This window comes from Pleurodeles waltl, chromosome 3_1 (genome assembly GCF_031143425.1).
Source record: "Pleurodeles waltl isolate 20211129_DDA chromosome 3_1, aPleWal1.hap1.20221129, whole genome shotgun sequence".
Taxonomy (NCBI): domain Eukaryota; kingdom Metazoa; phylum Chordata; class Amphibia; order Caudata; family Salamandridae; genus Pleurodeles; species Pleurodeles waltl.
Window position 1 is genome coordinate 1,323,132,405 of NC_090440.1, and position 144,179 is coordinate 1,323,276,583.

Below are 144,179 nucleotides of genomic sequence, written 5' to 3' on the forward strand. Positions count from 1 at the left end.
TCCCCCCCTTTTCCTGCTCTCCCTGTCCTTTTGTACATCAGCATCAACAGGCTGAGGTACAGTGGCACCGGAGCACGAGGGAGCTGCATCCCACATGGCCATGGAGGGCCACACCATGGACTCTGAATGCACCAGTGGGACGGAGGGCGAGGGGAGGTTCACGTCGGCCACCGGATCACCAACCAGCGACACGGACTCGTCCGCAGATGGGAGCTCCCCTGTGGTGGCGGCACCATCTGTGCGCACCACTTCTACAGGTACAGCCGCCACCTCCCCTATCAGCACCGCCCTCCCAGCAGCCCCTCAGCGTTCGCCCCGTGCCCACTCACCCAGGAGGGTGGGCATCACCTTCGCCCCAGGCACCTCAGGCCCTGCCCCAGTCACCCCTGCTGCCCTCAGTGAGGAGGCCATTGACCTCCTCAGGTCACTCACTGTTGGGCAGTCTACCATTGTGAATGCCATCCAGGGTGCAGAACGAGAGTTACAACACGGTAATGCATTCCTGGAGGGCATTCATTCTGGTCAGGCTGTCCTTCAGCGAACCCTGCAATCTCTGGCCTCAGCACTGATGGCAGCTATTGTCCCTGTGTAGAGCCTCCCCCCTCCAACTTCCTCCACCCAGACCCAATCCCCTGTACCCCAGCCCATCCCAAGCACACCTACAGACCAGCATGCACACAAGTCAACACCCAAAAGTAGCTCAAGCAAACATAGGCACCACACATACCACAGGCACTCACACAAGCATCACACCCACATGCAGACACAGCAACATCCACTGTCTCCACTGTGTCCCCCTCCTCCTCTTCTCCCTCCTCCCTCCCAGTCTCGTCTACACACACACCTGCATGCACCACATCTACAGGCACCAGGAATCGCACCAGGACACCCAGCACCACAAGCCACTCACCTGCACTCACCACCTCCACTGCCATTTGCACGTCCCCTGTGTCCTCTCCCAGTGTGTCTGTGACGCCCCCTCCCAAAGTACCCAAACGCCGGCAATCACTCACCCAACATCCATCCACCTCACGACAGCCTCCTGTACCTGCACCCAAAACAGCTAAAGTAACACCTCCTACAACCACCTCCTCTTCCTCCACTCCCAGACCCCCTCCAGCTACCCATCCCAGTGTTCGTCAGAAACTGTCCCTGTGTAAAATTGACCTTTTTGCCCCCACCCCCCCCCCCTCCAATTCATCAGTCCTGTCGTAGCGCCTCAGCCAAAAAGCCTCCAATACCAGTGGTGCAAGTTCAGGGATTGTGGAGTGCACCGGCCACTAGGGCAGGCAGTAGGACCCGGAGCCAAGGCACTGGCAGCCCACCCCCTGTAAAGGCTCTAAAATTGGAGAGTGGACGACGGGACCGTGTTAAGACTCCTGGTGGGACAACAACTGACCTGGATTCGGAGGGGATTGGAGAGTCAGCTGTGACTCCACCAAAGGTGGGGAAGGTCCAGAGGAAGTCTTGCCAGCCTGTTGTGAGTGTCACGGCGGAGAAGTGCGCCATCATTTCCAGCGGTCCAGACACAACCGCCAGCACCGTCGTCACTGGTCCAGAGACCACCGCCAGAGTCACAGCCCAGGAGGGCCCAAGTATCGTCACTGGTCCAGAGACCACCGCCAGAGTCACAGCCCAGGAGGGCCCAAGTATCGTCACTGGTCCAGAGACCACCGCCAGAGTCACAGTCCAGGAGGGCCCCGGCTGCCACAGCCCCGCTGGGCAATGATGGAACGTCATGCCACACACCAATGTCCGTACCAGAACCGCCATGGCAAAGCAACGCTAAACAGGGCAAAGACCGCTATGGCAAAGCACCGCTGAACAGGACAAAGACCGCCATGGTGAAGACCGCTGAACAGGGCAAAGACCGCTATGGCAAAGCACTGCTGAACAGGGCACAGACCGCCATGGTGAAGACCGCTGAACAGGGCAAAGACCGCTATGGCAAAGCACCGCTGAACAGGACAAAGACCGCCATGGCAGAGCACCGCTGAACAGGGCACAGACCGCCATGGTGAAGACCGCTGAACAGGGCAAAGACGGCTATGGCAAAGCACCGCTGAACAGGGCAAAGACCGCCATGGTGAAGACCGCTGAACAGGGCAAAGACCGCTATGGCAAAGCACCGCTGAACAGGGCAAAGACGGCTATGGCAAAGAACCGCTGAACAGGGCAAAGACCTTCATGGTGAAGACCGCTGAACAGGGCAAAGACCGCTATGGCAAAGCACTGCTGAACAGGGCACAGACCGCCATGGTGAAGACCGCTGAACAGGGCAAAGACCGCTATGGCAAAGCACCACTGAACAGGGCAAAGACCGCCATGGCAAAGCACAGCTGAACAGGGCACAGACCGCCATGGTGAAGACCGCTGAACTGGGCAAAGACGGCTATGGCAAAGCACCGCTGAAGAGGGCAAAGACCGCCATGGTGAAGACCGCTGAACAGGGCAAAGACCGCTATGGCAAAGCACCGCTGAACAGGGCAGGCACCATGTAGGAATGAATGGACTGCCACATCAGGCATCCTTATTCCATGTGGAGCTGGGACAGTGGCAGGACAGGAACTTTCACATGGAGACTCATCCAGTATGGGCACCAGTCCCACCCAGTACCAGTAGAGAACTGCATCTACTTGAGAGACTGTAGCTTTGCACTCCCCAGGATGGCACAGTGGGCAACCCACCCACTGTAGAGACTTGAGAGACTGTGGCTTTGCACTCCCCAGGATTGAACAGTGGGCAAACCACCCATTGTAGAGACTTGAGAGACTGTGGCTTTGCACTCCCCAGGATTGAACAGTGGGCAAACCACCCACTGTTGACACTTGAGAGACTGTGGCTTTGCACTCCCCAGGATGGCACAGTGGGCACCCCACCCACTGTAGAGACTTGAGAGACTGTGGCTTTGCACTCCCCAGGATTGAACAGTGGGCAAACCACCCACTGTAGAGACTTGAGAGACTGTGGCTTTGCACTCCCCAGGATGGCACAGTGGGCAACCCACCCACTTGTGAGACTTGAGAGACTGTGGCTTTGCACTCCCAGGATACGTCAATGGGCATGGTGCCCCGTCGTGGATCTGGCTTCGCATTCATCTGGCTGAGGGGCCCCCCCTTCCCTTCCCCCTGAGGTGCCTGTAGTATTTCTATCTGATGCCCCGGCAGTGTTCTCTCCGATTGTGGTCAGGTGTCGTTTGTGGACCTCGGCCATGCATTTTTGGACTGTTGGTGCACGGACATTGTTGTGTACATATCTGCACTACTTCTCGTATTGTATATAATTATGAGTGATTTTCTAATATATAGCAGTATATTTTTGTATGACATGTATATTGGCACATTATAATGTTTGACCGAATTTTGCATTTTGTTTTCATTCTTCCGGGGGGATTGTGTGTTGTTCTTGTGATTTTTGTGAATGCATTGGTGTGTATGTTGTGATATGCGAGGGTGGGGGTGTTTGGTGGGTGTCCCCCTAAATTTTGCCTCCCCCGTGTCGTAAGTGCAGTACTCACCGGTGTCTTCTGCGCCTACGTAGCTGTTGTTCGTAGAGGAGCAGAAAGACAAGGGCAGGGAGTATTTGCAGCTCTGGTCCATGGAGTCATCGTTCCTCGTGGGATGTGTTCAGATGAGCGTTTTCCCATAGCAAAAGCTGTTTCCGCCGTGTTTTTATCCACAGTGAATCCGCCCCGGAAAAGGTGGCGGATTGGCGGGTTGTAATAGTGTGGGCGGTACATTGTCTCCCGCATGTCTGTTGGCGGTAACCGCTGCGCTGTTTGTCTGTACCGCCGTGGCGGTCGGAGTGTTAAAGTGGCTGTCTTTGTTGGCGGTTTCCGCCAGGGTCATAATTCCCTTTTTTTGTCCGCCGGCCTGTTTGCGGTATTCCCGCAGCTTTAACACCGTCCGCCAGGGTTGTAATGACCACCATAATGATTTGCCTTTTTGTTTACGTGATTGTTTGTGAAAATGTCCTGTTTAGTTGTCCTGCCTATAGCGCACTGCATGTCTTTTATTTTCCTTGTCTTTTTCTTCGGTGATGATGCAAGTCTAATAAAGAACCTGGAGTCTGCTGAAGAACTGAAGCTTGTAAAGCATGTTAAACCTCGTGGGACAACGAAAGTCTGGAAGCACAGGTAAGATCTCATAGTCAAAAAGACAACCGATACTGACCAATTCTCAATTGCTTAGCAAGGTACTGAAGTATAGGTGTAATTTAAAAACCTGAGCCTGCAAATTGGCCACTGAGATCTCTGTGGTCTCACAACATCTGGGAAGCCCTAGGTTTTGCGGGAACACCATAAATCTGCTGAGTGTGCCAACTCTAGATGCCTTGCTTTATTCCCTCCATGTTGTCATGATAGGTTTGTGGTAGTGGATGAGTGATCAGTAGTAAAAGTACATCATCTGGAGGGAGATTACTGCTGGCCTCCCTAATATAAAAGATCCGCACAGTTTAATTTCCCTATTTTTACCTCTGCATATGTGTGACGTATTTAGGGTAGATTTGACTGTCTGTAAATGTTGTGGTGAAGTTTGAGGTCTGTGTGCATATCTGATCAAGCCCAGTTATGGTCAGTCATAAATTCTTTTATTTGGCTTAAACCTTAAAAGTATAAAAACAATGAGTTGTACAAAATTCATTATAAAAAATCCTATCCCATAAACAATTAATTCTACAAAATTCATTACAAAATTTCTTATTGCATTATGCAATCACATTCAAAATTCTTAATTCATTCTAATTCTTATCAACCAACTCTATTTACATAATTCATTAAATTATTCTAACCTTGAATAACTTTCCTTTTACTACTAGTCCTTCAAGGTAAAAATGCCCACTAAATTGTCCCACATGTGATTCTAATAAGACTTAAATCCTTACAGTTTCATAAAGTGCAATTTTCAATATGAAGTGCTCTGTATTTTACTTCACGCCTCGCTATAACGTGGCAAATTTTCTATATTACCATCGGACAATATAATTTTAAAATGATCAATTTACAACAATTTAAACTCTTCATTCACCTTTGCTCCCTATGTTATACCTATAAGTCCAGTTAAAACCCCTCTCAATCCAATTAAAAATTGGCCTAGCACACACGTTACATTCAGAAACCTCATGTCTACTAGTAACTTGAGCGCTTGATCCCGATTTACAATATTATACTCCTTAAAAATTGGTCTTAAAAACTTGTTGCGCACTTCTAAAAGCCAATAACAATCCAAAAGTAGATGTTGCGTGCTACATTTCTGTAAGAAACCCCAAGTACAAAGGCCCTCTGTGTTCTTAAGAAATGCTTTTACTTTGGGATCTCTATAACCTGGGTTTAACCCAATTCTGAACTGTAACACTGAGTCCCTTAATCTTGGGTTAGGTAGAGCCTTTATATAGGGGAAAGTTTCCGGATTCCTCCATCCACCCACCATAGCCTGGGTTGAGATTTTACACTCCAGGTACTTCAGATCTATTTCTCTTGCCCTTTCTTTCACCATTATTCGTAGGTTCTGTTTTGGTATTTGTTCTCCACACCAATGGTTGCCAGGTAAGCCTAAAAGGACGCAGATCTTTTCTAACCGTCCTCTCACTTGTGACACCCAGTATAACTCGCTTGTTATTATTTATTTTTTACACCATCTTGCAATCTTACAAATCCCCTCATCTCTTATGCTTAGCCAAAACTTCAGCGCAGCTTGCAGTCCCTGGTAAGTCCATGCCGTCATTTGACATTCTGCTCTTATAGCTTGTAGCATACTTGAAGGAGGCAGGGATAGCATACGCTTTGCGCAAATGCCTTCTTCTGTCTCCCAATTTAATTTCCCCGAAAATGTTAAAACGACTACTCCATATTGAAACTGAGGACATACCATAGCATTAAAAGCAGAAATGACTGGCTGGAGGGAAGGTCGCCCATATTTACTACTAAGTTGTCTCAATCCTCAAACCGAAGATAGTGCTTAATTTTTTAGGGCTTCAATATGATCTTTCCATCTCAAATCTGAGTCGAACCACATGCCTAGATATTTATATTTTTTTTTACCTTCTCTATTTTTTCTCCTCCTAGAAGGTAAGTAAATGCACTCTTTCCTTTCCCTATTGACATTATTTTTGTTTTATCCATATTTACTACCATTGTTTTCCCTTTGGCAATAGGAATAAAACACCTCCAATTTCCTTTGTAGTCCTAGCTGCGTCATATCCATTATCACTAGATCATCAGCATATAGTAAGCAGGAAACATGCACTCCATCCATTTTTGGGCATAGGCCTTTAACCTCCTTCAGCAGCCCGGGCAAGTCTGACAGAAATAATGTAAATAATATTGGGGCCAACACACAACCCTGGCGAAGTCTGGTTTTTATAGGGATCTTTTTTGAGAGTGACCCACTCGTATCTAGAATTACTTGGGCCCAATTTTGTGCATGCAGACCCTGAAGGAGAAATAATAAATCTGAACCGATCCCTAACTGTTTTAGCATATCCCACAATAGTTTTCTGTCCACCAGATCAAATGCAGCATGAAAATCAACAAAACAACACAACAGGCTTCCTCGCATTTCAATTGATTTTTTTGCTAATGACCACAGACTAAAGCAGTAGTCAATTGTCGAGTGCCCTTCTTTAAACCTGCCTTGTTCTACTGGTATCAAATCATTTACCTCTGCCCATTCTTTAGTCAATCCCAGCAGTATCTTTGTAAATAGCTTTTCTCCTACATCTAATAAGCTTATCAGGCGGTAATGTTTTGGTTGTGTACGGTCCTCCTTTTTATGACTCTGTCTTATCATAGCACCCTTCCTATTCTCTGGTAAACACCTGTAATCAAGAATTTTACAAAATGTAGTATGAAAAAATCTGACCCACCAATCAATGTGTTTCTTTAATATTATTGCTTGGAGATTGTCGGGGCCTACCGCTTTGTTTAGTTTAAGTGCTACTATAGTTTCTTTTATCTTTTGTGGGACAAAAGCTAATCTCATGTCCTCACCAATCTTCCTAGTAGCTCCATATTCTTCCTCAGTGTTGGGACCTTTATATACAGTCGACAAATATTTATACCAATCCTCTTCTCCAATCAGACACTGCATAGTTCCTGACATTTTCCCCTCCCTTACCAACTGCCAAAAGCCCCTGATATTCCGTGTACTTATCACCTCAAACATTATATCCCAATTCTTCTTAATATATGCCCATTTCCTCTGTCTTATAATTATTTTATAACTTTGTTATGCCTGGCAAAGCTTCTCTTCTATAACCTTTTCTTATATTCCCTTTCCAACCTTCGCACCTTTCACTTTTTTCACCTGCACTCACAATTAAACCATCTATTGCTATTATTAATCTAATATACTTCTCCCTTCGCCCCTTAGTGCAATACCCCTATTATAACCTCAGCGAATATCTTTTGGATCTTCTTCCATTCTAAAATTTGGATAGTTTACTATCAGTTCATGAAGAGCTTAAAAACTAGTTTCTGTAAGTCAGGTCGTTATCCTGCAAGGGTACTCAACCTTGCCAATCAGCGCTTTTTCTCTTTCTTTTTGGTTTTTATCAGCTGACCGAATTGTTAAATGGAGTGGCCAATGGTCGCTACCCTCTATATACTCAACTCTCAAGTCCAACACTTCTCCAAAAAAACAGGTATTTATAAAAGCATAGTTGATGGGACATGCCTGATTGCCTATACAAAAGGTCTGTTTTGCCAGGAGATCCGTATTCATACGTCCGTTCAAACAGAACATACCTAGTGAACCTAAGATTCTTACTATGGACAAATCACGGGTGGAACATTCTACATTTGGAAAAACGCTACTTGGGATTTATGCAGCCACCAGTAACTCCTTGTACAATTTATCACTACTTTTGGGGTCAAGTTTGTGATTGAAATCTCCCAACATTATAGTCACATACCCTGCTTTACCAATACATAGTAATTCCAAATCTTCCTAAAACAGCCCCCGCTGGATGTTATAATCATGCATATACCCCGGTTGTATATACACATTAATATCCTTAGGTGTTTTGAACCTCTTATTGTATTGTAAAGATCTACATGGCCTACCAATAACCAATAACCAGCGACATTTGTTTTTTATTTCTGCAAACTTGTTCGCTATTCTAGTTGAGGCTAAAGTTATTAGGCCCCCAGACGGGCGACCTAACCCTTGCTGTGTTGCTCCCCTAAAAAGCCTCATAAAACCGTCTACTGGTTCAGGCTCCTCACACATCCAAGTCTCCTGGAGACACAATATATCATACTTTTCTAACTCTCCTTTAAATAGGTCTTGTTTAAATGTTTTTTATACCCTCCCAAATTCCAGGGAAAGATCAAATGGCTGTGCGCAGGGCTTAATTCCTAGTCCACATCATTCAATTCTCCCCCACTCCCCAGTTATGACTCCAGGTGTGTGGCAGCCTAAGTGGCTACAGATTGGAGGCATGGTTGACCTGCATTCGGATTGAAATACTACCGGACATCCATTCCTTACAAGGCATCAAGGTTGCACTTTTGGCCAATAATGAGCTCTCCGATAATGTGTCTAATTTCTTGGTGCTTACTCTTCAGAAGTATACCATACCTTGCTCTGAGCCTTGACCTTCCAGCCTCTTCCTTGCTCATGTCTTTCAGTTATTGTCCATTGCAGATATAAAGTCCACACCCACCTTCATTTACATTCCTCCTCTTGTTGTAGAGTCCCAGGCATATGATCATGTGGAACACAACTTGAGAGTAGGAACGGGTTTCCATAAAATCATTTTCTGAACAGGATCTTGTGGGAAACTGCATGTCGCTATACAGTGGTAGCCATTTAGGACATGGTTATTATTTCATTCAAATGCAAACATTTTGATGTCCCTCGGGTTAGAGGGAGTTTTCCATTGGTTTTCAACCCAAAACAAATGTACAGTTTAGAATAAAATGAAGGGAACATACCACCCCACAGGGATTGTGGCTTACTGACCTTAGGCCTGATTACGATTTTGGCAGATGGAATACTCTGTCACAAATGTGATGAATATTCTGACCGCAATATTATGATTTCTATAGGGTATAATGGAATCGTAATACAGGGGTTGGGATATCCCCAATATTTGTGACTGAGTAACCCCGGCCTCCAAGATCCTAATCCGGCCCAAAGTCTTGCATACAGAGCCAAGTTGACATACAGTAGAATTTACACGATAACTCAGAGCAAAACTGAGCATTTACAGCAGTACCTTGATTAATATATGTGTTTTTCTGAATTGACAATCACCAGAGGCTTCTCCTTTTTTCTTGATTGCCAAGAAAGAAGAGGAGCTCAAGGCATGCTTAGAATAGAGAGCTCTGAACAACATAAATGTGAAGAATAGGTTTCCCATCTCCCTTACCTTTCATCCTAGGTCTGTTTGACCAGACTAGGGATTTCCAAAGATATACAAAATTGGATCTGTGTGGAGCATGTCACTTAGTGCACATCCGACAGGATTGTGTTTGAAAAATTGCATTTCTTATCAAGGATAGTCTGTATAAACACCTTGGCGGTCATTACAACATTGGCGGTAAAAGGCGCTTACCGCCGTGCAGAAGACCACCAACACACGGCCCCAGAATTCCGCCACAGCTATTATGACCCACATTTCGGAATCCACCAAAATTCAGACACCCACACAAGTTCGCCACACCAAAGGTCAGTGATAAACTGGCGAAAACAAATCCTCCACCGTCACTCCAACAGAAATACGCCCACACTATCACGACACACGAATCCACGCAGCGGTCTTCCAACCGCGGTATTCCATTGGCGGTACACACCGCAGCGCTCAAAATACACACACTTTTACAAAACACAGCCACATTGGACAATTCCAAATACACACACCTGATACACATACACACACCACTCCCACACACCCAATACAATATAAAACACACACACCAAAAATTCCAAAAGAAGGCCAGAGAGAGAGCACCAGCAAGAACAACAGCATCCACAGGCACACAACACCATCACCTACAGAACTTCCACGGACCTCACACAACACACCACTACATATCAGCACACTTATCACCACACACTCCACCCCACACATCACCTACACCACCCCATGGCACGGCAAAGACACCCCAGGTTCTCGGGGGAGGAGCTCAGGGTCATGGTGGAGGAAATCGTCCGGGTAGAGCCACAGCTATTCAGAGCACAGGTGCAGCACACCTCCATTGCAAGGAAGATGAAGCTATGATGAAGAATAGTGTACAGGGTCAACGCAGTGGGACAGCACCCAAGAAATCAGGAGGACATCAGGAAGAGCTATGGGGGAAGGTGCGTTCCGTGGTCTCAAGACACCACCAGGCGGTTCAGCGGACTGGCGGTGGACCCCCACCTCCTCCCCCACAACTAACAACATGGGAAGAGCAGGTCTTGGAGATTCTGCATCCTGAGGGCCTCGCAGGAGTAGGTGGAGGAATGAACTCTAGTAAGTCAAATCTTAACTATTACATCCCCCACCCTACCTGCATGCTATCACATACCCCCACCCTCACCCTCACCCCCAGCACCCCAACTCCTCACATATGTCCCAACATCACAAACCACCCATCCCAACACCAAGCCCTGCATGAAACAACAAAGCATGGACACCCATCACTAAAGCATGCCCACTGCACATACCCATTCAACCCCCTAAAGCATCCTCACACAAGGTCTCACATAGGAATGCAAACACTGGGTACACGGTCACCCACCCATTGCACACCATGACACACACAGATGTAATAACCATCCTTTTACACCCCTGCAGGACCCCTACCCAACGTCACCGGACAGGAGGGTCCACACATGTCCACTCCAGCCACAGAAGAGGCCCACAGTGTTGACAGCAGCTCTGTCCAACTTGATCAAGATGACCAACCCGGCCCATCTGGGACCTCGGGACAGTCGGTTCCCATCACCCAGTCACAGGCCACTACAGACCTTCCACCCTCTGGAAACACCAGCACTGCACCCACCCAGCGGGCCCATACCTCTGTCCCCAGGACACGTCAATCAGCAGTGTGTCCACCACTAGAGGGAATCCAGGATAACCTACCACACCAACAACAACAGGGACCTGGGGGCAGTGGTAGTGGGCACACGGTCCAGGGGACGGAGGCCCAGGAACACAGGGGAACTGGGAGGGCTGCTGTGCGACAGGGGGCGGACAGGCCAAGGGAACCCACTCTCCACGAGGCCCTCTCCTCCATCATGGGAGCATACCACCACTCCCAGGAGACGATGGCAACGTTACTGACCTAGTTTCAGGAGACACAGCGCCTGCAGGAAGAACAGTATATGGGCTTCAGGGAGGAGCTCAGAACCATCAGCTCCACCCTGGGCACCATCGTAGGGGTGTTGAAGGAACTTGTGAACACCAGGAGGGACACAGTGGCACTACAAGGTGCCCCTGACACTAGCAGGGACGATGAGCTACCCACCACCTCCGCCGGCGCTAGTGGACAGGACGCCATACCACAGGACCACCACACCAGCACCCCAGCCCCTGCAGAGGGAGAACCACCCCGCAAACGGTCCCTGAGATCCAGGACAAAGACAGAGCACGATGCCAAGACCCCCGCCAAGAAATGAGACCACCCTGATTGTCATCCTACTGTCCCACTTTGTCACCCTGTCCATACTGAAACTGCCCCAGCTCCACTTCCTATGCCCTTATGGGCAATGCACCTGTGAGACTAATAGACTGGACTCTGCCATGAACATTCCTCCGCCATCACCCCTCACCATTTCAATACCCCCTCCAATATTGCGCACTTAAATAAACACCCTTAAAGCACAAAACAATCTGGAGTCTGTCTGTGATTTCGAAATCGAGTATTAGCAATTACAGTGACAAAACGCTCTTTCAAATTTAATGTCAACATATCTATATCACACAGCTCTAGTCCATGAGGAATCTAAGCAGATGTCACACAGTGGGACTCACATCTGTGAAATCGTAAGGGAAAGTGACAACTCAGTTACCATACACTGGGTGAAAACGACACACAGTAGAGAGGTAGTAGTGATAAAGCACATGGAGTAGGCAGGTTTGTATTCTTACCTGTGTCTCACTGGAAATATTGCTGGATCACTGAGTCCCTGTTGTGATTGTCTTCTTCCCCTGCTTCCTCGTCTTCACTGTCCACAGGCACCACAGCTGCAACAACACCGCCATCTGGACCATCCTCCTGCAGAAAAGGCACCTGTCATCGCAAAGCCAAGTTATGAAGCATACAGCAGGCCACGATGATCTGGCACACCTTCTTTGGTGAGTAGAATAGGGATCCACCTGTCATATGGAGGCACCTGAACCTGGCCTTCAGGAGGCCGAAGGTCCGCTCGATCACCCTCCTAGTTCACCCATGGGCATCATTGTAGCGTTCCCCTGCCCTTGTCCTGGGATTCCTCACTGGGGTCAGTAGCCATGACAGGTTGGGGTAACCAGAGTCACCTGCAAATGGTGAGGGACAACTGTTAGACACGCAATAACCTGGAGGGATATCCCCAGACCCAGACAACCATTCCCACTGACTTGCTTCCAGGTGATTACCTAATAGCCACACACAGTGCCTCTGGAGTTGACCCATCACATAAGGGATGCTGCTATTCCGCAGGATGTAGGCGTCATGCACTGAGCCAGGGAACTTGGCATTCACATGGGAGATGTACTGGTCTGCCAAACATACCATCTGTACATTCATCGAATGATAACTCTTCCGGTTTCTGTACACCTGTTCACTCCTGTGGGGGGGTACCAAAGCCACATGTGTCCCATCAATGGCACCTATGACGTTGGGGATGTGTCCCAGGGCATAGAAATCCCCTTTCACTGTAGGCAAATCCTCCACCTGAGGGAAAACGATGTAGCTCTGCATGTGTTTCAGCAGGGCAGACAACACGTTGGAAAACATAGGCTGGGACATCCCTGGTGCTATAGCCACTGTTGTTTGAAATGGCCCACTTGCAAGGAAATGGAGCACTGACAGCACCTGTACTTGAGGGGGGATTCCTGTGGGATGGCGGATAGCTGACATCAGGTCTGGCTCCAACTGGGTACACAGTTCCTGGATTGTGGCATGGTCAAGCCTGTATGTGATAATCAAATGTCGCTCCTCCATTGTCGACAGGTCCACCAACGGTCGGTACACCGGAGGATTCCGCCATCTCCTCACATGTCCCAGCGGACGGTGCCTATGAAGGACAATAGCGAGCACAGAGTCAAACAACTCAGAGGTACGTACCCACAGTTTACACAGAACACCTATCATACACAAAAGGTGGCCTGTGTGTGTGTTGAGTCTAGGCCTAGGTATGACTGACGCAGTTGGAAATAAAGCCATGTGGGCCCCTGAAATGGCGGCTGCCTGACCTGTAAAGTGGGACAATGGGATGTGAGGTAACTGCGCTGGCGTTGTACACCGTCGCGGTAGGCGGTCGAAGACCGCGGCGCAATGCTGCATTGGTTAACATTGGACCCTATGGGTCTCAGGAGCCAATGGCGATGTACGCCGGCGGTGATGGTACGCACCGCCGCGGACGTGACCGCCATTTTCTATCCGTTCAATTCCTCGATACCTGATCTTCGACAGGAGAGGACCTACACTGCAAGTGCTGCTGTGACCTCGGTCTGGAAGAGACAATGGCTCGAGTGTCTGGGGAAAGGGCCCCTGCCTTCACATCGGAGGAGTTGGAGAAACTCGTGGATGGGGTCCTCCCCCAGTACACGCTACTCTACGGTCCTCCAGACAAACAGGTAAGTACACAGGGAGCATGTTGTATGGGCTATGCCTCTGTGGAGAGGGCTGGATGTAAGAAGGAAGGGGGGGAGAGTGCTGCGTGCATGAAAGACGGTGAATGGATGTGCCACATGGCAAGGGTAGGGATGGGGGCCAATCACTTCGACGGTGCAGTTGGTAATAACTTCTCTTTTTCCTCTGTACATTTCATGTAGATCAGCGCCCACCAGAAGAAAGATATTTGGCGTGCCATCGCCAAGGATGGCCGTACCCTGGGGGTCTACCACAGACGGAGCACTCACTGCTGGAAAAGATGGGAGGACATTCGCCGCTGGAGCAAGAAGACGGCGGAGGCTCAGCTGGGGATGGCCTCCCAATGTGGGAGGGGTGCCCGTCGCACCATGACCCCCCTGATGTTCATGATCCTGGCGGTGGCCTACCCGGAGTTGAATGGGCGCTTGAGGGCATCACAGCAGCCACAAGGGTGTGAGTAAACTCTCATTCAGCTGACTTTGCGCGCATAGGAGGTGTCTGGGTGGGGGAGGTGGGCTGTGGGTTTCCCTAGGCCAGGGCGAGTTCCGTAGGCAAGGCCCCTCCGTATGGCAGGCCATGTGGCACCCCAGCCTACCTCTGTAGAGTGCCAAGTAAAGCTAGTCATTCCCCTGTGTCATCTATGTGTGCAGATGTAATCCATACCCTTGTAGGCCATTTCCCAGAAATTGAACAGTGGAGCCCATGAGTGCGGCGTAGTGCAGGGTGCTTCTGTGTCTGTTGTGTACGCCAACGGTAGCGGTAATGCATGCACTCAACATGTCTTTCTTCTGTCTTCCCCCCCTTTTTGTGGTCTCCCTGTTCTTGTGTGCAATAGCATCATCAGGCGGAGGAGCAGTGGCACCAGAGCATGAGGGAGCTGCATCCCACATGGCCCTGGAGGGTGACACTACGGAGTCAGAATTCACCAGTGGGACGGAGGACGAGGGGAGCTCCATGGCGGGGACAGGAGCTGACACCAGCGACACGGACTCGTCCTCTGATGGGAGCTCCCTTGTGGTGGCGGCAACATCTGTGCCCCCGCATCTACAGGTACAGCCGCCACCCCCCCCTACCAGTACTGCCCTCCCAGCAGCCCCTCAGCCTTTGCCCCGTACCCACTCACACAGGAGGGTGGGCATCACCTTCGCCCCAGGCACCTCAGGCCCTGCCCCAGTCACCCCTGCTGCCCTCAGTGAGGAGGCCATTGACCTCCTCAGGTCCCTCACTGTTGGGCAGTCTACCATTTTGAATGCCATCCAGGGTGTAGAGAGGCAGTTGCAACAAACCAATGCATTCCTGGAGGGAATTCATTCTGGTCAGGTGGCCCTTCACTGAGCTTTTCAGACTCTGGCCTCAGCACTGATGGCAGCCATTGTCCCCGTCTCTAGCCTCCCCCCTCCAACTTCCTCAACCCCGACCCAATCCCCTCTACCTCAGCCTATCCCAAGCACACCTACAGACCAACATGCACACACGTCAACACCCAAGGGAAGCTCAGGCAAACATAAGCACCACACATCCCACAGGCACTCACGCAAGCATCACACACATGCAGACACACCAACATCCACTGCCTCCACTGTGTCCCCCTCCTCCTCGTCTCCCTCCTTCCTCCCAGTCTCGTCTACACTCACACCTGCATGCACTACCTCTACAGCCACTACGTCCCTCTCCAGCACACCCACCACCACACCCCGCTCACGTGCAGTCACCACCCCCACTACAATTCACACGTCCCCTGTGTCCTCTCCCAGTGTGTCTGTTACGCCCACTCCCAAGATACACAAACGCAGGCACACACCCACCCAACAGTCATCCACCTCACGACAGCCTCCAGCGCATGCACCTTCACCCAAAGTCACCAAACGTACACCTCTTACAGCCACCACCTCTTCCTCCACTCCCAAACCCCCTCCAGCTACCCGTGTATCGAAAAAACTTTTCCTGTCCACCCTTGACCTCTTTCCCACACCTCCCCCACCCTGTCCCTCTCATAGGTCCCGAAGTAGCACCTGAGCCACAACATCTCCGGGACCAGTGGTGCCTGTAGTCACCGGAATCTGGAGTGCACCGGCCACCAGGGCAGCCAGTGTGGCACGGAGCCACAGCACAGACAGTCCCCCACCTGTGAAGCATCAGAAGTTGGCCAGTGCCCGGCGGGAGAGGGGGAAGACTCCAGCCACCAAAGCCGCTCCCAGGGGTCCCGGTGGGAGTGTGGAGTCAGCTGTGACACCTTCCAAGGTGATGAAGGGCCACAAGAAACCCAGCAAGTCTGGGAAGAGCAGCAGGGCGGAGAAGACCGCCATCATCCCCACTGCCCAGGAGGCCACTGCCAGCAGAAGCCCAGCTGCCCAGAAGGCCACCGCCAGCACCAGCCCAGCTGCCCAGGAGGCCACTACCAGCACCGGCCCAGCTGCCCAGGAGGCCACCGCCAGCACCAGCCCAGCTGCCAAGGAGGCCACCGCCAGCACAAGCCCAGCTGCCCAGGAGGCCACCGCCAGCACAAGCCCGGCTGCACAGGAGGCCACCGCCAGCAAAAGGCCCGTTGGGCCATGAAGGACCGCCAGCCCCGCTGGGCCATGAAGGACCGCCAGCAGCTGAGACCCTGCAATGGAGACCGCCATCTGAAGCACCGATGAACAGGGCACCGCCATCTGAAGCACCGCTGAACAGGGCACCGCCATCTGATGCACCGCTGAACAGGGCACCGCCATCTGAAGCACCGCTGAACAGGGCACCGCCATCTGAAGAACCGCTGAACAGGGCACCGCCATCTAAAGCACCGCTGAACAGGGCACCGACATGTGAAGCACCGCTAGCCCATGAGCGGCAGGGGCACTGACGCAACTGAGTCCGTCACGGGGTAAATGATGCACTCTGGGCATCATGCCCCCTCCAGAACCAGTGGAGACTGTCATCCACTACCTCTGTCCTTAACAGGATGAAGCACTCTGGGCACCATGCCCCCTCCAGAACCAGTGGAGACTGTCATCCACTACCTCTGTCCTTAACAGGATGAAGCACTCTGGGCACCATGCCCCCTCCAGAACAAGTGGAGACTGTCATCCACTACCTCTGTCCTTAACAGGATGAAGCACTCTGGGCACCATGCCCCCTCCAGAACCAGTGGAGACTGTCATCCACTTGTGAGACTGTGGCTTTGCACTCCCCAGGACCGAACAGTGGGCAGACCACCCACTGTAGAGACTTGAGAGACTGTGGCTTTGCACTCCCCAGGATTGAACAGTGGGCAGACCACCCACTGTAGAGACTTGAGAGACTGTGGCTTTGCACTCCCCAGGATGGAACAGTGGGCATGTGGCCCCCTCGTGGAGTTGGCGTCATGCACTCAGTCGGCTGAGGTGCCCCACCCTTTCCCTCCCCCTGAGGTGCCTGTTTTCTTGGTATCTGATGCCCCTGCAGTGTTCTCTCCATCATGGTCGGGGATCTTGTGTGGGCCTCGCCCATACCGTGTGGTCCCAGTGTTCCACGGACTATCTTAGTGCACTACCTGGACTACTATGCTTGGTATTTATTTTGTACATGGTGTATATATATATTTCTGCCTACTCGTTTTTAATATATTACAATGGTTACACAAATTTTCTGTTTTCTTTGCATTCTTCTGGGGGGTTTGGGGGGAGTAATTGTGATGTATTGATATGCATTTGTGTGTGTTGTAGTGGGTGAGGGTGGGGGTGTTGCGTGTGGTGTGTCCCTGTTTTTTGCCTCCCCCCTCCCCTGTGTCGTAGGTGCAGTACTCACGGTGGTCTTCGCCGCAGGCGTTCGTGCTCCTGGTAGAGGAGCAGGAAGACTATCGCAGGTAGAATTTGAAGTTCCGAGTCCATGGTGTCCTCGTTCCTCGTGGGGTGTGTAGAGGTGAGCGTTTTCCCTTCGAAATTCCTGTTTCCGCCGTGTTTTTATCTGCTGTGAATCCGCCCCGGAAAAGGTGGCGGATTGGCCTGTCATAATAGTGTGGGCGGTACATTGTCTCGCGCCTGTCTGTTGGTGGTGACCGCCGCACTGTTTGTTTGTACCGCCGCGGCGGTCGGAGTGTTAAAGGGGCTGTCTTTGTTGACGGTTTCCGCCACAGTCGTAATTGCAAGTTTTTTACCACCGGCCTGTTGGCGTTTTTACCGCCGCTTTAACACCGTCCACCAGGGTTGTAATGACCACCCATGTCATTTATTTGGATTTGTCAAGCCTTCTGCAAATTTCTAATTCGTTATTACTGAAGTTCAGATGTAAATTGCTGATATGTGCTGTATCATCTAAATTGCTGACATACTAATACAGTGCCAGTTTGTATATGAATACATTGATCATAGTTGCGCAATCCTTCAGCATTCGGTAATTACAATTGTACCAAACTAGAAGTGTATTTTGTGTCACTTCAATTGCATTTTTTTGTTACAAGAATTCTTCTTTAGGGGTTAAGTATGGATAAAAAAATATTGAAGTCATCTTTTCTTTTCCATTGCTCACAACTATCAACAAAGTCCAAAGAGTTGGGGGTTTCTCTAACTTGTATGCTCAGTTTATCCAGATATTTTCAGGATCATCACATCCATGGCATGACTCCTTAGAAAAGGATTACAATTCCAAAGGGGCATAGATGTTTTTTTAACCATTTTTATTAAGTTTCAGTACATGGTGAGTACAGTAAGAGATAAAAATCAGTGCAATAAAGTGCAGGCAAACATCTCAGCACATCATGTACAAGTAGTTAGTAATTCAGTGCATTTAGGAGTTGCGGTTCTTATTCGGTAGAATAGTATAAACGTCAAACAGAAGATGAAACATGAACAAAACTAGGGCTTAAGAAGACGATGGTCCACTGATAGTACAGTCAAGGGCAGCATGAGAATTACAGTATTATAACACAGTCCTCATAAAAGTTCAAGTGTGCATGACTCCTTATATCCTTGTCATGGGTCTCTGTGGAGACTAGGGCAATCCAGGCTATGGATGTTGAGTGATAAAGGTTTGCCTACAGTTGGGAGGGTGGGGATGCAACTCAGGAGTGGCAGAAAGTGTGGTGGGAAGAATCAGGTGTCAGGGTCTAGATCAAAATCTTGCAAGTTCTGCAGGAGTTGTTCTCAATCAGTTGATATGGGCACCCTACACAGGCGTCACACTTCCTCACGTCTCAGAGCTGCAGTCTCCGCCCCACCCCACTTAAGGGTCGTGGTGCACCAATAGTGTACAGCTGGCAAGGCAGGTGGCTTACAGTTCATGGCTATAAGCCATCTGACCATAAGCAGTGCACAGTCAAGGAAGCGGTTTGAAACACCATCAGTCTTGGATCTCTGGAATAGCACGAGCAAAGCACCCTCTGTCGTATAAACTGTCTTGCAGCCCGTCACTCCTTTTAAAACCTTCTTGACGGCTCCCCACAGATCTCCTGCATCTGGACAGTTCCAAAACAGGTGCAACAAATCAGCCCTTTAGTGGAGGCAGTCAGCAGACGACCTGAACATACAGTGGCACGCGGCCGGGGTCAGGTATGCCCTAGGCAGGATATTATGCTGTATGTATTGGAACTTGGCATTCCTCAACAGTTTCCTGGGATGTAATAGTACCCATTCCCACTCCTCCTTTGCTAGTTCCCTACCTATGTCTGTCTACCAGCTCCTGCGTGTGGCGGACAGTGGATCCTGCCTAGTGTAAGCCAGGGCATGCACCATACATGTGACAATTCTACAACCCCCATGCATCACATAAAGTGTGTGTATATTAGCAGGTGTTGTTCTGGCTCTACGTCTGTGGTGCCCCAAAGCCTAATTAGTTCAGCTAATAAATGGCCATAGGCTAAAAAGTGTCTGACTGGGATCCCACGCTCCTCTTGTCTCCTAGTGAATGAGTGTGTCATCCTGAAACAGTGAACACAGGGTGTCAATGCCAGCATGCTCTCATGCCTCCATGCCTGCCCCCCAATCATGTCAACAAACAAAGTGACAGATCTAATAGGTATGATGGGTGAGTATTGTGGGATCTGTGTCATCAATCATAAGCTCCTGCCAAAGCTTGTGTGAGTCACCCGCACCAAATTGTTGACAGCTCCTGTGAGCCTGTTCCCAGGCAGAAATGTCTGGCAGATGATCTCCAGGGTCTATCTAGGGTTGGGCACCTTCACCTCTTCAGTGTTCAGACCTGCTAACCACCTTGCTGGCCATCAGAGTTTTGCTGCCAAGTAATAATGTTCAAAGTTTGGGGTTCATAACCTGCCTTTATCCACTGGCAGCTGCGATTTATGGAGTGCCACTCTGCGACTCCCTTTGCCCCAAATGAAACTTCCCAATGCAGAATGCAACATGCGAAAAGTGGATCAAGGGATCTTCAGGGCAATTTTGAAAGTACTAAAGAAGACCAGGCAGCATCACCATTTTTAACAATGATACCTTGGCCTATACTGTTAGAGGTAAGGTGCTCCAAAAAGACATTTAGGGCCGCAATGATGTGATAGCCACAGTGAGGTTGCCATCTATGAGGTCTTACGTGTTGTAGTATATGCGTATTCCAAGATGCCTGAGGCTCCCAGCATAGTGTCTGCCAACCCACCAGTATCTGTTGGGGAGGAAAGTGCGGATGCAGGGGATATAGATATGACTTGGTCCAGTTTACTCCCAGCCCAGACACAGCCTGGAATTCCTGAAATATTCCCAGGATGTTCTTTATTCCCCTCCCGGATGTCTTTAACTTATATTAACACATCATCTGCATATGATGAAATGGCATGTGTTTCCCCATGTAGAGGAAGGCCCCACTCATCTCCCATCTGACAGAGTTGCTGCATGAGCGGCTCCATCACCAGTGTGAAGAGCAAAGGAGACAGCGAACAACGTTGCTGCTTCCTCTTACTCACCTGAAATGGTGGGGAGATGCATTGGCCTATTTTCACCCTAGCGCTGGACCCAGTAAACACCAGTTGAATTAAATGATATGCTACCAGATATGCCAAACTTGCTGAGGACTGAGAAAAGGTACTCCAACCCACAGTGCTGAATGCTTTTTCCAGGTCCAGTGCCACACATGCAGCATGTGTCCACTGGACTGGAGCAGATTCCATAACCCTGTGGAGATGTCGGATATTCAGGGAGGTTGATCTTCCTGGGACAAAACTGGTCTGATCCCGATGGATTAAGGTTGGTATAAGTGCATGCAGCTACCCTGCAATGACCTTACTCAGAATCTTGTAATGTGATCTGAGCATTGAAAATGGACTGTAGGATGACAGTGCAAGCAGGTCTCTACCCTACTTGGTGAGCGATATCAATATGGACTCTCTTAGCGAGGGCGGGAGTTGGCCCTCGCCAAGAAGAATTGATAGTTCCCTGGTAGCTTGGGGGGCCATATGTGTCGATGTGGCTTGTATCATAGTAATTGATGTGTGCAGCTGGGCACTGCACAAAAGCCACGTTGGCAAACGGCCAGGTTTGTCTACTTACGCATGCACCCTCACTTGGTATGCATGAAAATCTAAACAGCATAGCTGCTTTATCAAACTTGTGTGGTGCTCTAGCGCTGCAGCATGCTTTTCCCGGTCGGGTTGGCTGCAGTTTCCAAGTCACGTAAAGAGTCTTCCGTCGTGATCAAGTGGAGCTGTAGCTCCAATCTGATGCCTGCCACCGTGTGAATGCAGAGTCCTCCGAATACTACCTTCAGTGCCCCCCAGTCAATTAATTTGGACGAAGACGTACCCTAGTTCTCCTCAACATACTGTGTGATGGCCTCACTGGTGGCCTCCCGAAAGACTGGGTCCTCCAGAATGGACAGCTGCAAATGCCAAATGGGGACCGGCAGTCTGGATGCACCCGTCAAAATGCAGTAACTGAGGGTTATGGTCAGAGAAGGTCCTGCCCAGATATTCGGCCTCTAGCACTTTGAGTCTCGTGGTCAGATCGCAGACTATGTGGTTGATGCGCACATGCAAATCGTGGGGGGGGGGGAGTAATACGAATATTCTCGTGTGTTAGAATGTAGTGAGCACCAACAGTCCAGCAGGGACCAGTGCATGAGCCACTGCATTAGTTGTGTAGCGACCGTCCCCACCAAGGAGGACGGAAAGGGTGAGTGTGAGTGCTCTAGATGAATGTCTAGTACACTATTAAAATCCCCTCCTATGATCCACTGGATTTTCGCCCACCTGGTAAGGAGATCTGACAGTCGAGACAGGAAGACCTGTTGCTCTCTGTTGGGAGCATATATACTACCCACCAAAACATGCCTACCATGCAGTTGGTCCTCAATGAGTACATATCACCCTTCCGGGTCTATTATTGTCATTAAGCATTTAATCAGGACCCCAGGCAGGATCCAGACCAGCCCCCCTCTGGCAAACCTGGAATATGTCGTACAATAGCATTGTCCTCGCCAGCCCTTCTGCAGTCGGGACTCTTCCCCCCTGCAATATGAGTCTTCTGTAATTGCACGATTTGAGTAAATCTCCTACATCTATATACTGCTGAATGTTGCTTGCATGTCATACCCATGCCTCTCACATTCCAAGTCAGTACGCAAAGTTTCATCATCTTAGCAGTTGTATAGTCAGACTAGCGGCATGCACAGGCATGAGCCAAACAGCACCTTCCCCGTGGCCCCCCACTGGGACCCCATGTTGAACATCAAAAACAGCACTGTCTCATCTAGCCCTGCAAATGATGAACTTAGAGCTCACAACTTCCCTCCCAGGTTTGTCCCCAAATATTGGCAAATCTACCAAAGCAGCAAAACCAAAACAGTCCCATTCCATGGGTACTCCTGATCTCAGAGCTGTGGGTCTTGGATTCGCCTGAGAGCGGGGCGAGGTGGGTGTTAGTCAAACAATGGCTGCTGCTAGCATGGAAAAGTGAACATGTGGTAGACAGGGGCGGATCCAGATGCAAGACTTGTTACTGCGTTGAATTTACACAGTTGTAACTATTCATAGTCAATGTCAGAGCCTAAGCCCCGTTAGTTCATCTCCTTGCATATTGGTGGGTGACTGAGCAGTGTCTGGCCCCCCTGGGAGCTCTTCATATCATATTGACTGCTGTCTTTGGAGTCACAGCGGGTAATATCAAGGACAATCTGCTGTCGGCGAGTGATTGGATTCATCCTCCAAAGGATCTTCTCCCTGTGACAGGGACCGGGGGAAGCATCGGTCAGCCCACATGGAGGTAGCGTCATCAAGACTTGCATCTGTTCTTCTTTTGCTTGTTCCGGTGTTGGATTGCTAGGCGAGGAGGCATTCTCCAATTTGCGAGCTGGTCAGTGCTCACGTCGGCAGCCCTGGTGCATGGGGGGTGGTGCGATGGAGGGTCTGGGGTGGATGAGTCATGCCTGCATTGTTCTACCCAGTCACACGCATCAGTGGGTTCTGTCAAAAAGTATGACTTTGCGCCAACTACTTTGAGCTTTGCCGGAAATAACAGGGAATATCGCAGCTCAATTTGTCTCAGATGGTGTTTCACTCCTAAGAAGGAGGCCGTGCATCGCTGCACAGATGTTGTGTAGTCCGGGAATATGAAGATGCAGGCATTTTCACAGCAAAAGGGATCAGCAGTGCACATGACCCATGACAGATCCTCCTTGTCGCTGGAATTCATAATGCAAGCTGCCATTGGCCTGGGGGAGCCCCCGCCGAAGGTCGCTTTCCTGGGACAAGGTGGGAACATTCCACTAGTAAATGTTGAGACAGACCATCAGGAGGTGCTATCTGTCGGAGGCATGTCTCAAAAAAGGTCACCTGGGTCGGTGCCCTCTGCCCCCGAAGGGAAGCCAACAATGAGCAGGTTGTTGCGGCAGGGGCGACACTTTGAATCTTCAGCTCTCAACTCAAATTCCTGTACCCTCATGGTGATGCCGCATACCTGACCCTCAAGGTCTGTGAACGAAGGGTGTATCGCAGGAAGTTCGCCTTCGGTGTGTGCGACACACTCTGCCAATTTGCGTTGATCATCTCTAATGAGACCCTGCTCCATTGCCACAGCGTCCACTCAGGCCCCCAAATCTTGTCTGGTGGCGATAATAGCTTCTAGAATCTGATCAATTTTAGCATTTGTAGGATCTAAGGAATGAGGCCCAAGCTTGTGGTCTGAGTTTTTGGGGGTTGTAGTAGAGGATTAGTCGATGATTGGGGGCCTGTCCCCCCCCTGCACCCCATATCACCTGTATGTGAAACCAGCAAGTAATGGAAGCTGGGATCTAGGGAGGGTCCGTCCTATGGGAGATGGGAGGCAATCGGGACCCGCCTGACCCCTCCTAGCACCAGTACGATCCAGTGCACAGCAGGGTGGCATGAGCAGTCCCAGTGTCTCTCTGCATCAACAAACTCCAGGTGTGGATTATGCGGGGGGGCACCTAGAGGTCGTGCCACCCGGAGGTCAGCTGTGATCAAGCCAATAAGAATACTCCCCAGGCCCGCCTCACCCCCAGGCCTCACAGAACATGCCACTCCAGGGTGGGCAGGCATGAGCAGTCCAATAAATAGTCATAAAGAAATCATACAGACCTCTGACAGGCATGGTCTCCAAGGTTGCCGGCACTCCGGGAACGTGACCCCTCTTCCTCAAGCCCGCAGCCCAGGCATGCATGGGGACAGGGCTCCTGGGTTCTGCAGGCGTTCGCCCAGGTGACCTCAACAGCAGTCGCAATTCTGCTAGCCAGTATGCATGCCGGGCTGTATTTAGGCCTCTGGTAAGGTCTCTGAGCCCACCTCACCTCTAGGACCCATAGTTCAAGTCACTCCTAAGGGGTAGGCACGAGCAGCCTGACAGCAGGCCCAATGACACTTTCTGGGCCAGGCACAGTGAGCTGCATGCTAGTGACTCAGTAAGGGCACAGTTACCAGGCTAGCAGAGCCTCAGGGAGGTAGTCCTCACATTCCGGGTCCCATCTCTGGGGTGCACAGAGGGCAAGGGCTCTCACTGGGGAATGGGAAGAAGTGCCATGTGTAAGTTTAGGCTCCCCATGCTCCCGTACAGCCCCCCCCATTACATGCACTGCGTCTTCAGGACCCGGTCCATGCTGCTGTGTTGGCAGCAGCAAGCCATCTGGGGCAGCATGTAGGGCTGTGGGTTCCCCCAGCAACAGTGGGCTGCCACAGCAGCAGTACCCAGGCAATCAGGGCAGTAAGGCTGCCTCACTCGGCTGCAGGCAGTGGGCCCAGCCCCGAGTCCCCACGTGGCCGCTTCACAGCATTAGCAGGCCGACTGGGATACAAAAACCCGCTGCGATACCAGTTGCGATACAAAGCCGCTCTCCTGCAAGTGAAGGCTGGATGTGCACAACTCCTTCTCCCCAATCCAGTGCAGTGGTCTACAAGGCCGGGGGAGCACAGATGGCGGCGGCCGTAGAGCAATTGCAAGTCTCCCATCGGAGCAGTCCTAAGCTGCATCTGCCATCTTGTGACGGCTGGCCACGCCCTTCAATGGGACATAGATGTTGAAGAAGGCTTTGCAAACAAGAAACAAATGTTGTCACACATCTGCTACTTTGAATTCCAAATTGAAAGCATGCCTCTGTAGTAGAAGATGTGATTTCTGTGCTTACAATGATGGTATCCTGTCCAAAAGTTAGGAGCAAACTAAGCAGATCTGTCCCACAGTTTACTAATTTTGGAAAACCCTTCAATCAGATTTGAATGACCTACTTGCTGTGTGAGAGCTCTTGCCATTTAAATTGGTATTTAAGTAGTAGTGGCATTGTTTGTTGGGTGCTCACCACATGATGAACATTTAAAAGGACCATTGAAAGTTTCAGTTTCTGAGGTCATTTCATGCAAGCATTCCCTGCTTTCCCATGCTGAACTGGCAAAGATATCACATGAAACAACACAATCACTGACCAAGAGTTCACAGCAAAAGGTAAATGATGGCTTTCTCCACTGTAACTCAGCTTTGTACCTATCTACCTTGAATGTACAAAAAGAAACCCTTATTTTATGTCACAATACAGTTTTACCTGGTCATCCATGATTCCAGAAGACTATAGGTCTGATTTAGAGCTTGGCAGATGGGTTACTTCAACATTAATGTGACAGATTTCCTGTGTGCCTTAATACAAGTGTATTTTATCCTGCCATATGTTATAAAGGATATCAGTCATATATGATGGAGTAACCCATCCATCCAAGCACTTAATCAGGTCCTTTGTTACTTTTACGGTATTTGTTTTTGTGATTATGCATTTTTATGTGACTATCTAAAGACGCACTGGTCTATGCCTAGGTATCATTGTTGCATCACTTTCAGCTTCTCAAGGACTGTTGCGCCCTCTTCCTACAACGCTGCAACCACAGCACATGAACTCAATTAATTTTTTCTTGGAACGTCGTAATTTGGAAATAAGTCATTCTATCATATTTATTGTTGATCATTTGACTAAGGGTGCACATTTTATACTCTTATTGCCCCTAACATGCTTAGCAGAACTAATGCTCCTTTTTCTTCCGACAGTCACCTGCTATCATGACTTATCATCTGTGAGAATTTCATGGAGAGAACTTTAGTTTTTTGGGCATTTTTGGCTGGCTCTTTGTGCCCCTTTGTATATAGATGTGTAATTGCCTTCCAGGTACCAACCTCAAACCAGTGTTGAGGCTGATAGAGTCAATCAAGTAACATTTGGGGTGTCTCCCTTTGTCATTTGCAATTTATTCACCATCCATCTTGTGGGATGTTGAATTGGCATTTAACAGGATAGATCCCTTTGTATTAGAAATGCCCCCTTATTATTGGAACTTAAGGTTTTATCCACAAATGGTTTATTTCTGCCACCAGAGCATGACTGAAGTAAAAGCAATCTATCAATATCATGACAATTTCTGAGAACTGTTAGCCACATCACATCTACACCTCCCTGAAATAAAGAAAGTCTATAAGGCTCAAGATAGACATCACTGAACCATTATATCATGTAGGAGGCATAGTGTGGGTTTCTGCATTTACACTACACCTGAACTGAGCAGACAAACACCATCTGTGCAACATCAGTACCTACTCAATCATTCAGGCAAACACTCTGGTGGCTAGTGGTAAAAGTTGCCAGTTAATATAAACATGCATCCTGTGTTTCATCTCTCACTCCTTGAACTTATGCATTTGAAGATAAGATTGGATGTTCCACCCTCTTCTGTAGAAGTGGAGCAGCATGAGAAATTGGAGGCATCAAGTACCGGAAGGGGTTGCATTACCTGGTAAAATGGAAGGCGCATGGTCCATGGAATAAGTCATGGGAACTTTTGCATCATATTCGCCAGCCCAACAAACTAGTGCATACCTTTTGTCTGCCGCATCCCAATAGGTTAAAATGTTTCGGAGGGGAGGGTTTCTATGTGAAGAACTGAGAGGATTGTGTTTTGGCTAAGCCTAATCTTTCTGTCTCATTTCTCTGCACCTCCACATATTAGCTTCTCCAGAGAGGCCCTCAGGTAACATACCTTTCTGACAGCCCCATCCTTCCTGCCCCTACTTTGGTGATTTCTCTCCATTTTTACTTTTTGCAGATGTTGAGTACCACAGTCCCACGTTGTATTGCTTTCTTCCTCCCCTGTACCATTGGTACGGTTTGGGCTGAAGCGTGAAAGCAGTGTAAGATCTCGGCAAAAACTCCTCCTGAATAGCATCTCACTGGAAACAACATTTCACAAAACATCAATGGCCAACTTAGACACAGTTACTATTTAAACTGCACCCAAGCTCTCTGACTCACTTTAAGGTATCTGGACCTGAGTGATGACCAGTGGTCCTTTCTCTTCTCATCTGTGGCTTTGCTCCTTAACATCACTTCTCTTTCCTGGAGGTCCATGTATTCTCCTATGGATGACAGTCTCCTGTGGATGTGCGCTCTTTTGGACATCATTCTTTGTGGCAACTTGTAAAGAAAAAACCCATAGATTGTTCCTGTGGAAGAGCTACCAAAAGGAATATGTTTCATATTTAAACACTAGTTTTGTAGATGTCAGAAACTTTGTTCAGAATTTTGTATTAATGACCATAGAACAGGGAATAAGGTCAAAGGATCAGGAACAGTAAGATTACCTTCATCAATATCAGGACCATTCTTGGACAGAATCTGAAAACACAAGTAAGTCTTATTTCCATAAAGCATCACATAGCATTTGCATCAGAAACACCACGGTTAAGACTATAACTTAAACACTAAGGAGCATCTGAAAATTTCTTGCATAGTAAAGAAGAAAAGACAACAAAGTATCCTACCTTGGTCTTTTCTGTTTTCTCAACCTAAATTGTGCAACTAAAGCCAGAGTGCCTAGTGTGTGCTTCACATTGTAACTTGATCTTATTGTAATATTCTGTTGTTTCATGTGGTCTGTCGATAAATCACATGCTTCTCCAACGCATCAGAGTCTGTTTGTAGTTGCTTTAGGTGACACAACTGTGTGTGTGACAGTCTAATTTAAGCCAGGAGACACATGATTTATATCCTTATTCCCAATTGCCTTTACAGGGCCTAGTAGATCGCTCAAGCCTAATTATTATTAAGACCAGCAGGTCAACAACATCAGGGCACAGACCACTCCCCTTTCCCTCGTTTGGCTCATCCTTCATCCAATTGTTTCATAGCGATTGTGACTCCAGAGTCAGTGCAATTGGTAAGACAAAGTTAGGTCCCAAATTGACCCCACAAGTGAATGGTGCAGGGCTTCCGGTTTGTGTCTGCATTTGTGTCCTTGGCAATATTAGAAAAGAAGACCAGGTTATTTTGAGAACTTTTGGAAGTCAATAGGACAACTGTGCCACTCTAGAACACAAGGTTGCCCAGCAGATGTTCAGATGATTACCTCCGAAGTCATCACCATCATCCTCAAGGGTTGTCAGTTACAACGTCAGTTTCTAAATGTGTTTCATTTCTGACCTCATCTGCGCTGCTGGAAAATGTTTGTTTTTCTCGCAGTTGTCTCCAGAGGCCTAACCTTTACCCAGTCTTCAACCTTCATCTTGGGGACTCAGAGAGATAGCTGAAAGAAGTCATCCAAGTTCACAATCATAGACTGCATCACAGGTCTTCATTAAGTTCCACAGATACTTGCATTTAAACCCCAATCCAACCTCAATAGCTTTGCTTTTGTTTGGGAGGTAGCTTGACTCAATGCTCCCAGACCTGTGGGCACAACTGGCACTGCAATGTTCCAGTTGTGATTTGATGTTTCTAACATGTAGGCCTTTTAGATATCCTGACCTCTGTTATGGGGATTCTGGTGTACTGGCAACAGAACTGACTGCAGAACCTCAACAAATGGCCTGTAGGCTGCTGACTGCAAATTAACTACGGCTAGACATTAGACACCTGCTTCTGCACCGGCATCCTTGAAAAATGACAATTTGCTTGGCAAATATATGGTTAGGTATTTCATACCTTTTGAGGAGGGGAATAGTGGATAGTTCTGCAGGTCCACAGAGACTCAGTGACAGTTGCAACCAAACTTCAGAAGCATTCCTGTGCCAGCATCCCAACACTGCTTTGCAAAGGGAAATATGGTTTTTGCTTTGAATTCTAGCAAGGTGATCTGTTTTTCCTTGAAAGAGTATCTTAACAACACTGTGAAAACAACTACTATTTGGGTTGTTTGATTCTTTGAGGTGAGGTATTGACTCTAAATTCATCCCCTTTTAACATCACATGGGCATTAGCCTGTGAGCCTGAGTTCCATGCTCACAAAGTCAGAATGGTGTCTAATCAGGCTACCATTTTAGCCTGACTGGGCATTCAGTTAATGTGGAAGATTATTGTTGATATGCTGTGTTCACACTACGTAGCCCATATCTTCTCCATGTTTAAGCCTCATACAGCTCCTCATTGTCACTACTGAGAATCAAGTGCTAAAGAGGGCAATGCGTTCATTTCAATTGGATGTCCAACAGCACTTGTGGCCCCAGGGCGGGAAACATCCTGAACAACTAGGTATAAACCACTACTTGCCTGAACCACTACTGCTAAACAACTAAAATGTCTCTACAACTAAGTACTGAACAACTACTGTCTAAACAACAATTGTGCCTGAAAAACAATTGCCTGAACAACTAATTTTAAGGTAAGGTTTTCTTTTTGGTTTTTATGGTTTATTAGTTGGTTAGAATATATATATATATATATATATATATATATATATATATATATATATATATATATATATATATATTAGTTGTTCAGGCAATTGTTATTCAGGCACAATTGTTGTTTAGACAGTAGTTGTTCAGTACCTAGTTGTAGAGACTTTATAGTTGTTTAGCAGTAGTGGTTTAGGCTATAGTTGTTTAGGACCTAGTTGTTCTGTCACATATTCCCCAGGGCACCCATAATCATAAATGCCTCCAAATGTCCCAGCTGGAGCTCAGCAAAACCTGACTATCCTGGGACCCCAGGAATCAGTTCTCGCACTACTTGTCTGCTGTCAGGCAATATGAAATTTTGGCCTGTATGGTTCCATTGTATGCATGCATAATATAAACAGCAGGCAGCAGCATATGCATCTATCCTAGTATATAAATCATCAAATGAACTTTCCAAGCGCTCTGGTAGGAATGATCATTTCAGTGAAGACCATAGTGCCAGTGAGGACAATGAAACTATGAGATGAAGATAAATACCAAGGTACTTTATGCACTAAAGGGAGAAAGACAACCAGTAGATTTAGCAGGCAAGCAGAATCTGTCAGTGGAAGATTCCTTTAAGCATCTGAAAGCTATAGTCATCTCATGTAATGTTACAATTCCACACACAGTCGAAGCATCACAACATACTCAAGAGCCAACACATTTCCTCACCTTCCAAACCTATGTACCTGAGAAAAATAAAACTAAGGCTAACTACAAAAACCTATGTGCAAAACAATTTTGAGAACATGATACAATAACATACAATTCTTCAGATGTTTGGGAGGAAAAACAATCTTTATTGAACAACTGTTATCCTCACTTCAACCCAACAACCACACTGCAGTTTCATGTCAAGAAGGCACATTAATAGTTACCCAATTCCTTTAGGAAAATCACTCACAATCCTTAGCTCTCACCATACCTGGAATAACCAAAAACGTGTTCTTACACTATATCATCTTCCAGCTCAACCAGAGTATTCATTGGGACATGTTCAAGTGTGGACAATCTAATTCTGTTGTTACATAAGAAACACTCCCTAGATCACATTTAAACCCCTTCAACATATTTGTCATATTCTGCGTACTCTTGTTCTGTGTCCCCAGCATTTTTTTGTCTACTGTTGGAAATGGCCCTCTGCAGGGCCACCCCTACACTTTTTGTCTTTTTCCCTCTACTTTTTGCTGAATTGTTTTTTGTTGGCCTTAGGACACTGTGAACTTTACCACTGCTAGCCAGTTATAAACTGCTTGTGCTCCCTTCCTAAAACATGGTTTGATTAGTATGTACCTAAATGGCATATTTAATTTACTAATAGGTCCCTAGTAAAATGCACTGCATGTGCTCATGGCCTGTAAATTAAATGCTGCTAGTGGGGCTGCAACACTGCTTGCGTCACCCACCTAAGTAGCACTTTAAAACATGTCCCCGGTCTGACATTGCAGCCTGAATGCAGTGTTACAATGCCATGTCAACTTGGCATTTAAAGCCCCTTGACAAACCGCAAACTCCCCTTTTATTACATATGTCACCCGTCTGGTAGGTCCTAGGTAGCTCATAGGGCAGGGTGTTGTGTAAATGAAAGGAAGGGTATATAATTTTAATTTTATATGTCTTGGTAGTGAAAAACTCTCAAATTCCCTTTTCACTACTGTGAGGCCCACTCCTCCCATAGGATAACAGTGGGGATTCCTTAATATGTTTAATAAGTTGTAATTCCTGATTGGGAAGGGGTAGATGTGTCATGCTTAGTACTTATGGAATTTTGATGAGAAATCCTCTTTAATGGTAAAGTTGGATTTATTGTTACAATTTTGAAAATATCACTTTTAGAAAGTTTCAATTTTCCTTCTCTTAGTCCTGTGTGCCTGCTGTCTGTCTCCAATACATGTCTTGGGTGGGGTCACAGCTGTGCTTTGCATTCTCTCTAGACAGCCACACACAAAGGGAGCTTAGGTGTGACTGGTGGGCCATCAGGGACTAATGGGCCATCTAGGGCAGGATGGGAGGGAGGTGCTGACACTCACACCTGAAAGTGTTGTGTCCTGTCCCCACACAAAGGGTCGCAAAGCCTCCTGTAATGGGTCTGGAACCAGGGCAAGAAGAAAGGTTGTATATGCACTTCTTTGATGAACCCCCCACTTCAACGGCACAACTGGGCAAAAGTACTGGACCTCTGACCCTACAAACTCAGTACATTACTGGATCTGTGACTGACTCTGCTAGGAAGAAAGACTGTTGTGCTGCTGCAAGGACTGCCACTCTGGACTGTTGCTCTGGAAGAAATGCTTTCCTGCTGTGCTGCCCTGCTGCCTGCTGCCCTGCTGAGGAAGAACTCGACCCATCTCACTTGAACCCAGAGTGACTTCAATGGCTTGTTGGCTTGCTCCCCGTTTTAAGTCTTAGGGATATCCACAACTTTTCATCATCCTGCAACAGGCCCTGGACTATGCTTGCCACAATTCTAGCCCTTCAAAGTGGTGCCAATCAAGGCATGGGCCCTTGGAAGTGGGTATAAAGTGCTGCAACTTCCAGAAACTGCACATCAATGCCATTGTGCTGACTGGAACCAGCACATCTGTATCGATCCCAACGAATCACTGCTTCTGAGAGGATCAAAGAGATAGCTGGCACATCACCAATGCTGCAGGGAACAGGCACACCACATTGCCAACTGCATGACATATCGCCTCAGTTTTTTACACATCTTTGACTTTGTGCAGCCTGGAGTCAACGCATTGGCTACATCTTTGGGATCGATGCCAATGCATCACCTTCTTTGCTCCTTGTATCTTGTTCTCAACATTAACGCAACCCCGAAGATACAGTTTCAGCAGGCCAAGGCTGGTCCCTGAATCCAAACCATGCTCCTTTGCAACCAGCCTGACTTTTTAGATTTGACATGATCTAGTGCGTCCAGATAGCCCTGTTCGGCACTTTGTGCTTCTATGCACTACCTATTATTTTTTTTAAATTCATATAGCGACTTCTATTTATTGGATTTTTGCAGTTTCGGTCTTCTTTTGTTCATAAAAATATAATCCATTTTTCTAACTTGGTGTGGACTCTACTTGTGGTCTTTTCATTGTGTTACTGTTTGAAGTGTTGCACAAATACTCTACACATTGGTTCTTAGGATAAGCCTGTCTGCTCTGTGCCAATCTATCAGAGGCTGAGTACAGGTTAATTTAAGGTGTGTTTCTGACTTACCCTTACTAGAATTGTGGTTCCAGTCTGGACAGGGTGCATGCCTTGGCCAACCAGAAACCCAAATTCTAACATCTATATTCAACATCTTCTCATTTTATGCATGATTTTGTGTCATCCACTGCTTATTTAAGTGGGTTAACAACATTACACCCCTCAGACAAACAAATAGAGATACTCCAATGCTGACATGCAGCATGGATTGTGCTAACCACAGGAAGGTCATCAAAGTCTGTTTAAAAACTAATTTCTTGGTCACAGGCAGTTACATGTTTTCGTTGATTACTCTTTGAAACGTCTGATGATGCCAACACTCTTGGGCCTGTAAAGAAATGTCCTAATCTGCATCATCACTAACAAGCTCAAAAAACCTATTTTCATAGAAATTGATTGTGGTCCATTTTCCAAACTTAGCACATCCAGATACCCCACCCCAACCCCATTAAAACCTTCTCTTATTATTTAAAAAATAACATTAGTGTCCATATTATTCAAAATATATAATTTAGGCCAGTTGGATTGATGATCTTTTATGACCAGATCATACTTTGACACCCTTGCCAATTTCCTCCAAATGAACCTAAGATACTTAGAGCTGGAACATAATGTTTAACTGCCCTATCCAAAACTGACTACCTTAAATCATTTCTAATCATTCACTTCATAGCCCCCAACCTGATATGCCCTTCATGGGTCAGGGCCAATACTCACCCACTCAAACTCACTGATACTACTAACAATGTCAATGCCCAAACCACACAATTGTTCATGGTCAAGTCATTTCCAACATAACTATATGCCCCTTTTTCCACACCAAAATCATTCACCTCAGCCAGCCCTCCTGGTTGTAATTCATATCCTTCATTATCACCTCATCTTCCTTTACTCAATTTTCTGTTTTCTTCTGTCTAAGCCACATCTGGTGGTGCACCAACTAAATTAATGAACCAATTCTCTTGTTCTAAGTAGTAGTAACCAGGGAAGAAAATCTGGTGTCACATTGCACGATCACCTTAAATATTATAGCTCTGCCACTGGGAAATTCCTCATATGGCATGACTGGCACCCTTGGTTGTAAATAAGCCAATTAAGGGTGATCTGTTCTCAGTAACTAAAATGGGGTACTGCTAACCAGAATGCCAAGGACTCATGTTCATTAGCTTACCTCTGACCCCCTTAAAATGTGAAATGCAAAGGCTACTACCATCTCCTGTCTTTTTCTTTTTTCTCTAGGACTACACCAAAGAACCATGCACTGGTGTGAATCACTACAATAATGCTATCATAGGTTTCAAAAACATTAAATTGCAAACTAACAATATATTAAAAGCATATAGCATGTGGAACCAGAAAGCATCAAAAAGTACAAGATATATCAACACATCGATTTTTTCATACAATAAACAGTGGACCTAATTTTTTAATGCCGTAATGTGCTATGAATTACTCAATACAATACATAGATGTATAGTCGTTTACTATCACAATATTTTGTGTTTTTCCGTTTTGTGTGAAGATTGTGGGAGTGGTGGTGAGCATTTCGATGAGACACTAAAATGCGGAACCACCTACTTCAGGCATCTACAAAGCTTAAAGAATAAAAAGGCTAGAAAGGTGGGAAGGTGGGGGGTCATCACATGGTATGTCCGAGAATCCATACAGAAATCACAATAAAAGAAAAAAGCTGTCCAACCAAATCAATCACAGAGGTATTACAAACATCCAGACTCAGCCTAGGTTAGGCCAATTGTGTGCCCTCTAAAAGCAGGAAATAACATAAAGCATTTTGAATAAATAATATTCTCTTCAAGCCAATAATTCATCGCTCCACACCAGTCAGTACCCAGTAACAGCATAATCTGAGAATTCTATTAGGAATTCTCAGATTGTTAGGTACTCTATGCAAGGCTACAGAACGTTCCTCTCTGTTGAGGTATTCTTGAAACTGGCTGAACATCTATTGAATTCTGTTGACTGGTACTGACTGGAGTGGAGTGATTAACTGTTGGCCTTAAATAGAAGATTCTCTATTCAAAATACTTGTCTTTACTGGTTACTCACAAGTTTGGCTAGGCCTAGTGCCTGCAATACAATGTTTAATACAATATCCCCTAAAACACAATGTGGAAACATATCGCACAGAACAGAATCCATGCTTTTCTACAACATTGGTAGCTATAGATTTCAGACCCTAGCTGTGCCGGAAGCCAGGAAAACCTACCATACTCAGACATTTTTGAAAACTTTACATTTGGGTGAGTCCATAGTGGAGTGACTTGTGGGGCCACCAGGTTTTTGTTTAGCCAGAAACCTTGGCAAACCTCAAAATTTGGCTAATAACCCTAATTTTCCTAACATTTCTGTGAGGAAAATGTCTGGATATTGAAGGGTGTCCAAATTTCCTACCACTAGCTCTCCTCTCGGTCTCCCAGGAAACATCATAGCTTACTTGTGTGGATAGGCCTATTGCACGTGACAGGAAAGGACCAAAAACACAAAATGGACTTATCACATGTTTCCAGTGAAAATAGATCCTTGAAAACCTCAAAACCTAGCTAAAATACACAATTTCATCACATTTCTGTGAGGAAAACTGCTCATGTCTTTAGGGTGCTACAAATTTCCTACCACTCCGCATTTCCCCAATACTTCCGATAAAAATGATACCTCACTTCTGTGGGTAGGCCTGGTGCCTACGACAGGAAAGAGCCCAAACTGCAACATGGTCACACTACATTTTTCCACTGAAAACGTACCCTTTTTGTAATGTGGGTAGCTGTGGATTTTGGGCATTTCCACAAGTCTCACATTGAAACTGATACCTCACTTGCTTTGGTAGGCCTAGTCCGTGGGACAAGAAAGGGCCCACAATACAATGAGACATCAACATTTCCTGTAAAACAAATAGGGTTAACTGTAGTATTTGGGCCTGGTTATGGCAGGAATCCTAGCAAACCCAGACATTTCTGCAAACTAGACACACAGCAGAGTCTATAGTGGTGTGCCTTGCATACATATCATGAAGCATTCTTACGCACAATGCCCTCCAAACCTCAAACTTTGCCTACAACTGTAAATGTTCTTGAATTTCTGTGATGTTAACGTCTGGAATATGCAGGGAGCCACAAAATTCCAACCACTTAGTGTTCTCCCACTAGTCTTGATAAAACCTCTACCCCACTTATGTGGCTGGGGTTAGTGCTCGTAACAGGCATGCATCAAACCAGGGTCAATGTGAGTCTAGTGGGGTGGCTCTCATTGACCCATGTTTGATTTGTACCTGTCAGAGGAAGGAGTTCCAACCACACAAGTGGGGTAACATTTGTATCGGGACAAGTAAGGGAATGCTAGGCGATAGAAATTGTATGGATCTCTGTGGACTCTGAGTGTTGGGAACCAAACAGAATTGTAAGGAAAATGTGTGATTTTAGCTAATGTTTGAGATTTGTGGGACATTATGGTTGAGAAAATGTTGTGAGCTCCATATAAGGCACACCACCCTGGACTGCCCCAAGTACCTAGCTTTCAGAAATGCATTTGGGAGTTTTCCCCAGATGGCAGCTGCCCAGAGGCCAAAAAATGCAGCCATTCAGCATGAAGAAGGACCAATTTTTGGGGTTAAAAAAGAGTGTGGATTGCTACTCACCCAGACATCATATGGCGCTCACACCTCATAGTGGGTGAATCAATCATTTGGCTGTCTCGGAGGTGGATTGAGAATGTTTACCCAAAAACATTGTGTTAGGGCTACACCAAAAAAGTGATGCCACCCTGTAAAACTGGGCCCTAGTATGTTTTTGTAATGTTTATTTATTGTCATTTATTTACTTTGTTTTAGTATTCTTTCACATTTATTTTGCAGCTTGGTGGTTTTGTAGGGTAGTAAGGTGGGAAGAGTTTTTACTATAAAAGTTTTAGTGTTTTAGTATTTTTAATTGATAAATATTTGTTCAAGTGAGTATTTCGTTTTAGTACATTTTTAATATATTGTTGGAAAATGGGTTATTGATAAGGGCAGGGAAGTACCTACACTTAGCAACAGGCCACCAACCTCCACTTAGATCCAGTTAGGTCTCAATAAATTAAACCCAGCTCAACCCTTGGTAGCTTGACAACGAGCGACAAGGCTTAGCTTAGGAGACAAAGCTTAAAGCACTCAAATATCACAAAACAGTAATTGAATAGAATGCAGAAAACACTTTTAAAATCCCAAACCAATTTTTGAAAAATAGGAAATAATTTTAGCTTTAAAATGACACCAAAACGAATAAAATCGGATAAAGGGAACTGGAGATATGAATTTTTAAAGAATTCATGCTTTTTAGCAGTTAGAAATGAACAGCGCCAATCTGGTCACCTAGTCGCACCGCGACCAGGGAAAAGTCAAAGTTTAAGGCCAACCACGATGGAGCCCTGCTCGGCCACAGCCCGCAGGAGGCCTCGGTCAAAAGTTTGCCTTCGGACTTAATTGTTTTCTTGAAGATTTTCTTCAGCGGGACCAAGTCGCCAGTCCAATCTGACCTCCTGGAACTCTTCCTCAGATAAGTGTCACGGGAGCCCTCAGAGATTTTTACCTTCAGACTTCGTAGTTTTTTCGAGATGGAAATCCTTTGACTGGGGCAAACCTGAAACTTGATCCGACGTCCTTAGAGCCCTATTCGGATACACTGCCTGGGAGATCCCGGTCCACTTCCTACGTTCAGACTTACTCACTTTTCTGGAGATTTTCTTCACCAGGATGAGCCCGCAAGTCAGGCTGGGTCACGGTTGAGGCAAGCCGTCTAGAGTTGCCGCACGGGTTGGTCCCCTTATGGAGCTTTTTTCCAAAAGTTCTCCAAACTTCTGGATCTTTTCCCAGATGTTCTTTTAAGCTTCTTTTGAGGTCCACAGCTCACCTCAAGGTTCCAGAAGCTCTGAGATGCTCCTTGAGGTTGCGGACTACAACTACCAGAATGCAAACTCCAAATTGGCAACTGGACAGTAGTCAGCTGGTTAGTTACTTCAGGAGTTGTTGCAGGGGACTCTGGTTGGCAATTTTTCACCTGTAGCAAACAGGAAGTCCCTCCTTGAACCAGTTAAAGCCAGGCAGAGTCCTTCTTGCGGGGAAGCCCAATTGTGTAGCTGGTGCAGTCCTCCAGAGTGCAGTGTCGAGGTGCAGGTCAGTGGTCCAGCACGGTAGTCCTTCTTCTCCTGTAGTTCTTACTTGTAGGGATCTGAGGTGTGGGTGCAGGTCTGCCAGTTTTATCCTTGCTCCTGGGTGAAAAACAGGGGGGTCCTGATTCTCCAATCAGGTGCAGGGTCCTTCCCCCTGTGATGAACACTTCCTGGAAAGTGTGGCAAAAATCAATCCCAGGTAGCAACATTCCTCGAAAATCCATCATGGCTGAAACTGATTTTTGGAGGTTACATCTGGCTGAGCCCACCCACTGGTGTGGCTAAAAATCATAAACAAACCCCTCTCCTGCCCTTTCATAATCTAAGCAAGGGGGCACCTTATTGTCTGGGGTTGCAGGATGTGAAGGAGGTGTTGGGTTGCTCCAAATGTCCTTCCCTGTCTTTGAAGGCCAGCTTGGCAGCCCTCCCCCTTCCTGCTTCTCCATCTGCTGAAGGAAGATCTCCTCCCCCAGGCGCATATTTTTGTGTTGAGCCCAGGCTACTTCACACCTCATCAAGGCAGCCAGGCCAGGCTGCCAGAGGCTGGCCAATCAGAGCAAAGCACTACAGGGCTGAAGTTGGCAACTTTTTAGGTAAAGTTTAAAACTCTTTACCTGAACAAGTTATATCAAATCCAACAATTGTAAGTTGTGGGATTTATTATAACAATTAATTTGATACTAAACCTGAGGTATCTGTCACTTAAGGAGACTTTATTAATTAAAATAAAGTCTCCCGATTCTAGCCTATGGAGGCCATTCACTACAATGAGGGAAAAACAAATTTGGTTGTTGTACCTCACCAGGGATTATACAAAGTATTTTTATAAGGCCCCTGCTTATAGTTACATGGCACCCAACCCCAGGGGCATATAGGGCACACCTTAGGGTGGCCTCATCTGTAAATATAAGGTAGTTTAAGGCTTTGGAAGTACTTTTAATTCCAATGTCGAATTTGCATGTAACTTTAATTTAAAAGGAGCCAGCAAGGTAGAGCTACCTTTAAAATGAAACTGGGCACCTCAGCAGTGCACCTATGAGTGCACTACCTATGCTGGGGTCCCTAAACCCTCATGCCCTACCATATATTAGGGACTTATAGGTAGGTTAATATTGCCAATTATAATTAGACTAATTTGCATATCCACTTTGCACAGAGCACTGGCCCTGAGAATGGTAAGCAGTACCCAGGACACAGCCAAGAGTCAGTAACCACCAGTATCTGGCCAAAAAGTTTGGGGGTGACCAGGGCAAAAAGGAGGACTTTCCTACATATATTATTTGTTTTTTTAATTTGGTTGTTTATAAAAACTGTATTAATTATCGAACACTTTTACCAATATGTTACCTTTTGTTGCAAAGGTCAGAGTGGTAATAGTAACTGTGACCCCTCCAAAATCCAACACTTTCCCTATTGTTGCTTAAGTTGAAGTCAGAATGGCAGATCACACCCCTTAAACATCCAATTATTTTGCTACCATTGCTTAGGTCGTAGTGGGAATAATAAATCTCAGTCCTCTAAAGTCCAACACTTACCTTAATTTTGCTTAAATTGGAAACTGAATAGTAAATCTCACAGCTCCAAAGTGCAATATTTCCTTACTGTTGCTGAAGATGGAGTGGGAATGGTAAATCTGACCCCTCCAAGGTACAGTGCTTTCCATACTGGAGTGAGAATAGTAAATCACATCCCCTCCAAAGTCCATGGCCTTCTCTACTCTTATTTAGATTGGAGTGGGAACAGTAATTCTCACCCCTCTAAAGTCCAATGCTTTCCCTACTTTTGCTAACCCCTCCAAAGTACAATTGTTTCTTAGAGTTGCTTCGGCTGAAGTGAGTCTGTCCAGTGTTTTCTTTACTGTTGCTTACTTTGGGGTGGGAATAGTAAATTTCATTTTTCCAAATGTTAAAATGTATTGACATTTTCGTGGTTGATGTTAGATTGCTTATTTTGTCTTATTCATGTTTTTGTTTTCAGTTTTATTTTAATTCTGTTTAATTGCTCGTTTGATATATTTATTTGAAATATTTTACGTTTATTAGATTGGATGTAGGAATATAATTTCCCTTTTTATTAAAGTTTAACTATTTTTATTCATTTTGTAGAACTGTGGTGTTTTTTTATTTTTGGTGATTATGTCTTTATTTTAGTTTTTGTTGTGTTAGTTGTCAATATTTATTTTTGTGATGGTATGTTATGCCATATTTTAATCACAATTGTATATTTTTATTTCATCTTGGAACTTTTTTGAGTAGCTTAAATTTAACAAATTTGTTCTTAACATGTAGATATATATGCAATTTCGTTAGGTAATAATTTTTCTAAGTTTTAAATATTTTTTTTATTTATGCATACTTACCTATGTAATCTCAATCTCAATACTCGCTATTTTAGGACCATAAAATATTTGTCACAATATTTTTGTATTGCAATATAATTGACATCAGTATTAACTCAGTTGTTCTGCTGAGCCAGTATTTGCGGGTCAAAGGGTATTGGACTGATGTGGTGTGGGTAGCAGAGGGTGGAATGGTTCTGGCCCCTCTGGAGGGAGCACTGTGTACTCCCCACTGGTACTGAAGGGGGCATGGTTTGTGGGATGCTCTTTTACTCGCAGCTCCTGCCCCTCTCTACACCTTTGATTTTACTTAGGGCCTCATTAGAGTTCGGCAGTCAGACTGCCTGAACTCGAATACAGCGGTGGAGGAGCGGCAGTCAAGCTGGTGGCCTTGTCACCATCATATTACAATATTTCCGCTGGGCTGACCAGCGGAAGCAGTGCGACGGCATTGGCCTCGGCTCTCAGAGAAAGCCGAGGCCAAGGCCACCACACACAGCACCCTTGAATTGCGCACTGTCTGCCATAGCAGTCAGTGCACGTCCCGAGGGTTCCGATGGGGGTGCCCCTACACTGTCTATGACAGTGTCGTGGGCAGTGCAGGGGTTGCCATGTGTCTCCAACTCTGGCCTTCTGCCAGCCTTTTCATGGCAGGGGGACCCCACCATTAAAAGTGTGGTGAAAAGGAAAGTCATGATCAGCACGGCTGTGCCAAATTCAGGACCGCCGTGGCTGACCACGACTTTCACCACTAACAACCCATCGGGATCCCTCATCCTCGCAGTGATGGAGGTCTCCTGTCAGTTTGAACACCAGGATTGTAATGTGGTGGTCGGACCACCAAGGTTGCGGTGGTCCGACTGCCACCGCGAGTATGGCGGTCCATGGACCACCATGTTCGTAGTTAGGCCCTATTCTGTATCTGAATTTGGTATAACCGGGTTGATGTTTCAAGACCCCAATACTTTCAGATCTAGAAACAAAGATTAACTTGCTATTCTCCGGAGCACTATGCCCCTGAAATGGGGGAGTCTTACAGCCTAACTCCAAAACAATTTCAGTGGCCAGATTTTCCAGGTACAATTGGCTCCCGCGTGTTCCCACACTCTAAAAGTACACGTACGGAATGATCAGACCTCTTCTTAGTGAGCACAGCGTTATCCCACCCAGACATACTGCTCCGCTAAATTTATCTGCAGGCTGTGTGTCTTAAGCTCTTCACAAAGGCAGCAAAGACAGGTAGAGGAAAGTTAACCTTTCTCCTGAGGTCCACTTTATAAAGTAACTCAATGATTTGTAAAGACTGAAGACCACATGCAGAGGGAGCAGTTTCCTATGTAACGATTTAACATAAATTAATATATAAATGTAGATTTAAATAACTGACCTGTGTTAGGACTCTGTATTATCAGTGCCATTTGCACTTATGTGAAAGCTTGGACCATTTATACATAAGCATTTACACGTAGGCAGTAATATTTCAATGTAATTGTTTTTGCCTTAATGATAATTTTATGTTAATTTGATATAGAATTTACTTCAGTGCCACCCATATAATGCTTAAATAATGTCCTGTAAATGTTTCTCCTGGAGGCTTTCTAAATTATCTAAACAATACAATCATCCATCTATGAAATCAAGCAGCTGCACCTTATACATGAGCAGCATGGTAAAATAGAATTCATTCCTGGGTCAATAACCGACACAAAACTCGATTGAGACATTATCCCCGGACCCACTGCGAAAGTTGTAATACTCCTTACTGTAAAATCAATGTTTTAGGAAATTTAAGATAGATGTAAGTCTTATATATGTTTTTGATTATCTAAAAACTGGAGTTCCTGAGGATAACATAAAGATTATTTTTAACATACAGCCGGAACACCATCAGAATAATACCAGCTTCTATATGCAGCAATCAGGATATACAAAATGTAAAGTAAAGGCACACCGATAGCTAATTTCTTTTGTTCTGTTTTTTTTGGTCAGTCTATTCCCTGACAAACCGCAACTGCTTTAGAAGAACAACAGCAAATAATTCTGAGAAGCTGTTTGTGTCTGCGGGCTGCATTCATTAGCATCAAATTTAGAATATCTCCAGGATGTGGTTTCGGACTGCATCAGCAACGCCTCCTTACAGGAAAATGGCAGGGTTAAACAACAATCTTGGCCATCAGTACAATATTGTTGAGTTTTTTCTTCTGAACATAAGTCACATGTTTTGACTCATAAGTGAAAATGAGCTGTTCTTGCAGCCTGTGGAAATCTGTGTTTCTTTTTTTTTCAAGCAAACCCCCCCCCTCAGAATTACCTATATTTCCACTAGGACTGTTTGTGAGTGGTATGTTGAATTGCAGTATGTGTGGTAATTTCTGTTAATGTACACATCACAATTCTCAATGTCGCTTCACCTGCAATTTTTCTGTGGTATGTTTTGCTTGATCATCTTGTTAAAATATGCTGATAATGGAAGGCTGATAAGGATGTGTGGTAATTACTGATACATGCAGAATTTGTAGTGATAAGCTCTTAGGGCTAGATGTACTAACATTAGTAAACCAGTATTCCTAATGTTAGAAACTCCTTTGAGTTTCATTAACGATTCCTAGTGGGTTGAAAATAGACCAAACTCTTCCATACTAATGAAGTAGGTCACAATTTGCAACCTATTAGGAATCACAGTAATCACAGAGTTGGTGGCCTGCTGGGCTCAGCAGACCACCATGTCTGTGATTGAATTTTAATAAAGCAATATTTTTTTAATGCAGCCTGTTTTCCTTAAAGGAAAACAGAAAGCGTTTGAAAATAAATATTTTTTTAAGAGTAGGCAGTGGTCTGCAGTTCACTTTGGGACCCCTTCCCCTTTGCCAATGGTTAAAAACCAATTTTAAACTGGTGTAAAAGTATTACTGTTTTGCGACCGGAATTCGGTCGTGAAGCAGCAATACATGCCATTCCGATTCGGCATTTGAAAATTTTGGTAAGGATGCCCTAAAAACACCCTTTTACAATTATTGTATAGCAAACAAGTTACCAAACTGCATTTTGTCTTTTGCTCATTGGAAAAAACATTTTTCTGGTGACCGGAAAAATGCTTTGTATATCTGGTCCCATATTTTCTGAAAGAAAATTAGCAATAGGTGTTATTTACCACACCTGGTAAATATGTGCAGTGGCAGCTGATGAAATTTGTAAGTGGTGGGGCGTAAAAATCGTTCTTGACTTGTACTGAGCAAGTGAGTGTGATTGAATAGAAGCTTGTGTGGCTATACAGTGGCATAGCAAGGGTGCAATAGGCCCAAGGTCAATCAAGGAAAATGGGCCCCCGCTACTACCTCTTTGGTTGTATCAAACTAAAAAAAACACACAGTTGCGGTACAGAATGCTCCTCACACACTTGGGGTTAATGCCACTTTACCTGCTGCACTATTCACAACTGTGCCCTTCTGGCTGCTGAATGAAGCGAGTCCAGACAGAGTCGTCGGCATCGACTACCCCGCCAGCTAAGCTGAACTGTTGAACTAAGATCTAATATATTCACATTACAGGCAAGGAGACTGAAATTATGCAGCAAGAAAAGGCAATTTATGCGACCAAATGAGGCACATTTTGTGAAAGTATTACTTTATTATTTTGTTATTTTTACACATTAACACTATTTGGACAGACATTGTCCTCATTAGTACTAGTTTGACATCCAAATACAGAAATAAAGTACGAATTATGGAACCCTCATGCGCGTTTCAGTTTAAAAAAATGCCTGGAATTACCATTTTGGGGCTGAAGCAAATTAAATATTTATATGAAATAAAATGTACCTAATTTAATTAGCAATTAATATCAAAGAAAATATCAGAAGGCAGATGTGATATAACTAACACAATAACACTTGTTTCTTGCTGCAGAGCTCACTGGGACTTTGAAACACTATAATCCAATGAAATGAAATACCAGGCAGTTAGTAGTGAGGCCTGCACACCTGCTCAGGTGGCGACTGCATACTTAAACACACTGAAACACACAAGTACGGCTTGGAGCTCCTCACTGCTCTGCGCCTATTTGGAACTCTGACTGCAGGAATGCATAATTAGGACAGGCCGAGTCTGTTCTTTTGTGCTCCTTTGTATGTAGACTCACTGCCCACCACAAAAATTATCGCAGCCAATTTGGATGCTGCTCTCATGCTGTTTGTTACAATAATGAGCATGAGAGAAGCTGTGTGATTAGCAGGGGCAGAATAACGAAACACTGCACTGGACACTAAGGGGATGCGATTTCTGAACTCCACTAGTGTTTCATAGAGCCCATATTCAGAGGTGTAAAGTACATATGCCAGGCTAGTCATTTAAAAGACATCAGTCAGACTGACATGCGCACTTCAATTACAAGGCAGAAATAGCCTTCCCTCTTTGCCATAACAATGATGTCACAGCCACGATTCAACTCCTGTGCTACAACAGCCTGGCCTGCGTACTATATTATTTAACCCAAACATAATGTACTGTAGGGGTACTTTATCCCATATAATGGGAACGAAGTAGAAAGAGGTTGTTTTACCAATAATTTCATTCAGATGGCCCCAATTAAGGAAGTGTTCTTGTAATCTTGCCATTCTTTACAGTGACAGCAAAAACAGTTTTGTTCCATTGTCTTTAAGGACAAAGATGTACACCAAACACAAACCAATGGCTCAAATATCAAAATGGTATTGTACAGCTGACATAATCCAGTTGATTCTGTAGCAGTATTGTCCAGTCTATTGACCCTTGGTAGAAGCAACATTGCATGGTTACATATGTGGAAGAGACATGACTAAAAATGTGATCAATCGCAACTCATTTGGAACCCTCTATCCCCTTCTTCCTCCTACTTCCGTTTAGGTTTGTTCCCCTTTTTCTTTCACTAATTAGCTAGAACTCCATCTTGGGGCACTCTTTTTGCACATGGAGTACTCCCTTCTTGATCTCAAGGAATATATATTTACAACAATTTTTTTTTTCTTTCTGGGAATGTAATTCAGATATGTGTGGAGAATTATATATTTATGAGCCCGGATGACAGCAAAGGCATAACACCAGTATGACGAAACACATGCTGGCTAGAGGCTTGAGGAATATAATTAAAAATATACAAGAATTAACATTTTTGTTTTGGACTATTAACCATTGTGTGCTCAAAGGGTTCTTCCAAAAACAGAGCTATTCTTGGTCGTTGAAGACTGTGTGATTCATTTTAGAGCACCAAAGTTTGGATGAGATATATGAAGTTTGATTCCTATGTAATAGTAGAAGTATGTATCTGGTTATGACATGTTTCTCAATGTACTTGCTGTCCTGTACTTGAAATCCATTAAAAAAGATTTATTCAGAAGAGTCACCATCCTTTTGCTGTTCTTACTTTGGGAGATTCGAAAAGGGGTGTACTGCTGGGGTCAGGAGCCCTGCAACCACCACAGGTCAGAAGGGCTAGCCTTTGTCTCCATGGCAGAGGTCTGCAATAGGTAACAATACTGGTGTTTTGGTTCGGAGCAAGGAGACCCAAGGGGGCTCAACTGTTATGGTTGAAACAGTGGCCCACAGATAATAATTTATTTAGTCAATTTCTATCTACCATGGTAAACTAATTAGGCAAAAGAAAAGGATTGTGTATGTCAGTAGTTTACACAATCCAATTTGCGACTCGACTCGTATGTGTGTATTGTAGCAGAAAGCTAACATGGAGACAGCTGACTTAGCCAAACCTTAACATATTAAATACCCAGGGAATTGATTTGCATCCTCCATATGTGGCTACCAAAGCAAAGAAAGCTGTAAGTTAGCAAAAGAGGCATGTACGCAAAATATGTTGTATTGAAAATATACGAACATTTCAAAATTATGTTAATGGGTTATTATTTTTACATCAGAAAAGCAATTAAAAGGAGGCACAAAAATATTGAGAAATCATGTAGTCAAATTACTTACACACAAAACACTGCCTGGAATAAATTCATGTTGTGTTGCATGACTCTTGCTACAAGTCCTGGTGACAAACGATCAGAATTATAAAATAGTATGACTAGGTGTACAAAATGGCTGCTTAATTGAGGCAGGGAAGCATTGTGCGACCTACGTCTGCTCGAGGCAAGAGGAAGGTGATTATGAGAAGCAGAATACATATATTTGCAACAATAGCTAAGTTCTATGTAAGGTTATGCTAAAACAAAATCCATTATGAATTTGTTGTAGGACATCCAATAAAAAATGTATTTAGCCTTTCAGACATCCACAGAACTTTGAAATCTCAGTTGGATTTGTTGGAGTTTTCTCATTTATGTGCCACTTTGGCCAAAATGTACTAACATTAGTGTTTGCAATTACCAAATAGAAAATTATTGCGATTTGCTATTTGGTAATCGCAAACGCTAATGTACTAAAGTGTTTTTACACTTTTTGCGATTCCTAGTGGGTCACAAAAAGACCTAGCCTGTGAATATTAATGAGGTAGGTCCCAGTTTGAGACCCATTGGGAATATAAAAAATCACAGGAATGGTGGCCTGCTGGGGTCAGCAGACAACCATGTCTGTGATTGCTTTTAAATAAAGCACTCTTTTTAAAAAAATGCAGCTTGTTTTTCTTAAAAGAAAATGGGATGGGTTTCAAAAGAAAAATGAAAAACTTTTCTTTTACTTTTTAAGAGTAGGCAGTGGTTCGTGGGACCAGTGCCTGCTCTTAAAAAATATTTTTCAACCATTCTGAAAGTTGAAGGTGTCCCCTGGAGACCACTTCCCATTTGTGAATGGGTGACCACCAACTTCAAGTTGGTAGTAAAATGTATTTGTATTTCAGTCTCAAAACATTCATACGTACCAATATGAAACAGTATTAGGAAGGGACGCCTCAAATATGCCCATTCCACGTACAGATTTGTGATTCGGTAACAGGTTAATGAATCGTAATTTGGGCTTGGTACATGCAAAAATGTCTGTTTGTGTTTTTTGCAAGCCATCCAATTCCACGGATCAGGCCGTTTGTAAAGACAAAAATGCTTCATACATGTAGCCCATTATCTTTTCCAATACAGTTGTCATGGTTTATGGTATTTCTCAGTCAGCATTTTGTCTGACTTCTGATATATCAAAAATGCAACCAACTCACCTGAACGTTATAAATAAATTCTTCTGTGACACCTATGTGCAGTGAGTGCCAACAACAAGATGACAAATGTGCAAAATATTTATCCGAGTATATGATGGAGGGCTGGATGTACGATGCCTTTTTGAGGTCGCAAATGGCCCAGTTCAGAGAATCCACAACAAGGCATTTTGGTATGTATTATTACGAAATTGTAATTCAGTAACATATTACTGAATCACAATTTGGAATTGCAAATACAAACAATTTGGTATTTGGAATGGGATTGTTTAGGCTGTTTCTTCCAAATACTGAATCAGAATGTAATGTATGAATGTTTCGTGACTGAAATGCAGTTGCTAAACATTAACACTTTACCACCATCTCAAAGTTGCTGGGAAGGGGCCCCATATGGACCGTTCTCCTTAGAAAATGTTTAAAAATATATTTTTAAGAGCAGACAGTTGTCCCGCAATCCACTGCCGTCTCTTAAAACATAAAATGAAGCTTTCAATTTTTTATTTTTAAACGCATCCCTGTTTTTCTTTAAGGAGAATGGGCTGCATTTTTGTTGATAAAAAAGATTGCTTTATTTAAAAGTAATCACAGAATAGGTGGTCTGCTGACCCCCGAAGGCCACCATCACTTTGATGGCAGCAATCTCTATGGGGTCGCAAATTGCAACCTAGCTCATTCATAGTCTTAGGTACCTCTATTTGAGAACCACTACGGATCGCTATTTAGTGAATATGGGCTAAATAACCCCTTTGACATTAGTAATGTGGTTCAATTGATTGAATTTGGTATTTGTGACCAAGGATCCAAGGCAAAGACTTGTTATAGCAGAAAGGAACACAGGCACACTCCGCAATAACAATAGTTTTTGTAATGCTGGTTCTTTGTTGACTGGTTTTTCCTATCTATGCATGTGTGCCCGAGTTTCGATTCAGATGCTAACAGAGTCCTCAGGGCTGGTGTCTGATGTTCAGGTTAAATATGTACAAACCAATTCCACATCTCCTTAGGATGATTCTTCCATGCGCAGAAAAGAGAACTTTTCAAGTTGTTGTGATTGTTACTTTATTGTAGTCACAAAATGTGTGCTTTTAATATTTATGTTACTGACAAGCTATGAAGCTCGAGAAACTCTCAAGGAATCATTCCTGACAAACAGGCCTGGCAATGCCAAGAAAGAGAGTCGGAACTATTCTAACTCTCTCAATAAACATTTTGGGAACTCACTCCATCACCACCTTCAAAATACACCCTTGAAAAATTCGATGTGTCAGTGGTATTTTTTTTTAAGCAAAACAGTTCAAATATACTAGCTTAAAGTATGTTATACTGTGAACTAGTAAAATAATGTAATATTTCAGGGCCTTCCACTGTGCCCACCAGCTCTAGTTATACAGGATGTAGTGCAGGGGTCACAGCTACCACCTCGGGAGCTGGAGATCCAGGTTCGAGCGTCGGCGCAACGTCCTTATGATTCTGCACAAATCACTTAAGACCAGATTTAAGAGGGCCTTGTGCCATTCTAATCCTACATTAGCGTCATTTTTTTAACGTTAATGTGGCGTTAGAAGGTCAAAAATGTCATGCCATATTTACAATGTGGCGCAATGCATGCATTGTTCCTCTTTGCAAACCTTTGCACTTCATTATGCCTGTGCCAGGCATAATGTATGCAAAATGAGACTTCCCTCGTTTGGGGGGGCCAAAAAAATGGTGCACGGAATTCTAAAAGATTTCCTTGCACCAGTTTTTTCGGCACTTTTAATGCCTGCTCAGAACTGGCATTAAAAGGAGGCTTCCATTGGTTTCAATGGGCCTCTGGGTGCTTTGCTGGATTCGTGTCAACATTTTCGACGCTAATCCTGCAAAGGGATGGATTAGTGTAAAAAATGATGATGCTTGTCCCACTGACTACCGCCATGGTGTGCCGCATTTTAAATACGGAGCACACATGGTGGTGTTAGGGGGCGCTAAGGGGCACAAGGAAAGTGGTGCTGCACTAGGTGCAGCACCACTTTCATAAATCTGCCCCTTAATCTCCTCATGCCCATGGACAGCGCCTGGAGACATCCACGGGTAATAAGCAACACTCTATAAGTCTATATTTCATTTCAGTTAATGCTTTCTTGAATGTGATCGACATAGAGTAGAGGGCAAATAAACATTTGATACACAAGATACTACTTGTTTATTACATTGTACACAACTGGAAAGAATGGAAATCAAAAACTTGTGCCAGGTTAAATCCCTTTCTATTGTTTAACAGATTATATCCCAGCAGATTTACACTGATGCCAACAAAAGTATACAGACCACCAAGCATCTTTCCCTTTTTCTCATCCTCAGATCATCAACCAGACACTTGCCCCCTGCAACTTAAAATTGTCACTCAACAGAACATTGAATGAATGCACTTCACTGCATTCCCTTCATGTCAGAAACCGAATAGATAAAAACATTATTTACTTTTGTTGTGTTTTAGTGTTTGAATTCATCTGTCCTTTTTATCGAATTAATATTTTTAGTATTGATATGTAATTTTCATCTCATTAGCTCGATTGATGTTTTGTATTTTTCCCTTCCTGTTTAACATCCCTTGGGGCATATTTATGAGCCCCTAGCACTACTGGAATGTCACTTTATGTGACACTCCAGTGGCGCTAGCCGCTGCTCCATATTTACAAGGAGGTGTAACACCACTTTTTGTGGCATTACACCTCCTTGTAAATATGGGCCCCTCCAATGCAGTTATTTGCATCAGAGGAGCGTGCAATGGATGTTGCTGTGGGTGTGCTACAGCAAAACCCATTGCATTTTGAGGCTGCCTCAGATTTACGAGATTTTGTAAACCTGAGGCAGCGCCAAAATCTAACGCCACCCCCAGAGATGGTGTTAGCAAGGCGCAAGGAGGAGTAATACTTTTATTCCTTCTCATTTTGTGCTTTTTCTATACGTGCTGCATTCTGCCAGAATTATTGCCAAAGGATAAAGATACTGGAACGGGTTGTAAATTGAACTTCAAATTTGCAAATAAAACTTTCAATGCCCAATCAAAGGCTTCTTAAAAAGATACAAGTAGTTGTTACAGATGTGGTAGTAAGGATCATCTAGCTTATAGCAGACATGTCCAGCAATCCAAAAGGTATGTAGCAATTTCGGTTTGATTGGTCATTTTGTGAAAGTTTGCAGAAAAAAAATCAAGGTAATATCAAGTGCATTGTTGAAAACACTGAGCCGGTAAATGTAGAGGATGAAGAGTATGGCATGCATGGAAATGATAATATAACAGGATCTTCTACAAATTTGATTCTGAATATTAATGAAAAGTGTAAAAGGAATAAACCTGAATGTGAAATAAGCATTGGTGGGGTCACAATAAAAATGTTTGCGGATTCTGGCTCGCCATACACTATTGTAAATGAGGACGTATGGAAAGAAAAATTTGTGAAAAAAATAGGTGAGGGATTATGTGAACCTGACATACAACCGCAAGGGTACAGTGGAGAAAAAAATTGACATATTAGGCTATAGGTGGTTAAGATTTAGATTTAAAAATAGGTCTACACAAACTAAGTTGTACATGAGTAAGAAAGGACCACCGGTTATGGGTTGGATTGATCCAGGTAAATTACACATTGTTCTTGATCCCAACAGCATAGAACAAGTAAAGATTGTAGATGTGGAACAAGATTGTGCTAAGCAATTGTTGTGTAAATTTCCTTCAGTTTTTACACAACCTTGGGAAATTTGAAAGGTTTTGAGCACCATATAATGTTAAAAACAAATGCTATTCCAAAAGTACATAAAGTTAGGAACGTACCAATTATGATCAGGAATGAAGTGGTAGAGGAGTTGGATAAATTGGTGTTGTCAGGAATGGTAGTACCAATTGAGACTTCGGAATGGATCTCTCCTTTGGTGGTCACAAGACGCAGCAATAGCAGGACCAGGCTAGGTGTGGAATTACGCCACTTGAACAACCATATCCTCATAGATCGTTTTCCTCTCCTAAAATTAATGAGATGGTGCTCTCTCTTAAGAATGCAAAAATATTTTCTACCATAGATTTGTCTTCTGCCTATCACCAGATTTCTTTGTCTCCTGAATCCAAAAAAATACACTGCGTTTATCACACCTATTGGATGTTTTCAATTCAGTAGGATGCCTTTTGGGTTAGCCTCTGCACCTGCAGTTTTCCAAAGGCTCATGTTTCATTTATTTGGACACAAAACTGAAGTGAAATTTTTCCAGGATGACATTTTGGTCCATGGAGAAAACAAAAAAGAACATGACTTTAAGTTGGAGGATGTGATGGAGACATTGGAGAAGAGTGGATTAACAGTGGAAATTTCAAAGTGCAAGTTTAACATGAACATCGTCACTTATTTGGGCCATGACATTGGAGCTCAAGGGATCAAACCAAAAGCATCTCTTGTGAATGCTATTAAAGAAGCTCCTATCCCAAAGTCCAAGGATGAAGTCAGATCTTTTTCGGGATTAGCTGAGCACTGCACCAAATTCATCCCACGATTTGCTGACAAAAGTTTCCATTTGAGAAGGTTGTTGAAAAACCAAGTAAAGTTTGAATGGTCCAATGAATGCCAAAAAGAATTTGACTGTATTACGTCAGAGATTGATAAAGTTCAGTCCTTGCAATGCTTTGACCCGAACTTGGATAATTGTATCACAACAGATGCCAGTGGTAAAGGGGTGGGCACAGTACTAAGTCAGAAGGATAAAGATGGAAGGGAATTTATTATATCTTTTGCTTCCAGAGCCTTATCACCGACCGAGGAAAAGTACCCTATAATTGAGAGAGAAGTATTAGCATTTGCTTGGGCTCTTGATCATTTTAGAGCATTTGTTTGGGGGAAACCTATGACAATTTTGTGTGATTATAAACCATTGGTGAAACTGTTGTCTACAGAAGGAACAGTGAATACTTTAGCTAGATTGGCCAGGTTATCAATTAGGATGCAAGATTATGTTCATAAATTGGTGTATTTACCAGGCAAGGAAAAATATATCAGATTTCCTTTCTAGGATGCCAGTCAAATTGGAAGAATGTGTGAATGAAAGTTGGAATGAATTTCAAGTAGCCTTTGTGCATGCGGATGGTAGTGATGCAGTTTGCAAGGAGGAGTGGACGTCTGAATATGATAAGGATGAGGTATTGAACACAGTTAAATAAATTGTACAAGGGGACTGGCCTGAGAAGAATAAGTTGCTGGATGAAGTTAAACCTTTTTGGGAAGTGAGATCACAATTGTCTATGGAAAAAGGCACAATTTTGAGGGGTGAGTGTATTGTTCCTCCAAAAAGTTTAAGAAAAATAATAGTGGAATTTTGTCAGGACATTTTGGTATTGTGAAAACAAAAGGGGTAGTTAGGAATTTATTTTGGTGGACAAACATCAATATTGAGGTAGAAAGATTTGTGAAGAATTGTTGTAAGTGTTCCAATGCAGAAACGTTATATACATTCAGGCCACCAATGATTGAACATTTTATACCAAAGTGACTTTGGGAAATTGTGGCAATTGACTTCATAGGACCTTTTGGTGAAGAACAAAAATATGTTATAGTTTTGATGGATTTATTTTCAAGATGGTCTGTTGTTGAAATTGTGGAAAAGGCTGACACGAAGTGTGTTCTGGAATTTATGGACAAGATTTTTGTATCTGAAGGTTTACCGAAAGCAGTGTTAAGTGATAATGGAGTCCAATCTTTATCCAATACATCTAAGGGATATTTCAAAAGGATTGGTGTGCAACACAAGAATACTTCCCTTTATAATCCTAGTTGCAATGGTATGGTAGAAGATTCAATAGGGTGGTTAAAGGGGTGGTTCAGTTGCTAGTGGTATGAATTGGGAAGTACAGTTACACAAGGCTATGTGGGCAAACAGGGTGATGAAAAATGAGGTAACGGAAATGTCACCATTTGAAATTATGAGAGAAAGAGAACCAATGACCAAATATAGTCTAAACTGGATGCCTAAGCCAAATCTAGTACAGTGATCATTTGAATTGGTTAAAAACCAGATGAAGGTGAAACATGATGAAATGAGGAAACGTTATGATAAAGACCATGGAACCAAACCAGTTGACATTAGAGTGAGTGACTGGGTTTGTGTTAAGAAACCGGGTAAGGTGACAAAAGAGCATAGTCAGTTTTACGAACCAGAAGAAGTAATTGAAGTATTGAATAATGCAACTAGAGTGAGGAATGGTAATGTATGGAATCTTAAGCGAGTGGCCAAGGTATGTAAGAACAATAGAAGTACTGACCACACAATGCTGGATTTTAGATGGATGGATGAAGAGATGACTGATACTGTAAGTGGAAATATTGACAGTGTTGAAATGGATGAATATGTGGATGAGAATAGTGTTGAAAGGAATGAGGATGTGGGATGTGGAGAAGTGAGTGAGGAGGTAGATGCAAATAATAGATGTAAAATTTCGGAAAATGTGAGAGTAAGGAAACCGCCAATTTGGCTTAAAGATTTTGTGTGTGGAGAAAAGGTATTCTTGAGTTAAAGATATTTTGTATAAATTGGACTTTTTATAGATAAATGTTATAGTTAGAATTAGAGTTGGAATTAGAAACTTAGTTGCATGTGCTGGTATCATTCCAATGTTATCATCATTTATGTACATTGTTTTGTGCCAATTGTGTCAGAGTTAGGAATCTGTGATATATTCTGGAGTTATGCCCATGAGTAGTGTTTAATGTATTATAATTGTAAAAGAAGGGGGAGTGTGTTGTGTTTATGTTCAAAGTGTTCCACCATTGCTGTGCATGGTTGGAACTTCGGTGTGTGAACGGAGAGGAAGCAGCGGCTGGGCTGCTCGCGATTCTGTAGACTCCAGACAATAAAGTTAAATATACTACTTTTTCTCCCGTCTGTATACTTAACAATTATGTGTTCGTTATGATTTGTTTTTTGACAGGAAGCCAAGGTAATTTAGATTGATCGGCAGAGTTATGCTCATGTTTTTTTGCGGCCAAGAAGGAGTGTGATTGCTCTTTGTTGAGAAAAACAGCAGAACAGTAGCAGTCTGGATTGCACAATTGCCTTGATGAGGACGATCCTTTGTAAAATGCCGATTGTTGTAGAGGTGGTAGGGAACACATGTTTGAGCTTGTGATGTGAAGGAGAGGTCTGAATCGAAGAGATTTTAAGCTATTTTTACATTGCAGGAAATGGTTCTAGATAAGATGACCATTTAAAAGAGATGATTGTTGGATTTTTAATTCCAAATGTCAGGATTTTTGTTTTGTTGGTGTTAGGGCAAAGTACATTTTTATCCATACGTTCTTTTGTAGTTAGCAAGCACGAACTAATGGCTGAAGAGTGTTGGCTGTCACAATAGAGACTGATTAGAATTTGGGTTTCATCTGCGTGTATTTGGCAGTTTATACTGATATATTATTACATCTAAAAGAGGTCGCATGTAGATGTTGAACAGAAGTGGGGAAAAGAAGTAGCATTGAGGTAACTCAAGGTACTGTTAGGAAGTCTGGATCTGAACTGGCCAAGTTTGAAGTATTGTATCCTGTTAGAAGGGAAAGACTAAACAAGCAAGACCTTTCTGTGAATTCCATAACGTTTTTCAGGAACTTAAGACGTATCCATGGTTGATAGCGTAAAGTGCTTAAGATTCATCTAATAACTTTCATGCTGCATTCAAGCATTTGTCCCATATATTATGTGGTTTTTCGCTGGAGTTCAATATTTTCTCTGTGCACCAGGTTGGTCTTAAACCCTGCTTGGGTGTCCGAGAGTAAGTGGTTGAATTTTAGATGATTTTTTCAGATGAGAGATATTTATCAATTTAATGGTTAGTGCTATACACGGTAAGGAAGATTTGGGTCTGCAAATAAACAGAGGTATTACTTCAGTTCCTAGCTTCTTTACGAGGGATATCATGAGAACATCTAATCTGGTAGGCTCTCAAAGCCAGAAACACATAGGTGGTATGAATCTGAAAATGTGTGCTGTGCATCAAGTTTTGCAAGAATTTGTATGTGAAGTGGGCACTGTCACTTGTTGGTTACATCATTAGAATTGGCAACAGGTCTTGATAAAAAAAATATATTGGCTTTACCAATGCTTGTATTTTTGTACTGTTCTGGCACGGCAATCCTCCATCTTGTAATGGTAAATTGAGAAAAAACAAAATCACAAGGTAGTCTTGATGTATGCCTGATCAAAGATGGAGATCATCTGATTTTCCTAACGTAAAAGAAAATGTCTTCCAAGAATGGCCACCGTCCACATGCATGCATATGGGGTGGTCACAAGGGAATTCCTAGAGGGCACTGTGCACGTCCTCCCATACATGGTTGCAATCTTTTGTTTTCATACTTTATTCCTGATTTACCATCCCAAGATGGTCATCTCAAATTTTTTGCCAGTAATAGAGGGGAATAGCTGGTCCAAAATCAGAGTGCATCTGCCTTCCCTTTTACAAAAGCAATTGAAAAAAGCAGGAAGCAAAGGAATGGGTGAAGCTGGAGGTGGCCACTGGAGAGATGTAGCTATGTGGAATGAGAGACAAAAAGCAAGTGGCCTGGTAAGAGAGTGTAGCTACCTCGCCCTCACAATATCATTTTAAAAAGAACACAAAATGAAAGGAGTATAAAATAGGGGACAGTTACAGAGAGAGAGTAGATGGGGTGCAGGTAAAGTGAAGGCCCTAAAGCATGTGGCCTAGCATTAGTGTGCAACTGCAGGGCCATTACAAACCCCAAAAATAAGATTTATTAAAAAAAATGGAAGTGGGTGGTTGAAGAAGGAAATACTCTAACATAAAATGCATCAACCAAAATAAATAAAAAATCCCTTACGATTAGGGATACAATTGAGCCATTCGAAATTATGTAAAAAAATTTACGATGTGGAGGTTGGTCGAACATGAGTATAGGGAGGAGTAGTGAGGTAGCCTAGAGTCAAAAACCACCAGAATCGTGCGAAATATGATACTAATATGGCACTTGGCACAGTGTTAGGTAGTCATATGAACAAAGATTTTTGATATAGACTCCAAAAAACTGACTCTGTATTTTAGACGTGTAATGTCATAATATAAAATGGCAGCTGCAAGGGCCAGTAAATTATCATAAATGTAATATTAGTCTTCCAGCACATCATTGTAATGTTTTTTTTTAGCCAAGGATTAAAAAAATGTTGCAATTTTGTGACTCATAGTACACTATGATAAGTATGTAGTAATATACCAGATATACAGGGTGTTCCACATAACTTGTACACCCCTCTTAACTTTTGAACAGCTAAATATAGAAATAAAAAATAAAAAAACATGGTTCATAAAAAAATGTCTAGTACTATTTTAGGGGCACTTGGACCCCATATACAGGGTGTATCAAAAGTCTATTACAACATTAAAATGACACCCTGCATATTTTTACTATATTTTGTGTTATAATATAAAAACAGATTTTGTAACATTTAAATCATTAAAACATTTTTATTGAAAAGGAATGAAGATACAAATGATATTGTTATTAATCTTTATTGTTTATTTAGTCAACAGTTTATTTAATGGTTACAATTTGGTCTGTCGTCTAAAACATGTCCTTCTGATTGCATTGTCCATCACAAACACAAAGACTAGTACATTGAAAAGACAATTGTTTACATTTACAAGCATGGGTACGCAATGTTTTACATCCACACTTAAGTTCCTTGCAGTATTTTGAAACATCAGGCAAAAGTGACCACAGAGGTTCATATCCAGAATCTTCCTTCTGCCATCACCACTGAGCTGGATCAGGTATATCAGGATACACATTCCACCACTGCGATCACACAAAACCTGCTTGGAAAATAGCTCTCTTGCTGTGCTGTAAAAGAGCTGCCTCACTTGGTGGTACATTTCTAGAGAGTGAATAAGTTGGTCACCGTCATTTTTTGACACTTATTAACATAATGTGTTTTAATGGTCTTATTGTATAATCTAATTACAAATTGCTGAATCTGACTGAAACTGTTATTTGAAATGTCTGGTGGGCAATGAGAGAGTTCAATAAAGGTTTCAGTGACAGCCTGAACATTTTGCCACTTTTCTTAACCTGTTTTCTTGCCACAACCTGCAAATGCAGATACAATGTTGCAAACTGTAAATGCATGGAAAAATAAAATACCAACGCCAACACTTTTACCAAGTCCATTAGGATACTCATGGATAGGCAGTAGCCTTTGATGTTTCCTAGTACCAAAATCAGTCCACAAATCTGAAAGATTTAAGCTGCTAAATGCATAATGAGCAATAATTGCTACATCGGAGTCAACAGTACATATAGGTATAGATTCTGGCCACCTTCAATATCATGTTTTGCATTTAATAATATTCTGGTATCAGCTTCTTCTCTATAACATGGTCAGAGTTCAGAAACATTCAGATTTTCAGGAATATTTACCACATTATCATCCTTTGCCAGTACTATAATTATTCCCTCTGCTATCTCAAGGCTCAATGAGTTAGAAGTCAAGAATTGGAAAAAATATTTTTATTATCTTTATTTTGTAGAAAAGTCAGCCAGTTTTTGGGTATCTTTGTTACACCTTTTACACAATATCGTGGACCAAAATCTCACCTATTTCTTTCTTTCTTTTTCAGAGACCCCTCTATGTAACTGTCAAATACAATGTCTACTCATTTTGATTTGTCAAGTATGTTCATTACATAAGGCTGGAATATATAGGTGCTGTAGTCTTGAAAACTGGGTACTTTGTCAGATTTCAAGAAATGGATTATTGCAGATCCATCCATAACATCACAACTTGCCGTGTCTGGAATGGTTTTCGTGTTATCTACAGCACCATTCAAGTTTTCCAGACAAGAGATGATGTCAGACTTTGTCCCTTTACTTTGCAATCCTCCCTCAGAAAGTGGTGGGGATAATTAAGATTGTCATGGGGAAAGCAATATACAGTCTAGTGAAAAGTTAGCAGTCGCTTTTTAAGATGGATACTTTGCGGTTCACTGATTTTGGGACTACCTTATGAAATAAACATATCTTGTTTGTAGGAATTGGTTAAAAAAAAGATTTTTCACACCATACCAGGCGTTCTTGAACAAACATTCCATACTGAGTTCTCCCCACATCATCCGCAATGCACATATTTATTTGCATTATCACTCATGATTAAGTTGGATGCAATATTCATATGATTTTTACCAAAACCACAGACAAAACGATTTCTGTTATCATGCAAAAACACTTGTGTAAGTTTCTTACCATCATTGACAAATCGAGTGTTGCAAGAGATGTTGTCTTCACAGTGAGCAGTTGTTTTCGTTTTCACTGAATCATATTTCTTCATGGAATTGTCCCCGTAAGGTCGCAATTACAGGTCCAGACACCATCTATTTCATCAATGCACTAGGATTATCAAGAATACCAACTGCCCCCTCTGATTTTATATCCTTGTTACATTGCTCATGCATCTGATCATGAGATATGCAGGAATAAGATCTACCACTTTTACAAGCAACAAAATATCCATTTGAAAATTCTTCATAAACATCTGGAATTCCTATTTTCAGCTCAACAAGTGTTTTAATGAACACTGGCATCCACATGGCATACTGGGTGTGCTCCAAAGCAAACATTGAAGGACAGATCATTTGCAGGGTCAAAATAAACTTCTAAAAATTTGCTGATAGAATGGTTTTAAGAAACTGGGATAGCAGTAATTAGAGTTGAAATGTAATATTCCAATATTTAAAATTAACACACTCTACAACTCTTTGTACATCATAAGCCTTCTTCAAAAGTATATTCCGTGATGGAACACTAACTTTGTGTTTGTAGCAGGATCGTTTTACATGAGACCCTTTTAGACATTGCCCAACTTTACACTCACTGGTAACATTGGCTTCAGCTAAAATTTCGGCCCAGCCACTGCCATCAAGCCAGTCTCCTAAAACTGCAAGGAATGACATTTCAATGGGTAATGCTCCCATCATGACTACCATTTTGTCTTCCCCATACAATTCTGGAAGTAACCACTGTAATTGTATAGCTGTTACATAGAGTGGTTGATCACATGTCACCACAGGAGTCTGATTAGGAATAATTATGGCCAGTGTACACTTTAGTACAGCAAAGTAGTGGCGTACCATATGAAGAGTAGGTATTGACTCATTTAATAAAGGCAGCAATACATTATGGCTTTTTGTGACAGAACCACTTCTGTTGGAGTGGAAAGCAGCCCAACTAATGTGGCTTATATTGGTTACATTATGGAGATCAAAACTTTGTATCATCTGCACCATTCATCTGACATAGGTTCATTGTGAATAGGAGGAGGCTGAAAGGCATTGATATTACTTACAGTAAATTTGTCTGTTTTTTTATCAATGTACATGGTAACTGAAAATATCACCCTGGTAGGGGTGAAGTACATTTCTTGGTCTACTGATTCTCTTTAATTATTAAGAAGTATGATATATCCTGTGCATCTGTTTTTCTCTGTATCAGAGATATGGCTGTTCCATGGAATGACTGAGTGGGTGAAGAAGACGAAGAATTGTGATCAATATTGTCTATTGCAGCACATGTGAAAGTGGAGAGTTGAAGGTCTGTTGGACACACAACCCTGTCATTGAAGAATTGCTTACATTGTTAGCAATTATTGTTGCTAACACTTCTTGAACATGCTCATATGACATGCATACTTCTGTTAGCGCGTTGGACCTTAATAAGTAAACTTACAAGGGGACGCGTATAGGTCGATGAACCTTTTGACTCATTCAAGAAATTCTTACCATAGCTCCAGAACAGAATCAATAATCAATACGCAATAATCAATAATCATCAGTCAAATCAATAATCAATGGAGTCAGTAATTATCACACACCATGACCTTTCAGCCATGAATAACCACACCTTTAGTAAAAGTTTAGTAAGTTTATTTCCCTTATATTAACAATGCTAAAGTCATGTAGATTAATCTCAAAATCAAAGGAAACACATATAAAAATAGTACTGGTTGACCAAAGCGACAGAAGAAACGCAATCTAATCAAAGCTTAAATCACAACACATTCTAAAGCAACTGTGCAGATTAATAGCAGAATCAGCTGCAATAGCGATATATGATACATAAAATTCAGTTAGATAGCTCGTCAACCATTTGTCCCCGCAATTTGTCAGTCGTCATGTGAATAGCCTCAACTAATCCAGATTAGCATCAGCATGTGGGGCTTCATGCAAAATAATTTAGAACACTTTTTAGAACACATCTAGCTAGAAAAACTATTATGACAGCGCAGTTAGTACCTAGAAAGAAAAGGCATAAAAATGCAATTCAGTCACATTGTCATATCTACCTATCCACGGTATGGGTCAGCAAGCAGAATCAGTCTTCGTCCTCAGGTCATCAATCGATCAGCAAAGCATCAGGCTCTCAGTCAGAGAGTATGAGCCCTATGACATAATCTCGAGTCTCTTCTTAAGTCAATATCGCATCTCATATTGGGGTTAGATCTGAAGTCTTTTCCCTCTGTCACGTTGTTATATCAAAGTCAACTAAACTATCCCCTGACTCCCTATTGGTCAATTTAATCATACGTTATTACTCTACACAATAATATTTCTATACTAAAACTATGAATTCTAATATTTCTCTTCTCACACAACATTGATTGGTCCGCTTTTTGATGTCCTCATCATCCGGCTAGTCAGGTATTAAATTTGTTGCAACTTCGTCTCCAGTCAGTGTCTTCATTGTTCGCGTCCTGGGAAAGTACTTCTCACACACATTACACACAGCTTGTTACATTTTTAAGGACACTGTCTCCTGTTAGTTGGTTCTCATGGAAAGCTTCTGCTAAGCACTTTTAACAAGACAATGAACATTTCACAGTTAGTTCACTCTGTTAGCATTTTTATTAAACGCTAAGAAATACAGCTTCTGCATGAGGCCTGGCAACTAGGCCAAGACACTCGCTAAGTTAAGGCCTACAATTAATAAGATAGAACGTACTTCATAATCCTTAATATGACACATTACTCCATTAATCTAGTATATTTTCAATATTTCATAAGTGTTAACCATCAATTAATACATTTCTTGAACACTGATGGCCATTCTTCTAAGTCACAATTTCAAACGTGTGAATTATTTTTCTACGTTATTTTATTTTCTACATAATTCAATTATTCAAAATACATAAACATTCGTTAATAATTTCAAATTAAGGCACCTGCTTCAGCACTCCCAATTTGTGTAGTTTGTCAACTAGTCCCTATTTTCGAGTTTTAGCAAGCACCATTAATCCAATATAAAGAAACAGTGGAGTTTCATTATCTTTTTTGTGGCAAATGTTTCCTTTATGATTTGCCTTCTTGCACTTACTGGTATGATACCGAACAAGCTGGGAGAGTGACAAAGCTGCACTCCTCTTATCATTTACTGTGCTGCCATTTGAAATATTGCAACCTTACGAAATCATTATTAGATTTTGCATAGTAGTCCCTACTGACTTTTTTTAGCAATTTTGTTCAAACTGACCACTAAATCCATCCACTCCAAACTGAAAGATTTATTTTCAAATAATAGCAGCTGCACTGGCCATCCTGAAGAGCATTTTATTTACAGATTTTGAATATCTTTTCTACTATATTGTTTTTGCATATCAGAAGAATATCTCTACCTTCTGGTTCAGCTGTAAGCTCTGGTATGAACGCAAGATTCTTTTCTTTTAATCGTGTGCTGTGTACATATTTGTCTGCATTTTCTACACCAAATTCTGTCATATGATGAACTACAAGTGATTTGATGATAGAAAAAGTAAATACTGGCGATATTTCCGAATTTTGAAGTGTATCTTCAAGATAGTTTACAATTTCACCTAATACCATTCTTTAGACACTTTTTTGTGGTACTTCACTTCGGTCGCAACCATATCACCATCACTTAACTTGGTGGTTACTTTTGAGTCACTTAACGCAACTGCAGCATCTCAAACTCGATTACTCAATTCAAGTGTATGCACATTTATAAGCTCTGCCTCTGACTCCTTGTCACAAAAGAAACATGTATCTCTCAATTCACCAACTATTAAAGAACCACACGTACACCTTGAAGTACTCTTTTGAAACCTGTCTTAAACTAGTTCAGTTTTGTTTTATAACCTTGCAGGTTTGTGTTTGCCAAATTTGTTTCTACAGGTTTTATGGAATTTTTCACAGTTTTCATTTAACAGTTGCTCAACTACATCATGATTTTCAACAATTTTGTCTTGTTGATTGATGGAAGTCCTATTATTTAATCAAAAGTTAATAGATCATCAAGCAAACTTTTGTACCCAATTCCTTTATCAGAACATTTTCTATTAGCTGGACACACTAAAACTTCAGGTAAATCTTGTTGACACAATACACACAATTCCCAATCAATCTCAGTTCCAACATTTTGTGTACTAGATATAAGCTCTTCATTAATATTTACAAATTCACATCTTCTTTTGGAAGACATTTTCACTCACTGACAGCAGATAATCTTTTCACAGTTTCAGAAACCTGCAACAAAAAAATTATTTGTTAGTTTATAAGGGCAGAAAAATATACTTTTTTTATTTACATCATAAGATAGTTACTTACTGGATCCTTAAATAAATTGTCATACTTTGCCAAAGGTCAATTAAAATGTAGGGGTGCGTGGTGAGCTCCGCTCTGCTGGCAGAGTTAATGGAGTTTTTGGCACTCAGCACACTGCATGGAGTTTGGTCAAAAACTCCGCCAGCACCAGCAGTGAAGCCGAGCTCACTGCACTAGTCTGCAGCCCAGTTATGGGCCACACAGCCCAAGAGCAGACAGTCTGCGCTTGCATCGTGTGGACCAGAACTGGGCTGCACTTTACACTGGGAGTTGCTTCAAGCTGCTGCTGAGTGGCTGCACCAGCTCCAGCTATGGATTCAGGCCTCCCTCCTTTCACTATCCTCAGCAGCCTGGGAGCAGAGGGCAGAGGGAGGCACAGAGTCAGGCCACTGGCAATGGGTACCCTGGACCCAGGTAAGACCCTTGTTTCGCTTTTACATGGGGGCTGACACAGGGCATAGACAGTATTTGCGTATAAGGGAGGTCTATGCTTGGAAAAAAGAAAACATGCAGTCACAGCTCCACTTAAAAAGAACCTGTCTCCCCAGAGTCCCTGGAAAGGAAGTGGTGTTATGCGATACGGTGCTGAGGCCAGCAGGGAGAGCTGGAGACTGGGTGAGCATCAGCTGCTGAGTGGTTGTCTGGCAGCCCCCGCCAGATAAAGATGTGTGTTGCTGAGAGAGTGCATTAGAGCCCATTGGCAAGCAAGGCACAGTACATTGTGAAAATACCAGGCTGCTGGTGGTGAGCTGGTTTGCTGCTGCTAGTGCTGGGCCCTAAAGAAAGGGCGGTCTGAGGCTGTGTGTAAGTGCAGGGGAAGCAATTGCAAGGTTGGTGCAAGAAGGGGGGTGTGATTGGCACTCCGCAGCAAGTTTGTGAAGAAGGGCAGTTGGTGAAGGGAAGTGTGCAGGTGTGGAGAGCAGCAGGCTCCAGGTCGGTGGACTGTCAGCACAAGAGGCCTGAAACGACATACCACCCTGGCCTGAATGCACCTGATCTCAGAAGCGCTAAGAAGGGTCGGACCACCGCATGTGAAACTCTGCGGAATTCCATGGAGTTTTTAGCCAACTCCATGGAATTCTGTAGAGAAGAACTCTATGAGCCCCAACCACCCCTACTAAAATGCAGAATTTCTACCACTTTTGGCAGTCCCAACCAGAAAAACACATAAAATGATGTGATGGATGCCGAACAGCAGATCCATAATCGCTACACAAATAATAGCCATTGTCTTTTATGACGTTATACAGGCAAAGTAGTTATACGATTTTTGGGATGTATATCATCACTCATTATTTAACTTATTATTAAGCCCTGTGCAAAGTTTCATGTTGGTATCACATTTTGCACAATTCTAACACTAAGCTACCTCACTAGAAAGCCATTTAGAGAGAAACAGGGAACTGAAATAGGCTAGAGAGCCATCGAATGATGGCTTTGAGCTAGAGGCTTTATCAAAGTCCTTTTTGTATTATTCTAGAGAAAATAGGTCTTTGACAACAGACAAAGCTCTCTCTAGGTTGGAGTTTGAACTTCCTTTTTTACTTCTGTGCAAGTGTAGCCAGGAATGCCTGGAAAGTGTAAAAACGTATATGTTTTCAAGAAAATTGCAGTACGATTAACAGGAGAATGATAGCTTCATAAAGCTATGCTTCTCCATGTTGAACAAAACCACCACATTTCAATCTTCTGCTATAGCTCAATACTGACATTCCTTACCAGGCGTACTGCGCATGAAATGAAAGGGGATATGCGTTTCATAAAAAAACTGCCATGTGTTAAACTAGACATCCTGGGACTTCTCAGCAGGGCTATGAACCATGGAAGGGATAGAACGAGTGCTCCCATCAGGGGTACTATTTGTCTAATAGGTCCATACCTGCACATCTCAGCAAAGGTGTTGTATTTATGATGGATCAATATGGACACTTAGCAGAGCTGCTATGCATTAACTAAGGAAGTGTCTGCACTTCTAATTAGGCACTTCTAGCACACCCATAAAGAAATGTTATTCTTTACTTGTTCAATGTGATTGTTTCATTACTTCTAAGCCTGACTGCTGTAAAATAGGGCATTACCATTACAACCTAATCTGTCTTTGCTACTGTCATTACTATTACTATATAAGAACAATCGCTGAACCTGCATACAGAACACGATATGGACCATGGACAGTTCAGTGGAGCGAGAGCACTGCCATGAATTGGCAGTTTTCTAGCCCCTCTTAGCCTGTGGTTCCCATGTGCAATGTGGAGGTGGAGGACTGTCAACATTTCTACCTGTGGAGAGTGAATTGACAGCGGCAGTAAAAAACCTTACCCTTTCATCAGTGCAGTTCAGGGTCAAAGTGGTAGTAGAACTGCCCAATTTAGTTCACGATTCTGCAACTTATTTTCCCTGCCTCGTCAGCCACGAGAGGCATGGTGGTCCTTGGTGGGAAAATGTAAACAATACCTTGATGTTCAGGGAGAAAGCTCAGTGAGTGCAAAGGCCACGTATCTTTTGCTTTTGAACAAAAAAAATCCACGTTGGAGCTTTTTCACTGAAAAGCAAAAGAGATTATTGAGCGGACCGCATCAACATGGCAGCTTGCTCCTCATTCAGCGCTGATAAAAGTGTACCTGCTGCAACTATCATAACAGAGCTTCCCCTGCCCCAGAATAGGTGTTGCTCTGCCGGGGGAAATATAGCTCTATGGTGACCAAAAGGGCTGTTGGGCACTCTACCAAATTCTAGATCAGTATCTTTTTTTTTTTTTTTAAAGATGCTGTTTTCACCTCTGCTGTTTAATGTGCACAGAAGCAGCCTGTCTCCATCATTAGTGTTCCCTTGTTTGTTTTTCACATCTGTGATGTTGGAGAGGCAGCACAAAGTTCAAGAACTCCATTCTTTGTTGATAATTTAAAAGGTGGCTCTGTATTTCCCACTAGCAAATGCAGTGTTGCTGATCAAAATAAACAGCTACGAAAGTATGGGCAAGTATAACCACATGTTGCACAAGGATCTGGAAGGTTCCTGAGGGTGAGTAGTGGTCTTGGTATGCGACTGTGATCATTATAGATTAAAGATTCCAGCATTTGATGGTTTTCTCACCATGTCTATCAATTTGAAGTTTGCTTGTACAATAGGCTTCCAACTACCAGATTCACAGAGTAGGTTCAGGGATGTGAAGGGGCAGTTTTTGCATCTATCTTTGCCCATTTTCTGCCTAGACACTGTGCAGCAAACATAGAATTTACATGTAATACTTTGATCCACTGATAGTCAAAAGATTTACCTTAGCACATCGGTTATGCTTCTAGATTTTGGATATGTTTTTTAGATTTCTGTCTTTTCCACACACGCATTGAGTATATTACAGCAGTCCGGCTGGTACAGAATTAGGACGCTAGTAAGTTCCATCTGGGGTTTGTGTTTTGCTTAGGGGTGTAGTTGGATCTTTATTAACATCATGAAATCAGTTTTACTAATGGACAGCACTGACTACCTGCTGATTAATATCTTCCAAACAACAGCTGACTACTGGTACCTCCTGGAAATGTATGAAAATACTTATTAAAAATAACTTTTTTTAACTAATATTTGTACAGCACATCACCACTGGCCACTTCAGACGTTGGTAGAGTATCATGGTACACGCTGAAAAATAAAGTATGGTGAAAGGGAGCTAAACTGCACTTAAATCATTATAATTCACACTCATTCTTACCATGGTAGATGCTCTTTTGAATTTAAATCAGAGCAGCTCAGTATTCAGGGCTGCTTCTAACCAATGTTAGGCATGAATGGGTGTTCACAGTATATGTGAGCAAAACAGTGCAGTTCGATGAGATTTGCCACCAGTGCAATAGACAGGTTTATTGAGGTATTTTATGCACTGTAGGCAGTGGTGCCGTGAACCCCCCGATTTAGCAGCTTTAGAGGGGTGTAGCCACTGCACCCTATAGTCTTATTTGCAAACTGGGGCCCACTACAGGTCTTATCTGCATGTCTTTCCACTCTTCGGTCTGCACTATACAGAGAACGGCTGCTAAGTGAGCCAAGTTCAAAGAAGGAGACAGGAATGAGGAAAGCATCTAAAAGGGGCAGACAGCAAGAAAATTGAAAACAGGGGCAAAGGAAGAAAGGGGAAAAGGAGAATGGTAGAAAATATGAAAGAAAAGAAAGGTAAAAGGAAGTGGAAGGTGGTAGGGTGAAAATATCAAGGGAAGGGTGCAAGTCTGAATGATAGGAAGGATGAAAGAACTGGTGAATTGAAGGGTGAAGGATCAGTTGAAAAGGTGTGCCAGCGCGCCTTGCCCTTAGTGACTAAACTCACAAGGGGACGCGTGTAGGTCGATGAATCTTTTGGATCGCATCGGGTATCCTAGTCAAGTAAAGTGAGTAAGATACATCCACAATAATAATTTTTAGTCAACACGAAAGACCATAGACTAGTCTAATAAGAAAACACCATCGCTCATATGAAAGTTAGTTCGTTTTATTCCCTATTAGTTACAATTCTAATCAAAAACCCTTTATTTCAGCTTGAACCATGATTATCAAACCTTATTAACAACATGAGTAATGAATTATCAAGATTTTATTAATATGTAACCAACATTAAACAAAGCATAATAACTCAAGAGCAATTGAATAATTCAGCAATATAAGTCAGTCAATCTAAGTCAAAGTCACCATTAGTCACCCTTGTCAGCCTACCTATCTCAGATTAGCATCGACATGTGGGTCTTCATGCGAAAACAATTTAGTCAAAATCATTAATTTGGAAAAATCTAACTAGAAGAGAAAAACATTTGAAAACAGCGCGGTTGGTAACTAAAAAGAAAAAGCCTTCATTAGTCAGGTTACAGCTACCTATCCAAGATGGATCAGCAACAAGTCTGTCTTCGTCTCCAGGTCATCAGTCATCAGCAAGGCTCAGGCTCACAAAAGCAAGCCCAAATTTCAGCACTTCAGACAGCGTCTCCTGACGTCATCAACTCTCATCTCTCCATTCTGATTTTTCCCCTCATGTCATGACTTTTTATTAGGGTCTCTCAGTTCGTTACACAATTTGCTCATTGGTCAACCTTATCAGGGGTTATGACTCTAACCTATAGTTTTTGTTTACCACTTGTCTATGTTATTTTGAGAGTCAAGTTCCATTAACATGATTGCTCCTCTTGTCGATGAGTACATCATCCGGTTTCTTCAGGTAACAAAATTGTTGCCCCCAGCTCTTAGTCTGTAGCTCCATTGTTCAAGTCCTGGGAAAGTACATTTAGCCTACTCTACACATATTTCTACACATAATTGTATCAACTTGTTCTGATCGTCTCCTGTCCGTTTGTGAGTTTGCAGATTTTTCTAGCAGTGTTTCATGGTGAACTCTGTACAGTTCAAGGTCCTTTCCTTCCAGTTCCAGTCTGCAGCGGCTCATCGCATCTCCACGTTTTAAGCAGGCAAGGCCCAGCGCTGACTGGGCCTCTGGAATAGCTAATTTAAGAATATATAATGCCATAATTATAAATCTATATCCATCATTACAGCATTTCACATTATTTTAGTACTGTTAAGACAGATAGTGACCACTCCCCGTGGGCACATTTTGCTCAATACACGTTATTTTCAATTACTGTTAATCAAATGTCAAATGTTCTCATTAGTCAATATACGCAATTCATTAGCATATTCTCATATTAGCATATCTGCTGCAACAGGTGGAAGAGTGTATTGTCAGGTTGATGGAAGGATTAACAGAAAGGTGAAAGGATGAATGCATAGTGGAAGGATGGATTGTTGATGTGTGAATGAAATATTCAGTGGGTGTATGATTGCATGAATGCAAGGATAGGAAAGTGAAAGGATGGGCGAAAGGATGGAAGGGTGAAAGGATGGAAGGAAGGAAGGGAAGATGAAAGGCTGAAGAGGACCAGTCTAGGCATGCTGGGCTTACTTGCTTTGCTCATTAAGCATCAAAAAAGTTTTGTTCAAAGTGTGGGGCTTTTCAAAGTTCTGTGTACTCCATTGACTATAGGGTACCCAGAAATTCAGAGCACAGAACATAGATTTGTTTATGCAGACAATGAAACGTTTACTCTGTCTCTGAAGAAAATAAGATAGTTATTTCATAACATTCGTGAGCATCACATGGGCAGGTGCTCTAGAACGTCTAATGGGTGCAACATATTTTGGACTTGCAAAGTTATTGGTAAACTGTTGAAAAAGTAATGTGAAAGGTGTACAAAAGAACTCATACTAAAAAATGGGATTATAATTCTGAAGGCATACTTATTCTGTCGTCTAATATTTAACATGAGAATTATGGACATACGCCCATTTGCAAAATATCTGCATGAGGGACTGTTTGAAGAAACCAGAAAATGCTGTGTGTTTCTATAGTAAGAAAATAGTAAGAAATGCCACGAAAGATATTACATTTTTGTTTTTCATAAATAAATCCTCAGACGGTTGATTAAATACCTCATCCTAGGCAGAACACCTAATAACTTCACCCTGCAACAGTTTCACTGATTATTGTAGCATGTGTGCATCGCTATACAGCGATTTCGAGTTCAAAGTTTGATTTCTCAATAGGTATCCCTTTTTAATACAGCCTTGTGAAGAAATGCCTCTTGCTGCATGATCACCCCAAAGTCTTGGACTGATGCTGCTGTTTTTGTGACTATGAGAGTTCACTGAGGCCTGCTAACAAGATCTCAGTTCCAGTGTTCAACCCATTACAAAATGTATGTTGATTTGGCTACCCCCACTTGGCATAAGCCAGAGGCCTTCAAACTGTTTTGCTCTGAGCACCCCCTAATATTTTGAAGTTGGACCCCCCTCCTAAAATATATGGCAAGAATAGGGAGAGTGGGAGGGGCATGGGTGAGCTCTGTAACATCTTTTAGGAGATTATTTCAGGGGTATTTTTCAGTAGCTCACAATCCATGCTATATGTCAAACATATAAAATTACAAATATATCAAACCAAAATAGAAATTGACCAAAAACACCAGGCCCAACAATTGGGGTGTTGTAAGCCTGGGTCCCAGTGCAACTGCACCTAAAAAGAAGACAACTCCACACCTTCTTCAAGGCATCTCTCGTGAGAAGCTGTTTCTATTATTTATAATCTAAAAAATTAACCCCGTCCCCACATATAGCACCACTTCCTCTGGCCTATCTCTTTGATGCTATCCAAGGATCTCACTACTTTCCTCTTTCTCCTAGACCATTACTCTGAGGACCAAGGGGTCCAGATGGTCAGAGTGCTCTGTCTAAACGTGACCCGACTGGCCTCCTCCCTGTCATCCCCTCGAATCACTTTGAAGGATATGTGCCTGTAAACAGAGATCAAAGTGGACGGGATCTATAGGGACCCACATGCCCCATGCTTTTTTAATTTTACAAAAGCAGCTCCCATGCTTTTCTTTAAAAGACACAGCCATCCCTGAGCAGTCATTGTGGCACTTCAGGTGCCTCTGTGTAAAAGCAGAGGGAGGGCGATGTTGGAGTGAAGTGGAGTTTTCCTATGCGGTGAAGCTCGGGAGGGACAAAGAGCTAAGGACAAAAAAGGCATTCTCACTAGGGTGCATGCTACCTGAAAGAATGTAAATGTGTGCAACTGGTTAATCACCAAGGGTCATATTTACAAGCCCCATGGGGCAGGGCAATTCAGCAAGTGCCTTGCTGAATGCCTTGCGCCACAAGGAAAGGGCAGAAATGTGTGGTATCCACAAGATATGACACACTTATGTCCTCTCCCACTGCATTGGCACAGAAATGGCTGCCTTGCGCCAATGCATGCACCGTTGCACAGTGGTACAAGGGTGTCTGCGTTGTGGGGATGATTGTTTTTGTGCCGGAAGGAACACCTTCTGGCACAAGAAGAGTCAATGGAGGTGATTTCCCCCTTGTATCTGTGCTGCAAATTGCAGCACACATAGAAAGTGGAACAAACGGGGGTGTGGAAATGTTGTTTCTCCCTGTTGCACCTCACTTACGCCATCCATGGGGACTCATAGGCTTTTGACTTATTCCCAGATTTACAATTTCTCCTAAATCTGGGAAGGTATCAAATTTCATGGGTGTTACATGGGAACATCCACTGTAACGTCCATGGCATGCCTCACATTTTAACGCAGTGTGAGGTAACGCAGTGACTTGACCTGCATTGTCTCATGCCATATCTACAACGCCATGAAAAGCCATGCAGGGTGGCTTTATGTGGCCTTGTAAATATGGCCCTATAGTTTGTGCCACTGGGTCAAAAGTGACGCTTCAGTGGCTCAACGGGGCTTGTAAATATGGCCCCAAATATAAAGGCTGATAGGAGGCCAGTTTAGCCCTTAATTGATGGAGTCAGCTGATGCTTCATGGGTACAGTGAGTTATTCTTTTTGATACATAGTGGGTCATTATGAACATGGCGGTCCAGACCGCCATGCCGGCGGTGGCGGAAATTACAGCCACGGGCATGGCAGTCTGGACTGCCATATTATGAACACATGGGGTCCGCCACTGGCGGCCCTCCGCCACCGCCAGGCTACCGCCCCTTACGATGGTGGAGCACTCTATCCGACAGGGCACCTCCGGATAAAGAACCTGTGTTCCTCCAGCCTTTTACTAGTGGTTTTCCCTGTCAGGGAAAGGCTGGCGGAAGTGGTGCTGTGGGGCCCCCCTGGGGGCCCCTGCACTGCCCATGCGGGTCCCCTTGCACAGCCCTGTCACGCAGGTCACTGCTCCATTTACGTGTAGTGAGATGCGCGACAGGTGCTACTTCACCCGCCACACTGCGGCATTAACGACGACTCCATGTGGAGCCGTCTGCAATGTCCAGGCACAGCATTCCTCTGGGCTGGCTGGCAGAAACAGTGTTTCCACCCGCCCAGCGGAACGTTGTTTATACGGCCGGTGGGGTCTCCAACGGGCTGGCGCTCTGTGTTTAGACCGCCAGCATGAACACGGCAGGGATTCCCACTGTGTTCATAATGACCCCCATAATGTCAGGGTGTTATAAACTGAGTTCTAGAAAGTGTACTTTTGCTAGACAAATATTTGCACTAGGTATAGATTACCTATTACTAAAATAGGTGGTGAAAGTACCTGTTTTATCTTAAAACACCTTATTATTTAGCAGCAGTCTACCTTACATTGTGAAGAATACAATTTTAAAATAATGACTTGCATATTCATTGTTTGTTCTGCTCCAGGCTGAAACCTTGTAGCACTATAAATACACAAATAACTATTCCTCACATCTGCAGTTGTCCCATAACGTAAAGAATGTATTTCTATCCAATTACCTTAACTTGCATTTATTTTTCGTTTCAGCTTTCTTTACTATTTTATATGCAATTAACTGAAAGTGAAAAACAAAACACTTGAAGAATATTTTGCATGTTTTTTATCCCTGCCATCACGTTGCTAAAAGGAACAAAATATCTTGGGCTAGATTTACAAGGTCCTTGAGTTCCCTTGCGCCGCACTAGCATCATTTTTTTTTGCTAATGTGGTGTTAAGGAGGCCATTTCCCCACGCCATATTTACAGAGTGGCACAATGCTAGCCCTGCCGCCTCTGTCTTACATGCCATGGGTACCCTTGATATTATATTTTAGGGTTTTATAAGTAATTCAGCTTATGCCAGAGGTCTTCAAACTGTGGGGTGCGCTCCCATGGGGGGCCGTAGCCGCATTCCCAGAGGGGGGGAAATGGCTCCAGAAGTACTAGTAAATTAAGATGGCCCAGAATCGCAACTTGGCAAATTTCCAGGGTATCTTCATTTACATCTATTCCTTGAAGTGGTTAAAAAAAAAAACAATGGGGAATCTCGTAATGTAAAAGAATATCTTTCTATCTGATTAGCTCAACCTCCATTTATATTTTGTTTAACATTTCTGTATTATTTCATATGCAGGTAACTGAAAGAAGGAAAACAAGACTACAAGAAAATGGGGCATCAGTCCAGATGCACCACTTTTCTTTCACCGACCCTGCCCCACCTAACGACATCATGTTTGCGCCATATTTGCAAAACTGCACCATGGCGCTCGTTTTCACAATAGCATCATAATTTATCACGCTATTGTGAAGCTTTGCAGGATTATCGCCATAATTATGGTGCTAGTGCAGCAAAGCACTAGGGAGGCCTATAGGTTACTAAGGGCTCATCACTTTTACGCCTGCCCCGAGGAGGCATTAAAAATGATGGAAAAAATGTTGCAGTAAAATTTCGCATTTTTTGCGGTCTCCCTGCGTGGGAATGCCCCCCTGCACACATCATACTTGGCGCAGGTATAATGTGGCGCAAGGGGTTACAAAGTGGCTCAATGCTAGCATTGTGCCACTCTGTAAATATGGCGTGGGGAAATGGCCTCCTTAACACCACATTAGCAAAAAAAATGATGCTAGTGTGGCGCAAGGCGACTCAAGGGCCTTGTAAATCTAGCCCAAGAAATTTTGTTCCTTTTAGCAACGTGATGGCAGGGATAAAAAACATGCAAAATATTCTTCAAGTGTTTTGTTTTTCACTTTCAGTTAATTGCATATAAAAAAATACTAAAGAAAGATTACACGAAAAATAAATGCCAGTTAAGGTAATTGGATAGAAATACATTCTTTACGTAATGGGACAACTGCAGATGTGAGGAATAGTTATTTGTGTATTTATAGTGCTACAAGGTTTGAGCCTATGAACTATGAATATGCAAGTCATTATTTTAAAATTGTATTCTTCACAATGTAAGGTAGACTGCTGCTAAATAATAAGGTGTTTTAAGATAACGCCATATTAGCATCCTCAAAGAGTAGTTTGACTTTGCCATTTAAACCAGTAGCAAACTTCCCGCTTTCCTTGACAATATACTTAACTCTCCCCTAAGGACATCTACAGAGCCCTGAGCCAGTGAGAGTTACATTGTTAAGCAGGACATATACTTCTTATGTGCCCCAATAGCAAAACTTCCAAATTGTCATTTTTGGTGTGGAAAAGATAGTAGCCTCAATGACTAACACACAGTTACTTTTTGATTTCTTCGTCCACCTAATGCCTGATTGAGTCTACAAAAAATAAGTATTTCAAGGTATGAAATTAATCATACCATTAAACCCAACTTGATTTAATTTCACTTTTAAGGAAAGGCAACTTTTAAAAGGTTGCTCCTCTGTTGCAGCTCTGTTGCCCAGTTTGTTCAGTGGACTTGCACAGTTGCTGGCAACCAGACTGCCCTCTGCCCTACTGGTCAGTAGTGTGACCTACTCCAATGCTCAGCAACAATAGTAGCCTGGTACAGAGAGAGGAGTCAGCTCCCCCTTGGAGGAAGCCACCCAGGGTGTTGGCCCAGAAGGTCAAAAGGAGTGCTTCAAAGGCAAAGCTACCCTTGGTGGGCAAATGGTGAATATACTCCTGAAGAGCTCTCCGTTTGTTCAGCTAAACAGGCTGGGGGCAGGAACAGAGAGGGGAGACCAGTGCTGACATAGGTTTTCCCATGGGTGTGTAGCATGCAGGCAGCCACTCCTCTAGGATGGGCTACCAACCTCTTAACATGCAAGGAAGGGTTCAGACACCTTAAGAGAGGGCACAGTAGTGCACACTGCATTTGCTAGATGCTCTGGCACTCTGAACCTCAGATCACAATGGTGTGAGAAAGAACTGACAAAAAACTTCTCTGCTGACCCTGGACCTGGCAAGAGAGGCTGCACTGTCTTTTGGACCGTTATTAGCAAAGAGAGAACTCTGCCTGTGGCTCCTGGCTCACAGAAAAGTCACTCCCAAGCCCCAGATTAAAGAAGTGATGCCAAGGGTCACTCAGCTGACCTACTGGAAGCAGTGTGAGGGCCGTCAAATCTGAAGATAACCCACTTCAGCATATCAGTAGACACATTCTTTGAATCACTGCTGACTGCCATTGGGCCTCCCAAGAGACAGATCATCAATGGCCAAATGTTGCACCCAGGAGTGTAGTCTGACTCAAAATTGATTGCCAGCAATGAACAAGAGACTTCACCAAAGGATACAGTTTGACCCGTTGGGTATGGAGATCGGTAGCTCAGTCATAGCTGGCCTTCTACTGACTAAAAGAGGACCTCAAGGGACATTGACACATGTTGCGAAAGTCACCACACCTTACCCATGGACCGAAGAATAACCCCAAGGGCAAACATGTCAACTGCTCAGCACCCAGAGCGTTTTTCAGCTTCCTCAGCATCCTGTATCGCCAGCATCAGGAACGCTTCATTGAAGTCTATGGCAGTCTTGATGTAAAGTGTGGAACTGAACTTAAGACTGTTTTAGTGACCAGGTATATGTCTACCTATTCCTTACTAACCCTGTAAAAACGTTTCTAAAATTTCTAAACTTTACGGTTACCATTGCTTGCTTGCACTTTGAACTAAAGTACTGAAATTTACATGTTTACTGAAAAATCTATATCTCCAGAAATCTCCAGTGGATTTTGCTCACCTTGGTGTCTAAAAATTCATAAAAATATAATCTATTTTTATAAATTGGTGTTGCATTTCTTTTGTGTTGTCTCACTTTCTTATTTCGTTGTTTGGGTTTTCTATACACTTTACTTAGTTCATTTATTTAAGTCCTTCTGCTTGAACCCATAGCTTGCCAGGGTTGAGCTAAAGATTTACACATGAGCCTGACTGGACCCAAGACAGTTTTGCTAGTGTATTATGTGGTAAGGTTGCACAACCATATCATATAGTACACCACTATCCTCACACAGCTTTTGTAAAATAATATGAAGATGACAGTAGCAGAGGTGTTTTAAGGCATGGGTGAAGTGGGCAATTTTGCAGAGCTTCCACCTTCCATGGGTCCTCTTGGGCAAGTGAACTTTTCTTTCTACTTCTGTAACTAAATCTCTCTTTTACACTGTGCCTACCTCTACCTTTTACACTGTCTCTGTTTCATCAGAGCCATTTTAAGGATTATGGGGGCTTCAGACGTAGCATAATCCTTTTTCCTAAACACTTTGTATTGATTTTAGCTTATTGCTAAAGGGAGGGGTGAATTGGTACAAACCCTGCTATTTGGTATCAATGTAAATGAACAAGATAACCATTTCCATGAGCAAATCTTCACCTCATTTTTGTTGTTAAAAATCACACATATTTTGCTCAGTTGCTAATGTGTTCCTTTATTTTTGAGAGTGAGAATCATCTGAAATATTTAAAACTATAGGTTTGTTTTGTATCATCATGGTTCCTTTTAGTCAGTCAATGGTACAGTCAGGTTGACATCAAATTAAAAAGTAGACTACATAGTTTGCCTACACTCTCTAGGAATTTGTACTAACTACATAAAGATTGTTTGATCAGAGTTTGCTACAAAACGAAAATAGGAATGACAAATTATACTGGCTGTTAAAGAAAGACTATTAAGTTTCCAAGATTCTTCAGATTTCCACATTTCACTTACCAAACACAATTTGTTGAAATGTTTCAGGGTTGTGACATTGTTAGGATCAGCCCAGAAAAAATATCAATTTCCAGTACAATTGGAACATCTGCTTCAACCTGCAATATCCTGCTCTACCAAAGCTGCCACTTCCCTGTCTCATTTAGAGGTAGGGGAATTGACAGATTTTTAAAGGCAGAACCTCAGCTAGATCTTTTATGGCACAAGGTTTACGCAGTGCCCCATCCATCAGAGGGCCACTGGCAAATGAATGTAGGCAAGATCATCCTATAAAGGGTGAGTGTTGCCCTCTCAACAATAATTTTTTACCCACAGTTCCTACCACAACATTTGGTTGGTGGGCCTAAGCTGATATGCAGAGGAGGGGCCTCGACCATGCCATTGGCTTTGAGGCTTTCCTGTCAAATTTTAAATAACACTCCTTGTGTCCTGGATTGCAAAAAAAATCCATCATAATGTCCCATCTGAAAATGTAATCTCTGCTGAAATCATGACAATTTGTTTTTCAACATATTCTTTTGAAAGTGGGGTTTCATTTGTCAAAACAGACTTAACATTAAAAGCGTTTATGAAGGTTTAATGTTAAACTTCTAAAAGACAAAAAGCTTTGTGGCAAATATAGGACACACAGGCTTTGAAATTGTATTTCTCCTCTATATCATTGGTTGCAACAAATAAAGGGCCATACTAGATGCTTCTTTATCTGAGAAGGGCTAAGTACTGCCAAAGTCAGAATATGCACTGCTTACTATTTGCAAGCTAAACTCCAAACTTTTTCATGTCCCCTGGAGGAAGGGTTCCCAGTTTGAACAGTGCAAGACTTACTTCCATGTATGAGAGTGAAAACTGAAAATGAAGTTTCGCGTTTTCCATACACACTAAGAGCTGGAGACAAATCCAATCTAGGTTTAGTGGATTTTCAAGGCACTTAGTATAAAACTGATGCAGGGATGAGTAATTGTGTGTACGATTCCTGTAAAGATACCTATCCTCACAAAGACTCCAGTTCAATTAGAGTAGATTTCTTACTACTGCAAGTTCAGTTTCAATTGTCAGAAGAGGACAAGCAAGGTTCAGAGAGTGATATTCAGTTGGAGGATGTGGAAAGGAATACGTTTGTGCTCCTAATGTAAAATCCCTGCATTCTGATGGTATGCCGGTGCCATTGTTTCAAGGTATGTCTGCGGATTTGGGATTTAGGTGTCACTCCATATTTGGCAGACAGAGTACTCCTTCACAAGTGCAACAAAGTACCAATTGCCAAACTGACCATTGGCCAGCTCTATTTAGAGCTGTGAGGATTGTCAGCTTTCTGTCCAAAGACCAACTGTTCACTCCGTCAGTTGAAAGATTCCTTCATCTGATGGCCTAACGGAATAGAGGTGGTTGGAGTAAGGGTATTTACACTGCACTACACAGGTGATGTCCTTTTTTTCTGTAATCACCAAAAAAAGAAAATGACCCCTGCATCTAAGGAAAAATTCCCTGGATGTAAGTGGTCATTAGTTATCTTTCCACTTTTGGAATTTGTTTTTGAAAAAACAAAAAGTTTGTAAAAGGATTGTAAACGGTTGTGAAAACTGACAGTGGCCGTCAACCAAACTTTTGTTACCCTGACAGGAAGCACCATAACTGTAGTATCTGTCAAGGTCGAGAGATCACAACTGCTCCAGCAGTGATCTCTAAAATTAATAGATGGTAGAAATGCCCCCCCATTCTGATGGTTGGGATACTGTATGCCAGGTGGTGAGTTTGGCAGGATCTCAGCAGCCGGGGGAGTTGGAGATGAGCCACAGGTGTGAGGCGGGCTGTGCAGCTGGCCTCATGCGGTGTGGCTGCTTCGGGCTCTGGCACTGTTGGCATTGAACTGGATAATGTGGCTAGTGGGCTGGTATATAGCAATGGGTCAGCTTACTGGTGGAGGATCGCAGTCCTCGCAGAGACCTCTGCTCCCCTGCTGCTGGCCTGGTGACTGTTACTGCATGGTGATATGGCGCCCGTCTTCTCTTCTGAGCTCTTTGAGCTCGCAACCCCAAATCATGGCGATCCATGTGAGTGAGGTGACATGGAGATGATGGACTGACACACCACCTGGAGTGGGATTGGACAGTCATCCAGTTGATTGTCTATTGTTCTGTTTGTCTGAAACCTCATGACTCCCCACTGGCAGCGATTGTATATTAGGAGGGCAACCCTGTGCTGAAATACCTACACTGAGGATGGGGATTTTACTTGTTAATTCACAGAGGCAGTGGGTCACCTCGTACTGCCCCTGCAGACTACATTGACGGGGGAGAGGTGGGTTCCCGATTTGCTGCTACTACAGGAGGGTGAAGGGCTTCCTTATCATGTACATTGGGGTGGTTGGACCAAACCACCCTCATTTGATGAGCATTCTTTGCACTCCTCCTGTTCGTTGTCCTGACAGAGGAAATCTACATACACATATTATTCAGTAGGCACGCTTTGCCGCAAATAAATGCCACACATAGGTAAGCAAGTCAGATAGTCGCTCTTCGAAACTTCAATTGGCTCTAAACAGATCCTCTGCTGGGCTGGTACTGGAGCTGTTGGCCAGGACGACTCCGGTCCCCTCCAACAGACCACACGAATGCTGACGTTATGAAAGCTTTTTTTGCCTGCAATTCACAGCATCCTGACATTCAAAGAATCAAAAATGGACTCCTTTGGCACCAGAATGGATGGCATTACACTGACATTGGAGAAACATGACCAGAAGCTGAATGGCACATGTTTGAAATGGGGTCTCTGTTTGGCAGTCAGTTTGCACTCAGTCAAGCAGAGACCCTCACTCTAGTCAGGGTAAAGGAGATATACACCTTGGATTACCCCTGCTCATCCCCTTGGTAGCTTGGCACAAGCAGTCTGGCTTCTCTCAGAGGCAATGTATAAAGTATTTGTACCAACACACACAGTAATACAGTGAAAACACTACAAAAGGGACACAAGACCAGTTTAGAAAAATAGCTAATATTTATCTAAATCAAACAAGACCAAAAACAATCCAACAGATACAAACAAAGCTATGAATGTTTAAAGATTACATTTTAATATAGCACTTTGAAACACAAATGCTTCAATTTGGTGTTTTCATGGCGTCGTGACGGAGTTGTTCCCAAGAATCTGATGCCATTGGCCCCAGTCACGGACTTGCACAGACCCCCATGTACCGTACCTTTTGAAAGTGAGGAAACAAGCCTGTGGACGGAGTCAGGGAACTGAGGCATTGCTGTATCAGGTACGGCATTTGGTTCCGGTGTGTGGCAAGTGTAGTGCTGGGGGTGTAAGAGAACACCAAAGGTAAGTAAAATGCCCCACCCCAGAGCCAAGGAAAGTAGGAGTAAAGTACTGCAAGTTTCCTCAGGACACACTACAAGTCACAATAGGAAATATTGCAAGAACCAAGCAAGACTGCAATCTACAAATGGTGGTTTCCTGGACCTGAAGATCCGTGAAGATAGGAGACCAAGTCCAGAAGTTGCAGTAGATCCCAGGAAGGACAGGAGCCACTGCCAACCTAGAAGATGGTATATAAGAGGATTCTCCGGTTAGAAGAAGTCCACAGAAGAGCACCAGAGAAGATGGATGCATGTTCCTGTATGGTGCAGGAGGTGTCCCACGTCAAGGTGTTGGATGCAGGCTGTTTGCGTTGTGGGATTTGTCCAACAAGCCTTGGTTCAAGCAAGGTCGCGGTTTGCATCAAAATAGTGCTGCCTGGACCCAGGAGAGACCTGAGGACCTCAACTCAGACTGAGGAAGCAGAGGGGGCTCCCAACACTGGAGAGAGCCCACAAATGACCAGGCAGTACCCACGGGAGTCGCAGGACATGGGGACAAAGAAGATGCAAAGCGCAGCACAACAAAAGAAGGTCCCATGCCGCCGGAGAACAACTCAGCGAGTTGTGCATCACAGGATGGAGTGCTGGGGACCTGGGCTACACTGGTGTAGGAAAGTACCATCTTGCCTGGCATGTTACCCCCATTTTTCACTGTATATATGTTGTTTTAGTTGTATGTGTCACTGGGACCCTGGTAACCCAGGGCCCCAGTGCTCATAAGTGTGCCTGAATGTGTTACCTGTGTAGTGACTAACTGTCTCACTGAGGCTCTGCTAATCAGAACCTCAGTGGTTATGCTCTCTCATTTCTTTCCAAATTGTCACTGACAGGCTAGTGACCATTTTTACCAATTTACATTGGCTTACTGGAACACCCTTATAATTCCCTAGTATATGGTACTGAGGTACCCAGGGTATTGGGGTTCCAGGAGATCCCTATGGGCTGCAGCATTTCTTTTGCCACCCATAGGGAGCTCTGACAATTCTTACACAGGCCTGCCACTGCAGCCTGAGTGAAATAACGTCCACGTTATTTCACAGCCATTTTACACTGCACTTAAGTAACTTATAAGTCACCTATAGGTCTAACCTTTACCTGGTAAAGGTTAGGTGCAAAGTTACTTAGTGTGAGGGCACCCTGGCACTAGCCAAGGTGCCCCCACATTGTTCAGAGCCAATTCACTGAACTTTGTGAGTGCGGGGACACCATTACACGCGTGCACTACATATAGGTCACTACCTATATGTAGCTTCACCATGGTAACTCCGAATATGGCCATGTAACATGTCTATGATCATGGAATTGCCCCCTCTATGCCATCCTGGCATTGTTGGTACAATTCCATGATCCCAGTGGTCTGTAGCACAGACCCTGGTACTGCCATACTGCCCTTCCTGGGGTTTCTCTGCAGCTGCTGCTGCTGCCAACCCCTCAGACAGGCAGCTGCCCTCCTGGGGTCCAGCCAGGCCTGGCCCAGGATGGCAGAACAAAGAACTTCCTCTGAGAGAGGGTGTGACACCCTCTCCCTTTGGAAATTGGTGTGAAGGCAGGGGAGGAGTAGCCTCCCCCAGCCTCTGGAAATGCTTTGTTGGGCACAGATGTGCCCAATTCTGCATAAGCCAGTCTACACCGGTTCAGGGACCCCTTAGCCCCTGCTCTGGCGCGAAACTGGACAAAGGAAAGGGGAGTGACCACTCCCCTGACCTGCACCTCCCCTGGGAGGTGTCCAGAGCTCCTCCAGTGTGCTCCAGACCTCTGCCATCTTGGAAACAGAGGTGCTGCTGGCACACTGGACTGCTCTGAGTGGCCAGTGCCACCAGGTGACGTCAGAGACTCCTTGTGATAGGCTCCTTCAGGTGTTAGTAGCCTTTCCTCTCTCCTAGGTAGCCAAACCCTCTTTTCTGGCTATTTAGGGTCTCTGTCTCTGGGGAAACTTTAGATAACGAATGCATGAGCTCAGCCGAGTTCCTCTGCATCTCCCTCTTCACCTTCTGATAAGGAATCGACCGCTGACCGCGCTGGAAGCCTGCAAACCTGCAACATAGTAGCAAAGACGACTACTGCAACTCTGTAACGCTGATCCTGCCGCCTTCTCGACTGTTTTCCTGCTTGTGCATGCTGTGGGGGTAGTCTGCCTCCTCTCTGCACCAGAAGCTCCGAAGAAATCTCCTGTGGGTCGACGGAATCTTCCCCCTGCAACCGCAGGCACCCAAAAAGCTGCATTACCGGTCCCTTGGGTCTCCTCTCAGCACGACGAGCGAGGTCCCTCGAATCCAGCGACACCGTCCAAGTGACTCCCACAGTCCAGTGACTCTTCAGCCCAAGTTTGGTGGAGGTAAGTCCTTGCCTCACCTCGCTGGGCTGCATTGCTGGGAACCGCGACTTTGCAAGCTTCTCCGGCCCCTGTGCACTTCCGGCGGAAATCCTGTGTGCACAGCCAAGCCTGGGTCCACGGCACTCTAACCTGCATTGCACGACTTTCTAAGTTGGTCTCCGGCGACGTGGGACTCCTTTGTGCAACTTCGGCGAGCACCGTTTCACGCATCCTCGTAGTGCCTGTTTCTGGCACTTCTCCGGGTGCTACCTGCTTCAGTGAGGGTTCTTTGTCTTGCTCGACGTCCCCTCTCTCTGCAGGTCCAATGTGCGACCGTCTGGTCCCTCCTGGGCCCCAGCAGCGTCCAAAAACGCCAAACGCACGATTTGCGTGTAGCAAGGCTTGTTGGCGTCCATCCGGCGGGAAAACACTTCTGCACGACTCTCCAAGGCGTGGGGGATCCATCCTCCAAAGGGGAAGTCTCTAGCCCTTGTCGTTCCTGCAGTATTCACAGCTCTTCAGCCTAGTAAGAGCTTCTTTGCACCAACCGCTGGCATTTCTTGGGCATCTGCCCAGCTACGAGCTGCTTGTGACTTTTGGACTTGGTCCCCTTGTTCCACAGGTACCCTCAGACAGGAATCCATCGTTGTTGCATTGCTGATTTGTGTTTTCCTTGCATTCTCCCTCTAACACGACTATTTTGTCCTTAGGGGAACTTTAGTGCACTTTGCACTCCCTTTTCAGGGTCTTGGGGAGGGTTATTTTTCTAACTCTCACTATTTTCTAATAGTCCCAGCGACCCTCTACAAGGTCACATAGGTTTGGGGTCCATTCGTGGTTCGCATTCCACTTCTGGAGTATATGGTTTGTGTTGCCCCTATCCCTATGTTTCCCCATTGCATCCTATTGTAACTATACATTGTTTGCACTGTTTTCTAAGACTATACTGCATATTTTTGCTATTGTGTATATATATCTTGTGTATATATCCTATCCTCTCACTGAGGGTACACTCTAAGATACTTTGGCATATTGTCATAAAAATAAAGTACCTTTATTTTTAGTATAACTGTGTATTGTGTTTTCTTATGATATTGTGCATATGACACTAAGTGGTACTGTAGTAGCTTCACACGTCTCCTAGTTCAGCCTGAGCTGCTTTGCTAAGCTACCATTATCTATCAGCCTAAGCTGCTAGACACCCTATACACTAATAAGGGATAACTGGGCCTGGTGCAAGGTGCAAGTACCCCTTGGTACTCACTACAAGCCAGTCCAGCCTCCTACATTGGTTGTGCAGCGGTGGGATAAGTGCTTTGAGACTACTTACCACTCTTGTCATTGTACTTTTCATAAGAGAAAAATATACAAAACAAGGTCAGTGTATATACACATAGCCAAAAAGTTTTGCATTTCCTCTTTTCACTCTTTTCTAAGTGCTGAAAAGTACTTCTAAACTTTCAAAAAGTTCTTAAAAGTTTAAAAAGTTTTTTCTGTCTTTCCAAAAAAGTTCTGAAAACTTTTTTCTCTTTGTCTATCACTTTAACTCTCTCTAAAAAATGTCTGGCACAGGCCAAAAAGTTGAACTGTCCAAACTTGCATATGATCACCTTAGCTGGAAAGGAGCAAGGAGTCTCTGCATAGAGAGAGGTTTGAGTGTAGGGAAGAATCCTTCCCTAGAACTGTTAATTAATATGCTTAGAGTACAGGATAAGGCCATAAGTGCCCAATCTGTAGAAAAAGTAGCTAATGGTTCTCAATCTGATCCAGGGACTCCCCCAGGAAAAGGTTCAGGAAAGAAACTTCTCAGCCTGCCCATTACTAGACAGTCTAGCATAGTTGGTACAGAGGTTGAATCACATCATACTGATGATGTGCTCTCACATTATACTGGTAGCCAAGCTGTTAGGGTGCCCTCTGTAAGGGACAGGTCTCCTTCTGTTCATTCCCATCATACCTCTGTATCTAGAAATGTCCCTCCCACCCACCCTGATGACAGATTGTTAGAAAGGGAGCTCAATAGATTGAGAGTGGAGCAAACCAGACTGAAGCTCAAGAAGCAACAGCTGGATTTGGATAGACAGTCTTTAGAAATAGAGAGGGAAAGACAGAAGATGGGTTTAGATACCCATGGTGGCAGCAGCAGTATTCCCCATAGTCATCCTGCAAAAGAGCATGATTCCAGGAATCTGCATAAGATAGTTCCCCCTTACAAGGAGGGGGATGACATTAACAAGTGGTTTGCTGCACTTGAGAGGGCCTGTGTTGTACAGGATGTCCCTCAAAAGCAGTGGGCTGCTATCCTATGGCTATCATTTACTGGAAAAGGTAGGGATAGGCTCCTTACTGTAAAAGAAAATGATGCTAACAATTTCCAAGTTCTTAAGAATGCACTCCTGGATGGTTATGGCTTAACCACTGAACAGTACAGGATAAAGTTCAGAGATACCAAAAAGGAGTCTTCACAAGACTGGGTTGATTTCATTGACCAGGCAGTGAAGGCCTTGGAGGGGTGGTTACATGGCAGTAAAGTTACTGATTATGACAGCCTGTATAACTTGATCCTGAGAGAGCATATTCTTAATAATTGTGTGTCTGATTTGTTGCACCAGTACTTGGTGGACTCTGATCTGACCTCTCCCCAGAATTGGGAAAGAAGGCAGACAAATGGGTCAGAACAAGAGTGAACAGAAAAGTTCATACAGGGGGTGACAAAGATGGCAACAAAAAGAAGGATGGTAAGTCTTCTGACAAGGGTGGGGACAAATCTAAAAATGAGTCTTCATCAGGCCCACAAAAACACTCTGGTGGGGGTGGTGGGCCCAAATCCTCCTTTAATCAGAACAAGGAAAATAAACCATGGTGCTATTTATGTAAAATAAAAGGCCATTGGACAACAGATCCCAGTTGTCCAAAGAAAGGCACCACAGCTCCTACCACTACAACCCCTACTGCTACACCTAGTGTCCCTACTAATAGCAGTGGTGGTGGGAGCAAACCTACTAATAGCCAATCCAAGGGAGTAGCTGGGCTCACTTTTGGTAATTTAGTTGGGGTTGGTCTGATTAGGGAGACCACAGAGGCTACTTTAGTCTCTGAAGGGGCTATTGACTTAGCCACTTTGGTTGCTTGCCCCCATAACTTGGAGAAGTACAAGCAACTAACCCTAATAAATGGTGTTGAGGTCCAGGCCTACAGGGACACAGGTGCCAGTGTCACAATGGTGATTGAGAAACTGGTGCACCCTGAACAACACATACTTGGACACCAGTACCAAGTAACCGATGCTCACAACATAACACAAAGCCACCCCATGGCTGTTGTAAATCTCAACTGGGGGGGGGTATCTGGTCCAAAGAAAGTTGTGGTAGCTTCAGATTTACCTGTAGACTGTCTATTAGGGAACGATTTGGAGACATCAGCTTGGTCAGATGTGGAGTTGGAGGCCCATGCAGCAATGCTGGGCATCCCAGGGCATATTTTTGCTTTGACAAGGGCTCAGGCCAAAAAGCAAAAAGGACAGGGAAGCTTGGATCCTGGAACAATGGACCAAGTGCTCCCTAAAGCTAGGGCTAGTAGAAGCAAACCACTTCCTACTATCCCTCCCTCTACAGTGGATTCTACTTCTGAGGAAGAAGAATTCCCTCCCTGTGCAGAACCTACACCAGAGGAGCTGGAAGCAGACACTGCTGAGCTTTTGGGTGAAGGGGGGCCTGCCAGAGAGGAGCTGAGTGTGGCACAGCAAACCTGTCCCACATTAGAGGGTCTCAGACAGCAAGCTGTCAAACAGGCTAATGGGGATGTCAGTGACTCACACAGAGTTTACTGGGAGGACAACCTCTTGTACACTGAGCATAGGGATCCTAAACCTGGAACTGCCAGGAGATTAGTGATTCCTCAGGAGTACAGAAAGTTCCTCCTAACACTGGCACATGACATTCCCTTAGCTGGGCACCTGGGTCAAATGAAAACTTGGGACAGATTGGTACCACTGTTTCATTGGCCTAGGATGTCTGAGGACACAAAAGAATTTTGTAAGTCCTGTGAAACCTGTCAAGCCAGTGGCAAGACAGGTGGCACTCCAAAGGCACCCCTTATCCCACTGCCTGTGGTTGGGGTTCCCTTTGAAAGGGTAGGGGTTGACATAGTTGGCCCCCTTGACCCTCCTACTGCTTCAGGCAATAGGTTTATCTTGGTGGTAGTGGACCATGCCACAAGATATCCTGAAGCTATTCCTTTAAGGACCACTACAGCTCCTGCAGTGGCAAAGGCCCTCCTGGGAATATTTTCCAGGGTGGGCTTCCCAAAGGAAGTAGTATCAGACAGAGGAAGCAATTTCATGTCTGCATACTTAAAGGCCATGTGGAAGGAGTGTGGGGTAACTTACAAGTTCACAACACCCTATCATCCACAAACAAATGGACTGGTGGAGAGATTTAATAAAACTCTCAAAGGCATGATTATGGGACTCCCTGAAAAACTCCGCAGGAGATGGGATATCCTTCTACCATGCCTCCTTTTTGCCTACAGGGAGGTACCCCAGAAAGGAGTGGGCTTCAGCCCCTTTGAACTTCTTTTTGGACACCCTGTTAGGGGTCCACTCACACTTGTAAAGGAGGGTTGGGAACAACCTTTAAAAGCTCCTAAGCAGGATATTGTGGATTATGTACTTGGCCTCAGATCAAGGATGGCTGAGTACATGAAAAAGGCCAGTAAAAACCTTCAGGCCAGCCAAGAGCTCCAGAAGCAATGGCATGATCAGAAGGCTGTTTTGGTTCAGTACCAACCAGGGCAGAAAGTGTGGGTCTTGGAGCCTGTGGCCCCAAGAGCACTCCAAGATAAATGGAGTGGACCCCACACAATTGTTGAAAAGAAGGGTGAAGTCACCTACTTGGTTGACTTAGGCACTGCCAGGAGTCCCCTTAGGGTGCTCCATGTCAACCGCCTGAAACCCTACTATGACAGGGCTGATCTCACCCTGCTCATGGCAACAGATGAGGGACAGGAAGAAGACAGTGATCCTCTACCTGATCTCTTCTCTTCCACAGAACAAGATGCTCTTGTGGAAGGTGTAGTTTTGGCTGATTGTCTTACTGCTGAGCAGAAAGATAATTGCATAAATCTCCTAGGACAATTTTCAGAACTCTTCTCCATTGTGCCAGGCACCACTTCTTTGTGTGAGCACACTATAGATACTGGAGACAGTTTACCTGTCAAAAGTAAGATCTATAGGCAGCCTGACCATGTCAGGGACTGCATAAAGCAAGAAGTTCAGAAGATGTTGGAACTAGGAGTGGTTGAGCACTCTGACAGTCCATGGGCTTCTCCTGTGGTACTGGTACCAAAACCCAATTCTAAAGATGGAAAGAAGGAAATGAGGTTTTGTGTCGACTATAGAGGTCTCAACTTGGTAACCAAAACTGATGCTCACCCTATACCCAGGGCAGATGAGCTCATAGATACACTGGCATCTGCCAAGTATCTAAGCACTTTTGATTTGACTGCAGGGTATTGGCAGATCAAATTGTCAGAAGATGCTAAATCTAAGACTGCATTTTCTACCATTGGAGGACATTACCAGTTTACTGTAATGCCTTTTGGTCTGAAAAATGCACCTGCCACTTTTCAGAGGTTGGTGAACACAGTCCTGCAAGGGCTGGAAGCTTTCAGTGCAGCATATTTGGATGATATAGCTGTCTTTAGCTCCAGCTGGGATGATCACCTGGTCCACCTTTGGAAAGTTTTGGAGGCCCTGCAAAAGGCAGGCCTCACTATCAAGGCTTCAAAGTGCCAGATAGGGCAGGGTAAGGTGGTTTATCTGGGACACCTTGTTGGTGGGGAACAGATTGCACCACTTCAGGGGAAAATCCAAACTATTATTGATTGGGTTCCCCCTACCACTCAGACTCAGGTGAGAGCCTTCCTAGGCCTCACTGGGTATTACAGGAGGTTCATTAAGAACTATGGCTCCATTGCAGCCCCTCTTAATGACCTCACATCCAAGAAAATGCCTAAAAAGGTATTATGGACAGCAAACTGTCAAAAAGCTTTTGAGGAGCTGAAGCAGGCCATGTGCTCTGCACCTGTCCTGAAAAGCCCTTGTTACTCTAAAAAATTCTATGTCCAAACTGATGCATCTGAATTAGGAGTAGGGGCAGTCCTATCACAACTTAATTCTGAGGGCCAGGATCAACCTGTTGCTTTTATTAGTAGAAGGTTGACCCCTAGAGAAAAGCGTTGGTCTGCCATTGAGAGGGAGGCCTTTGCTGTGGTCTGGGCTCTGAAGAAGTTGAGGCCATACCTGTTTGGCACTCACTTCATTGTTCAGACAGACCACAAACCTCTACTTTGGCTAAAACAAATGAAAGGTGAAAATCCTAAATTGTTGAGGTGGTCCATATCCCTACAGGGAATGGACTATACAGTGGAACATAGACCTGGGAGTAGCCACTCCAATGCAGATGGACTCTCCAGATATTTCCACTTAGACAATGAAGACTCATCAGGTAATGGCTAGTCTTATTGTCCTTCGTTTGGGGGGGGGTTGTGTAGGAAAGTACCATCTTGCCTGGCATGTTACCCCCATTTTTCACTGTATATATGTTGTTTTAGTTGTATGTGTCACTGGGACCCTGGTAACCCAGGGCCCCAGTGCTCATAAGTGTGCCTGAATGTGTTACCTGTGTAGTGACTAACTGTCTCACTGAGGCTCTGCTAATCAGAACCTCAGTGGTTATGCTCTCTCATTTCTTTCCAAATTGTCACTGACAGGCTAGTGACCATTTTTACCAATTTACATTGGCTTACTGGAACACCCTTATAATTCCCTAGTATATGGTACTGAGGTACCCAGGGTATTGGGGTTCCAGGAGATCCCTATGGGCTGCAGCATTTCTTTTGCCACCCATAGGGAGCTCTGACAATTCTTACACAGGCCTGCCACTGCAGCCTGAGTGAAATAACGTCCACGTTATTTCACAGCCATTTTACACTGCACTTAAGTAACTTATAAGTCACCTATAGGTCTAACCTTTACCTGGTAAAGGTTAGGTGCAAAGTTACTTAGTGTGAGGGCACCCTGGCACTAGCCAAGGTGCCCCCACATTGTTCAGAGCCAATTCACTGAACTTTGTGAGTGCGGGGACACCATTACACGCGTGCACTACATATAGGTCACTACCTATATGTAGCTTCACCATGGTAACTCCGAATATGGCCATGTAACATGTCTATGATCATGGAATTGCCCCCTCTATGCCATCCTGGCATTGTTGGTACAATTCCATGATCCCAGTGGTCTGTAGCACAGACCCTGGTACTGCCATACTGCCCTTCCTGGGGTTTCTCTGCAGCTGCTGCTGCTGCCAACCCCTCAGACAGGCAGCTGCCCTCCTGGGGTCCAGCCAGGCCTGGCCCAGGATGGCAGAACAAAGAACTTCCTCTGAGAGAGGGTGTGACACCCTCTCCCTTTGGAAAATGGTGTGAAGGCAGGGGAGGAGTAGCCTCCCCCAGCCTCTGGAAATGCTTTGTAGGGCACAGATGTGCCCAATTCTGCATAAGCCAGTCTACACCGGTTCAGGGACCCCTTAGCCCCTGCTCTGGCGTGAAACTGGACAAAGGAAAGGGGAGTGACCACTCCCCTGACCTGCACCTCCCCTGGGAGGTGTCCAGAGCTCCTCCAGTGTGCTCCAGACCTCTGCCATCTTGGAAACAGAGGTGCTGCTGGCACACTGGACTGCTCTGAGTGGCCAGTGCCACCAGGTGACGTCAGAGACTCCTTGTGATAGGCTCCTTCAGGTGTTAGTAGCCTTTCCTCTATCCTAGGTAGCCAAACCCTCTTTTCTGGCTATTTAGGGTCTCTGTCTCTGGGGAAACTTTAGATAACGAATGCATGAGCTCAGCCGAGTTCCTCTGCATCTCCCTCTTCACCTTCTGATAAGGAATCGACCGCTGACCGCGCTGGAAGCCTGCAAACCTGCAACATAGTAGCAAAGACGACTACTGCAACTCTGTAACGCTGATCCTGCCGCCTTCTCAACTGTTTTCCTGCTTGTGCATGCTGTGGGGGTAGTCTGCCTCCTCTCTGCACCAGAAGCTCCGAAGAAATCTCCCGTGGGTCGACGGAATCTTCCCCCTGCAACCGCAGGCACCAAAAAGCTGCATTACCGGTCCCTTGGGTCTCCTCTCAGCACGACGAGCGAGGTCCCTCGAATCCAGCGACACCGTCCAAGTGACTCCCACAGTCCAGTGACTCTTCAGCCCAAGTTTGGTGGAGGTAAGTCCTTGCCTCACCTCGCTGGGCTGCATTGCTGGGAACCGCGACTTTGCAAGCTTCTCCGGCCCCTGTGCACTTCCGGCGGAAATCCTGTGTGCACAGCCAAGCCTGGGTCCACGGCACTCTAACCTGCATTGCACGACTTTCTAAGTTGGTCTCCGGCGACGTGGGACTCCTTTGTGCAACTTCGGCGAGCACCGTTTCACGCATCCTTGTAGTGCCTGTTTCTGGCACTTCTCCGGGTGCTACCTGCTTCAGTGAGGGCTCTTTGTCTTGCTCGACGTCCCCTCTCTCTGCAGGTCCAATTTGCGACCTTCTGGTCCCTCCTGGGCCCCAGCAGCGTCCAAAAACGCCAAACGCACAATTTGCGTGTAGCAAGGCTTGTTGGCATCCATCCGGCGGGAAAACACTTCTGCACGACTCTCCAAGGCGTGGGGGATCCATCCTCCAAAGGGGAAGTCTCTAGCCCTTGTCGTTCCTGCAGTATTCACAGCTCTTCAGCCTAGTAAGAGCTTCTTTGCACCAACCGCTGGCATTTCTTGGGCATCTGCCCAGCTACGAGCTGCTTGTGACTTTTGGACTTGGTCCCCTTGTTCCACAGGTACCCTCAGACAGGAATCCATCGTTGTTGCATTGCTGATTTGTGTTTTCCTTGCATTCTCCCTCTAACACAACTATTTTGTCCTTAGGGGAACTTTAGTGCACTTTGCACTCCCTTTTCAGGGTCTTGGGGAGGGTTATTTTTCTAACTCTCACTATTTTCTAATAGTCCCAGCGACCCTCTACAAGGTCACATAGGTTTGGGGTCCATTCGTGGTTCGCATTCCACTTCTGGAGTATATGGTTTGTGTTGCCCCTATCCCTATGTTTCCCCATTGCATCCTATTGTGACTATACATTGTTTGCACTGTTTTCTAAGACTATACTGCATATTTTTGCTATTGTGTATATATATCTTGTGTATATTTCCTATCCTCTCACTGAGGGTACACTCTAAGATACTTTGGCATATTGTCATAAAAATAAAGTACCTTTATTTTTAGTATAACTGTGTATTGTGTTTTCTTATGATATTGTGCATATGACACTAAGTGGTACTGTAGTAGCTTCACACGTCTCCTAGTTCAGCCTGAGCTGCTTTGCTAAGCTACCATTATCTATCAGCCTAAGCTGCTAGACACCCTATACACTAATAAGGGATAACTGGGCCTGGTGCAAGGTGCAAGTACCCCTTGGTACTCACTACAAGCCAGTCCAGCCTCCTACAACTGTGTATGAAGGATTCCTGGAAGAAATGCACAGAAGCCCAAGGAGCTGGAGATGACACGGTGCACAGGAGTACTGTCGCAAACCAGGAAGGCAAGCTCTTACCTCTGCCAAACTTGGACAGCTGGACCTTAGGACAGTCTGGGTCGTGTTGGTCCACCACCTGTGTTCTAGGGAGCTCGCTTGTCGTCAGGAGAGGAGTTCCAGAGAACCGGTTGTGTTGCAGAAAGTGCCTTTGGTTCTTCTGGTGCAGGGTGAAGACAGGGAGTCCTCAGAGTGTGCACACCTTGGAAACTGTTGCAAATGCTGGCTGGCGCTGGAGCTGAAGTTGCAGGTCACCGGAGTAGTCCTCAATACTTTGTTGGCAGTTACAGCAGTTTCTGGAGCAGTCTGCGGTTGAGCCGATAGTCAGAAGCTGAAGCAGAGGATGCAAAGGATTCCTGGAGGAGTCTTGCAAGCTGAATCTGAAGAGACACCCACAGGAGAGACCCTAAATAGCCCCGAGAGGAGGATTGGCCACCTACCCAGGTATGCACCTATCAGGAGGGAGCTCTGACATCACCTGCTGGCACTGGCCACTCAGAGATCTACAGAGTGCCCACACACCTTGGAAAACAAGATGGCTAACTCGAGGGACACACTGGAGGAGCTCTGGGCACCACCCATGGGGTGGTGATGTACAAGGGAGTGGTCACTCCCCTTTCCTTTGTCCACTTTCATGCCAGAGCAGGGAATGGGGGTCCCTGAACCGGTGTAGACTGGCTTATGCAAGGAGAGCACCACCTGTGCCCTTCAAAGCATTTTCAGAGGCTCAGGGAGGCTACCCCTCCCAAGCCTGTAACACTATTTCCAAAGCGAGAGGGTGTAACACCCTCCTCCCAAAGGAAATGCATTGTTCTGCCTTCCTGGGACTGAGCTACTCAGACCCCAGGAGGGCAAAACCTGTCTGTGAGGTGGCAGCAGCTGTAGCTGCAGTGCAAGCCTCAGAGAGCTGGTTAGGCAGTACTGGGGGTCCATGGTGGAGCCCCCAGGATGCATGGGATTGCCCCCAGTACCAGATTTGAAATGGGGGGACAATTCCATTATCTTAGACACCTCACAAGGCCTTATTCGGAGTTACCATTACATATAGGTATTGACCTATATGTAGTGCACAAGTGTAATGGTATCCCCCCACTCACGAAGTCTGTGGAATTGGCCCTGGAAAGTGTGTGGGTGCCCTCACACTTAGCAACTGTGCACCTAGCCTTCAGTAAATGAAGGTTAGACATATAGGTGACTTATAAGTTACTTAAGTACAGTGAAAATGGCTGTGAAATAGTGTGGGCACTATTTCACTCAGGTTGCAGTGGCAGTCCTGAAGAAAGGTTTGCCTGAGTTCCTTATGTGTGGCAAAAGAAATGCCGCAGCCCACAAGGATCTCCTGGAACCCCAATGCCCTGTGTACCTGGGTACCATATACTAGGGACCTATAAGGGGGGGGTCCAGTGTGCCAATTGGAATTGGAATAAGGAGTCACTAAACTATAGTGACTAATTTGGTAAGTAGAGAAAGCATATGCACTGGAGTTCTGGTTAGCAGAGCTTCAGTGACACAGGTAAGCACTACTGACAACACACACATTAGGCCACAAACTATGAGCACTTGGGTCCTGACAAGCAGGATCCCAGTGAAACAGGTAAAACATAATGAGAAACAGGCAGAAATTGGGGGGTAACATGGCAAGAAAGATGGTAATTTCCTACACAAAGCCCCCTAAACGAGGGACAATAAGGCTAACCTTGCCCAGATGATTCTTCATTGTCTAAGTGGAAATATGTGGTGAGTCCATCTTCATTGGAGTGGTTACTCCCAGGTCTATGTTCCACTGGCAAGTCCATCCACTGTAGGGAAATGGACCACCTCAGCAATTTATGGTTTTCACCTTTCATCTGTTTTAGCCATAAGAGAGGTTTGTGGTCTGTCTGAACAATTAAGTGAGTCCCAAATAAGTATGGTCTCAACTTCTTCAAGGCCCAGACCATGGCAAAGGCCTCCCTCTCTATGGCTGACCAATGCTTTTCTCTAGGGGTCAACCTCCTACTGATAAAAGCAACAGGTTGATCCTGGCCCTCTGAGTTAAGTTGTAATAACACTGTCCCAACCCCCAGTTGAGAACCATCTGTCTGGTCAATGAATTTTTTGGAGTAATTTGGGCTTTTTAGGACAGGTGCAGTACACACAGCCTGCTGAAGCTCATAAAAAGCTTTCTGACAGCTGGCTGTCCACAGTACCTTTTTAGGCATCTTTTTGGAAGTGAGGTCATTAAGAGGGGCAACAATGGAGCCATAGTTCTTAATGAACCTCCTGTAATACACAGGGAGACCTATGAAGGCTCTGACCTGGGTCTGAGTAGTAGGGGGAGCCCAGTCCATAATTGTCTGGATCTTCCCCTGTAGTGGTTCAATCTGATCTCCACCTACCAGGTGGCCCAGAAAACCAATTTCCCCTGCCATATCTGGCATTTTGATAGTGAGGCCTGTCTTTTGCAGGTCCTCCAGCACTTTCTACAGGTGGACCAGGTGGTCATTACAGGTGGTGCTAAATACAGCAATGTCATCTAAGTATGCTGCACTCAAAGCTTCCAAACCTTGGAAGACTGTATTCGCCAGCCTTTGGAAAGTGGCAGGTGCATTTTTCAAACCAAAGGACATAACTGTGAACTGATAATGTCCTCCCATGGTTGAAAATGCAGTTTTTGCTTTAGCATCCTCTGATAACTTGATCTGCCAATACCCTGCAGTCAGATAAGAGGTGCTTAGATACTTGGCAGACGCCAGGCATCTATGAGCTCATCCGCCCTGGGTATAGGGTGAGCATCTGTCTTAGTTACAGTGTTATGTCCTCTATAGTCCACACAAAACTGCACTTCTCTCTTTCCTTCTTTGCAATGAGGTTTGGGTACAAGCACTACTGGGCTGTCCCAGGGGATATCAGAGGGCTCAATAACTCCTAGATCCAACATTTTCTGCACCTCAGATTTAATACAGTCTCTGACATGGTCAGGCTGCCTATCAGTCTTACTTTTGACAGGCAAACTGTCTCCAGTCTCAATAGTGTGGTCACACCAAGTAGTGGTACCAGGTATGAGAGAAAAGAGGTCAGAAAATTGGCCTAGCTGGATTTTGCAGACCTCCCTCTGCTCTGCTGTGAGGCAGTCTGCAAGCACAACTCCTTGTGTGTTGGAGAAGAGGTCTGGGAGAATGTCACTCTCTTACTCCTGCCCCTCATCTGTGGCCATGAGCAGGGTTAAATCTTCGCTATCATAGTAAGGTTTAATGCTGTTGACATGAAGGGCCAGATGTAGCAAACATTTGTGAGTCGCAAATGGCCCGAATCGGTATTTGCGACCTCGCAAAATCCGAAATGGGATGCAAAAATCCCATTTCCAAAATGCAAAAAGCGATGCGAGCCATTACCGACACGCAAAATTTTCAACCTGATTTTGCGACCCGCAAATAGGAAGTCGCAAATTGCGAGTTGCAAACCATATGCAAAAGCAGAGCAGGTGGTAACCAGAACCAAAGTATAAAAGGAGACCCAGAAGGCATCTGGGTGACTCAAAATGGCTGAACTGTACGTGATAGCATGGAGGAGGAGAGTCCAGGCCGCCCAGCAGAGGAGGAGGAGGCAGAGACAGGAAAGGATACACCGAACCAGGCAGACACCATTTCAACAAACTGAGGAGGAGATATATGACAAATGTAGACTGAGCAGTGCTGCAATCTTAGAATTAATTGAACTACTGAATCCTCAGCTTGAACGACAGATAATGTGCGGCAGGGCCATCCCTACAAATCTGGAATATGTGTTCTGCAATAGGAAATGTACCCACTCACTAAACATCCAGGTGGTGTGTGATGCCCATAATGTCAATACTGACATTGTAGCTAAATTTCCAGGGAGTACACATGACTCATACATATTCAGGCACAGTGGGATACACCAACGCCTAGAACGTGGGGAGTTTGGAGACAGATATCTATTAGGTATTGCTGACTACACCCTGAAGCCTTACATACAGGTCACTGTGGAAACCATTCATGCCCTGCTAAAATTGCTTATTTTTGTCAAACACGTGACAGTGCATATGCCCTGAGACCATGGATACTTACCCCGTACCTAACACCTGGCAATCAGAACGAGAGGCAATATAACTGTGCACATCGGCGGACCAGAACTGTCATAGAGAGGACCTTTGGCTTGTTAAAGGCAAGATTCAGATGCCTCAACAAAAGTGGAGGTGCACTCCAGTATGCCCCAGAAACAGCATGCAAGATTGTCGCCGCCTGTGCAATCCTACACAACATTGCCACCAGACGTGGGCTACATCTTACCCCTGAAGACACAGACAGAGAATGAGGAGCAAGAGCTACCACACCGACAGCCTGGGGATAAAAGCATCGCAAATGAAGGCAGACAGAGACGGAACCACATTGCAACCCAATACTTTGGCAGGTACGTAGCAACTGTCACCACACTCACTAATGTCAGACACACATAGCCCAGTTGTGTAGTGAAACAAACAAAACCTTTTTATAACTAAACTATGTGGAAAAAGAATAGTGCTGTATGTCACAGTCTGTAATTGTCCAATTGCAATTAAGACACATTATAATTCATGTGCCTCATGTACAGTACAGTCTGGTGGCTCACACCCTCCTCCTAGAGGGGCCACCATGGCTCATCCCTGGTGGGTCACCTGACCCCTGCTGTGCACTACTACTCCGTAGCACACGGGACTCGCTGGCAGACACACTACTAATGGTTGACCCCTCCTCGCTGTCCTGAGGGAGCTCCCCTGTGCCCCTTGCAGCCTGCCTGCTCTCCATAAGGTCCACCGCATGGCTGATGCAGCCAAGTCCTCGCGCCACCTCCCCTGCGAAGTGCCCAAGTTCCACCTGGAGGCTGACTGTACGTCTTGAGAGGCCTGTAGTATTTGTGGCAAGACACCCAATAGATGCAGCCAGGCGGTCAAAGCGTGCCAAAGTGTGGCGCTCCCTGCGCCTTGCATGTCCTCGGTCTGCCACTAGTTCAGTCACCAGATCTTGGATGGCCTGTGTTAAATCCCCCAGATGTTCATTCATTCAGTTGAACTGACTGTTCACATTCGCCAGCCCATGTGTCATGCTGCTCTGCGTTCTATTGAGGGTTCTGGTGATGGTCCTTAATTGTCTGTTTTGCAGGCACTGACCATGGATGAGCGATGCCTCCAAGCCAGCAAAGACTGCTTCCCCCACCTCCTCCTGGGGCACCGACTGAACTCTGCGCCGGCGTCTGCGCATTCGTCCAGCTGCTGGCTCTGTGCGCCTCTCTGTGGGGCTGGGCCCTGGTGTTGTTTCTGCTGCCCCCATGTCCTGCGGTTGTTCTTCTATGGACCATGGTGGTGTCCTGCTGGGCTCGGCAATTTCACCGGCAGCCTCCTGCAGTGGCTCTGGCCCATGTTCTCCTCCCTGCCTGATGTCGCTGCTGGGGGTGTCTTGTGGGAGACCTGTGGGACATAGGGGATACACTGTCAGTCTCGCACATCTGTTTTATGACTCATAATAAACATTTGCCTACATTTTGACTACTGTACTACATTGCCCATAATGCACTATTCTAGAGGTTACTAGACTAGAATGGAGCTAGTCTGGTGGTGCCTGCTGCTGTGTACTGGGATAGTGTGTATACGGCATTTGTGGGTGTCACAACATATCTCATAGTACTCACTTTTGGATGTCCCTGGCGCTGACCTGTCCAGTTCTCCCATGCCCAGTACGGCCTCTGGCTCCAGGGTCTGCTCAACCATGCTTTCCAGGGCTGTGGGTGGTGGGACGGTGGATGGGCCTCCTCCGGTGCCCCTCATCTCCCTCATGCGTTCCGCAACCCTCTCCTTCGTCCAGGAGCGCAGGTCGTACCACCGTTTGCGAATTTCCTCGAGGGTGCAGTGGCTCACACCTATGGCATTGATCTTGTCCTGTATCTGCTGCCATATCCTTTTCTTTTGAGTGTCTGGGACACTCATTGCTGCCTTCCCAAAAAGTTCATCATGATGCAGGCAGCATTCTCCTGTCAGCACCTCCAACTCTTTGTCAGAAAATTTCACTTTCCTCCTCTTGCCAGCACTGCCTGTCTCCTCCATTGTTGCTGCAGCTCCTCTGCCCTGGGTGTGGCACAGCAGTTTGAAATGGGTGTGGTCCTCCCTCCTCCCAGGTGTATTTGATGACTTCCTGGTTCTGATGTCATCACCAAGAGCCAGGAAGTGGGTTTCCAAACTGTTGTGGTGCACCTGCAGGCAATTTGCGAGTCAGTAGCAATTTGCGACACCCTTCTTGCAAATTGCGACCTCGCTAAAAGCGAAGGTCGCAAATTGCGGTGCGACACCTCTGCGACTTGCAAATTGGTATCGCAAATATTTCTTGCATTTGATTTTGCGAGTCGGAAATAGCGATTCGCATGCAGTCGCTATTTCCGATTTGCAACATTTTTCCTACCTACATCTGGCCCGAAGTCCCCTAAGGGGACTTCTGGCAGTGCCAAGGTCTACCAGGTAGGTGACCTCATCTTTGTTCTCCACATTGAGATGGGGTCCACTCCATTTGTCCTGGAGTGCTCTTGGGGCCCACAGGCTCCAACACCACACCTTCTGTCCTGAGTGGTACTCAGTCAGGACAGCCTTCAGGTCATGCCATTGCTTTTGAAGCTCTTGGCTGTCCTGAAGGCTTTTAGTGGCCTTTTTCATGTACTCAGCCATTCTGGATCTTAGGCCAAGTACATAGTCCACAATGTCTTGCTTAGGGGGCTTCAATGGTTGCTCCCACCCCTCTTTCACAAGAGCAAGGGGATCCCTAACAGGATAACCAAATAGGAGTTCAAAGGGGCTGTAGCCCACTCCATTCCGGGGTACCTCCCTGTAGGCAAAAAGGAGGCATGGCAAGAGGACATCCCATCTCCTTCTGAGTTTTTCACAGTGTCCCATGATCATACCTTTGAGAGTTTTGTTAAACTTCTCAACCAGTCCATTTGTTTGTGGATGATGGTGTGTTTTGAATTTGTATGTTACACCACACTCTTTCCACATAGCTTTTCAAGTATGCAGACATGAAGTTACTATCTCTGTCTGATACAACTTCCCTAGGGAAACCCACCCTGGAAAATATTCCCAGGAGGGCCTTTGCCACTGCAGGTGCTGTAGTGGTCCTTAAGGGGGTTGCTTCTGGGTACCTTGTGACATGGTCCACTACCACAAGGATGAACCTATTGCCAGAAGCTGTTGGAGGGTCAAGGGGGCCAATAATATCAACCTCTACCCTCTCAAAGGGCACCCCAACCACTGGCAGTGGGATTAAGGGGGTCTCTGGGGTGCCACCAGTCTATCCACTGGCTTGGCAGGTCACACAGGAGCGAGAAAACTCCTTGGTGTCCTCTGACATATGAGGCCAGTGAAAATGAGGAACATGTCTGTCTCATGTTTTACTTTGCCCCAAATGTCCAGCAAAGGGAATAACATGTACCAGAGTTAGTAGAAATTCCCTATACTGTAAAGGGATGACCAGTCTCCTGGTGGCACCAGGTTTAGGGTCCCTTGCCTCAGCAGAGAGGAGATTGTTCTCCCAATAAACTCTGTGGGAATCACTGATATCCCCATTTTGCTGTTTGACAGCTGCTGTCTGTGAGCCTCTAGTGTGGGACAGGTCTGCTGTGCCACACTCAGGGCCATATTTATACTTTGTGACGCAAAACTGCGCTATCGCAGTTTTGCGCCAAAAAGATTAGCGCCGGCTAACGCCATTCTGAAGCGCCATGCGGGCGCCGTATTTATTGAATGGCGTTAGCTGGCGCTGCCTGGTGTGCGTGGAAAAGAACCACGTACACCAGGCAGCGCCGGCGTTGGGGAAAATGGCGTTAGGTCGTCTTAAAATGGGGAAAGTCAGGTAGAGGCAAAAAAATCGCCTCCACCCGATTTGCGCCATTTTTAACGACGCCCAGACGCCATTTACATGACTCCTGTCTTAGTAAAGACAGGAGTCATGCCCCCTTGCCCAATGGCCATGCCCAGGGGACTTCTGTCCCCTGGGCATGGTCATTGGGCATTGTGGCATGTAGGGGGGCACAAATCAGGCCCCCCTATGCCAAAAACAATTTAAAAAAAAAAAATAATTATACTTACCTGAACTTACCTGAATGTCCCTGGGATGGGTCCCTCCATCCTTGGGTGTCCTCCTGGGGTGGGCAAGGGTGGCAGGGGGGGTCCCTGGGGGCATGGGAGGGCAGCTGTGGGCTCATTCTGAGCCCACAGGTCCCTTAACGCCTGCCCTGACCCAGGCGTTAAAAAGAGGCGCAAATGCGGGGTTTTTTGCCCCGCCCACTCCCGGGCGTGATTTTTGCCCGGGAGTATAAATACGACGCATTTGCGTCGCAGTCATTTTTTTAGACGGGAACGCCTACCTTGCATCTCATTAACGCAAGGAAGGCGTTCACGGAAAAAAATGACGCTCATTCCTCATACTTTGGCGCTAGACGCGTCTAACGCCAAAGTATAAATATGGAGTTAGTTTTGCGTCGATTTTGCGTCGAAAAAAACGACGCAAATTCGGCGCAAACAGAGTATAAATATGCCCCTCAGTTCCTCCCTGGCATGCCCCCCTGCACCCAAGAGCTCAGCTGTGTCAGCTTCAAGCTCCTCCGGTGTAGGTTCTGCACAGGGAGATGACGCCTCCTCATCAAAAGGGGAATCATCTGGAGAGGGAGGGATAGTGGACAAGGGTTTGCCCTTTCTACCCCTAGTTTTTAGGGACACTTGGTTTATTGTTCCAGGATCCAAGTTTCCCTGTCCTCTCTGCTTCTTGGCCTGATCCCTGGTAAGAGCAAAGGTATGCCCTGGAATGCCCTGCATTGCCGCATGGGACTCCAACTCCACTTCAGTCCAAGCTGAAGTTTCCAAATCATTGTCTAAGAGACACTCTACAGTTAAGTCAGCGGATACCACAACCTTCTTTGGATCAGTAACCCCCCCAGTTGGGATTCACAACAGCCATGGGGTGGCTACCAGTGTTGTTATGGGCATCTGTTACTTGGTGCTGATGACCAAGTAGGTGTTGCTCAGGGGTAACCAGTTTCTCCATCACCATAGTGACACTGGCACCTGTGTCCCTGTAGGCCTCAACCTGCACACCATTTATTAGGGGTAGTTGTTTGTACCTATCCATATTAAGGGGACAAGCAACTAAGGTGGCAAGGTCAATCTCACCATCAGAGACTAAAACAGCCTCAGTGGTCCCCCAAACTAGACCAACCCCACTACATTATCAAAAGTGAGCCCAGCTACACCCTTTGATTGACTATTAGTAGTGTTTTTCCCATCACCACTGCTATTACTAGGGGCACTAGTGGAAGCAGTGGGGTTTGTGGTAGTGGGAGGCTTGGTGTTTCTCTTGGGACAAGTGGGGTCACTTGCCCAATGGCGTTTATGCTTACATATATAACACCAAGGCTTTTTCTGCTGATTTGAAAAGGATTTGGACCCACCACCCCCAGAGGATTTTTGTGGGCCTGATGAAGACTCTGAAGATTTTTATCTCTGTCCCCACCCTTGTCATGAGAATTACCATCCTTCTTCTTGCTGTCCTTGTTACTTCCTGTATGAGCTTTCCTGCTCACCCTCGTTCTGACTGATTTGTCTGCCTTCTTTCCCAACTCTTGGGGAGAGGTCAGATTTGAGTCCACAGGATACTGGTGCAACAAATTAGACACACAATTGTTCAATATACGCTCTCTCGGAATTAGATTATACAGGTTTTCATAGTCAGTCACCATACTGCCATTTAACCAACCTTCTAAGGCCGTCACTGAACAGTCTACAAAGTCTATCCAATCCTGTGAAGACTATTTTCTGGTCTCTCTGAACTTGATTCTATATTGTTCAGTGGTTAAGCCTAGACCATCCAAGAGTGCACTTTTCAGAACATGGTAGTTGTCTGAGTCATCCTCCCTGACAATAAGGAGTCTGTCTCTCCCCTTGCTAGTGAAAGACAACCACAGGATAGCAGCCCAATGTGCTTGACGGACCCTCTGAACTTTACAGTCCCTCTCAAGTGCAGCAGACCACTTATAAATGTCATCCCCATCCTTGTAAATGGGAAGCAACCTTGTGCAGATTTCTGGAATCATAAGTATGTTTGCTTACACTGAAGTTCCTGAAACTGCTGCTGCTGCTGCCACAATGGGGAACCAACCCTAACCCCTGCCCTTCCCTTTCCATAGCCAGGGATTCCCTGTCTAAGGTCAACTGTTGCTGCTGTAGCTTCAGTCTGGCCTCTTCCAACTTCAGCTTTCTGAGTTCCCTATCTAGGGACTAGTCCTAAGGTTTGGATGTGTGTGACACCTCTGAGACAGAAGTGACATCGGAATTGGCAGAGGAAGATATTTCCCTCACTTGAGTAACTCTAGTTACCTGGCCTCTATGTGTGAAGGGTGTCCTACTTGTGTGTGACCCCCTTCCCACTACCAGCTACACTAGGAGGTTTGTTCTTGGAAATATCTGTGAAAGGACCCTCCCCTGGACCTTCAGAATGATCTTCTGAATCTATGAGGGTGGAATCTCCCTCTACCTCCCCCTCTGACTGTACCTGACCAGTGGTATGTCTCTGGTCATCCTGCAGGAGGAGATTTAGAAGAAATTCCTTGTTGGGGTTCCTCCCAATCTCTAAACTTCTTTCTAAGCAAAAACCCCTCAAACTTTTGAGATTAAAACTTTCAAATGTTGTCTTTACGACTCTGGGGGTAGCCTCTACACCAGGCATAGTAAGAGAAAGAGGTTAGGGAAAAGAGTAAAAAGTTAGCAAACTATTTGGCCTAACTTTTTAGAGAAAAGAAAAACTTCAGAAACTTTAGAACGTTTTAGAAAGTTTTAAATAACTTTTTAGAAAGTTAAAAATGATTACTAGGTACAATTATGTATAGCTCTAAGTATTGGAGAATACTTTTCTTGTGTAAAGCACTTGTGTCAAAGTGGTAAAGCAATTGCAAGTACTTATCCCACCGCTGTCACCAATGTAGGAGGCTGGCCTGGTTTGTACTGGGTACCTACAGTACTTACACCTCATACCAGGTCCAGTTATTCCTTATAAGTGAAATGTAGGCAGTATTCTAGCAGCTTAGGCTGTCTAGAAGTAGCTGTAGCAGAGCAGCTTAGGCTAAACTAGGAGACATGCAAAGCTCCTGCAATACCACTATAGTCACACAGTACTTCTACACAATAAAAGACAATACTCAGTGTTACCAAAAATAAAGGTACTTTATTTTAGTGACACAAGGCCAAAAATATCTTTGAGGCAATAATCCTTCTGGAGGTAAGTATTATACACAATATATACACTAGAGACATAAATCAGGTAAGTAAATAGTCATAGAATAGTGCAAACAGTAGAAAATACAATAGAATACAATAGGCCTAGGGGCAACACAAACCATATACTAAGAAAGTGGAATGCGAATCACAAATTCCCCCCTAGGCAAGTGTAGTGTGTAGAGGGGTACTGGAAGTGTAAGAGAACACCAAAGGTAAGTAAAATACCCCACCCCAGAGCCCAGGAAAGTAGGAGTAAAGTACTGCAAGTTTCCTCAGGACGCACTACAAGTCATGATAATAGATATTGCAAGAACCAAGCAAGACTGCAATCTACAAATGGTGGTTTCCTGGACCTGAAGACCTGTGAAGAGAGGAGACCAAGTCCAGAAGTCACAGCAGATTCCCGGAACGACAGGAGCCCCTGCCAACCTAGAAGATGGTGCAAAAGAGGATTCTCCGGTTAGAAGAAGTCTACAGAAGAGGACCAAAGAAGATGGCCTACAGGGTCTTGCATGGTGCAGGAGGTGTCCCACGTCGAGATGTTGGATGCAGGCCGTTTGCGTTGCTGGATTCGCCCAACAAGCCTTGGTTCAAGCAAGATTGCGGTGTGCGTCAAAATGGTGCTGCCTGGACCCAGGAGGGAGCTGGGGGCCTCAACTCAGACTGAGGAGGCAGAGGGGGCTCCCAACACTGGAGAAAGACCACAGATGACCGGGCAGCACCCGCTGGAGTCCCAGGACATAGGGACATAGAAGAAGAAAAGTGCGGTTAGTACAGCACAACAAAAGAAGGTCCCATGCCGCCGGAGAACAACTCAGTGAGTTGTGCGTCACAGGATGGAGTGCTGGGGACCTGGGCTACACTGTGCACGAATGATTCTTGGAAGAATTGCACCGAATCCGAAGGAGCTGGAGATGACATGGTGCACAGGGGTACTGTTGCAAACCGGGAAGACAATCTCTTACCTCCACCAAAATTGAACAGCTGGACCTTAGGACAGTCTGGGACGTGTTGGTCCATGACCTGTACTCCAGGGAGCTTGCTCGTCGGCAGGAGAGGAGTCCCAGAGAAGTGGTCGTTGTCGCAGAAGATGTCTGCAGGAGCAGGGAAGTGAGTCCCTCACTCCACGAGAGATTTCTTCCATTCTTATGGTGCAGGGTGAAGACAGGGAGTCCTCAGAGTGTGCACACCTTGGAAACTGTTGCAAATTCTGGCAGGAGCTGAAGTAGCAGGTCACAGGAGTCGTCCTGGATACTTTGTTGCAGTTACAGTGGTTCCTGGAGCAGTCTGCGGTTGATCCGACAGTCAGAAGCTGAAGCAGAGGATGCAGGGGATTCCTGGAGGAGTCTTGCAAGCTGAATATGAAGAGACACCCACAGGAGAGACCCTAAATAGCCCTGACAGGGGGATTGGCTACCTACCCAGGTATGCACCTATCAGGAGGGGTCTCTGACATCACCTGCTGGCACTGGCCACTCAGAGATCTCTAGAGTGTCCCCACACCTTGGAAAACAAGATGGCTAATGCCAGGGACACACTAGAGGAGCTCTAGGCACCACCCCTAGGGTGGTGATGGACAGGGGAGTGGTCACTTCCCTTTCCTTTGTCCAATTTCGTGCCAGAGCAGGGACTGGGGGTCCCTGAACGATTGTAGACTGGCTTATGCAAGAAGGGCACCATCTGTGCCCTTCAAAGCATTTTCAGAAGCTCAGGGAGGCTACCCCTCCCAAGCCTGTAACACCTATTTCCAAAGCGAGAGGGTGTAACACCCTCCTCCCAAAGGAAATGTATTGTTCTGCCTTCCTGGGACTGAGCTGCTCAGACCCCAGGAGGGCAAAACCTGTCTGTGAGGTGGCAGTATATAGAGCGTAAGCACAGGAGTTCTAGTTAGCAGAACTTCAGTGACACAGTTAAGCACTACTGACAACACACACATTAGGCCATAAACTATGAGCACTGGTGTCCTGACTAGCAGGATCCCAGTAAGACAGACAAAAGATACTGACAAACAGGCAGAAATTGTGGGTAACATGCCAAGAAAGATGGTACTTTCCTAAACTGATGATTTAAAGTCCACAGCAAGTGAACCTAGAGGCTGGTAGATGAAGTCTTTGCTGTCCCTGTGACTTCTTAATAGGAGGCAAGCTCAGTCCAAGCCCTTGAAGAAACTTCATAAGCCTGCTACACAGCAAAGTCCAGCCTTTTCCTTCTCTGAGGCAAAAGCAGCAACTTTAGGCCAACCTAGTAAAGCATACACAGCAAAGGGGCAATACTCCTCCTCCTGCTCTTCAGCTGTTCTCCTTGGCAGAGATTCCTCTTGATGCGGAAGTGTTCTCAAATTCTGGGGTTTTTGGGTTCACTACTTATACTAATTTGTGCCTTTGAAGTAGGCAAACTTCAAAGGAAAGTCTCTGTTGTTGACAAGACTCTGCCTTGCTAAGACCTGTCCCCAAACACACACCATGGAATTGGAGACTGTGTTGTGTGATGATAGGCACAGCCCTTTGAGGTGCAGATGTCATCTCCTCCCTCCCCACTCTAGCCCATGAGACTCATCAGGATAGGCAAGCCACTCCTCAGCTCCTTTTGTGTCACTTTCTAGAGGGATTTCACAAAGAGCCTAACTGTCATTCTTACCCAGACATGGTCCACAGGCAGGCAGAGGCACAGAATGGCTAAGCAAGAAAATGCCTACTTTCTAAAAGTGGCATTTTCAAACTGACAAAAATTTAAAAACCAACTTTACCAAAAGATGTATTTTTAAATTGTGAGTTCAGAGACCTCAAACTCCACATCTCAATCTGCTCCAATGGGAAACTTCACTTAAAAGATATTTAAAGGCAGTTCCCATGTTAACCTATGGAAGGGATAGGCCTTGGAATAGTGAATACCAAATTTGGCATTTTCCACTATCAGGACATGTAAAACACACCAGTACAAGTCCTACCTTTTAAATACGCTGCACCCTGCCCATGGGGCTACCTATGGCCTACCTTAGGGGTGCCTTCCATGTAGTAAAAGGGAAGGTTTAGGTAGACTTGCCAGGCCAAATAGGCAGTGCAAGACTGCACACACAGACACTGTAGTGGCACGTCCGAGACATGTTTAGAGGGCTACTCATGTGGGTGGCACAATCAGTGCCGCAGGCTCACTAGTAGCATTTCATTTACAGGCCCTGGGCACCTCTAGTGTACTTTACTGGGGACTTATTAGTAACTCAAATATGCCAGTCAGGGAAAAGCCCATTAGAAATGTAGTTTACACAGAGGGCACTTGCACATTAGCACTGGCCAGTAGTGGTAAAGTGCAGAGAGTACCAAAACCAGCACACAGTCAAAATACAGGAATCACAGGTAAAAAGACAGGGGAAACCACACCAAGGATTCCAGATTTAACAGCGCGTATCAAAGGTCAAAGATAAAATGACATCCCAGTGGGATATCCTCAACATGGAAAAAGTCCTTGAGGTTACAGTGGCCGATAAGGAGGATCAGTGCATTAATATCTGAATCCTGGGTGTGCTTGACTCCACAAACACGGCAGATTGGAGGACTATGTAAAAAAAATTTTGCTTTCTCGTTTTGCCTTGAATCATTCTCACTGAAGCTCACTGTGGAACAAGCACATCTCTCCCTTGCTAGTTGACCTCTGCTGTAAGTGCCCTCTTGCCCAATAATTGCCCGTCTCCTAAACTTCTACAACTGTGACGCTGCCCTTTGTCTGGCTTTAAACACCAGACATTGAAGTTTGACAACAGTGATTTCATTAGATTCCCAGACTTCATGTTGGTGGTTCAAGAGGCTAAGAACAAGTTCCTCCTCATCAAAGAGAAAATTCAGATGGCTGACATTCCTTATGCTGTGCTCTACTGGTCCTGACTTTGGATCACGGTTAAGAGCCAACAATACTTCTTCACCTCAGCACAGCAACTATCGATGTTCCTGAACAGACTGTTTGATAAGGGTAAAACAGAGGACTGATCAGTTGCTTGTTCCCGATCCAGCTGCCCTCTGGTCAATGCTGACAGAACATGCATGGCTGCAATCATTGAGGATGATATTTCTCAATTTGCATCATCTACTGTGCTCCACCACATCCCTCTTGGTCTGTTGTGTAATACCCTCTCATCAACCTTTGCTCTATGTCTGTGACATTGACCTGTGCTCCTGGCATGTTGGCTGTGGAGAACTCTGACACCTACATCCCTGACACCTTCAACATGTCAAGGAGGACATTGTCATCTCCCTGGATGCACCACACAGGTTACCCCTATATACCAATCTACTTTCTACATGGATTTTAAAACGTCTGTTTGTTCTTGTGGCGTTGCTGTTATCTTCATGGGTGGAGTGTCTGAATTCCTGGTGCGACGCAGAAAACTTTGTCGGAAGGTCCATTATTTACAAGGTTGCGTAAAGCCACAAAAAGTGGCATTACACCTCTTGAGCAGTGGTTAGTGCCACTGGAGTGTCACAAAAAGTGATGCTCCGGTGGTGCTGGAGCCTTGTAAATCTGGCCCTGTATCTTTTTCTGAATTTTCCTATTCCTCTTTCACAATCATTGTTTAAAGCATTGAGATCTCAGTTAATATAGTTAGCTTGAGCAGATAAACAACCCTGGATTAAATGGGAAACTCTTACTTTGCTCTTCTGGGAGAGGGTATTTGAAATACTGGATATGGAATTTCATTATTTATGTTCTCAGGCACACTATGCAATTCACTGGTATCATACCATCCTTTTCTCTCCCATTTAGCCGTAGAACAGGTTTATATTGCACCCTTCCCCCCGTTATTCTGTGTAGGACCGTCCAAGGTCGCGTGGTCCTGTGGGCTAGTTCAATCCTATTGGCTCGAAATACAAACTGCGCTATCCATCATAGTAGAAGAGGACCTACTGCTTACCCCGTTGCGGATTAAGTGGGCAATGCCAAGAGATTCCGCCTCGTATAGACAGTATGTCACACTGGCATTACGACTTACCAAGAGAAAGGAGGTCTGCCACTGGGAAAGGGGACGTGCACCCAAGTTCAAGGATTGGACTACAGATTTAATATACTGTAATGAACAACTACTGTTATATGCTGAGTTTGTGCCACCCTCTCCCAGATCTTGCCACATCTGGCAACCCCTGCACTTTTGTCTGTGGACACATTCATCAGACCCCGCTTTGCCTATGCAACCAGATCTAGATACAGTTCCTGGCAGTGTATAACGAAGCCTCCTTGCACTAGAAAACAGATATCTGATGGCTGCCCAAACCAGCGTCTCCAGCAACCAGGTTGCATGCCTCACATTGATACTCTGTCAATGTATGGCGTTAATGATTGTATGGAATTCATTCGCGAGGACACGGTGGTGGATGGGCCTGGAAACTTTCCCCGGAGACTGTATCATATAAACTGTATCTAGTCAGAGAGGTTTTGGTGTATGTGTTTCAGATCATGGCATATCTCTGTGTTAATTTAAACAAAAAAACATTTTATTGAAACCATTTTTTTTGCAGCTTTAGAACACATATAGGCCCATATTTAAGAAGGGGCTAGCGCCACATTAGCTTCATGCTTTTTAATGCTAATGTGGCTTTAGGTTGGCAAAAACATTGCACCAAATTTACAAAGTGGTGCAATACATGCACTGCGCATCTTTGTTAATCCTTCTGCCACATTATGCCTGCGCCAGGCATAATGTATGCAAGGGGGGCGGCGTTCTTCCCGTAGGAGGCCCAGAAAAAGGCCCATTTTTCTTGTCATTTTTAACGCCTGCCCAGTGAAAGCTCTAAATTGAGGTACACAATTGTTCATAATGGGCCTCTGTGTACTTTGCAGGATTAGCTCCAAACTTTTTGGCACTAATCCTGCAATGTACCACCATAGCGTGAGAAATTATGTCGCTATTGATCCTAAGGTGGGCCATGGTGTGCCCTATCATTAATATGGTGCACAAATGGTGACGTTAGGGGCACACAATGCGGTGCACGAAAAGTGGCTCTTCATGTCATGTAGCTCCGCATTTTTTAAATCTGGGCCATAGTTTGGTACTATTGCTACCTTTAATGGGTCAAGTTACTTAATTAATTATTTTAACAAGGCAATGGTTAATTCCATTCCAGTTTATTTTTTCCTGTCTGCACCATGCATGAGTCCGGGTTGCCCACTCTCAACCCCTTTGTTTATTGCTGAGCATTTTTTGTGGCCCTTAGGCTAGATAAAGTTTTTAGAGGGATCCTTTTACCTGGAAGCATGCGGTATATGGTTACCACATTTGTCTGCAACACTGACATTCACTTTTTGTTCAGATAATTACTGTAGTTAAAAGGTACAGGGCATTCTAGCTACTTTTCATTTCACACCTCATCTCAAGTGTGACTGATTTTATTTACAGGGGAAAGAATCACTGGAGGATTGGGGAGTTAATGTAAACCAGTAACACATTAATGTCCTTTCTCTTCATATTGGTGTAGATGAGGGGGGTCACATCATTGGTCACAATGTATGAAAGAAATCAAGCCAATTTTTTTTTTCTTGAGTCTGAGGTCTTTCACTCCATCAGGAAGTAGTGAAGGTTGTATTACTTTCAAGCCTTCTGTATTTGGCCAGTGCGTTTCATCCATAAGGACTTCTTCAGGGCTCAAGTATCTATTTACTAGTATTCTTACAGCGGCGTCCCATCTAGCGGTGACAATGGTATGGATACATGAGCCCTGAAGAAGTCCTTATGGACGAAACGCGTTGGCTACTATGATCACTATAAATTGGAAAAACATTTTGTATGGACATTATGAACCATAGAAGAAAATGATAATTAATAATAATTTTTGGAATAAAGATTTGCTTCAGTAAGAAAACAGTGTTGGAGTTTTGTTCTATATAGTATTCTGAAAAGAGACTTGATGAATTATCTACAACAACAAAGAACACATATGAGTGCTGAGTGTCATGAAAAGTAATTGAAAATCATACTTATTGTTGAGGTAGAATTTTATATTACTGTTTTAGAAATGCCACTTTTAGAAAGTGAGCATTTCTCTGCACTTAAAAACCATTGGTGCCTTACAACCTGTCTCCAATCAATGTCTGGTCTGGACTGGTTGACAGCTTCCTTGTGCATTTCACCCAAACAAACACAAACACAGGACACTCAGTCACACCTGCACTCATCTGCATACTGAATGGGTCTGGAAGGGTGGAGATCCTGACACTTACATTTCAGAGGCTAGTGCCTCTGAAATGTAAGTGTCAGGATCACACAATGGACTGCCAAATGCCATACTGAGACCCTGGTAGAAAGACCTGTACTGAAAGGAGAATGTGTGCACTTCAAAACCACTCTTTGAATTCTCCCCCACTTCAAAGGAATATTTGGGTTTATAAACTGGGGGCCTGACCCCACCAGCTGAGACACTTCTGGACCTGAACCTGCAACCTGTGAGGAGGAACTGCCTGGCTGCCCAAAGGACTCATCTGGACTGCTTTGCTGAGAAGGACTGCTGCTCTGCTGTGGCCCTGCTGCTCTGCTGACCTCTGACTTTGCTGAGAAGTGCTCTCCAAGGGCTTGGATTCAGCTTGCCTCCTGTTTTCTGAAGTCTCAGGGCAAAAAAGACTTTGGCCCTCATTACAACCCTGGAAGATGGTGGTAAAGTGGTGGTAATACAGTCAACTGGTCAGCGGTAATAACTTTGAAATTATGACCATGGCAGAAACCGCTCAGACAGACTGCCACTTTAACACACCGACCGCCAGGGCGAAATCAACAGGCACCATGGCAGTAACCCCCTACAGCCAGGTGGAAGACAATGCTCCGCCCACTGTATTATGAGACACCAATCCGCTACCTTTTCCGAGGCGGTACCAATGACATCAAAAGCCCGGCGGAAACACTGCACAGAAGGGAAACAAGTGACCTCTGGAGCAGCAAGGAATAACCACGCCGCCATGGAGCCTGAGTTTCATGTTTTCCCCATGCTCTTCTACGTGCTGCTCCACTGCGAACACCAACGCTGGCGAAGACGACCACAGTGAGTACTGCCACCTAGCACTCAGGGGAGGGGGGAGGAAAAAGAGAGTGACACACACACGCAACCCCCCCAACCCCCAACACCATACACACAAGCAGATGCAGAAACATTACATATTCACCCTGTACCCCTCAGGAATAATGCAAGGACAACTACAATAGAGTAAAACGAGTGTAATAAGATAAATATAGTAGTAATACGTGCATCCAAATAAAAAAGTGTATACATATTCACAAATCAAGGGACACTGGCCAGTCCTCAATGTTTGTGGGCCAAAGGACCACATCATAAAGTCCAAGGCCCCACCTCACTCCTGCAACAACACGGAGAGAACACTGCAGGGACATCAGGTCAAAAATAGCCAGGCACTTCAGGGGGATGGGGAATGGGGGGGCACCTCAGTCAGAAGATGGTACAACTCCACTGGTCCTGGAGGGGGCAACATGCCCTGTGCTCGGTCCTGGAGAGTGCAAGTCCACAGTCTCTCAAGTGGGTGACTTGCCCACTGACTTGGCCTGGGGAGTGCAAGGCCACAGTCTCTCAAGTGGGTGACTTGCCCACTGACTTGTCCTGGGGAATGAAAGGCCACAGTCTCTCAAGTGGGTGATTTGCCCACTGACTTATCCTGGGGAATGCAAGGCTACCGTCTCTCAGATGGTTGACTTGCCCACATGCTCTGGTGGGGGCAACATTCCCTGTGAGCTTCATCCTGGGGAGGATGGGGTGAGTGGATGGCTTCTCCCCTGGTTCTGGAGGGGGCATCGTGCCCAGTGAGCTTCATCCTGGGGAGGATGGGGTGAGTGGATGGCTTCTCCACTGGTTCTGGAGGGGGCATTGTGCCCAGTGATGCAGATCTTGGGGAATGCAAGGTCACAGTCTCTCAGGTGGGTTTCAGACCCACAGGATTCGCAGGGGCCAGGCCGCACAACAACCCCTGGACGCAGGACTACACACTGACCGCCGGCGGTGACTGCTGCTCAGTAGTGGCAGTGGTGGTGCTGCTGGTGGAGCTGGTAGTGGTGGGGGGAGGCTCCAGCCCATCCCCTGCAGCTTTGGACAGCTGCCCACTGGGGCTGCTGGTGCTGGTGTCAGTGCTGGCAGTGGTGGGGGGAGGCTCCAGCCCATCCCCTGCAGCCCCGAAGGTCTGCTCACTGGGGCTGCTGGTGGCGGTGCTGGCAGTGGTGGGGGGAGGCTCCAGCACATCCCCTGCAGCCTTGAACGGCTGCCCACTGGGGCTGCTGGTGCTGGTGGCAGTGCTGGTGGCGGTGCTGGCAGTGGTGGGGGGTGGCTCCAGCCCATCCCGTGCAGCCTCGGACGGCTGCCCACTGGGGCTGCTGCTGCTCTTGGCGGTGCTGGCGGGAGGCTCCAGCCCATCCTCTGCAACCTCGGACGGCTGCCCACAGGGGCTGCTGGCGGTGGTGCTGGCAGTGGTGGGGGAAGGCTCCAGCCCATCTCCTGCAGCCTCAGACGGCTGAACCACCATGGTTGGTGGTGGGGGCTCCGACTGAGTCCCAGCACCAAGCCCCTTGTCTCTACTGCCTGCTGTTGCAGGCCCCTTGCCCTTTCTTCCAGCAGCGTGGGCTGCCTCCTTGCCCTTTCTTCCTGCAGCTGGGGCTGCCTCTTTGCCCTTCCTTCCTGCAGCTGAGCTGCCTCCTTGTTCTTCCTTCCTGCAGCTGGGGCTGCATCCTTCCCCTTCCTTGAGAGCACTTGGAGCAGACACCCTTTCCGTCTGGCTGGCTGATGGCCGGGATCCTTTCCCACCTAGAGTTGCTGGGGACATTACTGTGGCCGTGGACTGGGTGGCTGAGGTGCTTGCCTGGGTTTTGACCACCCTGGCCTGATGTGAGGCACGGGGAGGGCTAGGGAAGAGGTCAATGGCGGCGAGGAAAAGCTTCTTAGGGACTTTGGGGCAGGAAGATGGAGATGGTTTGGGAGTGGAAGAAGAGGGAGTGGTGGTAGGAGGCGTCAGTCTGCTGTGTTTGGGTGCAGGTTCATGGGCTGGATGCTGTTGTGAGGTGGATGACTGTTGGGTGTCTGAGTGCTTGCATTTGTGTACTTTGGGAGGAGGGGCACAGACACCTTGGGGGAGGACACAGGGGACATGTGCATGGATGTGGGGGTGGTGATTGCCAGTGAGGGGTGCATACTGATAGGTGGGATGGTGATGGGTGGTAATGGATGAGGATGTAGTGCATACAGGTGTGAGTGTAGACGCAACTGGGAGGGAGGTGGATGAGGAGGAGGAGGGGGACACAGTGGAGGCTGTGGATGTTGGTATGTCTGCTTCTAGATGGCGTTTGTGTGAGTGCCTGTGGGATGAAGTGTGGTCCTTGTGTTTGCCATGTCCACTCTTGTGTGTTGTCCTGGGTGCCTGCTTGTCTGACTGTGTGCTTGGGAAATGTTGGGGTTGAGGGGAATGGGATTGGGAAGAGGAAGTTAGAGGGGTGAGGGTGGACACAGGGACAATGGCTGCCATCAGAGAGGAGGCCAGAGCCTGGATTGATCTCTGCTGGGCCGCCAACCCAGTGTGAATGCCCTCCCGAAATGCATTGGTCTGTTGCATTTGGGCTGCCAGCCCCTGGATGGCATTCACAATGGTTGCCTGCCCAACAGAGATGGATCGCTGGAGGTCAATAGCCTCCTCACTCAGGGCAGCAGGGCTAACTGGGGCGGGCCTGAGGTGCCTGGGGTGAAGGAGATGCCCACCCTCCTGGGTGAGCGGTGCTGGTACGGGGGTGGCAGCTGTACCTGTAGCTGGGGTTGGCCCCGAGGTGTCCGCCACCACCAGGGAGCTTCCATTGGAGGAGGTATCCGTGTCAGAACTGTCCCCTCCAGTCTCCACGGTGGTGCTCCCCTCGCCCTCCGTCCCACTGGTGCCCTCACCGTCAGTGGATTTGTCCTTCTGGTTCCTGTGGGATGCAACTCTCTCCATTGCCGGTGCCTCTGCTCCTTTGCCAGATGATGCGAATACACATAAGGACAGGGTGATAAAACAAAAAGGGGGGGAAGAGACAAAGGATACACGTGGTCAATGGCGTACACAACACAGTCACACACAGGGAACAGCCCTACGCATTAGGCAATGCACTACCAGTCACAATGCTAGTCACCAGCCCATGGATAGGGACACCTAATGCAAATTGCAGCATACCTTAGACCCACAGACCCCTGCCCAGTACTGGATGCCTACTAGCTTGGTTGGTGGACTTTCACATCAGAATCCTGCCCAACATTAGACCCACTCTGCAATGCCGGGCCTGGCCTAGGGGCACCCGGGGGGTCCACCCCCGCCACCCAGATACACCTCACCAGGCGTAAATTGTAATGAAGGGTACTGCACTCACCCCTTGTGGCTGCTGTGATGCCCCCAAGTGACCATCTAGCTCCGGATAGGCCACCACCAGTATGCGGGCCATCAGGGGTATCAGTGTTCGACGGGCACCCCTTCCTCATTGCGAGGCCATCCCCAGCAGGGCCTCTGCAGTCTTCCAAGCCCAATGTCTCAGGTCCTCCCACCGTTTCTGACAGTGGGTGCTCCGCCTGCCAAAGACCCCCAGGATCCGCATGTCCTTGGCGATGGCATGCCATATACCCTTCTTTTGATGGCCGCTGACCTTCAGAGAAATACACACAGGGAAAGGTATTGGTCTGACTGTCCTGCCTGTTACACTTATGGCCCACCATGCCCCTTCCCATCCCCACTACCACATACATTACCCAGCATACATGTTGCACGCTGCCCAGGGACAATCCACCAAGCCCCCCAACATGAGGCCTTGCACTCCATGCATTCACGCCCCATGCATCGTATTCACGGTGTACTCATCTGTTGGTCTGGAGGCAAATACAGCAGTTGGTACCGGGGTAGGACCCCATCCACCAGTCTCTCCAACTCCGCTGAAGTGAAGGCAGGGGCCCTTTCCCCAGTAACATGAGCCAAGGTCGGTTCCAGACACAGGTCACAGCAGCACTTGAAGGTAGATCCTCTCCTGTTGAAGCTCAGGTAGCAAGTGAGTGAACAGATAGAAAATGGCAGTCATGTCCGCGGCGGTGCGTACCGTCACCGCAGGCGTACATCGCCATTGGCCACTGTACCCCTTTGGGCCCAATGATAACCAATGAGGAGTTGCACAGCGGTTCTCATCCACCTCCTTCAACGGTGCAAAACATCAGCGGAATTACCTAATTTCCACCTTTATCTCAATCCAGGACAGGCGGACGCCATTTCAGGGGGGGTACATGCCATGGATCCTGACTGAGTCGTAGTACACAAATGCACTATTTGGACATCTCCAACAAAATAATGTTACAATCACATTCTGCATTGAACTGTAGTGGTTGGAAAGTACAGATAATGACCAGCTGCTCACTCTTTTGCCCCATAGATTGTAACCGCTGTGGATGAATAGGAGATGGAGACATCCCCCATGTACAGACCCCTGGTGGACTTGGCAACAATGGAGGAAGGGCACATTATCCTCACCTATAGACTTGACAGGGCCACTATCACAGAGCAGTGGAGCCTGACCTAATATCTGCTATCTGTCACCCCACTGGGATTCCCCCTTTTGTGCAAGTGCTATCTGTGCTCCATTTCTTGGCAACTGGTTCTTTCCAAGTGACAGTGGGCTTGGCAGCAAGAATGTCACAGCCAATATTCTCAAGAGTGCTGACCAGAGTGTTGTCTGCCCTGATTAAACACATGTGCAGCTACATTGTTTTCCCCAGGGGGAGGATTTGGCCACAGTGAAAGCTGACTTCTATGCAATGGGACACATACCCAACATCATTGGGGCAATCAAACAAATATAGCATTTGTACCCCCCGATGAAATGAACAGGTGTTCAGAATTCGAAAGAGTTTTCACTCTATGAATGAACAGATGGTGTGCCTGGCAAACCAATACATCTCCCACATCAATGCAGAGTATCCTGGGTCTGTGCATGATGCCTTTATCCTTAGGAATAGCAGCATCTCAAATGTGATGGGCCAACTCCAGAGGCACAGGGTGTGGCTAATAGGTGAGCCCTGGTTCCCACCCAGTGGATGTTGGTGTATGGGTATGGTGTGGGCCCTAGGGTGAGTGTGTGGCTAACAGATGTCCCCCAATATTTGCAGGTGACTCTGGTTACCCCAACCTCTCATGGCTACTGACCCCTGTGAGAAATGCCAAGACAAGGGCAGAGGAACGGTACAATGAGGCACATGGGCGAACAAGAAGGATTACAGAAAGGACCTTCGGCCTCCTGAAGGCCAGGTTTTGTTGCCTCCATCTAACAGGTAAATCCCTGTGCTACTCACCCAAGAAGGTCTGCCAGATCATCGTTGCATGCTGTATGTTTCACAACCTTGCCTTGCGACACCATGTGCCTTTTCTGCAAGAGGAGAAGTCTGGAGATGGCCGTGTGGCAGCAGTGGATCCTCTGGACAGTGAAGATGAGGAGGCAGAGGATGAGGATGATGACAACAGAAGTGCAATTATTCATCAATACTTCCAATGAGACACAGGTAAGACAGTGTTAATACACATATAATTGTAAGTTTGATGTGTGACATTGTCACTGGCAGGCTGTGTAGTCCTACGTCTATGCCCACTCACTGTACCCTTTGGCATCTCTTTTTGCAGATGCTGGTGCCCCACTATTGCTCCTAGTGTGTTCAGTGCAGCCAACTACAGGTCTTTCCTATGTAAACATTACTGTACAGTTGAATTGCAATGTTTGAACCTGGTTAAACGAATAGATTTTGAAAACATTTGACATACAGAATAATTGTATTTTATCAAAGTGTGTTTATTGCAGTGCTCTGAACAAGAGGGGGTAGTGCAATGGGCTGGGGTGATGATGGAGGAAACTTCAGGTTAGAGTCCAGTCTATTTGTGTCACAGGCGCATTGTCCAAGGGGGCATAGGAAGGGGAGCAATGGCAGTTCAAGGTGGACAGGGTGACAGAGTGGGAAACAAGGGTGACAATCAGGGTAGTCTTATTTCCTGGTGGGAGTCTTGGCAATAGTCTCTGGCTTCTGTCTGGATCGCAGGGAACGTTTGCTAGATGGTTCTCCTTCTGCAGGGGTAGGGGTGCTGGTGGCCTGTTGGTCCTGTGGCTGGGCCTCCTGTCCACTAATGGCAGAGGAGGTGGTGGGCTGTTCAGTGGTTTGGCTAGTGTCAGGGGTCCGGTGGTGTGCCACTGCCTCCCTCATACTGTTGGCCATGTCTGCCAGAACCCCTGCAATGGAGACCAGGGTGGTGTTGATGGCCTTCAAGTCCTCCCTGATCCCCAGGTACTGTCACTCCTGTAGCCGCATGTTCTCCTGCAACTTGTCCAGGATCTGGCCCAGCGTATCCTGGGAATGTTGGTATGCTTCCAGGATTGCGGTGAGTGCCTCCTGGAGGGTCAGTTCCCTGGGCCTGTCCTCCCCCTGTCACACAGCAGTCCTTCCAGCTTCCCTGTTGTCCTGTGCCTCTGTCCCGTGAACCGTGTGCCCACTACCACTGACCCCAGGTCCCCAATTGTCGTGTGTTTGTGGGGTGGCCTGGGGTCCCTGTAGTGGTGGACACACTGCTGATTGACGTGCCCTGGGAACAGAGGTATGGGCCCACTGAGTGGGTCTTGTGGTGGTATTTCCTGAGGGGGGAGGCTCTGTGGTGGTGTGAGAGTGTGCCTGGGTAACCGACTGTCCGGAGGCCCCTGATGGGCCAGGTTGGTCATCCAGATCCAGGTGACCAGAGCTGCTGTCATCACTGTGGGCCTCTTATTTGGGGGGACCAGATGTTGCTAGCACCTCTTTGCCGGTGGCATTGGCTGGGTTACCTGTGGGGATGTAAATGCAGTGTTATTTTTTCTGCATGTGACATATTGTGCATGGGTGTGTTGCACTGTATGGTTGTTATTGCCCTTGCAGCTTTGCATTATGTGAGTTGTTATTTGGTGGGCTGGGTCATTCTCTCTAGTGTGCATGCTGTGGTAATAGGTGTCCATGCAGTTCTGTGAAGGGTGTCCATGCATTGGTGTTGCATGCAGGGCTTGGCATTGGGATAGGTGAGTTGTGATGGTGGGGTGTGTGGGAGGTGGTGGAATGACGGGAGTGATGGTGAGGGTGAGGATGGGGTATGTGATGGCATGCAGGTAGGGGGGTGATAGTAATAGGGAATTGACTTACCAGAGTCCAGTCCTCCTGCTACTCCTGCCAGGCTCTCAGGATGCAGTATTGCCAAGACTTGCTCCTCCCATGTTGTTAGTTGTGGGGGAGGAGGTGGGGGTCCACCGCCAGTCCTCTGTACAGCGAGTTGATGTCTTGCTGCTACGGAACACACCTTCCCCTGTAGGTTGTTCCACCTATTCCTGATGTCATCTCTTGTTCTGGGGTGCTGTCCCACGGCGTTGACCCGGTCCACGATTCTCCGCCATAGCTCCATCTTCCTAGCAATCGATATCTGCTGTACCTGTGATCCAAATAGCTGTGGTTCTTCCTGGATGATTTCCTCTACCATGACCCTTAGCTCCTCCTCAGAGAACCTGGGGTGTTGTTGTGATGCCATGAGTGTGGTGTGAGTGGTGTGGGTGAGGGTGTGTAGGGTGATGTGTTGGGGTTTGTGTTGTGGGGTGCGTGGGTGGTGTATAGGTGATGGTGGTATGTGGCTCTGGTTGTGTGAATGGTCTGCTTGTCTCTCTCTGGTGGCAGTTGTTTGTATTGGTAAAGGGTTGTGGGTAATGTGGGTGTTGTTTTATAGTGGTGTGGGTGGGTGGGTGTGGTGTGTGTATGTGTGTCAGGTGTGTGTAGTTTGAATTGACCAATGTAGTGTTGTTTTGTTAGGTTGTGTGTATTTTTAGCGCAGCTGTATGTACTGCCGGTAAATGTCCGCTGTGGGGATTCGTGGGTCATAATGTGGTGGGCGTTGTTCTGTTGGCGTAATGGTGTGGATTTTGATACCACCAGTTTATCACTGACTTTTGGGCTGGCGGACTTGTGTGTGTGGCTGTATAGTGACGGATTGGCATGTGTGTGTCATAATATGGTTGGCGGATATCTGCCGCTGCGGTATGTTGGCGGCAGTCGGCATGGCAGTAAGTGGGATTTATCGCCAATGTCATAATGAAGGCCTTCATCTCTTAAGGAAACTCTTTGTGCACAGCCTACCAGAAATGATGCACAGTCTGCCTTGCGCCTGAGAAATTGCCGCAGAGCTGGAATGACGCAGCCCGACTTCCCGAGAGGAAATTCCACGCAGGGCCTAACTTGCAACAGGAAATTCAACGCATCACTGTACCGGATTGACGCAATACCTGTGACTTCTCCCAGCGCACCCAGGATTTCTCTGCATCATCACTGGGCATCAAAAAGATCCCCCCATCGCAGTGAGGAACCAAGACTGTGCGCTGAAAAATGTTACAAGCTCCTTGCACCATGGAAAGAGACAACGCATCGTCTGTGCTACGGTGGAAAATCCACCACACACCATTTTTTCCACACATCGCCTCCTCTGTGGTCTCCGTGCTGGATATTTTTTACGGAAACCAGGTACTTTGTGTAATCAAGAGACAACTGTTGATTTCTAAGATTTAAGACTCTCCTAAACTTGCAAAAGTGATATTTCATCTTGTTTTTATTGGATCTTTATCGTTTTGATCTTATTTTATTCAGTTAAATATCAACTATTTTTCTCATCATGTGTGGTGCATTTTGTGGCGTTTTCACTGTGTTACTGTATGATTTATTGCACAAATACTTTGCACGTTGCCTTCTAAGTTAAGCCTGACTGGTCAGTGCCAATCTACCAGACGGTGGGTGCAGGATAATTTGGATTGTGTGTGACTTACCCTGACTAGGATTGTGGTCCCTACTTGGACAAGGGTATATACCTCTGCCAACTAGAGACCCCATTTTTAACACGTGGCAACTAAGGCTCATATTTATACTTTTTTAGTGCCGCATTTGCGTCATTTTTTGACACAAAAGTGTCTCAAACTTACAAAATACAATTGTATTTTGTAAGTTTGCGTCACTTTTGCGTCAAAAAGCGGCGCAAATGTGGCTCTTAAAAAGTATAAATACAGGCCTAAGTGTGCAAACTCTAAGGTCACCACCTGGGTGCATGTCACATCGCCCATGACACAAGATTTATATCAGGAAAGAGAAAGCAAGTTGTTTGACAACAAACATGACCAATTTTGGCGATCCCGTAATGGATCTGGCGACCTTGTGTTTGCCCAGGTGCCAGCCCGTGTTATCCTACGGGCCGCCTGTCACTTATAATAGCCTTTAATGGAAAAGGCCACAATAGGACTTATAAGCTTGCATTTATGTGTCCATAGGTTTAATATAATGCACCCTGCCTCCTGGGCTCAGTGGGCCTTCTGTAGGGGTGACTGCCATATATTAAAGATAGTGCTTTGGCTATGCCATGCATGGCATGGGAACAGTCAAGTTTGAGCAGTTTACACTGCTCCTGCTGTCTGCAATGGCAGGCCTGCTGTCAGTAGGTTACTTGGGACATCCTGGGTGTCACAAACAGTGCTTCAGGCCCTGGTGACCCCATTAACACCCATGTGCCGGGTACCACTGTACTATATAGTAGGGTCTTGTAAGGGGGTGAAAGCCCGTGCCAATTCGCATATATCAAATTTGGGAGAGAATACTGGCACTGTGGTCCGGTTAGTAGACTACTGTGCACATTCAGAGTCATAGCCAACAGCATCTGTAGCAAAACGTGTGGGGGTGACCATTGAAAAAGGGCACTAGCCCACACCTAGAATGTTCAGTACATATATGGCTTTTGTCTCAGTATTGATAGTATTTTCCTAATCCAATGATTAAATGAATATCTCAAGTTCTACAATGATATTGCATTGGTTTGCTTAATTACTGTGTTTACTGAGTTAATCAGCAAACATCATTTTAGATTGCAATATATTGGATGTCTGAAAATATAAGAATACTTTTTAAAATACATATAAATGCATTGCTAGAAAATAAGTGTTGTCAGGATTGTTATTTGAGTTGGGGAAGTGTGGTGTGAACGGGCGAACCCGAACACAGTCTTCGTGTCTGCCGGGATAGACGTGTCGGACCTATCCGACACGTCATTTCCGCGTTCCCACGTTGCCGTGGGAACGCCCTCGGAGGACGGCTGGCGTTCTAGTGTTGCCTCGGCAAACCAGGAGGGTTTCCGGGCCGCGGCAACAACGCGGCGGGAAGTTCCCTGTTTAAAGGGACGTAAAGACGGACTGGAGAAGAAGGAGGAGGAACAAAACGGGATTAAGACGGACGACGAGGAGGAGACCGGGCCATCGCGAAGCGAGGAGAAGAAGGAGAGGATTGTCCAGGACTCTACACCGAAGGAACACCCCAGCGCCAGCCACGACCCAGGAGGGTCGTGGCTTGCTAAGGTACGGTCCTTGTGGGACACAAAAGGGAAACTCACGGTTACGAGGGCACTGGGGAAGGGGGTTAAGACGGAGTGAGGGGAGGATTGGGAGGGAGTTTAGAGAGCACAAGAAAAACCCACAAGAGTCACATAAAGTGCACTATAGAGAGTTTTTTCACTTTGCCCTAACTCACACCCCTCACCACCCCACCTTTGTTTCCTCTTCCCCTTTAACTAAATAAACCAAAAACATAGTTAATACCCCACTTACCGTAGCCTTTTCCTTTCTTCCACGGTATCACGCCCTTGGAGGCCACCGACAGACAGAGGGAACACCCACCTGAAAGGGAACGAAGAAAAGAGGAGAAGACAACACGATAAGACCTGAAACCATAGGAGAAAGAAAAGGGACAATTAGAGACAAACTCAGAATACTTAAATAAAAATCACTTACCTGATCACCACAATTATTCTTCGTGGGTTTTTATACCGTCCGACCTGCCACATGTGGATTGTTCAGTTTCACTTAGAATACTCCAACCTTCAATGACAACCTATTCAGACTTCCTTTTCCAGTTTGTGTAACTGGACATCAACCTAAACTAGCAAACGTTTTGTTTATTGTTAAAACAAATATACTGTAATAAATAACCAGAAAATTGAATATTTCAAAATAGTGGATATCTACTTCATCAGTTTAACTGAGTGAATGAACAAGTGAATGAGAAGGTTGATAAAGTGAAAAGTCACTGATTGAAGCCTCCAAATGAAAGCCTCCATCACAGAACTGTGTGCTTCTTGGCCACCACCACCACCTGAAACTCCAATGCATTCAAATACTATCCTGCTGTTTTCAGGAAGGACTTGCTTTAAAAGACAAATAATAAGCTCTAATATAATGAGTGTTTACAGTCCCAGTGCAGAGCCTAGTCTATTAAGGTATGTTATATAGCGGGACAAATGGATTAATTCATTTACAGTGTATGTGTCTGTTAGATTACTTGCTCATTTATTTCTTCATTCATTTGATCATTCATTATTCCATTTGAATACTCAACAGCTTGTTAAATCATGGATAATTATCATGAGCAGTACAAAAGAAAAGTGCAACACGCAAGGAATGATTTGTAAATATGTATTTTAATGCATAGAAAGTTGATGGTAGTATTTAAAGCCATTTCTTAATAACACTCTGGGGGTCAGATTTACAAAGATTTTGTGATGGTGTGTGTCACAAAAGTGTCATGAAGCTGCGAAAAATGTTTTTTTAATTTACTTTTGTTAGGCTTGTCACCTTAGGGAGGTCTTCCCTCAAACCTTTTGCCTTCCAGCTCCATTTTCTTGCTGACCTCAGTTTTTGCTTAGGAATATATGCATGTAGCCACTGCTAACCAGTGCTAAAGTGCATGTGCTCACTTTTAAAACATAGTAACATTGGATTATCCCCAATTGGTATATTTAATTTAGTTAACAGTCCCTATTAAATTGGTACTACATGTACCCTGGGCATGTAGATTTAACGCTACTAATGGCCCTCCAGTCCTGATTGTGCCACCCACTTAAGTAGCCCTTTAAACATGTCTCAGGGCTGCCATTGCAGCCTGTATGTGCAATTCTAAACTGCCATTTCGACCTGGCAAAATAAACCTTTTGCCAGGCACAAATCTTTCTTTTTAATACATATGTCACCCCTAAGGTAGACCCTGCGGAGCTGAGGGTAGGGTGCAGTGTATTTAAAAAGTTGGAGATGTGCTTTTAAGTTTTACATCTCCTGGTAATGAAAAACTCTTACATTCATTTTTCACTAGAGCAAGGCCTGCCTCTTTCAAAGCATAGCATTGCAGTTACCCTATTCCATTTATTAAGCTGTAACTTCCAAATGTGAACAGGTAATCAGCTCATGTTTGGTTTCTCTCTTATGGTTAAGTCGGATTTAAATTGTAGTTTTCCTGCCATAGCCATTCAATGCCAGCAGCCTGTCACTGGGTCACATGACTCGGTGGGGCTGACAGGCTTTGTGTATTCACCCTATACAGACACACACAATAAAGATCTTAGGTGTGTCTGGATTGGCAATCACTGGCAGGATGGGAAGGATGGAGCTGGACACAGACTTACTAGCATTTAAATAGGCTGTGTCCTGCCTCCACACAGAGGGCTGCATACATGCTGGAGTTAGCCTGGAGCCAGGGCAGGGGAGGCAAGAAACGTGCACTTCAGAGGGAAAAGTCTGTACACTTCTCCCACTTCAAAGGAGATACCTGGTATAAATATTGGACATAAAACACCAACTCCTCAGTACATTTTTGGATTGTGGAAGACTGTTCCTGGAAGAAGGACTGCTCCCCAATAACCTCGCAACCCACAGCCACATCACAACTGCTACTGCACGATCCACCCAGATGCAGGCCCTCCCCTCATAAACTTCTCAACAGCAGCCTGGACGACGACGCAGGTCTTCCCATCGCAAGCTCCGCAGTCTGTTTGGAACCAAACTGTGTGCTACGCATCCCGACGCAGGTCACCGCAACACTCTGCAGCCAGGATTTAAGGTACTCTTGATCAGTAGGCTGAACTGGGTTGCTGTAGCCATCCCACGCTCCATCGTGGCCAGCCTGATATTGTGTCTTTGTCCCAGTCCAGTGCAACCAGATATCCACAGTTGTTGCTTTGTGTTTTTTGGTGCAATTTCCACTTAAGTCTTTAAAATTGTATTTCTCCGGTTCTACTGATTGGACTTTTGTCCTTTTGGTCTTGTTTTATTTAATATTTATTAGAATTTACTCTATGTTTCTACCCTTTTGTGGGTTCTTGTGTGGGATCCGTTTTGTGGTGTGTTTTTACTTTGCTACTGTTTGGAGTGTTGCTCAAATATTTTATACATTGTCTTTCAGTAAAGCCTGACTGCTCTTTGCCAATCTACCAGAGGGCAGAGCACAGGTAAACTTGGAGTTTGTTTTGACTTCACAGTGACAAGGAATGCAGTTGCTGCTTACATAGGGTTTTAGCCCCTCAACCAGTAACCCAATTTATTTACAAATTTCAAGTGAAAATAATGCAAAACAGCACAACACACTGCCTTGTTTTGCTATGATTTAAGGGGGTGTCCAATGAGAGGTACATGGGCATTGCTTTGCAACCACCCATACTTCCTGATGCAAAACCCTAACTCCTAACAATAAATAGTAGGCAGGGCTTTGCCCCAAAAAATAATGCCACATCAAAGCAAGCGTTAAAAAGGAGAAATGCATTTATTTCTCCTAATTTTTCTGCTCTTAACATCACACATCCAACATCAGAAAGGTTGTTAAATTAGTCTAATCAGAGTATTCAGTACGGAAATTGAACACTTCCAGTACAAAACCTTTGCTAGACTCAAGCAGACACCTTTGTACTATGGCACAAAGCTGTGTATGTATGTGTGGAGCTCTGCAGCCTTATTGTGTGTCAGTGCTAGGGAGAGAGTGGTATAGTGGCCATTCTAAGTAGACATAACTCTTTCCTGCTCTCTTCTTGTCACAACTCAGCAAAGCAACTGGGTGACTTGCCCTGTGACAGGTTTGAAAATCTGGGCCTGAGTGCCATCATAATTGCAAAGAGGAATGTGCACTCTTTGCTGAATATTATCATTTTGTAGCTGTAACCATATATTTTACGTTAATCAATTTTTCTGTGTGTGACTGTAAATGTGATACTTGGCACGTATGCGTCTCTTTGTGGCAATACTAGGTGGGCAGGTAAAGTTACTTCAAAAGAAAATCCAAAGCTACAATTAAAAAAAAGATAAGCAGTGAATTGCAAGACCTATGATTTTTGGATTCACAGGTGCCTATAAGATTATATCACGCTGTGATTATTTTGAATGACTCATTTAGAGGGCTTGGCTTACACATTATATACATGATAGTTGTTTTGCTTTGAAAATATCAAAGAATGCTTCCATCGCTTTTGTACGATCGACTTGTAAGTAAGAATCTTACCGAACCTATTTTTTTCCAATCAAAGCCTCACGTGCCACAGATCTCCACAGAGTGGTGATTCAATGATATTTACGGTAAACCCCATACAAAAGCTTTCTGTTCCTGACAGACTAATTACATTTCCCGAACAACACTTGTAATGTTGTTTCATCCATACTGTACTTTCCACTTACTCAACTAAGTGATTGGTGTATTTGTAATACATTCATTGAGTGAGCTAGAACGTCAGACCGTTTATTTTAGTGTATCCAGCATGCCAACGGAGTGACTTGAGGGTGCAGAGAAGCAATCAAGTAAAAATCAAGAAGTGTCAAAACCCATAGGTCTGGTTTCAATAAGATGGTGTGATGGTCTTTTTGTTTTTTGATGGCAAACATCGGGCAAAAAAATAAAAAGGTAATAAAAAAGAAAGCAAGCCCCCACTTACATATAAAACAACATTTGCATACAACTTTAAAAAGAACAGTACTGGTGCTCCGTAGCAGGCAGGTATTATTAGATACAGTGTATAGGATTTTTATCGGCTCTACTAAAATGTACTTTGAGCTTTAAATTACTGCATCTTGAAGTTATACTTTAAACACACAAGGATGATTAAAAAAATAAAACGATAACGGAAAAAAACACGTAGCAAAGTCAATTATTGGCCCATTAACTCTGAGGGTGAGTGGAACTTCTTTTTAAGTGAATGTGCCCTTGTTCTCAGACAAAATGCCATTATTTACAGCGCCAAAAGGAAGGACTCTTTGCTTTTGTGGTGTCACATGGACTAAAAGCCCAAAAAACATTTGAGAAGGAGGGTCCCTCCACAGACATCTGGGTGCTGTAAAGCGGATACAGCAGCCTGCTGCACAGACAAAGCTTTGGGCAAGGGTGGGCCCATCTTCACCCATCCTCCATGCCAGCAGCACCCTTCACCCCCCACCCGATGCAGTAAACAAGTGATGTTCTCCTGCACCTCTCTTGTTTTGCAAGGCCAGATGCTGCCACATCCAAGCATCAATATCCACTCCTCAGGCCTGTGTAGGAACTGTGGGATAAAAAAGGGTAGGGCTGCTTCCTTCTCTCTTAGCACCCAACACCCATCACCCACTTGTCCTTCAAATCTAGTGGCCTAGCTGCTGCCCTCTCCACTGCCTCATCTGCCATCTGCCCTTGGTCAGGTGTGAACTCTGGGCCTTTGATCTCCTTGTGCGGTCCTCTGGTGTTGTGGTGAAAGGAGGCAGATGTCCATCCCTGCACTGCAGTTGCCCTGTGTGCATGACAAGGACAAGGGGGGAAGGTGTGGTTAGAGGAGGCTCACTTCGCTGCCCAGTGATAGTCTCCATGTTACTCAAGCCCTCCCCACCTAACCACCAAGTCATGCTCATGGTCCAGCTTCCATCTTGTTGTCCATGGCAGGAGTCGTGCTCTCGGCTCTCCGTGGCTTCACCTGCCACTCCCTGGGATCCAGGGTGTCCAGGTCCTGAGTATGACCTGCTCTCGTTGGTGCTCCCCTGAGATTGCAGAAGATATATAAATATATAAATATAACTTAAAAAAACAAAGGTTACATGGATGTTTTAGTTTGGAAATATAATTAAAAAAACAACACAGAAATTCATTAAAAAAACCAAAGGGTGTTAGGTTCAGAATTTACTTGCACAAAACATAGAAATTCAGGAGTTATAGTTAGAGTTATTTCAAGGAACTATAAATCGCATCCTAAGATAACTATAACTTGTGCCCCCACCATGCACAGTTTTTTCTTCAATAATTTGGCTGCTAATGCTTAATTTATATTTTCAAAGGTGTCATTCAAGTTGTCATGAGTGCTCTAATATCTTGGGAAATTACCAGTGCATGGGGAGGGTGCGACTTATAGTGCCTATATTATTTTGTTTTTCTGTGAATTTCTATGATGTTTTTAACATGAAGTAATTTTTTACTACTATACATCAATCCAACCACCGCTGCACACGGCCTTCAGCAGCCAGTGCAGCCAAGTACCTATAACCACCCAACCTCATGCCACACATTGCCTTCGGCCGTGCACAGTGAAGGTTTGCCACAGAGCCTGGCCGCAATCACCCAACCCTGCATCAACAACATGTCAGACACAACTTTCCCTGTCAGGTTGTGGCCAGCCAGGACAGTGTGAGTGTCTTTGTGGATGTGTTAATGGGTGTGAGAGGGTGTGTCAGAGTGTGGGAGGGGGTGTAAAATGGTCTGTCTGGGTGTGAGAGTGTGTCTCTGGGTGTGAGAGAGGGTATGAGAGTGTTTCTCTGAGTGTGAGAGTGGGTGTTAGAGTGAGTGTCTGCTTGTGGCAGAGTGTGCCTAGGGGTGAGAGTGGCTGGGAGAGTGTCTGGGTGTGAGAGTGGGTATGAAAGTGTTTGTCTAGGTGTGAGAGTGAGTGTGACAGTGTTTGTCTTGGTCTTTGAGTGGGTGTATATATGTTTTTCAATGTTTTGTGAAACCCACAGATTTACCCACAGATTTACACAGGGGGCCATGCTGTGCCCTGCAGTTGGAGCCCTGGATCTAAACCTTTTTCAAAAAATGAATTTCACGCATTTTAACATCACAATTTATGGTTTTACCTCACTTATATCCCCCAATGGTGTTGGGGAGTCTCTACCCTGACCCCTTCATCCACATTGCAGCCAACATTTAAGCCCCGGGAACTGTTTACCCAACCAAACAAAATGGCAGCTGCAACTTCCCTGTCAGGTTGCGGTCAGCCAAATCAGATTCTTACATTGCGAAGGATCCACGTCCCTAGATATCTATATTTTCTCCCTTTAATAACTCCAAAACTATTGAACAGATTTACACCAAATCACAAAACGCACAGTCTGAGCACTAAGATCTAGCTTCTTGCCAAGTTTGGTGTAATTCTTTTCAGCGGTTTGGGCTGTACGTTTGACCCTATGGAAAAATGAATGGGGAAATCACAATTTGGGTCCCACCTTTTTTCTTGGCCCACTCTTGACAAATCATCCCAAAACATTCAAGACAGCAGCTGAATTGACTGCTGTATTAGTTTTGAAAAATTTGTTAAGATTCGTCAAGCAACGCCAAAGATATTTTGAAAAAATTATATATATATATATATATATATATATATATATATATATATATATATATATATATATAAATATATATATATATATATATTCAATCCAAATGCTCGTCCCGGGTAAATCACGAATCAATCCAAAATAAACAATAAGATACACACACTCAGGACTTCAGGAAAAAAGCAAGAAGCTTTAATCACACATCGTGTTTCGGCTATCTCCGCAGCCTTGGTCACGTGTATTTTACCTCCAATAACTAGCAGTTAAATACAATATATTCAGTTGCATAGAAACAGGACAAAAGAAGGGGAAATAGAGAAAGAAACAAAATAGAATAATTTCTCACAATGTACCTTAACAATTTCAGAAATATACAAAAACAAAATAAAACAAAAATAATAACATCCCTAAATAATTTATTGATGTCGAATATTTAAAAACTTGGGTAAAGGGAGAGTACAAAAATGGAATATCTACAATATATCTATGACACGCAAGGCTTACATATACATTTCGATAAATTATCGTTTTCTTTAAGCTAATACATTAATACATATAAAAACGGCACGCTGACAAGGATGACACCCAGTATAAGTGCTTAAAGATTTTGCTGTACAAATGGCAAAATACTTTTTCCCTATCTGGCTCGGCGTGGATAGCACTGTGCTGATCCTATGCTTAAAAACTTTGCTAGATAAACAGACATTTGAGGTGAGCAAATCTAGAGTGTTGCTGGTGTTGTAGAGTGCTCTTTACTGGAGCTGCTCTTCACCTAAATTTGGGAACTACTCCGAGTTCTCACTTGTGTTTTGCATCATTTACATCACTCTAACCCTAAAAGGGTCTTGTTTTGACTTACACTGGGTGCTCCCTTGTGTCTGGCTCTGATGAGCTCTAATGAGAGCGAAACAAGTGTCATGGGTTGCTTTCCAGAATGGCTTGGATGGTATTTGACCAGTCCAAATTTGTAATACTATGCCTGGAGTGGTAAATTGCTTTTGTCATTTTACAGCTCAGCAAGGATGACACTGTGAAAATCCTATGCTTAAAGATTTTGCTGTACAAAGGGCAAAAGACTTTGGGGGTCATTCCGACCCTGGCGGTCCATGACCGCCAGGGCCGGGGACTGCGGAAGCACGCCAACAGGCTGGCGGTGCTTCCTGGGCTAATCTGACCGCGGCGGTAAAGCCGCGGTCAGAAAAGGGGAACCAGCGGTTTCCCGCCGGTTTTCCCCTGGCCCAGGGAATGCAGCGCCGCCATGGGGATTCCGACCCCCTTCTCGCCACCCTGTTTCTGGCGGTTCTAACTGCCAGGAACAGGATTACGGGAACGGGTGTCGTGGGGCCCCTGGGGGCCCCTGCACTGCCCATGCCACTGGGCAGGGCCCCACAAAGATTTTCACTGTCTGCTTAGCAGACAGTGAAAATCGCGACGGGTGCCACTGCACCCGTCGCACCCCTGCAACTCCGCCGGCTCCATTCGGAGCCGGCATCCTTGTTGCAGGGGCTTTCCCGCTGGGCTGGCGGGCGGGCTTTTGGCGGTCGCCCGCCGGCCCAGCGGGAAAGCCAGAATGGCCGCCGCGGTCTCCTCAACGCGGAGCGGTCATTCGGCGGTAACCGCATGGCGGGCGGCGACCGCCGCCTGCCGCGGTCAGAATGACCGCCTTTGTCCCTATCTAGCTTGGTGTGGATAGCACTCTGCTGATCGTATGCTCAAAAACTTTGCAAGATAAACAGACTTTTAAGGTGAGCAAATCTCGAGTGTCACTGGTGTTGTAGAGTGCTCTTTACTGGAGCTGCTCTCCACCTAAATTTGGCAACTACCCAGAGCTCTCATTTGTATTTTGCATAATGTATGCATCACTCTAACCCTGAAAGGGTCATCTTTTGACTTATACTGGGTGTTTCTTTGTGTCTGGACAAAGCCAAACCTCTCTGATGAGCTCTAATGGGGGCAAAACATGTGTCAGGGGTTGCTTTTCTCATTCTAGGTTGGCTTGGATGGTATACTATGCCTGGAGTAAGAAATGGCTTTTGTCATTTTACAGCTCGTCAAGGATGACACAGTGTCAATCCTATGCTTAAAGATTTTGCTATACAAATGGCAAAAGACTTTGGTGGTCATTACAACCCTGGCAGACGGTGTTAAAGCGGCGGTAAGACCGCCACCATGCCGGCGGTAAAAAATGTGCAATTATGACCGTGGCGCAATCCGTCAACAAAGACAGCCACTATAACACTCCGACCGCCACGGCGGTACAAACAAACAGCGCGGCGGTCACTGCCAACAGACAGGCGGGAGACAATGTACCGCCCACACTTTTACAACCCACCAATCCGCCACCTTTTCCGGGGCAGATTCACCGCGGATAAAAACACAGCAGAAACAGGATTCCGAAGGGAAAACGCTCACCTCTACACACCCCAATAGGAACAAGGACACCATGGACCCGGAACTCCAAATTCTCCCTGCGATAGTCTTCCTGCTCCTCTACCAGGAGCACGAACGCCGGGGGCGAAGACCATGGTGAGTACTGCACCTACGACACAGGGGAAGGGGGAGGGTAAAAACAGAGACACACACACTCAACACCCCCACCCCCACCCTCACCCACTACAACACACACACTAATGCATATTGATACATCACAGTTACACCCCCCAGCCCCCCGGAAGAATGCAAAGACAATAGAAAATGAGTGTAACCATTGTAATATATTAAAATCAAGTAGGCAAAAATATATATATACACCATGTACAAAATATATACCAAGCATAGTAGTCCAGGTAGTGCTCCAATTAAGTCCGTGGAACACTGGGCCCACACGGTATGGGCGAGGCCCACACAAGATCCCCGACCATGACGGAGAGAACACTGCAAGGGCATCAGAGAGCAACAAAACAGGCACCTCAGGGGGAGGGAAAGGGGGGTGCACCTCAGCCGGTTGAGTGCACGACGCCAAATCCACGAGGGGACCACATGCCCACTGTTCAATCCTGGGGAGTGCAAAGCCACAATCTCTCAAGTCTATACAGTGGGTGGGTTGCCCACTGTTCCATCCTGGGGAGTGCAAAGCCACAGTCTCTCAAGTCTATACAGTGGGTGGGTTGCCCACTCTTCAATCCTGACGAGTGCAAAGCCACAGCCTTTCAAGTCTATACAGTGGGTGGGTTGCCCACTGCTCAATCCTGGGGAGTGCAAAGCCACAGGCTCTCAAGTCTCTACAGTGGGTGGGTTGCCCACTGTTCAATCCTGTGGAGTGCAAAGCCACAGTCTCTCAAGTCTATGCAGTGGGTGGGTTGCCCACTGTTCAATCCTGGGGAGTTCAAAGCCACAGTCTCTCAAGTCTCTACAATGAGTGGTTTGCCCACTGTTCAATCCTGGGGAGTGCAAAGCCACAGTCTCTCAAGTGGATAACAGTCTCCACTGGTTCTGGAGGGGGCATGGTGCCCAGAGTGCTTCGTCCTGCTAAGGTCAGAGGTAGTGGATGGATCTCTCCACTGGTTCTGGAGGGGGCATTGTGCCCAGAGTGCTACATCCTGCTAAGGACAGAGATAGTGGATGGATCTCTCCACTGGTTCTGGAGGGGTCATGGTGCCCAGAGTGCTTCATTCTGCCCGTGACAGACTCAGTAGCGTCAGTGCCCTTGGTGCTCATGGGCCAGCGGTGCTTGAGGCGACGGTGCCCTGTTCAGCGGGGCATGAGACGGCGGTGCCCTGTTCAGCGGTGCATGAGACGGCGGTGCCCTGTTCAGCGGTTCTTGAGGCGGCGGTGCCCTGTTCAGCTGTGCTTGAGGTGGTAGTGACCTGTTCAGCGGTGCATGAGATGGCGGTGCCCTGTTCAGCGGTGCATGAGACGGCGGTGCCCTGTTCGGCAGTGCATGAGACGGCGGTGCCCTGTTCAGCGGTGCATGAGACGGCGGTGCCCTGTTCAGAGGTTCTTGAGGAGGCGGTGCCCTGTTCAGCGGTTCTTGAGGCGGCGGTGCCCTGTTCAGCGGTGCTTGGAGTGGCGGTCTCCATTGCAGTGACTAAGTTGCTGGCGGTCCTTCATGGCCCAGCGGGGCTTTTGCTGGCGGTCCTTCATGGCCCAGCGGGGCTTTTGCTGGCAGTCCTTCATGGCCCACCGGGGCAGGTGCTGGCGGTGGCCTCCTGGGCAGCTGGGCTTGTGCTGGTGGTGGCCTCCTGGGCAGCTGGGCTGGTGCTGGCAGTGGCCTCCTGGGCACCTGGGCTGGTGCTGGCGGTGGCCTCCTGGGCAGCTGGGTTGGTGCTGGCGGTGGCCTCCTGGGCAGCTGGGCTGATGCTGGCGGTGGCCTCCTGGACAGCTGGGATGATGGCGGTCTTCTCCGCCGTGCTGCTCTTCCCAGACTTGCTGACTTTCTTGTGCCCCTTCCCCACCTTGGAAGGTGTCGCAGCTGACTCCACACTCCCACCTGTACCCCTGGGAGCGGCTTTGGTGGCTGGAGTCTTCCCCCTCTCCCGCCGGGCACTGGCCAACTTCTGATGCTTCACAGGTGGGGGGACTGTCTGTGCTGTGGCTCCGTGCCACAGTGGCTGCCCTGGTGGCCGGTGCACTCCAGATTCCGGTGACTACAGGCACCACTGGTCCCGGAGATGTTGTGGCTGAGGTGCTAGTTCGGGACCTATGAGACGGACGGGGTTGGGGAGGTGTGGGAAAGAAGTCAAGGTTGGACAGGAAAAGTTTTTTGGACACACTGGGACGGGTAGCTGGAGGGGGTTTGGGAGTGGAGGAAGAGGTTGTGGTTGTAGGAGGTGTTCGTTTGCTGACTTTGGGTGAAGGTGCATGCACTGGAGGCTGTCGTGAGGTGGATGGCTGTTGGGTGGGTGTGTGCCTGCGTTTGTGTATCTTGGGAGGGGGCGTCACAGACACACTGGGAGAGGACACAGGGGACGTGTGAATGGCAGTTGGGGTGGTGACTGCACGTGAGCGCGGTGTGGTGGTGGGTGTGCTGGTGAAGGTAGTAGTGGCTGTAGAGGTAGTGCATGCAGGTGTGAGTGTAGATGAGACAGGGAGGGAGGAGGGAGATGAGGAGGAGGGGGACACAGTGGAGGCAGTGGATGTTGGTGTGTCTGCATGTGTGTGATGCTTGCGTGAGTGCCTGTGGGATGTTTGGTGCTTATGTTTGCCTGAGCTCCCCTTGTGTGTTGACGTGTGTGCATGCTGGTCTACAGGTGTGCTTGGGATAGGCTGAGGTAGAGGGGATTGGGTCTGGGTAGAGGAAGTTGGAGGGGGGAGGCTAGAGACAGAGACAATGGCTACCATCAGTGCTGAGGCCAGAGTCTGAAAAGCTCGCTGAAGGGCCGCTGACCAGAATTAATGCCCTCCAGGAATGCATTTGTTTGGTGCAGCTGCCTTTCTACACCCTGAATGGCATTCAAAATGGTAGACTGCCCAACAGTGAGGGACCTGAGGAGGTCAATGGCCTCCTCACTGAGGGCAGCAGGGGTGACTGGGGCAGGGCCTGAGGTGCCTGGGGCGAAAGTGATGCCCACTCTCCCGGGTGCGCGGGCACGGGGCGAAGGCTGAGGGGCTGCTGGGAGGGCGGTGCTGGAAGGGGGGCTTGGCGGATGTACCTGTAGATGGGGGGGCACAGATGTTGCCGCCACCACAAGGGAGCTCCCATCAGAGGACGAGTCCGTGTCACTAGTCTCAGCTCCTGTCCCCGACATGGAGCTCCCCTCGCCCTCCGTCCCACTGGTGAAGTTCGATTCCGTAGTGTGGCCCTCCATGGCCATGTGGGATGCAGCCCCCTCGTGCTCCGGTGCCACTGCTCCTCCGCCTGATGATGCTAATGCACACAAGAACAGGGAGACCACAAAAATGGGGACGATGACAGAAGAAAGACATGTTGAGTGCATGCATTACCGCTACCATTGGCGGATATGACAGACACACAAGCCCCCTCCACTACGCCGCGCTCTTTGGCTCCACTGTTCAATTCCTGGGAAATGGCCTACTAGGCTATGGACGACATCTGCACATATGGATGACACAGGGGCATGACTAGGTGTAGTTGGCACTCTACAATGGTGTGGTGGCTTGCCACATGGCCTGCCTTACGGAGGGACCTTGCCTACGGAACTCGCCCTGGCCTAGGGAAACCCACAGCCCACCTCCCCCACCCAGACACCTCCACTGCGTGCAAAATCAGCAGAATGCGAGTGTACTCACCCCCTGGTGGCTGCTGTGATAGCCTCACGCACCCATCCAACTCCGGGTACGCCACCGCCAGGATCCTGAACATCAGGGGGGTCATGGTGCGTCGGGCATCCCTCCCACGTTGGGAGGCCATCCCCAGCTGAGCCTCCGCCATCTTCTTGCTCCAGCGGCGAATGTCCTCCCATCTTTTCCGGCAGTGGGTGCTCCGTCTGTGGTAGACCCCCAGGGTCCGGACATCCTTGGCAATGGCACACCATATATGTTTTTTCTGGTGGGCGCTGACCTACATGATTTGTACAGGGGGAAGAGAAAGTTATTACCAACTGCACCGTCAAAGTGATTGGCCCCCATCCCTACCCTTGCCATGTGGTACATGCACTCACCGTCGTTTCATGCACGCTGCACTCTACCCCCTTCCTTCTTACATCCACCCCTCTCCACACAGGCATAGCCCATACAGCATGCTCCCAGTGTACTTACCTGTTTGTCTGGAGGACCTTAGAGTAGCGTGTACTGGGGGAGGACCCCGTCTATGAGTTTTTCCAACTCCTCCGATGTGAAGGCAGGGGCCCTTTCCCCAGACACTCGAGCCATTGTCTCTTCCAGACCGGGGTCACAGCAGCACTTGCAATGTAGGTCCTCTCCTGTCGAAGATCAGGTGTTGAGTGATTGAACAGATAGAAAATGGCGGTCACGTCCTCGGCGGTGCGTACCGTCACCGCCGGCGTACATCATCATTGGCTCCTGGGACCCATAGGGTCCAATGTTAACCAATGCAGCATTGCGCCGCGGTCTTCGACCGCCTACCGCGACGGTGTACAACGCCAGCCAGTTACCTCACATCCCACTGTCCCACTTTACAGGTCAGGCAGCTGCCATTTCAGGGGCCCACATGCCTACAATTTCAACTGCATCACACATACCTAGGTCTAGACTCAACACACATACAGGCCACTTTTTAGATTATGAAAGGTGTTCTGTGTAAGCTGTGGGTACGTACCTCTGAGTTGTTTGACTCTGTGCTCGCTGTTGTCCTTCATAGGCACCGTCCGCTGGGACATGTGAGGAGATGGCGGCATCCTCCGGTGTACCGACCGTTGGTGGACCTGTCAACAATGGAGGAAAGACATGTGATAATCACATACAGGCTTGACCGTGCCACAATCCAGGAAGTGTGTACCCAGTTGGAGCCAGACCTGATGTCAGCCATCTGCCATCCCACAGGAATCCCCCCTCAAGTGCAGGTGCTGTCAGTGCTCCATTTCCTTGCAAGTGGGTCATTTCAAACAACAGTGGCCATAGCATCAGGGATGTCCCAGTCTATGTTTTCCAACGTGTTGTCTGCCCTGCTGAAACACATGCGGAGCTACATCGTTTTCCCTCAGGTGGAGGATTTTCCTACAGTGAAAGGTGATTTATATGCCCTAGGACATATCCCAAACATCATAGGTGCCATTGATGGGACACATGTGGCTTTGGTACCCACCCCCCCCACAGGAGTGAACAGGTGTACAGAAACTGGAAGAGTTATCATTCGATGGATGTACAGATGGTATGTTTGGCAGACCAGTACATCTCCCATGTGAATGCCATGTTCCCTGGCTCAGTGCATGACGCCTACATCCTGCAGAATAGCAGCATCCCTTATGTGATGGGTCAACTCCAGAGGCACCGTGTGTGGCAATTAGGTGAGCACCTGGAAGCTAGTCAGTGGGAATGGTTGTGTGGTCTGGGGATATCCCTCCAGGTTAGTGTGTGTCTAACAGTTGTCCCTCGCCATTTGCAGGTGACTCTGGTTACCCTAACCTGTCATGGCTACTGACCCCAGTGAGGAATCCCAGGACAAGGGCAGAGGAACGCTACAATGAGGCCCATGGGCGAACTAGGAGGGTGATCGAGCGGACCTTCGGCCTCCTGAAGGCCAGGTTCAGGGGCCTCCATATGACAGGTCGATCCCTATTCTACTCACCAAAGAAGGTGTGCCAGATCATCGTTGCATGTTGCATGTTACACAACCTGGCCTCGAGACGCCAGGTGCCTTTTCTGCAGGAGGATGAGCCTGGAGATGGTCTTGTGGCAGCAGTGGAGCCTGTGGATAGTGAGGAAAAGGAGGCAGAGGAAGAAGATGTTGACAACAGAAGCAACATAATACAGCAGTACTTCCAGTAACACACAGGTAAGACACAGTATCTTCACTTAACTTATCAGTTATCTGTTGGACAGTGTACATGACAGCCTGATTTCCCTATGCCTATGGCCACTCACTGTACCCTTTGGCATCTCTATTTTCAGATCTCTGTGGCCCACTCTGGCTCCTGCTATGTGTACTGCTGCCCAGCAAAGGTCATTCCAAAGTATATTTAACTGTACATTTGAGTTGCAATGCTTTGATAATGTTGTACTAATACATTTGTGAATAATTTGACAGACTCCAGATTAGTATTTGTTCCAAGGGTGTTTATTTAGGTGCTCATAAGTAGAGGGGGGATGTGCAATGGGCTGGGCTGATGGTGGAGGAAAGTCCAGGGTAGAGTCCAGTCTCTTGGTATCACAGATGCATTGTCCAATGGGGCTTAGGAAGGGGAGTAATGGCAGTTCAAAGTGGACAGGATGACAGAGTGGGACAGAAGGGTGACAATCAGGAGAGTCTTATTTCCTGGTGGTGGTCTTGGCAATGTTCTCTGGCTTCTGCCTGGGTCACAGGGACCATTTGCGGGGTGGTTCTCCTTCTGCAGGGGGTGGGGTGCTGGTGGCCTGTTGGTCCTGTGGCAGGGCCTACTGTCCTCTAGCGCCGGTGGAGGTGGAAGGCTTTTCATCGGTTTGGCTAGTGTCAGGCACCCGTAGTTGTGCCACTGCCTCCCTCATGGTCTTGTCCATGTCAGCCAGCACCCCTGCAATGGTGACCAGGATGGTGTACATGTTTGTTAGGTCATCTCTGATCCCCAGGTACTGTCCCTCCTGCAGCCGCTGGGTCTCCTGCAGCTTGGCCAGTATCTGGCCCATGGTCTCCTGGGAATGGTGGTATGCTCCCAGGATGTTGGAAAGTGCATCGTGGAGAGTGGGTTCCCTGGGCCTGTCCTCCCCCCCTCGCACAGCAGTCCTTCCAGCTTCCCTGTTGTCCTGTGCCTCTGTCCCCTGAACCGTGTGCCCACTGCCACTGACCCCAGGTCCCTGATCGTCCTGGGTTTGTGGGGTTGCCTGGGGTCCCTGTAGTGGTGGACACACTGCTGACTGACGTGTCCTGGGGACAATGCCTTGGGCCTGCTGGGTGTGTGCTGAGGTGGTATTTCCTGAGGGGGGGAGGCTCTGTGGTGGGTTGGGACTGTGGCAGGGGAACCGACTGTCCAGAGGTTCCAGATGGGCCAGGTTGGTCATCGTGATCCAGGTGTGCAGAGCTGCTGTCATCACTGTGGGCCTCTTCAGAGGGGGGACTGGATGTAGCTGGCACCTCCTCTCTGGTGACATTGAGTATGGGTCCTGTAGGGATGCAAATGCAGTGTTGATGTATCTGCGTGTACCATCTTGTGCATGGGTATGTTTCCCTGTATGACAGTGATTTCCCTGTCAGCTTGGCCTTGTGTGAGTGGTGATTTTGTGGACTGGGTGGGTCTCTCTACTGGGCATGCTGTGGTGATTGGTGTCCTTTCAAGTCTGTGTTGGGGGACCATGCTCTTGTGTTGCATGCAGGGCTTGGTATTGGGATGGATGGGTTGTGATAGTGTGGTATATGTGAGGTGGTGGAGTGATGGGGATGAGGGTAGGGGTAGGAGTTTGTGATGGCATGCAGGTAGGCGGGGGGAATAAAGTAGTAAATATGTGACTTACCAAAGTCCAGTCCTCCTGCAACTTCTGCGAGTCCTTCAGGATGCATAATTGCCAAGACTTGCTCCTCCCATGTTGTTAGTTGTGGGGGTCCACCGCCAGTCCTCTGTACTGCTACCTGGTGTCTAGCAACCATGGAACACACCTTCCCCTGTAGGTCATTCCATCTCTTCCTGATGTCATCCCTGGTTCTGGGGTGCTGTCCCACGGCGTTGAACCTGTCCACGATTCGCCACAATAGCTCCATCTTCCTTGCTGTGGACGTCTGCTGTACCTGCGATCCAAATAGTTGTGGCTCCACCCGGATGATTTCCTCCACCATGACCCTTAGCTCCTCCTCTGAAAACCTGGGGTGTCTTTGGGGTGCCATGGATGTGGTGTGAGTGATATGTGTGAGGATGTGTGGGGTGATGTGTGGGGTGATGTGTTGGGGTGTATGCTGTGATGTGCATGGATGGTGTATGGGTGATGGTGTTCTGTGCCTCTGATTGAGTGGCCGCTCCTGGCTTGTGTCTCTCTGTGTTGCCAATCTTTTTTTTTTATTGAAAGGGTTGTGGGTAATGTGGGAGTGTGTTTTATAGTGGTGTGAGTGTGTGGGTGTGGTGTGTGTATGTGTGTCAGGTGTATGTAGTTTGAATTGTCCAATGTGGTGGTGTTTTGTGTGTATTTTGAGAGCGGCAGTGTGTACCGCCAATGGTTTACCGTGGTTGAAAGAGCGCCGCAGTGATTCGTGGGTCGTGATACTGTGGGCGTATTCCTGTTGGCGTAACGGTGTGGGTTTTGCTATCGCCAGTTTATCACCGACCTTTGGGCTGGTGGACTTGTGTGGGTGTCTGTATTGTGGTGGAACTCACATTGTGGGTCATAATACCCATAGAGGAATACTGCTGCGGTCATGGTATGTTGGCGGCCGTCAGCATGGCTGTAGGTGGCATTTATCGCCAGGGTTGTACTGAGGGCCTATGTGCCTTACCCTGGGACTACAAGGTCTACATGGGGTGGCATTATTAATTAATACGAAGGTTTTCCCCTGTAAAAGTGGGAATTTTGACATTCTGGGTTGCAGGTTTAAACTGCAACAGACACGCTACACTGGTAGATCGAAGGTCATGTTTTCCTTAGTGGATGGCACAATATGTACTGCATCCAAAAGGTGACATGTAACTTTCCTTCCCATGTGTTTAGTTTTCACACCTTTTACTGTGGCCCTCAAGTAGAGTTAAATATACCAATATGGGATTATCTAATCTCTACATTTTAACATTTTAAGGGGGTCAGAGCACGTACACTGGACAATGGACAGTAGTGCCCAAGTGTGCAGAGTCTAAACACCAGCAATAACATGCAGCTTCGAAATGGAGATGGAGATACAAACATAGAAATTTTCTTACATACAATTAAGCACATTATGCATGAACTAATCCAATATAATTTTCATTAACTTTTGCAAAAACGTATCTTTTTCACCTAAAGGAACAATGGAGTTAAGGAACTCACTTGAAAAATCTTTAAAAAAATGCCAAGTTTAAAAGTGGCACTTTTCAATGTAAGTGGGTAACTGAGATGTGCTGCTTGTATTTTGTCTTAAAAAGTGATAGTAGTTTTTTGTGCTAATAGTAAAAGATGCCACACAAGCCAAATACCTATTTTTAAAAAATACACACAGCACAATTTATATACTAAATTACAACATACTTGTTGTCAGTAAAGATAGCCATTTATGCATCTCAATAGCAGCTTTCAGCATGCTGATAACTCTCACATGTTCTTTGGAAACCAGACATGCTGAAAGTAAATCAATTATGATGTGGTCAAGTGGTTTCATTGGATGAAGGGATTATGCCATTCCTTCCCACCCAGCAAAATGGCTGTGTATTTCAGGTTAGAGTGCTGGCCCCTCATTTGATTGGTTGATGATACCTGTCCGTGAGCTGGGTGCATGGACAAAAGTGCTCTCAAAGCCGTCCAAATGTTAAGAAAGAGAGTGTGTAGTCGGCAGTTTCAAGAAACGTTTTGTGAATGAGTGTAAGAAGAGAGAGAAAGAGGAGGGAGCAGTTAAATATGCTGGTCCAGATTAAGAAAGAGTTTGTGTCATGTTTGTGCTACTTTTTAAACATAACCCGATGAAAAGTCTTCTGGGATTTACAACCCAATGCAAAGCAGGATTTGCTTTGGTTTGTAACCCGGACTAATCCAACAGTACTTTGCATCAAGGGAGCTTTTACGGATGGTGCATGGGCATTCCCTTGTAACTACCCATGTGTTTTGATTTGATGCAAACCCATATCTAACAAAGAATTTTACACCAGAATTTGTACCAAAATCCTGTACCTCATGTGGTAGACCTCATGAGGGGAAATGTTTTAATTTTGTCTTTGTGTTTTTCTCTTTGCATGTGAGCTGTATTCTGAAGCATACATACAAAGAGAAACTGTCTTAAAGGTTAATTCTTGTACAGGAAGTGACTAATTTTTGTGTGCTTTGGTGCATGGCAGTCACAAGTGTGCCAGCACAGGAAGAGCGCAGAACTGTGCCCCTTCTAAGTAGGTATGACACAGCTGTGCTTTCTCCTGTTAATGCAACACAGCACAGCAAATTTACTTGCTGCACTGTGCAGCATGAACTCTTTGTAAATACTCCACGCTGCCTTGTGTAGATGCTATGAAGATTTGATACCCAACCCCAGTTTATGTACTCTTAAGGGACACCTGTCCTGGGCAGCCAGCCAGCCGCAAGCATCATGTCTTTAGTCGAGGCAATACAGCTGAACATTTTTGGAAGCAGATCAAAAGCTCGACGGCTGAAGCATAGATTTAGAATTTAGACAAGTCGACAGGTGTCATGGCTCATCTCATTCTGTGGACGGCATGCTTGTCCCTCCAGCCACGCCTGTTATTCATGCACTGCAGGTCAGCTCAGACAGTGAGTGAGGCAGGTAGGAGCGGAGTTGTTGGAGAGCGGCGAGCATGCCCCCAATTCTGGCAAGAGATATCTACGATCTTTTGCAGTCTTTTTTCTCAAGTACCAATCGAATTCTTGAAAGTTAGCCAGACCTAACAAAGGCCCCTGCAGCCTCCATGGTGCGGGGGTCCCTGTGCTCTAGGGGGCCACCTCAGCACAATACACTGTGCATGGGCAGTAGGCCCCTGACTGGGTCCGGGAGGGTGTGAGTACCCTACAGGTACTTGGCAGGAGGGCCCCCTTAAGTTTTGTTATGCCACTGTTTTGGGGAGTGATAAGCCAGTTAGGCTTTTGTTTACAAAGCAACAGTACCTGTGCACTTTACGCTGAATCAACACATTCCAAGGAGTTCTGTTATCTGTTACTTTTACTTTGTAGACTGTGAGGGGAGGCATGGGGGCATACGTTAATGCTAACCTTTGTGGATGCGCTTGTGTACCATTAACATAAAAGCTGAGGAGACTGCCATACAAAGGACTGTGAAATTAAGTTTGAACCATTGGATTAGTTTTGTGTGACATCAACACTATTATGCATCAGTGTGCTGATTGCTAGAACGTGTGAGACTAACACAAATGTTTGTGACCTCTGTTTATTGGTTTAAGGCTGCAAGAAGGTTGAAAAACAGACCTGTTGGAGTGTACATTTTATTAATGCTTCTAGTGCACCTAGAGTCAGCATTTCATAACATTTATATTCATGTTTGAAAAGCCTAACCTAGATAAAACTGCACTGGCACATATTTTAAAAGATTACACTTTGATTTTATGACAGAGATTGTGCCTACCAGAACTGACAAGTGCTAACATGATTTAGAACAATGTTAAAATATATTATAATCATTAGAATTGATTATTGTTAGTAGAAATGAATATGATTTATAATGATGTATGATGAATTTGTTTAAATTAATGCACATCTGCATTGTATTTAATACAATGCTTTAACAAAGACTGTCATTATTAATAAAATGCTTTAGCATATTTTGATGATTTATTCTTATTGCTAAATTCATAAGTTTGCATATTATGTGTGCTTTATTAATGACATTAATGCAGTATATTTCTTGCGTTAGCATAACTGGGCCTGAAGTCTGATATTTGCAGAAGCATAGAATGTACAATAATATCTTTCTTCCTAACTTTAATTTTTCCACTAGGTTGCTTCACATGATTATTAAACAGTCCTATTGTATCATGTGTAAGTTTTACACTGCAGTGTCCTTGAATGTTTCAACATTGGAAAATGATGACTGAAAGGAGAGCAGTACTATTTTAAAGAACTGTTCACTTGAGAAAGGAGAAAATCGTCTTGTGGCATGGGAAGGGGGATGGATTGCAACAAGTCGTACAAATTGTTAAACTATTGGAGTCACACAGAAAGGAGAGATGACTTCACATCACCCCTGGGAGAATTTCCTGATGTTTCAAATTCAATATGTCTTGAAATTTCTATTGGACAGTGCCCCTTTTACGTAATCTGGACTCATCAAATGGACCAATCAAATTAACTTGAGTATTTCTAATTAGAGAAGTACTTGTAAGTTTCAGTGGCAGTCCCTTCCTGAATCTTGTTCTGTTAACTTGTCCCCTTGGACATTTCCTGATTTCTATTTGCAGCCCATGTTCTGCACGTTCCCCTTGATGTGTTTCTAACAGACTTTGCTGATGATCTACTTGCTTAGCTGATGAAACTGAATTGAATGCTGAATCTAGAAAAGGTATATTCTAATGCAAATGTTATTTTCCCCTGACCTGCTTTTCTAAGTAGAGTTAGAATGCTGATACTTGTCTTTATTTTTCTGAGCTAGCTTAACCGAGCTCGAGATAGATGTTTTCCAAGTTATTTTTGCCTTTTCTATTCGACTTTTGCCTGCATGTGTAGCCCACTCCCACACATGCTTGTCCTGGTTTGGTTAGTGGTAGGGAGAACCTATGTCCCAATCCTGAAATCTGAATCAAAGTAAATTGACTTGACTAATTAATTAATTGTCTGAGCTGAAACATGTCTCTGTCACACAAGTGATTGTTTTGTTATAATATGCATTATTCTTCGTGAAGTTTTAATGGTGTAGATGTTCAATAGATTAAGCTTGTTTCATAGATTTCATCAGCCTCTGGTGTTCATTTATCTTTACAATTTGATTCTGCGCACAACTTATGTGACTTTTGCTTTGTAATTATAAAATAAAGCTTTTAAACTTTGATTGATTGGAGTTTTCTTCTGTGGCCACCTGGGTCATGGTGAGAAAATTGTTGTTTTGGTTTGAATTGATTCTAAATGGTCACCACACTCTTCTCTGAGTGAAAAAATCCATCAGCCTGAGGGAAAGGGAGATTTTTTCAAATCCTGCGAAGGATGAGTGAAAACTTGCTAGCAGAAGCATGTAGCAGAGGACAGTTCAGTCTCATGAGAAGGGGAACCGTTTATTGGATGGGCGTTGAGGGTGAGA